General features: G+C 38.0%; 9 protein-coding genes and 2 long non-coding RNA genes across 16 annotated transcripts; 5 read left to right on the top strand and 6 right to left on the bottom strand.

Annotated features, from left to right (window-relative positions):
- Positions 1-16,545: 16,545 nt before the first annotated feature.
- LOC116292983 (regulator of G protein signaling 7) lies at positions 16,546-32,560 on the bottom strand. Its single transcript, XM_031700352.2, has 17 exons — positions 32,103-32,560; positions 29,575-29,671; positions 28,827-28,877; positions 28,107-28,213; positions 27,106-27,157; positions 26,603-26,667; positions 25,421-25,497; positions 24,422-24,503; positions 23,209-23,286; positions 22,996-23,082; positions 22,202-22,263; positions 21,692-21,805; positions 21,246-21,371; positions 20,197-20,271; positions 18,697-18,808; positions 18,072-18,172; positions 16,546-16,866 (listed from the first exon to the last, which is right to left on the bottom strand). Exons 1-17 carry the CDS (start codon positions 32,160-32,162, stop codon positions 16,809-16,811), a joined length of 1,404 nt encoding a protein of 467 aa, XP_031556212.1. The 5' UTR covers positions 32,163-32,560; the 3' UTR covers positions 16,546-16,808.
- A 1,619-nt stretch (positions 32,561-34,179) lies between these two features.
- On the bottom strand, positions 34,180-65,866 carry LOC116292986 (mitogen-activated protein kinase kinase kinase 2). Of its 5 annotated transcripts, none has more exons than XM_031700357.2 (22): positions 65,700-65,866; positions 65,373-65,511; positions 52,340-52,390; positions 51,611-51,723; positions 51,167-51,207; positions 50,297-50,396; positions 49,725-49,940; positions 48,664-48,707; positions 47,634-47,841; positions 47,173-47,217; positions 46,877-46,924; positions 46,400-46,482; positions 45,693-45,781; positions 45,537-45,620; positions 44,831-45,031; positions 44,122-44,270; positions 42,279-42,404; positions 41,769-41,898; positions 41,078-41,148; positions 40,406-40,509; positions 39,898-40,062; positions 34,180-38,167 (listed from the first exon to the last, which is right to left on the bottom strand). In XM_031700357.2, the coding sequence occupies exons 2-22, from the start codon at positions 65,374-65,376 to the stop codon at positions 38,086-38,088; spliced, it is 2,154 nt and encodes a 717-aa protein (XP_031556217.1). In that variant the 5' UTR covers positions 65,377-65,511; positions 65,700-65,866; the 3' UTR covers positions 34,180-38,085. The 5 variants fall into 5 exon arrangements, with proteins under 5 accessions (XP_031556217.1, XP_031556220.1, XP_031556218.1 ...); XM_031700360.2 differs by having other exon boundaries at positions 44,831-44,977; XM_031700358.2 differs by having other exon boundaries at positions 47,634-47,826.
- LOC148912350 (uncharacterized) lies at positions 56,282-59,649 on the top strand. Its single transcript, XM_089027519.1, has 2 exons — positions 56,282-56,900; positions 57,311-59,649. The coding sequence occupies exons 1-2, from the start codon at positions 56,571-56,573 to the stop codon at positions 59,240-59,242; spliced, it is 2,262 nt and encodes a 753-aa protein (XP_088883645.1). The 5' UTR covers positions 56,282-56,570; the 3' UTR covers positions 59,243-59,649.
- On the bottom strand, positions 59,227-61,835 carry LOC148912349 (uncharacterized). The gene is made up of 2 exons (XM_089027520.1): positions 61,214-61,835; positions 59,227-60,890 (listed from the first exon to the last, which is right to left on the bottom strand). Exons 1-2 carry the CDS (start codon positions 61,426-61,428, stop codon positions 60,473-60,475), a joined length of 633 nt encoding a protein of 210 aa, XP_088883646.1. The 5' UTR covers positions 61,429-61,835; the 3' UTR covers positions 59,227-60,472.
- A 1,509-nt stretch (positions 65,867-67,375) lies between the features above and the next one.
- On the bottom strand, positions 67,376-93,363 carry LOC116292985 (N-acetylated-alpha-linked acidic dipeptidase 2). Of its 2 annotated transcripts, none has more exons than XM_031700356.2 (17): positions 93,244-93,363; positions 80,939-81,227; positions 80,291-80,413; positions 78,838-79,021; positions 78,150-78,240; positions 77,499-77,588; positions 76,293-76,378; positions 75,585-75,704; positions 75,340-75,422; positions 75,011-75,074; positions 74,187-74,254; positions 72,839-72,921; positions 71,916-72,006; positions 71,351-71,609; positions 70,671-70,752; positions 70,095-70,187; positions 67,376-69,473 (listed from the first exon to the last, which is right to left on the bottom strand). In XM_031700356.2, exons 1-17 carry the CDS (start codon positions 93,309-93,311, stop codon positions 69,296-69,298), a joined length of 2,052 nt encoding a protein of 683 aa, XP_031556216.1. In that variant the 5' UTR covers positions 93,312-93,363; the 3' UTR covers positions 67,376-69,295. The 2 variants fall into 2 exon arrangements, with proteins under 2 accessions (XP_031556216.1, XP_031556214.2); XM_031700354.2 differs by lacking the exon at positions 93,244-93,363 and adding an exon at positions 83,802-84,216.
- LOC148912348 (uncharacterized) lies at positions 87,868-89,036 on the top strand (the record flags this gene model as incomplete). Its single annotated transcript, XM_089027538.1, has 1 exon — positions 87,868-89,036. A coding segment is annotated over one exon (1,080 nt), but the record flags the coding sequence as incomplete, so codon positions are not given.
- Positions 91,509-97,069, top strand: LOC148912347 (uncharacterized). Its single transcript, XM_089027481.1, has 5 exons — positions 91,509-92,412; positions 92,907-93,062; positions 93,270-93,502; positions 95,943-96,650; positions 96,881-97,069. The coding sequence occupies exons 1-5, from the start codon at positions 91,674-91,676 to the stop codon at positions 97,067-97,069; spliced, it is 2,025 nt and encodes a 674-aa protein (XP_088883607.1). The 5' UTR covers positions 91,509-91,673.
- Positions 97,070-97,223: 154 nt separating this feature from the next.
- LOC148912346 (uncharacterized) lies at positions 97,224-99,602 on the top strand. Its single transcript, XM_089027483.1, has 3 exons — positions 97,224-97,513; positions 97,774-97,988; positions 98,279-99,602. Exons 1-3 carry the CDS (start codon positions 97,225-97,227, stop codon positions 99,446-99,448), a joined length of 1,674 nt encoding a protein of 557 aa, XP_088883609.1. The 5' UTR covers position 97,224; the 3' UTR covers positions 99,449-99,602.
- LOC148912345 (uncharacterized) lies at positions 99,017-101,827 on the bottom strand. Its single transcript, XM_089027482.1, has one exon. The coding sequence runs from the start codon at positions 101,626-101,628 to the stop codon at positions 99,745-99,747; it is 1,884 nt and encodes a 627-aa protein (XP_088883608.1). The 5' UTR covers positions 101,629-101,827; the 3' UTR covers positions 99,017-99,744.
- A 4,245-nt stretch (positions 101,828-106,072) lies between these two features.
- LOC148912344 (uncharacterized) lies at positions 106,073-110,947 on the bottom strand. Its single transcript, XR_016119291.1, has 3 exons — positions 110,741-110,947; positions 107,250-107,350; positions 106,073-107,036 (listed from the first exon to the last, which is right to left on the bottom strand). It is a non-coding gene; the product is annotated as an uncharacterized LOC148912344 (long non-coding RNA).
- Positions 110,948-115,964: 5,017 nt separating this feature from the next.
- On the top strand, positions 115,965-116,549 carry LOC148912343 (uncharacterized). Its single transcript, XR_016119292.1, has 2 exons — positions 115,965-116,271; positions 116,510-116,549. It is a non-coding gene; the product is annotated as an uncharacterized LOC148912343 (long non-coding RNA).
- The last annotated feature ends 4,459 nt before the right edge of the window (positions 116,550-121,008 follow it).

Genomic DNA, 121,008 nt, shown 5'->3' with positions numbered 1-121,008 from the left:
CAAGACCATAAGCACTTTGACGGTAATAAGTCTTTAGAAGGTAACTTTGTTCCCTGTAATATATGAATCCACATTTAAGTGAAATGCGCTACGTTCACTATTTAGACGTGAAGGAGTACAAAGGACATAAGTGGTTCGATGCGGGGATGTGGGTTAAAGTTGGAGGACCTGCGTTAGTTATTTACACCATTTGCATTAACACGGGAACGAGCGCGAACGTGGGGTTTAGGCTCGTTGATGAGAATGACGAGCCTTTACCTCCCTATCGGACTTCTTCGAACAGCAGAAGAGCGGTCCACTTTTCGATGGAGCCAAACAAAAATAGCTTAGAAGACTTAACGCCGGTCGCGTTTCATATGGTAATTAATTGTAAGTATGCTAAGTTACAAATATTTCCCGATGATGGTACCAGCGATGGGTCGACGCCGAGCAACGTAAGGATAAACAGCATTGGCGTGGGTAGCAATATTGTCGACGCGGTTTGGAGTCATAAGCCCATTTCTACTATAAGCGTGCTGCCGCTAATACCAAATTATCAAGGCGGCGCGAATACTATCTTTACTTATCCCCAGTCGAGGACGCCTCGGACGCCCGACGACGACGATAAGCCACCAGTAACGTACCCAGATAAGATTAACCCTTCATCTTCTTCAGGAGTACCACGCCGATAGCGACGACCAAGATCCAAATGTTATTTCCCACGAACTTCAACAGTTCGCCGCCGGCCCTAAGTGCCAGGCCAAGAACGCTACCCAGCAGCCCAGGAAGACCGGCTGCCATCTTTTTTCCCAAGTCCGTCAGCCCATTACCTAATTTCTTTACGCCCGCGCCCGTAGCCTTAAGCGTGGATAGGATGACTCCTACTACGCTCGAAATAGCGACCGCAAATGCCAGTGGAACGCCATACTTCAAAAGGGCTCTTTTTACCTTTTCCTTGGTGGTAAGCCCCAGCTCCTTTTCCAGGTTGTCCTTTTGCGCTCGCAATTCCGCAACTCTCTCCTGAAGGGTTTCTGATTCCCTTTGGGCAGCCTCCCTTTCCTCTTCGGTACGAGTTTGGTCCGCAATTACTTCTTGCTGCCGCTCTATTTGCCCCTCCAGGTCTTCGATGGCCTGATCTCTTTGCCGGATTTGTTCCTCCTTAGTATTGATTTCAGCCATTAACCGTCGCCGTTCCACTAAAGAGCCGGCTATGGTGGTTTGTAGGTCCTTAGCGTCGTCTCTTGTTAAGTCCAACTCCTGCAGGGCAAGGTTAAGAGCCCTTTGGGTTTGGTTTCTTTCGCGACGAATTTTGGTTCTTTGGTCTACCAACTCCCTTATTTCTTGATCTTTGAATTCGACCTCCCTTTTGTGTGCGTCGGCAAGCCGCTGGTTTTGCTTCATGTATTCTTCCTCCCTTTCTTCCAGCGTTTCCCGCAGCGCTTCCGTTGAGGTGCCAGAGCTTTGAGCTTCTTCTAAGTCCCTTTGTGCTTTATCTCTTTCGCGCAGGGTTTTATCCAACTGGTTTCTCATTTCTTTCATTCTTTCATCTTGATGGGCGGACTTCTTTTCAGCATCAGCGAGTAGTTGACCTTGCTTTTCGTACGCCGCCTCTTTTTCTTCCAGCGCCTTTTGCAGTTCGATAGCGCGCCTTTCTAGCGCAACCTTTTCATTCAGGGTTTGCAACCTTTCTAACATGCTCCTAGTAGCCTGCTGAAAGCCTCTTAATCTCAAGACGTCACCCCTAACGTTGCCCTCCTCATCAAAGAGGGGTTGTGGTTTCGTCCAGCGGTCTTTGTCGGGAAATCTTAAGTCTTGAACGCTTATGAGGACTTTGTTTCCCTTTTCCGTGAGCCTTACCTCGTCAGCATCAAAGTTGTCGTAGCGCAGCTCTAGCTCCTGCTTTGCCCACTCTACGGTTTCCCGCGCGGCTGCTTCGTCTGTGTTTTGAAGTTCCAAGTACTCGGGGACGGGGCTGCCGCGGTTCCTTGATTGCCACATGCGATTCAAGGCTGCCTTGAAGCTTTTCCACCTATTGCCATACTTGCTTATCAAGGCCATGTTGTAGACTAGGGGCTTGGTATCCGCGTCCTTAATCCATGCATCGTATTCTTCATCGTTAATATCGACTTGGCCTTCTTCGGTAAGGGGGTCAAAATCCGTTCCTTCTACTTCCATTATATATGATAAGCTCAAAGTTAAATCCCAACGTATTACCTAAGCAGGTTGGCGGGTTGAAAGCAGAACGCACCTTTCACCGGGTCACCTTTACACCTTCTAGCGCAAAGCCAGGAGAAACCCTGTACGTGGGCGTGCCCCGCCTAACGGATAACCTAGTATTGGTTCCTGGTACCTTGGCTTTAAGGTTCGACCTAGCAATACAACCCAGCACCAAGGACAAGCGCTATGCCGTCAATAATGTGGGTAGGAACCTCGTCTCTAAGATGAGAATCAAGTTCGCAGGGGAATCCCTCTTGGATTTGAATAGGTACGATCTGTACACCACGTATAAAGACTTATGGTTGACGGCCTTCGACCGTGAGCAGAAGATAGAGCAGGGAATCGGAAGCGTTATCCTACGTCAGCTTCGCAGCGAGACTAACCCCGCGCCTACGGACTCCAGTGGAGCAACCGCAGTAGCAGACGCAACAAGGGTAAAGACCGCCTATGGTAGCAAGTACGTTATCCCTTTAGATTTCGAAGTGATTACGAGTCATGGTGTGTACTACCCCAGGCAGTTATCTGAGTTACAGTTTGAAGTAACCTTGGCAGACACTACGAACGTCATAGGAGGAATGGACACCGCAATTAGCGGGGCCGTTGATCCTTATTCTATCACTAATCTAGAATTACAGTATGAGACCGTGTACAGCGAAGAGCTGGCCCGTAGCGCTGGCATGGAATACAGCTCCGGCAAGGCATTCCTTTACGACCACGTAGTGATGTACAAGACGTTCAGCTTCCTGGATAAGACGGATGAGGTTATCAACCAAAGCATTAACCTCCCCCGAAGAAGTCTTACGGGGTTGATGCTGGTGTTTGCCAAACCCTACGAAGCCGGTAAGCGCGACTCCGAGGCCTTTCACAACCCCAACATTACTAACGTGGGGGTCAACATAAACGGCGTTCCAAACAAGGTCTACTCCCAGGGGATAAAGCCCGCAGACGTGTACAGAGAGGCCATGCGCAAGTTTGGCGACCAAATTAGCCCCGAGGAATTCTTTAAGGACAAATATGCGCTGTGGATTGACATGCGCACCATTAACGACGAAGACCTACATGGTCAAGGCCTCCGTCTAGTAAATACGCAGGATGGCATAACATTGGAGATCAAACGCACCAAGAATGCCTCCGCGGGCGACGGTGATAAAATAAACTGCTACGTCTTCGTCGTGTCTGACGCGCAACTGAGCGTAGAAATGAACCAATTGAAAAGCGTTGCCTACTAGGACGGCTGAGGAATGAAGTCGTCAATGTTAAAATATTTCTTAAATATACAATGCTTCGCGTATTTGAAAGCAACGGTACGAAACTGCAAGTCGTGCAAGGCGATAAATTGTACTTCAAAGCAAAGGAAGTAGCGGCCGCATTGGGCTACGAACGCCCAAAAGATGCAATTAAGGTGCACGTTCGCGATAAATACAAGGTAAGGCTTAGCGAACTTAGAATGGAGGTGAATCGCCTCCCTTCCAATTCACACCCACATTCCCCGTACGTGAACGAATCCGGGTTGTATCAGTTGATATTCTCCTCGAAGATGGCAAAGGCAGAAGAATTCCAAGATTGGGTCCTCGAAGAAGTCCTACCCGCGTTGAGAAAGACGGGTAAATATGCGATGGACAAACGCTTCGACAGCCCGAATAAATTAGTTTTTAAGATAGAAAATGAAGCTGACCTGCATGCAAAGGTAGTCGATTACATGCGTAGGTTTTACCCTGAATTCATCATAGCACCAGGCCTTGGCGAGCTGCAGGATTCTGACAGCAAGCGCATAACATGCTGGCGAAAAGGCTACCAAGCCGGCCAGCCAGAGCTTTTAATCCTTAACGCCCACAAGAAATACCGCGGGTTGTGTATTGAGTTGAAAACCCCAAAAGGAAACGGCGTCTTATCCGCGAAGCAATCCAAAAAAATTGCGCAGCTTGACGTAAATGGTTACCTAACTATGGTTAGCAACGATTACGACGTCATCTGTCGTGCCCTCATGGATTATGCGGACGGCATTCGTATTCCCTGTAAGGGCTGCGTAAAGCGGTTCAAATCCTACGACACTTTGAAAACGCACCTAAAGATATTCCATAGGTATAATGAAGCTCAGCTTGACTCACTGGCGTGATCTTGTCCACGGTAAAGCATACGAAATAAAAAATTACGTCGTCTTCGAAGACATCGACCGTTTACGGTTAGTCCTCAAAGACTTAGAAGGCAAGGAATATTCCCTTTGGGCGCCGGATTGCGTGCGGTACGTAATTCAGGGCGAGGAATTCACCCACTTACGCAGCTATGGTAAGGTAAATGGCCGATGGAAGTTTGACATTGAAAGAAGAGTCACTCCATCTCCTCTTTGTAGTTAAGCGCCCGCTGCGCTTTAGGATCCGCGGAGCACCAATGCCCCACAAAGGATCCTTCGGAGAATACCCTGTCGCAATGAAGGCAGGTGTATTTTTTACGCGGCGGCTTACGAGGGGTAATGCAGTCGGCAGGTAGTTCGCAAGTAATACAGTCCATATATTGAAAGGGTAATTAGAATGCCTCCCAGAAAGGCAGCTGCGTAGGCTAGCATATACCTTTAAAAGGGGTCTTTATTTTTATTTATTATTATTAAATATCCTTAATTCATTATTATCGAATATTCTTAATAATAATAAATAAAAATAAGAATGGGATTTGAGACTCTTTGCACAAACCCTACTTTACTATCTTAAGCCGCCTACTAATCCTTACGGGCTTTCCTTGCCGCCTCATTGCCGGCATGCCAGGCCTCAAAGCGATCTAAGTACTCCTTAAAGCCGCCTTGGCCGTCGTAGAGGCACTGCCAAACATGTTGGTCACTTCTTTGACAGCCGCAACGCTCGCAGGTTGCCTCCCAATATTCCCTATCTTCCCACCTTACGCCTTCTACGCAGTCAAACTCCGCAAAGCGCTGGTCGATTTCCTTCTTCCGGCGCGTCAACTTCCTTTGGGTTTCCTGCGGACAACATCGTGCGGCAACGTCGCCGTGCTCCTCGCAAGCCACGCTCAGCAGGTCGTAATTGCCGCGGCACCGATGTCGATGACATTCGTCGTTCTTGTCCCCCTCACAGCGCTCACATACGTTCTTTAGGCAAACGCGGTTATCCACGTGGTAATCCAACATCTGCGCGCTGCTAAAGAGGCGATTACACTCCTTACAACGCCTTTCGCGTGCCTTCTTAGCGCATACCTTCTTTTCCAGGTGGTATTTTAACATTTGCTTGCTGCTGAACTCCTTGTTACACCGCTCACACTCCATATATAATAAGGATTTAATAACCCTTATATGGGATACCGCATAAAGTCCTTAATGGACTCTTTTGCCCCGGATACTATTTCAAAGAGTGTCTCAGAATGTTGACATTGTTAAGGATGCCTGGAAACTATTTCAAAGAGTGCCTTAGAATGTTGACAATAAGGTTAAATCTTTGTTAAGTATATGTGGAAAGCCCGTAAGGATTAGTAGGCGGCTTAAGATAGTAAGGTAGGGTTTGCGCAAAGAGTCTCAAATCCCATTCTTATTTTTATTTATTATTATTAAGAATAATTAAGGATATTTAATAATAATAAATAAAAATAAGAACCCCTTTGAAGGGCACGTCTTAACAAAGATTTAACCTAAGCGTCAACATTCTGAGGCATTTTTTGGAATAGTTTCCAGGCATCCTTAACAAAGATTTAACCTAAACGTCGACATTCTACAGGGGATATCGCATAAAGTCCTTAACGCTTTCTTTAGCCCACGTTGCCATCGTTATCAGCGCGCCAAACCGTTCTGCGCGCTTCAGGCCGCACATTTCATCGTACAATTCCTGCACGCGCTCTTTTAACCGATCGATCTCCTCCCTTTGCATTTCTATGGTGTCTCTTTTATCCTTTGCGTCGCCGGCAATCCTTCTTACTGCGTCCACTGGGTCCATCGTATATATAATGGATCCGAACCATATTCCCTGCAATGCCCTGATAGTAGGACCCACCGGCTGCGGCAAAACGCAGTTCGTCGTGGAGCAGCTATTAGGACCCTTTAGATGCCGCTTCGACTATATCGTGCTATTATGCCCCACCTACGTGAATAACCGCACCTGGACGGGCATAGGAGTGAAAGATGACGACTTCTTCGTAGATATCTTAGACCCTAACGAGTTATCCAGCCATTTGAAGTTCTGGCATAAGCAATTCCCTAAAGATACGCAGACGCTCCTCATATTGGATGACATTGCCTGTGGGGACGACGTAAAAAGACGCACTTCCGAGCTCGTTAAACTCGCCTTCAGCGGTAGGCATGACAATATCAGCGTTTGGTTGCTTTCCCAGCAGCTTACCAGCGTCTCTAAGCCCTTCAGGGAAAACATAGGTTCACTTGTCGTATTTTATACTCCGAGCAAGTCTGACCTGGAAACCATCTTAAGCGACTACGGCGGTGAGATATCCAAGGAACAGTTACACGAATACATGCGGCATTTAAAAACGCACCAACATTCCAAGATGATCTTCTCTTTGAGGTTTCCGTATTCCATTAACATATATGGACATTGAGCAGCTCTTAGATGAAGTCCCCACGCAGTTAGATGAAAGTAACCTCAAGGAACAACTTAACATCCTTGTGTCTTCTGGGAAGTGTAAAGAAATGATAGGCAAGGAACTTACCCATGAGCAGGTTAATAAGTTGTCAGAAGAGGAAGTTAAAAAGTTCCATAAGAGGTACGAGGCTGCCCTTGCAAGTAAGACCACGGACGCCGTAGCAGACTCCGCTATCCGACTTGCGACTAAATTGCTTGGACTTGCGCTGCCCATAGACGACGTGGAGCAACTGCGGAAGGACATAAGCGAGGACTATGTTATCGCCCAAGAACTTAAGATAACCTGTGGGTGGTTGTCTTTGAAGTGCGGTAAGTTAATGGCAGTCGCCTCTGCGGCCTTGCACGTAGCTCAGCACGTCGACTTGAAGGAACTTGCGCGCACCTTTGGTGCCTCTTGGAAGGACTTCAAGAAGGACAGAGAAGTCGAAAAGGTCTTCCAGGCAGCACTTGCTGAGGTACCTGATCAAGTCGCCTCAAGTACTTAGTCAAGTCGTTGTCAAGTCGCCTCAAGTACTTAGTCAAGTCGTTGTCAAGTCACCTCAAGTACTTAGTCAAGTCGTTGTCAAGTCACCTCAAGTACTTAGTCAAGTCGTTGTCAAGTCATTGTCAAGTCGTCATCAAGTTACTTGTCAAGTCCTTCAAGTCCCTTAATATAAGATGAGTGGCACCGAAGAACAACCACCCGTAGAAGATACCAAGATTACCAAGGCTAAATCTCCAGGCAGAGTCGCTGCCGGAAAGAAGCTCGCGGAGATGAATAAAAAGAACAAAGCCAAAAAAGAAGAAAAGGTGGAGGAAAAAAAAGAGGAATCCTTTATTAATCCGGGATACGTCATTGGCGCGTTAGGAGTCGCTATAGCAGCAGGCAGCCTCTACTTACAATGGCGGGCTACGAAGCCAAAAGTAAAGTGGGAGGCCGCAACATATCACGCACCTGTGGAACCGGCTGTTAGAAAAAGTAAGATCCCTGAAATGGAGTAGATTTATCACCCGTGGCGACCTAGATTTTCCTTCTCGCTTTGTAATATAATGTCGACCGCGTTGTTGAAAACTGTTGAAGAAGCAGCTATCATTACTTCCATCGTTGCGGGTATTGGTTGGGTAGGTAAGAAAGTGCTCAAAGAAGACTTTACTGAAGACCCAAGCAAGAGCTTCGCTAATTTTGCTAAAATGACCGCTGCCGTAGGCGGGGCTATCATGGCAAAGAATTACCTACAGAAGGAAAAGTACATTCCTAATGTATAAATGGCTAGCGTGGTCGCAGGTGGAGTTATTGCAGCTTTAGCATTCACTGGAGCTAATTATGGTGGTCAGTATTTGGATAGATTAGTCAGAGGCGACAAAAGCGGAGATTTGGCCGCCGAAAGGAAGAGGCACGACTTAGCGCTGGAGAAATATCAAAGGGACGTGGCAGCTTGGAATGAAAAAAGACAAGCTTACAGGGATTGGTTGGACAAGAACTACCAAGACAAAATGCAGGCAGACAAGAACTTTGAAAACACAGACTACGCCTTTAAGCTCTATGCGCAAGCACACCCCGCGGCATCGACGGGGCTAAAAAGGCCTCAGTTCAAGAATTACTACCAGCCTTCTAAGAAACAAAAAGATAGTGAGCTGGTCTTCGTAGGAATCGCAGGGCTGGCGGGAGGCGTAGCTTTGGCGTATCTACTCTAACGAAGGAAACTGTGTTTCCTGAAATATATGATCGTCTTCTTGGAAAGCGACAAGAATAACTTTACGACTTATCTGAATCCCCCCATCAAAGCCCATAAGGTTCGGCTGGTTAGTTGCTCTTTGTACAATTCTTGGTATAATTTAGTCAATGCCTTGGTCACTGAGCATAAAGGCGGCGGCAATTATCAAGGCGTATTGCTGCCCGATGGACATTACACACCAATCACCCTTGCTAAGGAATTAGCAAAACACGGTTATACGCTCACCACAGGATTGCCGCACGAAATGACCCTCAAACATAATATGCCAAACTATTCAGTAACTTTTGGAAAGCTTGACCCATTGGGATCTTTATTATGTGCCTCGGGGAAGACAATTACCGACACAGCCATACCCGTGAAATGGAAAGTCGCATCCTCTTATGAAGTCTATTGCGATTTGGTCCATAGTTACAACAATGGAGAAAAGTCTTCCCTTATGTCCAAGTTTCTGCCCAAAGGTAATCCATTTGACTCAGAAGAATACACCCCCATTTCTTTGAGCTATGACTTGTCCAATTTGGTAGAAAGCATAACCATCGCCATTAAGGTGGACGGAAAGACGGTGGATTTCAACGGACGCAAGATCAATCTTGTTTTGGAATTCATATAATGGGCCGCGTAGAGGACAAACTCAAGAGGATTTACTATGGACCCGAAGGCTATTGGAGAGGAGCGTCAGCTATCAAGAAACTCGCGACCGCGGCCAGGGTATCAGAAGAAACGGCTAAGAACTGGTTGAAAAAACAAACCCTCTGGCAGGTTTATCTTCCCGTGCCTAAGTACATTCCCAGGCCCAGCTTCACCGTAAATGCCCCCAACGAGGTTCATCAGGCGGATTTGCTTTTCTTACCGCACGATAAGGTGAGAAAAAAGACCTATAGGTACGCTTTGACCGTAGTTGATATCGCCAGCAGATACAAGGACGCCGAACCCATAACCAGCAAGGATTCTGGGGAAGTCGCAGAAGCCCTAGGTAGGATTTATAAGCGCGTCTTGAAATGGCCTAAGCTGCTGCAAGTGGATGCGGGGACGGAGTTCATGGGCGTGGTTACCAAGACCCTGAAAGACCACAACACTAAGATTAGGAGAGCCGAAGCTGAGTACCACAGGGGTCAGAGCATTGTCGAAAGATTCAATAAGACCCTGGCTGAGCGTCTCTTTGGGTACCAGTATTGGAAAGAGCTGGAAGATCCCTCCAAACGCAACAGGGAATGGACTCAGCGGCTCCCCCAGGTCGTCGCGGCCTTGAACAACGAGGCGGCCAGGGCTACGGGAATGAAACCCAAGGATGCCATAAAAAAGAAACACGTGGAACACAAGTCCTTCGTCAGAAGTTCGAGGGCGGTCTTCCCCCATGAAAAAAAATTAGGTAATGTCACAGTCCGATATCTCTACGGACCGGGTGAATTAGAAGGAGGATCCAAAAGAGCTACGGATCCTAATTGGTCTTTGGAAACTTACCAGATCCGAAGCGTAATAGCTAAGAAGGGTCAGCCCATCTTGTATTATCTTCACGATGGCCCCACACGTGGGTTCGTCATGGAAGAACTGCTTATCGTGTGATGTCCGAATGCTATCGTATGCACTCCGTCATCACACATCCATCGCTTACCGTCAAATGCAGACAGTGACACCTTCTCCTGCGTGACGTTATGTATCTGATGACCATAGCTGCGCAGGCTGTTCATCTTATGCCGCTGTTCCTTGCGTGTTCGTAATACGTTGAGGTAGGACTCGTGCGTAATGTCCTTCTTAACCACGTACTTTTTTACGCCTTTAGCTTTCTTTTCTACGCCGTCTAACTTTAGCACGCTGTACATCTTTGGTTTCAGACCCACGTACTCTACTATGGGTTTTCCTAACATTTCGTCTTTCATCTTCCCAATTACCTTCTTATTCTTCGCAGAGTAAAGGAAGTGCTCCTTCGGGTAACCGCTGGTGTCGTACTCGTCTATGTCGGGGAGGCAGTCTTTGTAAACGTCTTCCGTTTGCACTTCTAGAATTAGGGAGTCGGTGTCTGTGTACAGGAGGCGACAGCGGTCTCCGTACTTTGGCTTAAGCTTATCGTAGTAGAACTCGTACATAAGCAGCTTCGATAGATCCAGCACCGTAAAGCCTGTGTAAACGGGCTTGTTTAGTAAGAGGTTTGCCCTTTTCATGTGAATCACGTAGAAGTTCAGCATTTCTACGTATCTAACGAAGCCTGGCTGTGACACGTATGCTTCTGCTTCCTCTTTGGTGCTGACTATTTTTACGCTTACGCGCTTGCGGATGTTCTCCATTGTCTTTCCGAACACGCTGTTGTTCATCAGTTTGAAGAGGTTTTTCTCGAAGTCATTTTTCGCTGCGGTACGCTTTTGCGTGTTAAAGTCAATGTAGGGGCGCATCCAGGGTTCCTGCGTGAATTTTAGGACTCTGTGGATCTTCTCTACGCGCATTCCGTGTCGCACGTAGAACTGCAGGTTGCGGTAATGTACCACATACTTCTTCTTATCCATCAGGTTCATAGTTAGTTTCCTGTACGGTTTGTAACCAGGGCACATTTGCTTTTGCAGCGGACTTAGCTGCTTAAATGGTATCTCTATCGCTTCTGGTGCTAAGGGGAACTCATTGTGTTCGTCGTGCAGGCGCTCTGGGTACTCCAGATCCACTTCTAAGACGTAACCCTTGTCTTCCTCCTTTCCTACCTGCATGTAGAAGTCTATCGGCTTCACTGGATCCCATTCGAAGTCTCTCACAGGTAGGTACTGTGACATTGCCCAACCATAAAGGTTATTCGCATCCAGGTAGTAAATGTATGTGGTTGGTTTCTCTGGGTCGTGCTCTACTAAGGGGTTGTTTGCGCGGGCGTAACGTCGGCTGGGCCCGCATACGCCGCCACGAATACCGTCTTCCATAAACCGATACATGTCGTACTCCGTTAGGAGATCCAACTGCGCATTTGTCTTCTTTAACAAAGCACTCCAGCTGAGCCCAGGAGCCGTGTAGAAATTAGCGGGATCCAATCCGTAATATTCCATAGCCATCTTTCTGAAGCTTTGGAAAACATCTGCAAGCAGCACTACGTCAGACCTTAGGTAGATGTCGTGGTAGTCCCCCATGTTCTCACAGGAGTACTTTTCCCACACGTCTAACGCATGCTGGTACTCCTCATCCTTTATGCCGGACTCGTTTAGGGTGCTGTAGAAGCGATCTTTGGGTGGTAGGGGTTCTTTGAATCGATCCCAGGAATCCATGTATTCGTATGGGTAGACTCCTTTCCTTTCCGCGCCGTATTGACTGGAAATGGGGAACTCCGTGTTGTATTTAACCAAGTTTGCTAAGGAGTCCGCCATGAACTGCTGCGAGTCTAAGAACTTCAGCTTGCCCACAGTTACGGACATGTACCTTTCTTTGTTGTTGGGTATGCACTTTACTTCGGAGCCGTCTGTTCCTTGTAGTAGCAAATGGGAGTCGTAACCCCTTAAATTGTGAAAGAATACGGGTATTTCCATTTCTGGATCTACTTTGAAGTTTATATTGCATTTCCAATGAGCCGCTCCTCTGTATTTACCCGTGATGTGGCAGTGATCCCTAACCTTATCCACATAGAAATCCTCAACGAATGCTTTATGACAATGAATGCAGTGGGTGGAAGGCTTTCCCGGCTTTTCCCCCTTCTTAGCATACTTCCCGCATTTAAAATGAGCTTCTCCTAAATACTTTCCATCTTCATCCCACGCTTTCTTGGCTCGTCTTCCAAACTGGAGAAGCGTATGTTGACAAATGTGGCATTTCTTTTCCTTGGTAAAAGCCTCCTGGTTCTCTTTGGTAAATTCCATCTTCTTTGGACGTCTTAATTGTTCTCTAATCTCCCCCTCCTCTTCTCGCAATGCTTCTAGAAACTCATTAGCTGCGTTCTTACCTCGGTAAATCACAGGAGGGTTTGCTTTACCGTCTGATCTGACTACTATGTAACCAAAGGAGCAGATCTCGTGTAATCCTACCTTATTCGTGGCACCACGTTTCTGCTCTTCCTTAGTTATCAACGCTTCGAAGTCTGCATATATCACGTAAGGCACCTGCATCTGCTTTTGATGGTCTGCGTATGAAAGCTCTTTGTTGGTGGGCATCTAGATCCGTTGCGCCACTTCTTCGACTCCGCGGCAGATCTCATCGTGTTTCTTTAGGGTATTTAAGGATGTAAATGACAGCAAGCAGCAGTCGCAGAAGTACTTTTTGCCTTTGTGCTTAGTATGTCTGTAGAATAGTCTGCTAATGTGTTTAACCCATGAGTAGTGTCCGCCGTGGTAGAATAAATGTACGCGCTCTCCTTTACTTTTTGACAGAACTAACGGTACTATCGTCTGCTCTCTGACTCCGTAAACGTTAATTGCTAGATCGTTTATTTCCTCAAATATGGGGATGTCTATCAACTGCATGGGAAATTCCACACCATCCCACTCTAAATCATCTGTGGGATACTTACTTGTCCTACAGGGATCCTTCTCTGCTGGATACAGTGCAGACCTGATTGCCCACATAAAGCATCGATTGTCTTCATTCTTCACGTTTACAATAGCCTTCTTCCTTTCTACCCACGTTGGTAGCGGTACGTAACTCCCCCCTCGTATGGGTACGTACCTGGCCATACTTATCTCTATTCCTTCAACCTCCTCTACTGTCCAACCCGATCCTTCTTTCGTGTAGTTAGACAGCGACTCCATTATTGCTTCTAAGGCTTCACTGAGTGACTTATCCAGATTCGTGGATTCTAATATCACTAACGACTTTGATCGCAACATTGCTGTCGTCATTACCTCGTCTTTTGACAAACTTACTTCTACCATTATGCTCGCTTTCAGGGCTCCTAATTCTTCTATGCCTTTTCGAAGCGTTCTCTTGACCTTCCTTTCTGACTGACGCCAAAACTGTCTAACGTCAATCTCACCGTTACCGGGTATTGACACCGTGCTGAAGTTGCTTTGGGATTCCATCTATATAATAGGAAATATTTTATACCTAATACCAAGCACTTTTTAGGTCGTCGTAGTCGTACTCACAGTCCTGACAATGCCAAAACAATTTAACCTTAGTCTCAAACTTCTTACCACATCCACAATCATAACTGCTCATACACTTCGTCTTCATTTTCAAATGCTTTTTCAAATCCGCTTCTTTCTTAAAAGTTCTCTTACATTCTTCGCACTCCATATATAGACTAACATATTTAAGTGCGCTGTTGCCCCCAACCACACTTGGAGTGGGGGTCGTCCGTAGGTGGATTTTTGATACGGATCTTGCCCGTGTTGAGATTGCGCTGGAACCCCCATTCCCTATACTACTTTCAACACTTCCCGCTCGCCTACGAAGGTTTGTGCTTTAAACCAGGCACAACTAGTCAGATAAAATTATGGAGTCAACTCGGCTTCATTGATTGCTGCCCAGAGTTCCTTTCGGTCCAGTCGCGCAGGCTTGAGTTGGTCGACGACAACATTTTTTGAATTGCAGAATAAAGCTATTTCAAAAAAGGTTGGTAAAAAGGTTTTGTTTCATGTTGCATACCTTTTGCGAATTGAACAATGGACAAATGTGAATCCAGTCATCCCAATGTCAAAACAATATAGATTTTCCTCAAACTTTGCTGATTGATCAAGAAACTTACACTATCACACGATAATCACCTCGAGCGATAATCCAAAATGGCGGCCAGCCGCTTTGTTGCTGTTACCGGAAAAAAAATGCCTTTTATCTTCCTTTTTTTTTTTTTTGAATGAATCACCTGTGTACTTATACTAAAACAATTATTTGCCGAAGGCGAAGTGATTATTGGGGAATATTTACCTCGCCGCTCGAGGACTCACGTCTCGGTAAATATTCCCCGATAATCACTTCGCCTTCGGCAAAAAAATTGTTAAAATAATTAAAATTTTCCATGTGCCATTTCGGTCTCAGCTTTTATGTCTATGTTTCTGAACCCGACAACGATTCTTCAATTGAGTGTATAATACATTTCATAATAACATGCAACATACAGCATGCAGCATGCAACACTAAACCTTCACCAACCTTTTTTGAAATAGTTGTATACAGAGATGTATACAACTAGCCAGCGTTGAATCCGGAATTTACGAAGAAAAATTTACGAAGAGACGAAACGAGAAAATTCCGGATGCAATGAAGGCTATATACAACGGTTTTACTGCATTCTTATAGGGTATATTTTCAGTGGTGTGAAACAAACCCTGTAACTCAGACAAACTGGACTAAATAGACAAACATATGACATACAACTAGTCAAGATAACTTTAATTTTCTTAAATACTCTGAAAGATGCTGTCTAGGTTAACAATGGATTAGACAAGTTAAACTGATGAATGAAAGCCTTAGATTTTTGGATGTCACACTGGTTAACTCATCAATCAATATCAGTGTGTTAAAGTAGGTAGGCTCCATGAAATTCATATTTGAAGAAATTTTTACAAATGAATTCAAATCATGTACCAGCTTTATTTGATGACCTAGCTCTAAAAGTCACGAGAGAATTTGAGTACTAATTAAATTCATTGATGGTCGGCCTAAAGTACTAACCACTGGTCGCACTGTACGTTAAAGTGTATGATGGTCGGATCTCTGGTTGGACATATCTAAGAAATTATGAATCTGAAGAAAACTACGAACACTGGCCGGACAAAATACCTAACAAAATCCACCCTAGGGCCTCTGGTCGGACAATTTCTAGTAAGGTATTTCTGTAGAAAACTCCGATCGCTGGTCGGACAAAACGACTAAGAAAATCCACTGATGGAACCCTAGGGCTTCTGGGAAGGTATTTCTGTAGAAAACTCCGATCGCTGGTCGGACAAAACGACTAAGAAAATAATAGTCTGTTCAAACTTTAAACCTACGACCACTGTTCATAGTCGTATGTCAAAATCAATGAGAGTTGGTGGTCTAACTAAAAATCACACCAGTGGTTTATAGAAAATTCTCAAGACGGTCGGACAATGGTCGGACCAAACATTTTCCTACAGATTGATAATATACTCAATATATGTTGACTCGATCCTACATTACTCACAATGGTCGAATTCTTTGGTCGGAACGGCCGGTAACTAGGAATCATGTGAAGCTAGTCAAAATATAGAGCAGTTGTCGTATGACTGTGAAAAGCTCACGGCAAGAATACAGTCATGTCAAGGCAAGGCATACACCAGACCAGTCACATTGCACGAGAATTTACTCTCAACTGACCCAATCAAATGCCGAAACACGGCATGAACGCTGCGCGGACACGGTCACGCCAATGTCACGGCACTGCCAGGCCAATAACATTGCGCAAGAAAAAAATCCTCCAATCAAGCTTCAAGAAAACTTCACCGTCGCGCAAGGCACGCATATGGCACCGACGTTTTCACAGTTTTACGAAAACTGCTCTCTGTTCAAGGTGCTGTGTTTAAACAGCAAAAAGATTTCAGTAAGATTATTTTACTGTAAGCCGAGCTCACAATCTTCATATAACCTAATTATATTTGTCAATAAACTCATACGGATTTTCATACTCTCTCAGACTGGAATTTATGGAAAAAATATATAAATGATTGTTTTTTAAAGAAAAGAGATGTATAAACTTTACATTAAGTAAGAAGTTCACGAGTTTCTCGTAATGACTGGGCCTTGTTTGAGGTCGGTTTTGTAAAATTAAAACTTATTCACATCGTCAAATTCACTAAGTTCATAAGTCCTAAGTTTCATACCTTTGTCTTAAAACGTCGAAGAAAAACTACGATACTGGCAAATCAACATGTACATACAGAAGCACAAGACTGTTAATCAACCATCCTAAGCAGAACCATCATCTTTCTACGCTTCTCATCATGATAACTTATATTCAACTCTAAAAACAAACCCGAGTGCAGATATTTACATGTTTTTTCACCGCTCAAAGTATAAGTAAAATTACGTTTCCGACGAATATGCGTATAAAGCTGCTTATCTTGCACCCGTTTTGTCCTAAAAATGTAGCCAGCGTAGCGGCTCCCGGGGGACTCCCCCCCCCCCCCAGTCCCCCGAGAGCCGCTACGTTGGCTATAAAAATGTAGAAATAATTAACGCAATCTAACTATCTTAGAAAATTGTCTGACTGCTTCCAAAATTGCTTCAATTAACAATAAAATTGAAATAATTTCTGCGTAAGAAATAATCTTTTTTTGAACGATAATTTTTTGTCATATCTATTGCTATATTATCTATATTATATGTATCGTATACATAGCAATCAAATAAGTTTACAAAATCAATTTCTTTGGTTTCCATGACAACCAGGTCATGTTTTCGAGCCAGCGATGCGAGCAAGGTTTTGAAGGGGTCTTGTTGGGAGAGGACTGAAAGAAATGGAACAAGTCGCGTTGTTAGACTAAACTCACTACGTCACTACGTCTCCCACCTATCACTTGGCTTATAGATGGTCACGGCCATGATGGTTGATAATAAAGAGGGACTAATAACAGGGTTCGTGCTGAGGTAACCACTTAAAAAAATTTTTCTTGTTAATATGTTAAACTTTTTTTTTCTTTTCCCTAAAACTCCAGAAACCTTGTAATTACTGTTAATTGGTAATCTCCCACGATGAGCCTAGCTCTTGGAGAGAGCACAGAGAGTCAATATGTTTAAATAAAAAAATAAAAGATCAAGGAGTATTCAAGGAGTATACAAGGACCCAAAAATGAATTTTCAAGGAGTATGTTCAGCAAACTATGCCAAGGTTTTACACGGTTGTTGCACATGGCCGACTTTCAGATTATCCAATCTTTCTGACTAGATCTATTTCAGAACCATGCAAGTAATGATCAAAGCAAAAATTCAAGGAGTTTTTAAGAAGTTTCGCTAAAATCGTAAAATTCAAGAGCTTTTCAAGTGGCCTTGAAAACGTGAATTACATTCAAGGATTTTTCAAGGAGTTTAGGGAGTAGCACGAACCCTGTTGGATAAAGCCCAGAAGTCCAACTTTTTGGGTTCTCTCATGACTTTGTAGTAACATTTTGGTGAGAGAGAGGATATACTCCAATGTGTTTGATTTGTAATAACAAATCTTTCGTTCAATTGAACCAACATGGCAGCTTTGAAGACTAGCGGATTTTGATTGGATGACGTAACAGCCAAAAGACATTCCATTCTGGTTGCACTACTTCATTCCAGATAAAGTCAAACAAGGCTGTACTAGGGATTTACTAGTACTAGTATAGGATTTGTCTTAAGTAGACCCCTTGCAGCCCGTCAGAATGCAGCTCAATTTGGAGGACATAAAAAAGGTTTCCAATTCTCATGACATTGAAATTCTTTTGGTTTGTCCTGCAAATTGAGCTGCTTTGACGTCACATGCAAGAGGTCTATTGCCACTGTGGGAGAACAGCACCAAGTCCCTCTATTTCCATTGGTCACTGTCTGTGTTGGCCATAGTCTAATATCTCCAGGGGAGGTGGGTAGTTTGCAGTGTTATTACACACACTATTCTATTCAAAACAAGGGACACTTCGTGTGACACAGAATTGAGAAATAGCTTATAGCGGAGGCAGGTATTCCAACATACCTTTTTTGTTTGAAAGCAGGTGCTTTCATAAGCTCTTTATATTGTTCACTACGTAGGAATCTGCTATAACTGTCTGACTTCATGAGTTGGAATATATGATCCTAAACAAAGTCAATGTCAAGATACAACATCAATATTTAATAAAGAGGCATCCTGGGGTTACTAAGAACTAACTCCCCCCCCCCCCCCCCCCTCCCCATTTTCTTTGGATATTGTAGACACCTCTACATGTATTTTAGAGGTAGGGTCGGAATATATGATCCGTTTGTATGCATCCCCACCGCAACCACCACTGCAAGTGCCGACAGCAGTGCATAGTTTAATAAGGTCTGAAAACATGGCTTATTCCCTGGCAGCCATGTTAGAAAGCAGTGTTTAGGAATTAGGTACAATTCAACACGGTGGCATCCCGTTACTCTTTAAGTTCACAAAATATAAGTTGGCTCTCTAAGGGCATTGGTTAACTCACAGGTTGAGTGTTCTATTAATGGTTTTCAACCATTCCCAAGAGAATTAAATAAAAGACACGGCGGCCATGTTGGAGGATATAACAAAAGAATTCATTGACAATGGCCGCCGTGAAAACCTTCTATTCAAGAGAAGGAACTTTAATCTTCAATCTCACCTGTGCAGCATCAAACATATATCTACCAGGATTCTTTAGATTCAGTTCTACTTCTTCATGTGTTTTGCAATCTACGTTGATGGGAGATGTTGCATCCTTGGATAAGTATTCACTATCACAGAGGAAAAAGAAAACTTTTAAAGCAACTGGACAATCATACTGTACATAGCTCACATTGGTATGCAAGCAAAAAGGGGGATTTCAACAATGTATAGTGGTACGTCCCTCTGCCTACCCCTTCTACTAACTACAGAGAGTGAAAAAAACCCTTTTACAGTTGGTTTCACAAAACTTCGGCCGCTTTACTTCTGAAGTTGGTTCCCAAGTTCTCCAAGTTGGTCCTGGACTTGCATACGTTTTGTGAAATTGGTTCAATCAACCGTGACTTGTTTATGTCTAGAATTCAAATATTTACTGGAATTGCTTCTTTAAACCATAAACCTTTCAAAAATTGTATTCCAGACAACGTACAGAGTCAAATTCCTTTTGTCGCAATAAAATTTTGAAATTTGAATTTGAACGGTAGATTTGATGAGTTTTAGAAGCTACTGTGTTATCAGTTTGAAAGATTGCCGACAACCGTCGGAACTTCTTAGTGAAATTGATTACAAAGTTGTGAACTTGCGAACGAACTTCAGACATGGAATGGCCAAAGTTTTATGAAATCAACTGTAAGAACTGAATTAGAATGACTAAGTAAGGAATTATGTTTTAGGGCAGATATTGTTTAGCTGCATGCCTGTGATCCCATCTGCCTACCCCTTCTACTAACTACAGAGAGCGAAAAAAACTTCAAAGAACTGAATAAGATTGACTAAGTAAGAAATTATATTTTAGAGCAAGTATGGTTTAACTGCATGCCTGTGGTCCCCTCTGCCTACCCCTTCTGCTAACTACAGAGAGCGAAAAAACCTTCAAAGAACTGAATAAGATTGACTAAGTAAGAAATTATATTTTAGAGCAAGTATGGTTTAACTGCATGCCTGTGGTCCCCTCTGCCTACCCCTTCTACTAACTACAGAGAGCGAAAAAACCTTTAAAGAACTGAATAAGAATGACTAAGTAAGAATTTATATTTTAGAGCAGGTATAGTTTAGCTGCATGCCTGTGATCCCCTCTGCCTACCCCTTTACTTCTTTTCCCTTTCTCCATCATCGCTCTTTTCGTCCCATTCCACCTTCTATGCAATGCATATTAGGGACCTCTAGATCCAACGAAGAGTACAAGATCGAGTACAAGTACGAGTTTAAAATTGATCCTGTGCATGTGGTTAACACTGGATCGTAGTGGATTGCCAATTTTTTACAATCTAAAGTTTCAATCTACATAGAGGAAAAGATAGTGCCAATCTTTAAGTTAAAAACTTGTACTCATACTAGTACTCGTACTTGTCATCAGATCGAAAGGTCTTTTCAAAAAGAAAGAAAAACTGCCTCTTCAAGCCTAGGTATTTTAACAATGGCTTGACCAATAAGGATAATCAAAGTATTTTACACTTACTTAAAAATCTCTTTAGCTTTCTCTGGAACATGTTTAACTGGTGTTGCTTTGAGCTTCTCACAAGCCAACCAAAATCTAGAGAAAAGGATCAGAATGAGGCAAAGCAGTCAGCCCTGTATGGTGGTGGGTGCTGCACAGGTGGAGCTCAGACACTTATCCTCAGTTATTTTGCACCAGTGGTATGGATGGTATCAACTAGCGTAAGGAGGGTCGAGGCACATGTGACGCCCTCAATTCCTGGGTCCTTACCATGCCCCTGGGCCCAGTTGTGTGAAGCCTGGTAGCGCTATCTGAAGGATAAATCTTATCCAGTAGATAAATTTATTGGATAACAGCATCGACTTATCCACTGGATAAGGATTTATCTGCTGGATAGTGCTATCCAGGCTTCATACAACCGGGTCCTGTTGCGATCCTGGTCTCAATCTACATCTTGATTACTTTACATGAATTTGCTTCACCATTGTAAAGTCAGTGAGACAGTTGGAAACTGCAACAGTTGATTTAGGGAATTACTTTCAACCCTTACATTCACCTTGGAAGTAATGTGTTAATCCCGGGGGGTACTCCCTTTGTTCAGGTGGTAGGGGTGATCGGTGCTCCTTTTAGGGTTGAAAATGTTCCCTGTGTGGACCTTTTAGGGGTTCCAGCTCAAAAGTCAATTACACAACATAACTCTGTACCTTTTGGGGTCATTTATTATGCGTGTTATCCATGCTATGCTGCTGACAGTTGACTTTACAATGATGCACTAAATATTTCTTTAACATGATCATCGTTATAATCTTATTATACGCTGTCCTGTCATTCGTTAAACCTGCATTGATAGCCTGGGTTAATAGTAAATTACTGAAATAAAGCTGTACCTTTTAGGGTTTGAAATCAGGTTTGTTTTTAAGAGCCTTTTTAATTTATGCGTACCTTTTAGGGGCCATTTTAAAAATCGACCGCCGATCACCCCTACCACCTGAACAAAGGAGTACCCCCCCCCCCCCTCCCGGGTTGTTAATCCTATTAGTGAGAATACAATTAGCAATTTATATACTCACCCTAAATTCTCTGCACTGAATTCCTTTTCAAGGAATCGTGTAAAATGTCTTCTCCCCAGGGGATCTTGGAGTAGCTCAGACAATGAGAAGCCCCATCGCTTGACCCTCTTAGGAGGAACGTAAGATCTGACAACACAAATAGAAATATCAGTAGAATATCCACTGGTTTGTTATGCTAAACTTTGAAGATTGTAATAGGGTAATTCCAGGGATTTCTAAATGGTTTTCCAGATATACTGAAGAATCCTGGTAATGACTGAAATGTGTTCTATTTAAAAAATGTGTAATAAGGAATCTTATTCACTATGGAAAGACATGTGGTCTGCAATGGGATAACTTTGCAACAAAAATAATATAAAGGTCTATATGCTTTAATGGTGGCTTTAATTAATGCTGTCGTCATGTCCCTGCCATGTACTGTAGTTTGCATGAAAGCATGTGCTTACAAGGAATTATCTTGTTCCCATAAGGTAATGTCATCAGTTATCCAGGGATTGGATGGCTCTGGACAAGATATGAATGAGTCGTACTCTGCATATAGTTCATAATGTTGGATTAAACTGAAAATATTAAAAGAACAATTGATTAAAAACATAATCAAGTTTGACTAATAATGCAGCACTGCATCAGGCAAATCACCACTTTTGCGGCTTCTAAATTCCGATTCGATCCTTGTGCTTTCACCTAGTTGGATCCTTGCACTGTTGTGATTGTCCCACACTGCAAAAGCTAATGATATTTGCAAAACTGTGTGAAGCACAGCCTGCGTATACAAGTCTGTGGTCTCAAAAACAAAGTGGTATGCATTGATTGCGTACCACTGGCGTATTCCAAATCTAGGCATGCAATGTCATAATGAATGATAGTGAATGTCCAACAAAAGCAGACGTCATATTGGATTGATTCATATTTACCCTAAAAAACATGCATGTATATCTATGTTACATTATGGTTACCTTTCAGAGGCCTGGGAGGTTTTCATTCTTCTTCTGTGAAGGTTTTCTTTCAGTTCTTTGACCTAGAGATACAGGTTGGTTATTGGATAGTCTAAATCTCATTCCTACATTTTCCATTTTCGTTCTTTTTCAATAATAATCATTCTCACTCCCAACTTAGTTCTCCACTTAATACACTGCTAATCAAAAAACCCTTGGCACCTAGAAATATTTCCAGAATGTTTCTTAATCAGTGAGAAGCATAAGTGATGATGGCAAAACAATTGTCATCTCATGGGACCTGATTTAGGGGGGAGGGGTGGTGTTACCCGGTACCCACCACCTCTGGAAGTAAAATATTAGATTTTGTCCCCAAATATCTCCAAAACTAAAAGCCAAATCACAGAAATGAATGGACTGTCTGTCTGAATGTATGCTAAAAAGCATATTTGTGTATAGAAAATGGCACCCAATATCGAGCATTTAAACAGGTCTCTGAGGGGGAGATGGTATGTACCGGTACCCACCACCTTAATCTATTAAATCGGGTCCCTATTTTGGACCATTGTTTTGACCTCGCCCCTTATTGTTATCTTATTGTTATCTTTCTGTTATCTTGTGGTTAGAAAGTCAATTTGATTGCCCAAAGATTGGCCTGGAATATTTCTAGGTGCCCAATGTTTTTCAATTTGCACTGAAATATTTATTACTGGTTTGCTTAATTTGATTTCATTTCTCATTCCTTACTGTTTAACTAAATCTCCATTCTCATTATTTTTCAATTTCCATTCACAATTTTATCCGGGCATTCTTACCTCAATCCTAACTTCATCTAGTGCAGTGAAAGCAGCAAGGGGAGAACAATTTTCTAGACTTGATAATCCAGAACGCAAAACCTTAGCCTGGGAATAGAAGTAAGAAAAAAAGTTGCTTATAGAAGAAGGAAAAACACCACTCCGCCACCTAAATTTTAAATCTAAAACTGTGTCCGACACTTTATCCAAAAAAAAGGAAGAGCAATTTTGTACCTTTCGTCTAGTGTTTGGAGAGACTTCGGATTTGCAAGCTTTTTTGATGTCAACTTCAGTCACTGATACGCACCCCGGCTACAAAACAAAGCAAAACAAATGCTAACATGAAAATTGGTCATAAACAAACAAACAGTGTTTACAGTACATATTTGATCTAAGGATGTTAATGATTTCTGTATGTCTTCTCTTGATCCTGCCGCAGAAATATTATTATTATATAAATGCACATAATGCAGTGATCAACAGTCTTACCCTTAAGGTAATAGTGTACTTCATGACCAGTCAACACGTCATGTTTGTCGACTATCACTTGACTGTTGGTATTATAAACTAATAATTTAGGCTTTCAGAAGCCATAATAAAATTGAGGTTCAACCATTTTGTTTCATATAAATGTAAAAAAAAAAATTATTCATTCTTCCTTTAATAAAATTTCAACAAGTTACAGTGTATTTAAGGTTTTAATCAGTTGATGAAAGTGTTTGTCTCTCAAATCAACCCTAACGAATTCAAACTTGTTAGAGCTGTGCTCTGGGGTCATACATGGACTGTATAGTGGCTGCCAGAGGCACCTTCACATGTCTCTCAAATCAACCCTAATGAATTCAAACTTGTTAGAGCTGTGCTCCTGGGTCATACATGGACTGTATAGCGGCTGCCAGAGGCACCTTCACATGTCTCTCAAATCAACCCTAAGGAATTCAAACTTGTTAGAGCTGTGCTCCTGGGTCATACATGGACTGTATAGCGGCTGCCAGAGGCACCTTCACATGTTTTCAGTTCAACTATATTGAGTTTACGACACTAGTGTACTTAGGTGATTAGCATCATGACCAGTTTTTTTCCTTTTGTTTTTTTTAACTATTGAACACGTTGTCACTGACCACCAGAAAGAATCATACTGAAAACTTGCAATTACCCCAGTTTCAAATTATCTGTTACTCAGTGTTGAAGGTCTGTAAAAATTTCTAAATGTTTGTACTGCTGTTGTGATTTCTTTACTTAGCCTATGGTATTTGTGAATATTTTGACAATGAAAGGCTAACCCTGAGTAAAATGGGTCTGTAATCAACTAACACATCAGTATTTGAGTTATTCAAAAATAGTCTATTCAGTAGATGAACGTTCTGTATGAGACAGGAAATACCAACTAAAATCACATAATTTGTAAGGGAATTCAGTAGTGCATTCCTGCAGATAACGTACTCACAGGAGGTCTATGAACATTCCAGAATGCTCTTTCTTGACTGTCTAGTATCTGCCTTTCCATCTTATCCCTCTTTTTATCAACTCTAAACATTTAGGGAATATTTAAGCATTAGTTTTCTGACATGTATTAAAAAAGTTATCAATTTATTCATTGTGAGCATTTGATCATATTCAAACTTATTAACTTAGAATTTGTACATTATAATAATAAATATTATCAAAATTCAGAAAAACACTGAGCTGCAGATGGGATTTGAACCCACAACCCTCCACACAATAATACTTAATTAACAGATCAAAAACAGTTTTCCTTGCTCTCGAGTGTTCTCCCAACATCCCAAGTGTTTTGATCAGAGTAGAGTGCTCACACTAAATCCGTGAAACAAATACTAATTTTTAGCACTAAATAGTGATAATTAAACAACAGAAAACAAAGGATTCTGCATGAAATAGTACTAATTAGTACTATATAATGTTCACGGTTTTAGTGCGAGCACTCTATCAAACATGAAAAACTGTTTTTGATCTGTTTTATAAAATAACAAACGCGCGAAAAGATCAAAAAAAGCAAAGTATAAGTAAATTCTCCCTACGTGCCGTCTTATTCAAATTGACCAATGAGCGTGCGCGATGTTTTGATACTCTCATCAAACATGGTTTTCGACCAATCATAGCGCACGTAGTATCCCAATTATTTTATAATATTTAATATTATTGTGTGGAGGGTTGTGGGTTCAAATCCAAACTGCAGCTTAGTGTTTTTCTGAATTCCCTTTGTACCTATCAATGTTAGGGGGAAGGGGGGGCTTTGAAAGTTGAATTTTTAACAATTATTGATACAACTAAATTTTTTAACAATTATTTATACATTTAGTTGCATTGGGTGTTGGGGGGGGGGGGGGGGGGGGGGAGGGGTGGCCAAGGGGTGGGGATTGATTGATTGATTGATTGATGTCCACTTAATAATGTGTCCATTCAATAAAAGTGTACAGTGACTTACTTAGCCTGAGCCTCAGCTTGCATGAAAATAAATTCCCATTTCCTAGACAAAGTTCTTTGAAGTTTTGCTAAATTTTCCTGTAAATACAAATATCAGACAATATCCAGTTGAATGCATAGCTCATAAGTAATCATTGATCAACACAATATACAGATGGTCATCTTAAAGACTATCTGTTCAACTGATATTAGGAAAGCCTGAACAAGGGCTCGATACCAGAGGGCTCAAACTTTCAAGCTTTAAAAATGAACTAATATAACTATAAATAATAACATAATACAAAATTTGGTTGTGTGTTGGTTTCAATACTCTTACCAATCTTTTCATTGCTAATGCTAATGATCAACCTGGGGACGGGGGGGTACTACCACCCCAACTTGGGGAGGGGTGTGCCGCCAGGACCTCAAAACCCTGACCCTATCCCAGACCTAAAATTTTGATTTTACATACCCTACCCCAGACGAAAACTAAGAATTTGTACACCCTATCCCACGCTAAATGACGGAAATGACGGTCATTCAATAGATTGCAATCAATATTTACTAATGTTTTTATTGTTTTTGTGCCTGCAGAAAGCGTAGCCTATTTGCCAGACAAAAACGACCAAATCGTTAACCCTATCCCAGACAAAAACGACCAAATCGTTAACCCTATCCCAGACAAAAATGATACCCTACCCCAGACCAAATGTCAAAAAATGAAACCCCACCCCAGACCCAAAAGCCGAAAAACCATACCCTATAGGGCAGCACATACCCGTATAGCAAATATAGGGGAGCACCCCCCAGGCTGATTGAGACAACAGTCGTGAGAGGAAATTTGTACAATACACTTCCCGTCAATCAAATACGTTGGTCAGTACCTTTGTATTTTTGGATTGGGGGCAACTTATTGTCCTATTTCCCTGTTGCTACTGTTGTCTCAATCAGCGCATAGCAATGAAAAGAGTGGTAAAAATTCGTTTCATCAACACAGTATTTAAAATTTAATTTTTTGTTTCAATTTCAAATACTGTATCAAGATGAAAAGAATTTTTAAGAGCAATGTCATAATGATATTTACAATGAATAACAATACCCCAAACCATGGATTGTACAAGTATTGAGGATTACTGAACCTAATTAAAGCATGCATGCATAAATGCAAAAATCTCCCATTGAGTACATGAAAGATAGTACTTACTGCCTCATAATCATCCAACTCTAATCTAGACTTATTCTGCATAGTTCTTTTGCAAAGATAAACAGCTGGAATGATAAACAGATTAGATCAATCATATGTTTAAAAGCTCAGCAAAATATGTAAATGTAAAGCATAGTCGAACCGACACCCCCTTAATTCTTTGTTTGCAATTCAGGGGCAGGTCCAGGGGTGGTGAAGTAGGTGACTAGTCATCCCCCCATTTTGCTCAAATTTCTCAGTATAGTGTTAGTAACAGTCACCTCCCTTTTCCTCGAATTCCTGGTAAAACCTTTGTAATAGTCACCCCCTTTCTAAAATTTCTGGATCCGCCCCTGCAACTAGGTGTATTTTGCTGGCGTCAAAACATTGTGGAGCTACTAATAATACAACTCTGAGCAAAAAAAGTAAGGAGTTCTACAAAGTAGATTACCATCTGCTAAAGTTGGCACTATGATATGGTCTTTGATGTAGTTTCTTTACACAAGACTAACTTCTATACTCACCATAGTCTATGTTTTCTGGTTCCCAATTATTTGATAACCAAAAATAAGGAGTCTGATAAAGAAAAAAATATAAAAATAAATAAACAATAATAACTTGCAAAATTAATAGTAATTATTGTTTTAGGGTTTTCATTAAGGATCAGGGATCAGAGAATGCTCTAGTAACTAAGCAAAATTCTCCATTAATAGCTTAGTAATTTGTAAAATGTTCACATGGTCCCCATGACTCTCCAGCAGTTCATAATCCTCTCCTATTATTTTAAAAACATAGCTTAGCACAGCACAACCTAGTACAGCACAGCACAGCACATTATAGCACAGCACATCATAGATAGCAAATCATAGCACAGCAGACAAAGCACAGCACAACCTAGTACAGCACAGCACATTATAGCACAGCACATTATAGCACAGCACATTATAGCACAGCACATCATAGATAGCAAATCATAGCACAGCAGACAAAGCACAGCACAACCTAGTACAGCACAGCACAGCACAGCACATTATAGCACAGCACATCATAGATAGCACATCATAGCATAGCAGACATAGCACAGCACAACAACAGCAGATATACTGTAGCACAACAGCAGCAGACATACATTGTAGTGCCCTACTTCCGGTTGCGTGATCATCACATGCATAGGCGTGCCAGTTCTTTTACTGACCTCAAGGTCACACAACACACAGTTGTGGACATTTTGAGTCCATGTTTATTCATTAGTTTTATCGGAGAAGACCCACTGAAGTTACACCAAGCTAATACTTAATAGCAAGGAATTCATGTGGATTTAGGGGATATCATGTACTATTGTTCAATTGCATGATTAATTCACATGTGATAAATAAACATCAACTCAGTGAAAATTGTCTGACTGAAGACGAACCTCTAGTTTATGGAAACTACATACATGTAGCACAGGCACTGTAAGGTGTACAAATTTGGTAAATTCAATTCATATAAATCATAAAATTATAGAAATGATATTTGCATCTACCTGAAATCTGTAGTATGATCCATCATCTTTGACCATTAAATGATGGTCCGTAATGGAGAATATGTAACCATATGCAGCTAACAAGGAAGCCAAATGAACACCTTCACCTGAGAAACAAATATGAGAGTCAAAAATAGTATGAGCACTACACTAATGCACATACAGTATTACCCTAATGATGTCAGATGTAAACAATTTATTATTTATTGCTTAGTTTAGGGGGGGGGGGGGGGGGGGGGAAATGTTGGCTTTCATTGAAAGTAGTTGAATTTCAAGCAAACAAACTAAGTAAAGTAAAGTTTAAAAATTAAAATTAATCAATTAAAAATTATTATCAAAAACTTTGCTTTACCTCTTAATTTTTGTTAACAAGGTACAATGTTTTTCATTTGGTAGCAACAATCAAATCTTATGCTTATAAGTATATATACATGTATGGTTACAAAAAATGCAGATCATAGGTTTTATGTTATGTTATAATTACAATGGGCCGATGGGCAAGTAAAATAATGATCAGACCCTCATACTTAACCTCCCTCCACAGCCCATTATCAATGTTGTTTGGGAGAGGGAGGTTAAAGGAGAAGAGTTACTTCCTAATGGAATTGGGCTTCCTGGGTTGTCCAGGTCTCAAGATATTTTTTTGCAGAATGCAGATATAATAATAAATATTTCAAAAAAACTACTGGAAACAATAAGGAGTAAATCTCTTTAACTTACCTCTATCTTCTATTGCCAAGTGCTCAACCATCCAGTCAATAAGTTCTGATCCTTTAAATATAAATTCACAGATTATCAATGGTTTTTTGATCCATTTTTTTGATATAAAAAATTATGAAAGTAAATTCACATAAACTAATTTACTCCCACCCGACTGGCTTAGTTGGCTGAGCATTGGACTTTTGTGCGGGAGGTCGTGGTTCGAGTAAAGGCCGGACCAACACTCAGGGTCTTAAATGAACTGAGAAGAAGGTGTTAATAACAACTACAAATGGTTAGACCTTCAAGTAGCTCAGATGACCACATAAAATGGTGGTCCCATCTCTCCACACTACCTCACCCTACAACAAAGAGATGTAAAAGAACCACAAAGGATGTTTACTAATAATGTGTTAAAGCCCAGTTGATTGTGTAGTTCTAGTTAGAAGTCAATATCTAAATGACCTGTGCTGGCAAAGTGTCTCAGATTTCAGAATTCAGAACATTGACATTGACAAATGTTTTGTAATAGGTGTAAGTATACAGTACATGGTTGACTGATGTTCCAGATTATTCACCAATTAGAGAATGCAAATACGACGTCCAATTTGAATAACTATTGTTCTGGAGTGACTAGCCTCATGTTCACGTGGAAACACAAAAGCATTTTCACATTGTAAGAGAGGCTAGTGTGTTCAGAACAACAGTCATTCAAATTGGTAGGCATTTGAAGTATAAGAGTTTGACTAATTGTCTAGATATTCTTTACCTGTCAAAACACTAGGAATCTTAGACATGAAACTCTTTACAGTCCTGATAGGGACTCCTATCTTTTCATCTTGCATCATGTGAATAATCTTTTCCATCTAAGTTGAAAAACATAAGATTAATGGGTTAAGCACTAGTAAATAAATATAAGATTCAAATTGATTTTCATTACTAAACAGGTAGGTCAATTCCCAGAAATAACAATGAAAAATGGAGAAAAAAAAAAAAAGCAATGAGAAAAAAAAGAGTATAAAGCTTCTGGAAAATAAACTGTGCCCCTAAACATAAATAATAAGGAAAAAAAAAATATTTGGGAAGGAATTGGAAAATTCAAATAATGTTTGCATTAACATATTATCCAATAATAATAACATACCTCTCAGCTAAACGGCAATATATATACAAGGGTTTTCATTAAGGGTCAGAGAATGCTCTGGTAGCTTAGCAAAATTCTCCGGCTTAAACTACAATGATCTTCTCCTATTATTTCAACCCTGCCAGGACTCTCTGGCTAGTTCACGATTTTGTCCTAATACTGCAAAACTAAATGAAAATCCTGATATGAATGATTGAAATTAAAGAGCTTTAGTGCCTGTATGGTCTGGTGCTTATGGATAAGGTTTGCTAATGGAACTGCTGCTCTATATAGTTAAAATATGTAATGAAATGGGAAGGACAAAATGAGAAATGAAAAAATGAGTACGATGCCCTGTGCCCTACCATATACACGTAGTCTAACAACTACTGTATTCTTTCACTGTATCCTAATTTATTTATTATTTATTTTATTGAAATCTTTAATATTAAAACTTATGGCCCTCAAAAATGAAAAGTAAAAACTATAAAAGTTGAAAAATATATAAGAATAAAAACTATATGATGTAAAAATAATCAAACAAAAAAAAAAACTAGGCAGAAAATGGACATTATAGAAATTAACTATTCAAAAAATATGTTCCACATTTTAATCAGTTGCAGAAAATTTATTTAAAATATGTTTTTGAAATAAAAAGCAGAGCAATAAATAACATAAAAACAAGTTAACAACACCGACTACAGCTAGCCAGCTTATTATACTAAACATAAGAGGACTAGTGCTAGTGGCACAATACAGGACAGAGCATGCCATTAGTCTTATCAGATGTACAGGGCTGTAATCATGAATCCATAACTCAAAGTGACTGATAACTTGAGATAAATTTTAAAGGTCAACGACATGGTATTTTGAACATGATCCCTAGTGCAACAAATTTAACTCCTTGTTTACAAATTAAAACAAACTGCAAATTGAATATTGAATATTTATTTGTTGACTTAGATCCTTTTGAATGTGACAATTTGAATTTGTTTTCAGGGATACTGTTGTAAAAATAAGATGAGTCTTCAAGAACTGGGAGTATTAGCTCTAATTTTAATCCTTTGCGCAATATGTCATAAATGATTGACATATATAAACTGGTTAAAACAGACAGCAAGTGCTTTAACAGACAGCAAGTGCTTTAACATCCATGTCCCAATCTACTACTACTCCATGAAGTCGAAAATGAAGTAATACAAATAGTAAATGCTGTAACTCACAAAATACCCAAACATCTCTTATATCTGGACATAAATCTTGATCTTAATTTAGGAACTTAAGTCTTAAAATCGTATAATACACGGAGTTAGTCCGCTGAAGAATATTATACATCTTCTCGTTAGCAGCTTTAATATATACAAGCTCACGTTATTTATGTACGAAATGTTGGATAAAGTTAATGTAGTTAATTTGAACAACATGAAATCTATATAGGTATGGTTTTCATTAACAATAGATGCAATAAAAAAACTAAATTTGATGACAACCAGAAGTCCTATGACAGTGATTCTAGTATTAATAATATGGTAAAAATTAGTTGTTTCCATAAATTTTTGGTTTACACTTTATGAACCACATGGTAAACGATACTAAGATGATGTTGGCATTTCAAATTCATGAAAATTTGGCTGGAAGGGATAGATTTAAGTCATCCTAATTTAAAAAAAAGATAAAGTTCGAAGATGAAGACAAATAAAAGCAAGCATGACAATTATTAATATATTCAAGTACGATTTTCAATCTCGTCATTTTTTCGTTTCGATTGTGCAAGTACCTAGTCATTTCGCAATGCACAAGGAAGAAAGATGTTGTATACAAGATAAGGATTTTTATCGTCTACTCCAGCTAATATCTTGTTCTGTAAGCAATCAATACAAGACAAATCCCTGGCCTAGCTTCTAGAGAAAATAAAGATGGCAATTTGTTCTATCAAACGTTTCATTCAGCTGGCATACTCTCAAATAAGGCGAACTGAGTTTTATGAGAGCGGCGCTTTTGGGCTTTTGTTCAGGAAACCACAAGAGAAAAAGCGCAAGTTGAGTGCTGAGACGAAGGAAAAAATAACAATCTCAAATACCTAGACTTCGAATAAGGAATAAATTAGTTCGACATAAGGCTAAATTCCCCAATCACTGAACAGGAAGGAATCTAAGCTTAAAGCTTTTACTTACCTTACTACAAACTAGAACGTGAGGCGGCTCTTCTGTCTCTGTGCCTTTCATTCTATCCATCGTATATAAAGATCCGCAGCTATATTCAAAGCTCCAGTTCACGTCATGCAGAATATAACTCCAATTTTAGAAACCATGGCTAATAAATGGGCTTACATTCTAGCCTTGAAGCGTAGTTACGAAAGTAAATAGTCAATACTCAAAAAGTCTATCATGTCTTGGCAAAGGCAAATACTTTGACTGACAAACACACACCCGCACAATGCCAAAAGAAACTTCTAAAAATTCACCGAATTTGCTATCAATGCGGATGTAAAAACCAGGATAGGCTAGTGATGGCTTTCATCTAGTAAGAACAATGCCTTTGAGGGGTTCTGTTGGTGTTTGAGTGCGATTTTTTGGTATTTTTTAACAGTGATATGTTCACTTGCTCGAAGTGAAGATGAGAGGAAAGGATTCAGCGGTGTTTCCCATGTTATATTTACACACACGGTACGCATTGCCTCATGGGTAGTTTTCATGGGAGGTGCCTTAGTACCGGACTTGATTTTCGAAGCAGCTTTCGAAACCCTATTTTTTAAGAGAAAACTCCTGAATATTAAGTTATTCTATTGTTCAGAAATCAAGAACGAAATAGTGTGCTTCAGTCTTGACCATAATTTTGGTCATTTATTACGTATTGAGGGGGGGGGGGGGGGGGGGGGGGGAGGGGGCTGCGCATCTCTGTGTGTTTTGCCGGTTGACTGCTTAATGCAGATGAAACTACAGTGTATTCAGACAGCCCCTTCAATTAATTTGATACCATATAACGACGAAGCGAAAAGTATGGCACGTGGGTCATACAAAAGAAGTCAATTTATAGTATATATGAGAAATACGTGCAGGCATATATATATATAAAGTAGTTTATTTGTTACGTTATACACTAGATATAGTCTTGCTGATTTCTTTCCTCAGGAGGTTTTGTAAAATTCTTCGGTTCTCCGGTCCGTTCTCGCAAATAACCTCTTTCTACAATGATCAAACAACTGAGTCTCACCTTTTGCCAATAAAATTTTAGGCGCATATCTGATACTGTGAGCTGCACAAACTAAAAGATCAACTGATCCACAAGCCGATCCGGATAAATTTATGAAGAGCTTTCAAAATAAAGGACCAGCTGGCGAGCTCCTGAGTACCAGATTCAGCGAAGCCCCTGGCTGCCTGGAGTGTTCAGCATGGCTTCTCAATCGCTGGTTGCTGTTAGCGCGCCATTTTGATTGAATTTAACGAAAGGTTTGTCATTAGTCTCTGCTATGTCAACCATTTTGGTCATCATGTGTTTTGTTGCGTAATCATGAGAGCAGAAATGCTTGAATGGGGGTTTTAAACCTGTAAAAAAAAAAAACAAAAAAAAAAAAAACACGTGCACGCTACAACCAACACCAAAAGCAAAAACTATAAAAGCAGCAATTTTACGACAGCTGCAACGAAAGAATCAACAACAACAGTTGCAACAGCATAAGTCAACATCTTTTATTTTTGTTTTTGTGGGAGTGGATTAGGATTAGGGCTAGGACAGGGATTAGAATTAGGTTAGTTGGGGATATATATTCAGGAATTGGGGTACGCGTTTGTGTTAATATATTATTTTAAATAGTATTTTATTGGATATATTTATTATTTATGAATTGTATATTTTAATATTTTACTGTAGTTTTATATTCAGTCTTAGGTGGACTACCTGTAAACTAGTGTTAAGCTAAGAGTATGTTTCCACGTTAAATAAAGTTATTACTATTATTATTTTATCATCATCATCATTATTATCATCACCACCAGCAACAACAATCACAACAAAATCAGTAGCAACTTCAGCAACAGAGTAACAGCAAGAAGTCCATGCCAGCTGACTTTCACCACCACAAGTAGCAGCATCAGCAGAAACGACATCGACAACCTCAACGACATCAGGAATAACATCCGCAGCAACAAAAGGAGCACCAACCATTACCAGCAAAAACAACAACGGCAACACTGAGCAGAAACAACATCATCAACAATAAAACGACAGCAACAGTCAAGTAAAAGACACATCTATCGATCAATTTCCTTATTGCTTTATTCAACAAGCTTGATTTTTTGAACTTTTAATTAGAAAAGCCAAAATATCTACATTTAGATAATGATATATCTACAATATTTGATATTCACATAATGAACTCGAAAAAAATTATTTACAAAAATATTCCTTGTTTTACACCCTATTAATCAATGGTTGATTTAAATAATGTCTTTATACTTAGAATTCTAAATTATTTATCACTTTTACCATGGAGATAATTTAACATCATTAAACCTTTGAGAAAAAATATCAATGCAGATTCCTTATAAGTGGTGAACGTACGGTAACACGACTTTTGAATGGCTTCCACATGAAGCTCCGTGTTTGGCTGACGTGCCTTTTCATGGTTTATGATTGTTACAGAGAGGAAGCCATTTGCAGGTCACGCTAGTGACGTTTTCCACTCATAAGGAACGCGTTTGACTAATCTTGGAATAGCTATTTAGTTTTAAAGAGAAACATATGATAGTTTCATATGTGGTTTTCTAACACTTAGATATAACATTGAACGCACATTGCACTTTGGTGGCTTTAGATTCAAGTAATGAGAGGAATTTTGTGATAACTATGGATAGAGATATCTTAGATATGTCTAAGGTTTTAATGTGACACCAGCATTGAGGATTCTGCTAAGATTTGTTACAAATCGAAATAGGATACATTCTATATCTTAAAATCCAGACTTGATTGCGAGGCTTTAGTTTATGGTACTTGATGTACGGTACAAACACGTGTCTGCAAATACATTTACGAGTAGGAATAAAATAATATACGATGCTCCTAACAATAAGGCAAATTTGGTAGACAACTTAGTTAATTCACTAAATCAACAATGTTATAATGTAATATACAGTTTTCAAAACCTTATTCCAAGGAGCCTCGGTATCATGCTGAATTTTAATCATTCGAACGTGGCCCAAAGTCAACTGAACTGTTGTTATGGCGACAGCTATAAGAAATCTACTATTATAGATCTTTTTACCGATTCGCAGCCATCTTAAGTTATGGGATGCCCAAACGTAGAAATATTTAAAGAACAGTGGCGAAGTTACGTTTTCAAATCATTTTACGCTTTGGTGTTTTAAATATCGCTCCAACTACCAGCAACTTCAATTAGCTTTAAGATGTGTTTCACATTGGATAACGTAAAGCTATATAAAGACACCCTGACAGCTGTGCTGTTCATAGATTTTCCAATATTTACTCCCTCGACATCCCATAATCTCTTAGAAAACAATAGAATTCAAGATGGCCGCCGTATCAGTAAAAAGGTATATTAATGTTAATAAACTGCACGAAAGTGCCGCCCTTGTTAGTGACAGTTCTAGGCAACGAGTTTTTGTCGAATATAAAACGAAAATTACAAAAGAAACATACAAAAAAATCAAATACAAAATGTAGGTAAACTATAACAAAGTTCGTAACTGTCTTAACGTAAAAAGCAAGTAGTTCACAATAATTATAGACTGCTAGTCACCCTTATTTAGATGGCAAATTATTCAACTTATGTTTAACAGTCATGGTTTAAAGCAATTATGCTTTTAGGTTCAAAAGATAACAGGATTAGGTTATGGATTAGATTGGAAAACGTTCAAAGAAATCAAAAAAAGGAGGGGGAGAGGATAATTGCGCACCCCAGGACAGACACACAGACACACCCTGAACAGACACACCTTGAACATGACCGTCTTTATATCAATGGGAAAAAAATTCAAAATCACTTTTATGTGAACATTGTAGTAGTATGGTTGCAGTATTTTTCAAAGATATAAACATTTGAAATATCAAAATGCAAATGAGTGTAATTTATGAAGTGTTCTGAAGTGAAATAACCTAAAAGTGTACAAAACCATATATTTCAGTTATAAGGATGATTTGCTAAAAATAGCAGTACTTTCCAAAACATTTCATCAAAACAGCACATCATCTCATTTGTATTTTCAAATGTTTATATCTCCGTAGAGAAAATTCCACATACAAAAATACTGCAACCATACTACTACATTGTTCATATATAAGTAATTTCAAAAAAAAAATTTTTCCCCTTGATATACACTTTAAAATGACCATTTAAGGATTTGTAACAGAAGCCAACATTTTTTGTCTGGATGATAAAATATGCCAGGTGAAGGGCAACTAGCAACACATATATACAAACAAAAATCAAAAGTGTTATTGCTCATAGTATGCAAATACAAATAACATAGTCAGTAAAAGGAAGTCAAAAAAAAAATTCAATATAAAGCTACTGAACAGCACAGCATCCTAGATATGCTTGATTTTTCAGTATTGTCATCCAATACACCTAATTGAAAAAAAGTTGTCGGGTTCAATAAAAGTTTATATCATCAAAGCTAAGACCGAAGGGGAGCATGGGAAGACAAACAATTATGCTAATTCATGCGTATTGCTGTTTTCCCTTCCTGTGCACATTTTATGCATCATGGCTTTGGCATGTCGTTAATCTAGGTCGACCGACTTTGCTCTACTGTGCATTTTTACATGTCTATATGCAAATATAATACACATTTCGGAGTACCCAAAATCCTTTTCGGTCTTAGCTTCGATGATATGACCTTCTCAAACCTGACTACATTTTTTCAATTAGGTGTATACTGGCATATATCATGAAAAGTAATAGCAGTCGAATCTCTGAGCTGTAGTTTGTATACACCTAATTCAAAATAATAGGAGATAGGCGAAAAGCGATAGGATATATGTCATTCCAAGATCCAAGAATATCTGGAATGACTTGTGTTTCTGCTTCTTATTCTTGTCAGGAACATGGACCTTAGTGTTGAGACTGATTCGACGTTCTTTGTATTCAACGAAACCATTTCCATGTCGGAATGACCTATCGTCTATTGCCTTTGGAGATGACGTTTTTTGAATTAGGTGTGTATCACTGTGCGCTGTAACATCCGAGATGTGTCAAACCAATGGTACACAAACTTCAGCTCATCTCTAACAAGTGCAATAAAGGACAACAGGCCATCTGCAGCTTACAGTCACGTGCTGATATATCACCTTTCTAACAATATATAAATTCAGCTCACAGGTCATTGGGTAAGGCTCTGTTGGATGGCAAACAAACTATAAAATCCTAAATATCTATAGCTATAGTAATTGAGCTATAAATTCTTTGGAAAATCTAGCAGACTTTTTGCCATCCATTACAGTCACGTGACTATTGATTGCAAAAGGCCAGTTGCTGCTAAACCAGAACGCAATAAAAACAAGGCTAGACCCAGCTTGGCATGTTGATTCCTTACTCACCGACACAGGAATCCCGAGTCCATATCCATGTACGACTAACCATATATTCCTTATCTTCATATAACGTAGAATGTCTCTCCTACCAGTAGTATATTACTGTATTCATATCATCATTTAGAATAATTCTCTTGAAAACCTTCCACCAACATCTTCATTTCTTCTATTTTATAACTTGATTATTTACAACCAGAATGCATGTTGGTTGAAGTGACAGCAACCGTTGGTTCTACCAATCAATACGGTTGTTGTCTGTGCCAGTCTAATTTAATTTTACGTCGCATTCAAATTCATAGATTCACATTCATTAATTGGTCATCAGCTTTGGTGTCTTCCAGTATCACAATAATGGACTTATTTTACTCTGCCAGACGAAAACTTTTCAAATTGTTTACAAATTTTTGAAAATTTTCAAATCCTTGGATCAAACACCGATGCCGGAATATCGTTCACTTGTCCCGCGGATCGCCAAGCAACGTCTTGAGTATATCGCAGCATTTCTCAACAATTTTGGATAATGAAAGATACATATTCTATCGCGTCAAGTCTTCTGGTTATAAGCCAACAAAATTTTGTTTGTGATATTTTGGTGAATTACTCCATTAGCTATAAACAGGTCGATACAGAAGAGTTAAAGACAAAGCTGAAATGAAACAAGTCATCTGCAGACGGTCTGGATTTAGAGTCCCTGTGAAGAAAATCGATCCAGGTTTTAGTTATTAAAACACTTGCAAAAGCATTAACACTAAATGCGCGTCTAGAGAAAACTTGCCCAAAGAACTATTCGAAGAAGCACTTCTAATTCCTACTTAAGGAGGCTCAGGGTAGTTTTAGTCTGGCACACCTAGCCGCATTGAAACGGCTACAACTTCGTCTTGAATAACTCGATCTGCAAGCGCTTTTCACACAATGTCAGGAAAGGATTAAAGGTTTCAAAAATGATAAATTAGTTTAAAGCGGCCTTTTCATTATGACGTAATGATGACATCATAGAAATCGTTTACCGCTTATTTTCTCGAAAACTAGACCTAAACTTTCAAAGCGACTTGCACCAGTCAATAGTATTCATCAAGGCACCTAACATATTGCAATATGAAAAAAATGTATGAGAGCGTTTTCCAAATATTACGCGGTGAATATTTTCATGGACTTTTACTATTATTTCCAGCGTGTCAACTTTATACCCTCAAAATCGGGACTTTAATTTAGTGGATTCAATATTTTTAGTAGCTAGAATATAGGTACGGATATAGACACTGTCCTTATTGAGTATGAATCAAATTGTGACTTTCTTTCTAACGTTATGGATTTTTTGATATGAAGCTAAATGACCCCATTTGTTGTCAAAAGCGATAGAAAATATCGTTGAAAGCGGCATTCAAAAAATCGTCGAACGATTTTTTTCTAAATGAAGTCACTAAAAGATGTATCTTTTACAAATATTCTCCTTTAATTTCATATGCATTGAAGGGTTTTAAGGCAGTCAAATAAAAATAAGTACGCTCATAACTACTTTCGCTCACGGGCTGCTTGTTGATTATTCACGCTTGACTTCCGTGTTATTCCTTGTCGTGTGCTGTTAGTATCGAGCGTACTTATTTTTATTTGACTGCCTTAAAACCCTTCAATGCATATGAAATTAAAGGAGAATATTTGTAAAAGATATCTTTTAGTGACTTCATTTAGAAAAAAATCGTTCGACGATTTTTTGAATGCCGCTTTCAACGATATTTTCTATCGCTTTTGACAACAAATGGGGTCATTTAGCTTCATATCAAAAAATCCATAACGTTAGAAAGAAAGTCACAATTTGATTCATACTCAATAAGGACAGTGTCTATATCCGTACCTATATTCTAGCTACTAAAAATATTGAATCCACTAAATTAAAGTCCCGATTTTGAAGGTATAAAGTTGACACGCTGGAAATAATAGTAAAAGTCCATGAAAATATTCACCGCGTAATATTTGGAAAACGCTCTCATACATTTTTTTCATATTGCAATATGTTAGGTGTCTTGATGAATACTATCGACTGGTGCAAGTCGCTTTGAAAGTTTAGGTCTAGTTTTCGAGAAAATAAGCGGTAAACGATTTCTATGATGTCATCATTACGTCATAATGAAAAGGCCGCTTTAAACTAATTTATCATTTTTGAAACCTTTAATCCTTTCCTGACATTGTGTGAAAAGCGCTTGCAGATCGAGTTATTCAAGACGAAGTTGTAGCCGTTTCAATGCGGCTAGGTGTGCCAGACTAAAACTACCCAAAGCCTCCTTAATGAATGATTACAAGACCTGCTACCCTGTTACCCTTTCAAATAACACCTACAAGTCCATTTTCCTGTACAGATCTTTGTGTTCATTGAACTTTTTTTTTTACACATATGCATACACCCACAATTTCTTTACGACTTACTTAGTAAAAATATTGCGCACAAATTCAACCGCATCTTGTGAAGATTCAGGTGGTAGATCGGGTTCCGTGTTTTGAGTAGCTATTTTGAACAATGCTGCCATTGGTTCGAATTCGGCCCATGGGGGTTTTGTAGTTAACATCTCTACCACTGTACATCCGATACTCCTGCGCAAACAAATTAATAACAAATCGTAAGTGAAAATAATTCTTGCGGTCTAAATATCTAAATATCCTACACTTTCTTTTTCTTTTTTTGAGAAAGATAAGTCTAATTTCTATTGATTTGATAGTTTTTCTTTAAATAAGATTACGAGTTTCTGTTTTGCACCTGGTGTCTCGGCACCGAAATTTCATTAAGTTATTCGGGATTCCTGTGGATATGGCGGGAAACTCTAAACATGAAACGCGCACGCGTGTATATTGGCGGGAAAATGATACATTGGCCCTTCCCCCTGTGGTCAAGACCTCGCTACGCCATTAGTGTACAGTGAAACAAGAATATACTCACCAGACGTCAGCCTTCCTACCATAGCCTTCTCCATTGATTACTTCAGGCGCCATCCAGTAAGGCGTCCCATGCACCGAACGGAAACCAGTTTTGCTACGAATTGTCTATATATAAGAAGAAAATAAGAATGAGTTTCTGTTGTTATAAGATTTTCATGTTGATGGGAGCGCGTGCTTTATGAGAGCATACAGCATGCGCGCGCATTTTCAGTTGTGTCATTCCTATCCAAAATAACGGTTACTGTAATTTGTATTTTATAAAAGAAATAAAAAAAACTTGCTCGCTGTGCTGTATGGAGAAATAGAGCATTTGGGGGTTGGCAGAACACAAGAAAAGTGTCGAGAACGCGTCGCGCTTCTCCTAACACCTGTCTCGTGTTCTGCCCGGCAACCCCGGCGTGCTTTACAAATGTACACAGCACGCGCGCGCGTTTTCTATTTCTTCATTATGTTACGTCCAGCAATGAGGTAAAAAAGAAACATAATCACGATCAACACTGACAGGTCGTCAAGTCCACAACCAAGAGACGATTAATAGTTACAGAAAGTGTTCCTCCCAAAACTAAATTCCTTTGAAATTCCTTTTTATAAATCGCTTTTAAAGTTACAAATGCACGAGACAGCAACTGTGTTTTATAACGCTGTTCTGTCATCTTGGTTTCTTTCTTGTTACCTGTAATCGTTTGGAAGCTCCAAAGTCTGCGAGTTTGACGTTGCCATGGAGATCCCTTAATATATTCGCACCTGAATTAAGAAAAAGCAAAGCACGAAAATGATCGTGATCTTTAAAGTGCCTATCACCCTTCTGAAAATATTCACAGTATTAATTCTACATGGGGTAAGATGTTGAATAACACTAAAAAAATATATAGTTTAAGTGCAACTTCTTGAAGTTTTAAAGGTTTTTCCATGCCATATGCTAATGCTGTGACGTATGAGTAGTAATCATTTAATATACAAAACACTACTGGTACAGATAAATTAAATTTGAAATACGTCATTGTTTTCCCCATTGCTCTTATAGAAATGATTGCAAGTTAGTTTTTCCATAGAAGCCGGTGTTTCGAATTACGAGGAACAACAAATAACCATAAATGCCTCCTCATACGTCACAGCATTAGCATATGACATGGAAAAACCTTCATAACTCCAACTGCAGCCGTGAAGGTGCCGTTGTCGTTTCAGCAGGGGACTTCACCGCTCATCCAATCAGAATGCTTGGACGCTGCAACTTTACACGGTCAAGGCACATCTGTATTGTGAATTTTACACAGCCATGATAGTGAGCTCCTCAACTGCTATCACTTAGAATTAGCATAAACTTCAACATCCAAATTTACATAACATCTTCAGAAGCTGATTACCTTTGATATCTCTGTGTACTATTCTGTTAGAGTGCAAGTAACAGACTCCTTCCAAGATCTGTCGGGTATACCTTCTAGCCAGACTCTCATTTAACGCACCGTGTTGTTTAATATGTTCATGTACCGATGACTGAAAACGAAAACATAGTTTAGGTTTTTTTATTCATTAGCCACTGGGGTTGGCAAAATTCTAGTGGATGGGGAGCGGTACGTTCTTTAGGGGTCCACGAGACCGGGGCTATGTAATTTTATACAATAAAAAAGAAAATTAAAGGGGGCGGTTATATGGTGGGGTGGGGGAGGAGGGGGTACGGGGGAGAAGTGCAGAAACATTAGTGATTTATGTTTCTGGAGGGAGCTTCCTAACGAAAACAATGCATTTTTACACTTTTCAACTTTCCTTCGTGTAGGTGCGAGTACTCTAACATTCTCACTTGTAACACAAATTGCTGACACGCACATTACAAATAGTCTTAGCAAATCAATCCAATGTTATTTCAGATTACTTACCCCTGGCATATACTCCATAAAGATATAAATATGTAGATCAGTAGTTTCCATGCCATAGTACTGTACTATTCTCTCATGTCTGAAGTTCTTCATGAACCCGATTTCGCCTTCCAGTGCCCTCACCTCCTACGTACCAAAAAAGTAATAAAAAAAATCCGATAAAATTCACAAAATTTTCTTATCCTAATTCTTCATTAAAATACTTTTATTCCTTTCATAACTAAAGTTTTAACTATTTTTCGAGAAGCTTGAAAACTTGAGTTTACTAGATTTTGATATTCAATTGTACGAGTTTTCATCGGTTTTCATGTGTGGGTAAGATACAAAAATCACGAATGACAAAAGTTTTTGAAAAAAAAGTTTACATTCAGTTAAACAAGAACTGAAACAAAATAAAAAATCCAAAACCTTGGTGTGTATAAAAACCAGTTGTAACGCAGATGGAACAAGTGTTTTTTACAATTGGTTGATCATTGTTTTTGATGGTTTATTTCAACCAATGCCATCGCCTTCCCGTGGCTACAGCTGTACATATCTGTTCGTCGTGGTTTGCCTTAACAAAGAGCAACACATGGAAGCCAGGCAACCACAACGAATTCTCCCTTCTGTGTGGTGCAAGGGATACCTCCGTGCAGATTTTAGTCACATGAAGATCTTCAGATGATGTTGGTAAAATGTTCAAGTTTCTTTTATTTTACAAGTTTCCCTCCCCTTCCTCAAAACAAATCCCTTATGAATCAAATGTATTCTCTTCCGCAGCCAGCGTCATTAGTTTCGGCCCCAGATCCTCTCGGGCCCTCCTCGTGAGGAACTGGGACGGAAACTAATGACGGCTGCTGAGGAGACTAAATCAAATGTGGCTTTTTTTTTCATTTCACAAAATTTCATTACTAAATACTTTACCTACCACTGTCTTATGCTGCTAATCTATCCTGTCATTTTCCTCTTCTTTCTTTACATTGACGTCCTATTTCCCTGTGTTACCTTCACTCTATACTTTGACAAATGATTTCTGTGCTTGTCTTGTCTTCCTTTCACAACTCTTTTTCTTTTTCTTTTCCTTTCTTTTACTTCCTGTCTCCCTGTTTTGCCCTCAGACAATTTGGCGACTTCTGTACTTCCTTTCACTATCAGTTCTTTCTACGTTTCTGTTCTTTTAGTTTATTTGCGTTTTTGTCTTTTCAGTTGAGCTGATTCCTTCTACCCTTCCTGTCTCCATGTAACATTCACTATCATTTTAGTTTTCTCATTACGCAATGCTATTGTGTCCTTCCTGTCCATTTAAATACACCTGAAACATTTTATCCTTATTTTTATTGTTTTCATATTATTTGCATCTACTATCAATTCTGTATTTCTGTCTCACCATGCGGTGTTTTTACTTCACATCTGCCGCTGCCCATTCACTGTAGCTGTTCCCTTCCATTCAATTTCTAATCCTACATATTTGTTCTATACTTTCCCCCAATTCTTTTCTCATTCTTTTGCAATACCCTGAAACCATGCTTCTAAGGCCCCGTCCACACGTATCCGGAAATTTTTGTATCCGCAAATTATTTTTTGCCGATACGAAAATGTTTGCGTCCACACGCAGCGTATTCGAATCGTTTTCACCGTCCACACGTATCCGTTTTCGTAAAAGTTGCGGATACGGATACAAAAATTTGCGGACACGTGTGGACGCAACCCGAAACCGTAAAAAAAATTTGCGGATACAAAAATTTGCGGATACGTGTGGACGGGACCTAACTTCAAATCTGATCATCAACACTTGAAACAAATAGAAAAGTTTAAAATATTTTGAAACTGACCAAAAAGGTTCTTAGCATTTGTACAAACTTACGTTTTTCGTAGAGGAGTTTAAAAGGCCAGTTTCGATTTGTTTTACTGCCAGCTCTCGTCCTGTGTCTAGATCATGGCACATATAGACTTGTCCAAACGCACCAGCACCTAGCAGCTTGCCTTTCCTCCAGTTGTTCGGAAACTGAGTAGCTGTTATAATAGAACATCAACATATAAGGTTATTTGAAAATTAAGGAATACTTTGGATCTACTCAAGGATCACAAGCACTATAAACAGTTGCTTATTTTTGTTTGTGGGAAGGGGGGGGGGGGGGGGGAGGAGGAGGGAGGAGGAGGGGGGAGGGGGAGAGAGGTTTTATTATTTGCTTGCTTGCAAGCATTTATACAGATAACCTTCAAATTTTATTTTATTACCCTGAAACAACCTTTGGACTGATCTTGGCCATAGCTAATGGGGGAGGGGGACAAATGGGAGGGGGACAAGGGGGAGGGGGACAAGGGGGAGGGGGACAAGGGGGAGGGGGACAAGGGGGAGGGGGACGGGGGAGGGGGACGGGGGAGAGGGGTTTTATTATTTGTTTGCTTGCAAGCATTTATATAGATAACCTTCAAATTTTATTTTATTACCCTGAAACAACTTTTGGGCTGATCTTAGCCATGGCTAAAGCAGCCAAAAATTTACTTAACATTAATTTTTTCTCAGGAAATACCACAAGGTTTGAAATAAGAAAACAGTGATAAGGTCTTACCTGGCATAATATTAGACGAGTGTAATCCAGGTTCAGATTCTCTTCTGGGTCTTCGGTATCCTCCCTCTATATCAGCCATCATCCCACTACTGCTACTGCTAGTACTTGCAAGACTATGTTGGGATGACATGTCTGACCGCATGGATGCTGGGATAGGTTTACGAGACGTTAGGCTTTGAAATCTTGGGAAAGTTTGGTGCCCTGTGGTAATCAACATGCTTGTAACATATCTTGGGTATATAAGTGAATGTCATAGCGACTGTACTCAATATATTTTCCAAGACTTGTCACACATATCTTAGGTATATAAGTGAATGTCATAGCGACTGTGCTCAATACATTTCCAAGACTTGTTACACATATCTTAGGTATATAAGTGAATGTCATAGCAACTGTGCTCAATATATTTTCCAAGACTTGTCACACATATCTTAGGTATATAAGTGAATGTCATAGCGACTGTGCTCAATATATTTTCTATATTTAAAACAGCTTTTTCCGTGCTCCGTCTAGTAATTAAGCGATTAGGAAGCACCTTAAGCACTCAAGAAGTGTGGGAAGCACTTGCCTATGGCTTGGCTTCTCCTTACACTTCTTTCGTGCTTACATCACTTCCTGCTTGCTTTATTACTGAACAGAGCAGGGAAAAAGCTGTTTTATTTGTTAAATACATATCATTATGCAATTGCATATTGCACACACATACCATCGCTAATGTCTGATATCGAGCCACTAAACGTCTGCCTTCTCCTTGGAAAAGTATCTGCCTTGCCATCAAGCATGTCTTCCTCTGAAACAGCAAGCAAAGGTAAGCATTCATTACAATTCCCACAGGTGCGGAAAAAGGAATTTCATACATTACCTGATGAAAACATGCCACCGGAATTTAGCGAATTGTTTGAATGCGTTCTTCTAGCCATTCTAGAGAATGATGAATATACTTCTCCAACACTGAGGAAAATAAGGTAACAGTTCTGGTAACTACAGTAGCGTAAAACAAAATATAACAGCAGCAATTACAGATGAAAGAGAAGCAGCCCAGCCAACACTTTTAAAAAAATTACAAAAATTACAGTCTTGCCTTTATGCTATCTCATTTGGTCTATGATTTTGCCTGCATTTTAGACTACCTGCCCCTCTCCCCCCCCCCCCCCCCCCCCTAAAATTGAAACTTTTAAAATTATAAAATATTTTAGTACTGTACAAAATATTTAGAGGATATTATACAGTGGTGCGAAGATATGAAGTTTATCTTCCTATGGTGAAAATATTTCACAAGTGAGCGCAGTGAACAAGTGAAATATTTTTCAACATGAGAAGATAAACTTCATATCTTTGAGCCAATGTGTAATTTTCTTTTTATCATATAGACAGTCCACAAAGAAAAACTACACAAATTAATCAAAACAGGTCCCGGAAAACATCGCAAATGATGTCATTGATATCCTCACCAGTGAAGATATGGAAAATATGTTACTCAGGTCCCGGATGTAGTTTGTACAAAAAAACGAGTGGCGTATTTCCCAGCAAAATACGTTCATGTCTATATAATAAATATATAAACCATACCTGCCAACAGAAAATGTTCCATTGAGAGATGATGATGAACCTGTCAATGATCCTTCTGAACTAGGACTAGAGACAACCCGTACCTACACAATGTTGCATGCATAATCCATGTCAGTATCAATTGACAGTACATGTATCATTATAAATACAGAAGTAGATATAATTGCAAATATGTTTTCTCATAGTAATCAGTGTTTTAATTTACAATTGATGACAATTGGACTCAATTTTTTCCTTGCATGACTGCGATTTTCGATATTCTGTGAACTCAGTAGTTACGTACAAGCTGCATGCTGCAATTTAGTTTTTCGCTACTGTCAATCAAAAATAAACAGTTGGTACCTCTTATGTTCTTGACTGGCGGCAGTAAAAGCCAATTTCACAACAAGCCGTTAAAATGTTTGAGTTCCCAGCACATCAACAACAGCAGTAAGCATCAATCATACAGATACTGTGGATTATTGAAAAGTAACTTACTTCACTGTGGGATAAAGGATCGAACATCCTAATATGACCTTGCACCATCTATAGAAATATAACAGAGACCAAGCAATTCAATTCAATGTTCTGGGGTAGATCCAGGGGAGGGGTGCAGGGGGTGTGCACCCCTCCCTGGTTCCACTTTGTGCCCCTACTTTGAAGATAACCAATACTGTTTTTTCCCTTTGATTCTAAGGGGTGCACCCCTCCCTACAGCACCCCTCCCTGAACAAATTCCTGGATCCGCCAGAATGAATGTTCAAAACAATATTTTATTGTCTCTGAGAACTTACTTCACTACTTGAACTACATGTTTCTGGAATAAATTCTCCCTCACTCTGAAATAAAAGATAAGAAGAGTTTTTAGGAAAAGTGCATCCAACCCCAGATTCAATACTTTCGGTATTGAATCTGCATCAAGTGAAAAGTTGAATGGTGAAATATTAGAAATAGCATTAAATATAAAATTGGATATTTTATAAGGATTTGTATGGGAAAATGTGCTGGATGGCATGGGGGGGGGGGGGGGGGGGGGGGGGATAGGGTCACATGACCTGTTGTTGCAAAAGGCATATTATCTGACCATTATTAGCCATTCCAAGGTTGAAGAAAAAAGTGGGTTGAGTTGGCATTTCATTGCAATGCATTATGACTGTTATAGGACATAATTCCAAGAAGCTACACTTAAATCTATCCATTTTTTCCTCAATCTCAGAATTGCTAGTAGAACATGAAGTTGATGTTAAAAACTCACTCTTATAAAGTGATAAGGTCTTCTCGGGACATATGCAGCTGATTCAGGATGGAATCCAGGTGGCGGTGAGTCGCGTCCCTTGGTGCGAATATCATTGGTTGACATATATTGTATAGGGTGATAGCACGATAAGGTTGGTGTACTAGGGGTGTCTTCAACCATATTGGCTATTTCATCGGGTGTCGATTGCGACCTCGTAAAAAGGAAACTATTTCATGTTAGTAAAATAAATTGAAACTTATTTTCACCTTCACCTATCTACAGTGTACTTTGTGCCAGGTGGTACAAAAGGCTCATACACTTCTTTGCCAGCCAGCATTGCCGCATGCTCTGTGGGAAACCTTAAGTACACAATGGTTACAGTTGACTTTGTGAAACTTCAGCCATTCTTTCTGAAGTTTGTTAATTTTGAAAGATCACAACTTGTTACAAACTTCTGGACTTCAAAAGGAAATTGATTTAGCTATCTTTCAAACAAAACTGATTAATATTGTAGCTAAAAAACTCAAAACATTTACTGGTGAAAGTCAATTTTCAAAATGAAATTCACCTCCACAAAATGAAATTCACCTCCACAAAATGAAATTCACCTCCACAAAATGAAATTCACCTCCACAAAATGAAATTCACCTCCACAAAATGAAATTCACCTCCACAAAATGAAATTCACCTCCACAAAATGAAATTCACCTCCACAAAATGAATTTCACCTCCACAAAATGAATTTCACCTCCACAAAATGAACTTCACCTCAACAAAATGAATTTGCACTCTGTACTTCGTCTGGAATACAATGTTTTTAAAGTATTTGGTTAAAGGGTCACGTGTTACATAACTCTCTGGGTTAATTGTGTCACCCTTCTTAAATAAAGTTTATTGTATTGTATTGTATTGTAAAGATGCAATTCCAGTGAATATTTGAATTCTAGACATACAAAACAATCCACAGTTCCTTGAACCAAGTTCACGTCTAAAATCACAGTTCGTGCCAACTTGGGAATTGAAAAAAGAAATTGTGAGGGTTTGTTACCTTGAACCTAGACCATAGCTTGTTGGCTTTGCTCTTGATTTTCTCTGTTAATGAAAAAAAGAAAGAAATTTATTCATCGACAATCCACATGTCATAAAATTCCTTTAACAAACGTCATGAAAAGTTACAAGAAAAAATTACACAAACCTACAAGTAATTTGTGTTTTATAATAATTATTATGTACTAATGATAAGTATCAGGACTAAAATAATGGCTAGTCAAACAGTTGTCTTAGCTGTCTCAAGTTTCAAGTTTCTTTTTTTTTCCACACAATTTTTTCATAAATATTATTAACATGTATTGAAATTGTATTTTTTATAAATTAATGGCCTACTTAGAAATTAAAAATGGTAAAGTTGACTGGTCTTGCGTTGAACAGCCTGATATGGCCAGTAAACATGTCTGGACAAACACCACTCAGGACATTCCTCTTGGGTGGTCACATTGACTGGTCACATGTTGATCAGTCTGATATGGCCAGTCAACATGTCTGGACAAACATAGATCTCTCAGGATATTCCTCTTGGCTGGTCACATTGACTGGTCACATTTTGATCAGTCTGATATGGCCAGTCAACATGTCTGGACAAACATAGATCTCTCAGGACATTCCTCTTGACTGGTCACATTGACTGGTCACATTTTGATCAGTCTGATATGGCCAGTCAACATGTCTGGACAAACACCACTCAGGATATTCCTCTTGACTGGTCAGATTGACTGGTTAGATGTTGATGAGTCTGATATGGCCAGTCACCATGTCCAGCCGTGGACTACTTCAACAATACGGCAGCCATCTTGGATTGCAAGGCATTATAGGGCATCCAGGGGGCAAATAAAGCTTTGTTGCAGTAGTATGAGAATACAATAAAAGATGAATTAAGAAGGCAAATCAATTGCCTTTACCCATAAAAGAAAGACAAACACACAAGACTTTATATAATTTCCGTTATCTTTGTTTTGTTTTGATCCTGGGAAGATGGCTGCCAAGTTGTCAAAGTACATGTAGTCTATTGAACAGCCATTATTTTTAACCCTGAGCATAAAAAGTGTTACTTACGCCAAGGCTCCGCCCAAACAAGGATCCCATCTTTGGGTTGGGAGGTGCTGGAATAAGAGCTTCAACCATCATTCGCCTGGAATGAGCTGTTCTAGTTTTGTTCAGAACTCCATTAGGCAATGATAGGTAAACCCGCAGGCTAGTCAGGTGAGGGCTTCTATCAAGAATCTCTATAGCTTTCTCTAGGTCAGACTGTGTCACAACTGGTATTGTAATCTGTGTTAATAGAAATGATAATAAATATTAGGATTATTACATTAATTTCTAAATAACCCATAACCTGGACTATCAAGGGTAGTGTGAATGCAGTGCCCTACATGTAGATAAAATTGGGTAGTTGGTCTTGGGACTGGCATCATGTGTGAGTAGAGGTTGTTCATTCTCTACTCTCAGTCCTCAGAATTTTTTTCATTCAATTATTTCCAAATTGGACAGCAGTCCTATTTTCTATACTAATTGTGGAATTCAAGCCCAGAAGTTGTATTAAAAATTGGTAGGGTTGATAATTGTCTTTTATTCCTACAAAAGACACACTGTATAGTTGCCTAGTATATCTTTATTACAGTACATACCTCTTCATTGATATAATTCATACATAATTCTTGTCCATAGGCAGTTTTTACTTTCTGTAAAAGGTCAGCCAGTATCACAGGTCTGGAAACAGGAATTATTCTGCAAAACAATCATAATACATGTAGTGTTACTATTAATTAATTATACAGCTTCTCATTAATACCATATAGGTAACTGTCCAAATATTCTCTTAATTGGACAGGTCTTGTTGATATGGGATTAATTAGGCAGCTATATAATCTATAATAGGTTGGGATTTCATGCTCCCCAATCAAGAAATAATTAGACTTGAAAAATTCCTCTGACTGCCAAATTGGACTCGGCCTAGAAGTCCTCGGAATTTTCCTTGTCCAATTATTTCTTAATTGGACAGCATGTAGTTCTATTACATATACTTATTGAACAAGAATTTGGAATTTCCTCTACCTTTTTTATTTCTTTTTCTAAGTTACGTTTTATCATGCTTTTATCATTTTTTTGTTTACTTAGCAATCCCTTATCCCAGAATACCAGGCCATGGGCAGAGATGACATTTCAAGTTGGAATTATTTTATTATCCATTGACCCTTTTTAGACCCTTTTCTTTGTACAATAGCAGATTGTTTTGGTTGGTGATGTCATGGACCTTACTCACACAGCAGCCATGTTGAAAGGAACAATAGATTTTCCCATACGTAGCCTTGCATTCAAGTGCTTGAGAATAAATTTAAGTGGGTTAAATAAAGGTTTTTATCCAATAACCATGACTGCCACCTGAGTAAAGCCCATTATGAAATAAGGACCTTGTCAAAGGTTATGCATACTGATGTGGATAATCCCTACCACAGGTAACCCAGTTGGCTGGGTACAAAGTTCTATTTATTTCTCACCTTCTTTCACCTTGAAATTCAAACTTGACTCTGATGTCATTCTGCATTAAAACACAAAAATGAATGTATATCTATATTTATATTCACTGCTATTTATATTTCTGTACATTTTTGTACATTACATTTGGAGTACCCAAAAAGTTATATTTCCAATGAATGAAGAACATATTTCTTTCAAAATTTCTGATGTCATTCTGCATTTAAAACACAAAGATGATTGAATATCTACAGCATATTTATATTCACTGATATTTATATTTATGTTTTAGTCAAAATACTCTCCAATACATTATTATGCTTTGTGCTTTGAATACAAAATTATGGTTTCATTGAACATTTACAGAATAGCTTCGCAAGTTGACATTCCATTTTGGTTGAGGATTTAACTGCACCATGTGATCTACTTACTGTATAAGTGTCTTATTTTAGCAAAAGTTACTGTACCTTGGGTGGAGGGCTTATAAACCCAGACGAATTAGGTAATGAAAAGCTTTGTGGTGTTAAAGTATTGTCCCCTTCTGGACTTATATATCCACTTTCCATGTCACTTACATCATCTAAACAGATACACAATAATAATTAATACTAATGATTAATATTGAAAATTTTCACTGTTTATAAAAAAATTGCAATTTTCTTCCACTTTTGGTCTGTCTGGGCCTGGTTGTACGAAGCCCAGATAGTGCTATCCAGCGGATAAATCCTTATCCAGTGGATAAGTCAATGCTGTTATCCAATAAATTTATCCACTGGATAAGATTTATCCGTCCGATAGCGCTATCCAGACTTCGTACAACCAGGCCCTGATTAGCATTGTACTTGTTAATGATTAAATCCATTTGTAACCAGGAAAAGTACTGAACGTTTATTGCTCTGGTAAATCCGTTAGCTGTCAATACACAGACTTTAATTGTTGTACTTTGGTCATATTATCATATATCATAGGCTTTTGGGTTTCTATTAAAGTGTGTCCACCAAAATGACATATGCTGATAAAAATTCAATTATTACCGGTCTAATTAAAACATTTTAAAGAACAAGGCTCTACATGTCAATATAAAAAAACTCGGACAACCTTGAGATGACTGTCAAATGTTGGCCCACACATTTTAGTTTAAATTCGAGTTTTTCAGAGAAATCTTATAAAAAGGTATTAAGTTAGGGTTTATGTACCTGTACTAGGGTTGTTGTTTTGATTTTTTCCTATGATTTTGCAGGACCTCTCTGTAAAACAATTTGGTGATGAGACCTTCCAGGTAAAATCTTGTTATTATATTCATTATTTTTTTTACACAATATGAAACTCACATGAATTTCTTTCCCCCAATTTATGCAATACATAGCTTATGCATTGTGTTGCAGCTCCCTCTCTTTTCTTTCCCATACTAAATCTCTCTTGAAATAAAAATCCTAGACTCAACTTCTAATTTGATCTCAGAAAGCAAATAATTAGTGAAGTGAAGCAGAGAGTCCAAATAGGGTAAATATTTGGTAACAATTACATCTTACATGTAAGATACAAAATTATTCTTATTTTATTTACTAGAATTGAAATGTTACAGAATTTTACTTGCTGTAAATTAATCGCAGCTAAAAAAGACATCTCAAGCACCACCTAAGCATCCAACATTTGTGCTTATTTTGGTTTAGGATAACTAGAAATCCCAATGGACCATGACAGTTTTTTGTTTACGTACAAAACTTTATGTACAAAACCAAACTCAAATTTAATTCTCCTAACAACATTTCACATTTAGATGACAGAAAAAGGTCTTCTGGTATTTTAGATATATTTCAGAAAAGAATGGCATATGTCGATGAAAAAGTTAAAGGAAACAGCATGAGGTAGTGGTTGATTGTATGCAATACATATTATATTTATACATTTTCTGGTGTAGACATGTCTACTCTCAGAAATAATGTTAAAAGTATTGATTTTAATGAAAAGAAATCTAAATAAGATTCAAATTTTCAGATCTTTAAGACATACTAGAAAAAATTATTAGACATACTGTACTAGAAAAAAGTTCCAACTTTGTTTGACAAAAAAAAAAAAAAAAAACACATCAAATTGCCAGAGCAAGTCAAAACATGTCTGCTTCTTAATCATGAGCATTTATCTGCATAATGATATACAATCTTTATACTGCAAAAATCACAATCTTTAGTTGTAAGTATGAGTTTCAAAATGTTACGCCATTAGAATATACAGTATTTTGGGAATATAGCTACCATTATGTAATCTACCTGTAAATGGATGATACTATATAAAATATATCCCGGCTACGATTGTTTTTATCATATAACGAGCAGTATTTCATTGTAGTTTACTGCCTATTTACTAATGATTGGCTATTTATCAGCAGAGAAGATAACAAATTTAGAATCACAACGTTATAGAGTTTTAACCTAGAGATGTTTTAAGGTTGCTTATGCCATTGTCAGTGTGTAAATAAAGTGGTAGAATGTACATAGCAGCACATGCAATATATGCATATTTATTTACACACTGATAATGATAATAGAGTGAGCAACATTGAAACATGTCTGGGGAAAAACCTTTAAGGTTAAAACTCTATAACGTTGTTGTGAATCCAAGATAGGCTATTTACAGCTGTAATAACAACCTTATATTAAATTCTTGAAAGCACCAAGACCTGTCTCTACTGTAATTCCCCTAGTGGGACACAGACAACCAACTGACAGTGAAGATTCAAATGTTACCATAAATGGTCAACATCTAGAGTAAACCCAAACACTAGGGCTGATGATTCATACGTTTGTGGAATATATATTTGATTATTCTGAAGTGCTCTAACAGGGTATACTCCAGGTGAGTCTAGTCCCAGCCCCTAAAGATTAGCCAATAAGCACAGATCTTATTCTTAGTATGTTTAATAGTGTTGATAATTTTCTACTAAAAGCTAGAGAGGGAAATAAGGAAAGGTTTACCAAATAGCTTTAATGAATCAATATGAATTATATTATTTTGAATGTTAATAGTATTTCATTGTATTGCTTTGGAGAAAAATAATATGAAATGACTAAGAAATGATTATTTGAACAACATTTCATTTCTACAGTAGGAATGCAGAAACGTGTTAATACATGACTGTAGCCACAAGTATGTTTTCACTATCAGAACAATTATTTCTCCCCAAAATTTGCCAGACCACTGTCTAAATGATGGCTACAGTCATAGAGATGACCTTAAAATATTATACATAATAAAATGTAAATACTAAAATGATAACAAGTTCAAATATACAGCATATATAATTTAAACTTAGTACAACTGTATGTATTATTATACAGGCCAAAGGATAGAGACCAGACAACGAGTGATCCACTGGCTCTCCAGGTTGGGGGTTGGGCTGTGGGCTAATCCCCTGCACTGAGAAAACATCAATGATAACGGAAAATGAAATCAATGTTGTCCCCTCACCTGCAAGTGAGGAGACAGAGGAATTAAATTTGTATGAATATAATGTACATCATTTTGTATTTTAAGACAATTTAAGTACTTCCTTACAAAGTAAATAAAATAAAAATGTCTGTCCTCTAATATAATGTCATGCAACAGCCAGCCAATCAGTTATATTTCAAATATTTTATAGTAATCTAGATCAAAAATGAGTAAGAGTGTTGAGAAGCTGATGAAAGCATTAGACCATAGGCTGAGTGCTTTTATGGCTTTGAGATGTTTGGAACCCTGATCAAACATGAATCAACAAGTTTTTGATCTGGCTTCTCAAACTCATCATAATTCATTGAATATAGGGGGAAAAAATTAGGTCAAAAAAATTAGGTCAAAATTTTTATTTAGAAACAAGTTATAGCATACGGTCGTAGTAAGGAAAACTGTATAGATAGTGAGGGGTTCCATGTTTGATTCCTGCAGACATTTATATATTTTTTAAGCAATTTAATTAATCTTTCACTTTATTCACAAGTCTGATGTCTGTTTTCTTAAGTTGAATTTATGCATTATTAATGAGTTTGAGAAAAACAAATAAAAATAAAAATAATACAGTACATGTGCATTATTTTCATCACATACACCTAATTCAAAAAACTTTGTCATCTCCAAATTACAGTAGGTGATAGGCGAAAAGCGATAAGAGATAAATCATTCCAAGGTCCAAGATCAGAATAGCTGGAATAACTTCTGTTTCTGCTTCTTATTCTGTCAAGAACATGGGTGGCCTAAGTGTTAAGACTGATTCAATGCTGTTTGTAGTTAACAAAATCATTTCCGTCTCAGAATGACCTATTGCCTATGACAAGATTTTTTGAAATAGGTGTATTCAAAAACCAACCAGAATAATGGGCAATTCAAGGCTTAAAATAATACCAGGTCAGTCACTGGTTATGATGACTGGCCAAATTAGTTTTAGCTTGGTCATATCTCTTTTCTGGCTGAACGTCACTGGTTAATATTAACGACAAGGCAAAGCTTATAGATCAGTCACGTTCTAATTCTAGTCAGACTTTGTGCAGCCATTGTTTTAAGACCTGGTAATTTACAGGCATATGAATGTGTTTTTTTATACCCTTAATTATTGTAAAAATCCACATTATACTATATATTAATTAATGTGTCAATTCATATGTGCTAAACATATTACTGAATATATTTTATTATATACATGAAGTAAAGAAAAAGAGTTTGATCAGGCAGTAAATAATTATTATTAGACTTGAAACACATGTTAGTACAACAATATAAGGTTTTCTCAGAGTATGCATAATTCATATTAATGTCAAAGTACTTTACTTCAAATGATAAACTGACTATATATATATGCTAATATCTAATATTTAAGAACATTCTGCCTGTTTTGTGAAGAAAAACTGACAGCTACTGTAGCTATAATGACAGTATCCCTTATTTTGCTTCCTCTGTAAAAATCAACATGTGAGGTGAGTGTTGAATGCATAGTGGTGAAGCATGAAAAGTGAGCCTTACGGAAGAGCGCCTTCCAGGAATTGATGATCGTAAAATATACATTCGTTTTTTCTTACACAAATGTACAAGTTCTGGAAAATATGCATGTATTTACTGTACATGTATGCCAGATTATTGCGATTATTTTACAAGTGCTGACTTACTTAAAGGACAACTGACCCCAAAAATTGCCGTTTTTCATATAAAACTACAACGTACATAGATCACATAAATTCAACTTTGAACTCTGATACAGCTTCTATGTCGCCGAAAAGAAATAATCAATTCGCGAAAAATAGCAATAGAAGAGCGCCATATTTGAGCCCGCAATAAATTACCGCATTAATGCCGTGACGTCACAACGTGAAGCTTGCATTCCAAACTTGTTGAGTTTGTATATTTCGAGTGCTAGTCGATCTTTTAATAGTCTAAGTTAGAGTAAGTTTCTTAATCCAGATGGTCCATTGTTGTGTGCCAGAATGCACCAACCATTCTTCCAAAACTGAGTCTGTTAGCTACCACAAAATTCCTAACAAAATAGCTCTTCAGAAGGCATGGATAGCGCGGATAAAGAGAGAGAACCTGCCGCCTTTGAAGAACTGCTACGTTTGCAGCGATCACTTCGAGGATTCATGCTTTGAAGTGGATCTGATGGAGCAGTTAACCGGGATAAAAAGGAAGAGGAGATTAAAGAGCGATGCTGTTCCGTCAGTATTCAATTTTTGCAAGCCAGCTAAAAGAAGAGCTACATCAGAGAACCGGCTCAAACGCAAACAAAACGAAGAGGTGAGATAACATGTCATTTATACATAACATAGTTTACATTGTTTTTCGAAATAATCACTCATGAAAAAGACTTATTAATGCATACCGAAGCGAGTCATCAATCATTAGCTATTTATGCTTTCATAGATGAAATGTTGCTTAAAATCATAAGTATAGCTAGTAATATTTGATCGATACTTGAAATTTTCAAAATGGTTATTTGCACGTGTTTAGTTTACATTTGATATTTATTCGTAAACCATAACAATGTTGCCGTAATATTCCAAATTTGCTTGGATAAATGACCACGGAAGAATAATTTATAGCATTGTTGGTTAATATGTTTATTTTGTATTATTTAAGGTAAAGTAGGCCTCGAAGAATGGTTTATAGTATTGTTGAAAACATTGTTTATTTTTGTATTTTCAAAGAATGTGGAGCAGCTATGTGCCACAATAAATCCCTCGTGTGAAGATCCACCAAGTATGGAAACACCAGAGTTCTCTCCTGAACCACTTTGTAAGGAGATTGGTGTTCAGTGTTGCCTTGGTTGTAGATATGTTGTAACATCCACTGCATCAACTCAGACAGAGCCTGGATACTATAAAGATGCCGACACAACAACGGTTTACAATCCCTCCCCTTCACCAAACATCAGTAGAGATGAAATACTCAGTGTGAGCTTCCACGACCACAGCTACAGTACTAGCTATCACACCTCACCAGTAAAGTCAATGCCAACAGTGTCTCCACAAAAGTCAGAAAAGTCTTTGTTTTCAGAGGAAGAGGGACTCCCACTAAGTGACGATGATGATGGTTTCATTGTTTCATCGCAAGAGACAGTTTCAACAACGGACAGTGAATTAGAGCCAGAAAACAAAGACTGCAATAAAACTCTTGAAAACCATATCAAAGAACCTAAATATTTGGTATTTAACTCTTGTTTGCAGCAGTTATTCAAGTTTTGTAGAAGCTGTGGAGCACCTATCGCTGATGTCAACTTTGTATGTCAAGGCAGCCTACTTATTGTGACAACTATATGTATGAAACATCATGCTTTGACATGGTACTCACAGCCAATGTTAAATCGCTTAGCTATTGGGAACTTGTTGATTTCCTCATCAATATTATTTACTGGTAATACTTTTACCAGACTTCAAAACTTTGCATCCTGTCTTGGCCTAAAATTTCTGAGTGAGAGGGTCTTTTACAGACATCAGGAACGTTACCTATTTCCTGTTGTTAATGATGCTTGGAAGAGAGAGGAGGCTGCTGTAATTGAAGAGCTGTCAAATAAGGACATAGTAAATCTCAATGGTGATGGCCGAAGTGACAGTCCTGGCCATAGTGCTAAATATGGCACATATACTATGATGGAGACAAGCACAGGGAAAATTGCCACCTTCAGCATTGTTCAAGTCTCTGAAGTAACCAGCTCCAATGCTATGGAGAAAGAGGGGTTTCTAAGGTGTTTGAACACTTTAGAAGACACGGTCAGTATAAAATGTATCACAACTGACAGACACACATCCATCACCAGCACTATGGCAAAAGATTTTAGCCACATCAAACACCAGTATGATGTGTGGCATCTTTCCAAGTCAATTGTAAAAAAGCTGAACAAGAAAGCAAAATTGAAGAAAAACCAAGAGCTGGCACCCTGGATACAATCCATTTCAAACCATCTTTGGTGGTGTGCTGCTACATGTAATGGGGATGTACAACTTTTGAGAGAGAAGTGGAAATCTGTTGTTCACCATTGCGTGAACAAGCATTCCTGGAAGGATGCAGAGGTATTCAAAAAGTGTGCCCATCCTCCCCTAACCCGCAGACAAGTGCGCACCACACACTGGATCAAGCCGGGGTCACCAGCTCATGTGGCCCTAGAAGAGGTTGTCCTTCAACCAAAGTTACTTAATGACTTGGCAAGATTGACCGACTTTTGTCACACAGGAGGGCTTGAAGTTTATCATTCGATGATGCTGAAGTATTGCTCAAAAAGAGAGCACTTCTCTTACAAGGGAATGGTTGCTCGTACTCAACTTGCTGCCATTGACAACAATTTCAATACAGCTAGAATTCAAGCAATTGTTCAAAAAGGCCCAAGGAGTGGAGAAGCTCGTTATCGCAAGTGCTTCCCTAAGATGCACAAGCGCTGGGTTGTTAAGCCAGTCTTACAAAGAAAAAGCTATGCTTTCCTCCCTGAGCTACAACTGAAAGTACTTGAAATTTGTGAGGGTGGCATGGAGGCTGCAGGGGTTGACCCAATTGAAGAGGTTGAATTACCAAGAAACATTGCTAGTGTTCCTGCCCCAGACAAACAGGAATTGATTGAACGACACCGGTCAAGATTTTCTAGGTAATTAATTTAAATGGAATGTAGTAGAGACTAAAAACACTGAAATGTGTAGTGTTAAGTGATGCTAATTCTAACCATTTCCTATTTTTAATTAACACTATTTAGTAGAAAATAATGCAAAGCATCATTGGCACTCTTTTAGTGATTGTACTCTAGTGAATAGCTGTTTTGAAAGAACTGTCAAGTAAGCCTGTCGTCCCAATCCCCCTCATCTTTGAACAGTTGTGTTCATTACTGGTAATAATTACAATGCTTCTACAAATGGGAAGGTACATGACAGACCCAAGTAAAACTGCTATAAACAAAATATGTAATTAATGTGAAGGGGACCTGATTAAAGTGGTAGATAAGTTTGCAGTTTTTAGATGTTCAGATGAAAATTGTATTAAAATATCATTACCACTTAGGAAACGATTGACTTTTAAATGAAATCTTAAAAGAGGTCTTTTCTTTAACTATCTACGCTCCATTATATATGGGGTCTCTCCCAGTATGAATGTAGTATAGAAAAAATTCCAGCTGAATAGTGACTTTCGCTTTCACTCATGGGAATCAAGATGTTCATTCATTTGCTCTCAGTGAATTAATCAGCACATGATTACTGAGCTGCAAAGGGCCTATTTGCCTGGAAAAAAAATATATGAGCCATAAATGGCTGACAAGCCTGGATGCCAAGATTTCCTAGTGCCAATTTGTCTGACAATGAGACTAGTCAGTACCGAGATTCTAAGATGGGGTGGGATTCTATCACCAAGAGAATTTTTTTTTCATTTAGCACAATTTTTGAATCCATTATAGCATGCTACTTCAAGGCAAATTCTTTATAAACAATACTGACTAGCCTTGTTTTCAGACAAATTGGTGCCCAGGAAATATTGGTTATCCATGTCTAGTATAACTGCAAAATTTGCTTGGTTAGCTCATGATTTTGTCCACTAGTGCTTTGTACACTAGGTTCTCTATTCAGCTGGATATTTTGTCTAGGTGTAAATGTTTTTAAATAATAAAATATGCAAAACCTAGAAAACATTTATATAAACAACTTTCTATATGTACTTCATCTAAAAATAAATTCATGACTACTCTTATACATTTTGGTCTCAGCCTTTCCATGTTTTCCTTTTCAATTTATCAATTCAGAAATCCTGATAGAAAAAAATCCACTCTGTGTATATGAAATGAAGTAAGGAATAAATAAAATGTATATAATAACTCCATGTAACTTTAGGCCAAGCTAATCATCTGCATAGTGAAAACCTTCAAATTCAAAGTCCTCCTCTAGTCCAGGGGGAGGGAAGTGTGCTCTGATGCACATGACAGCACAAGAGGGCAGAACAACCCGAACTTCCTTTCCAAGAACTCCCCAGCACCATCTTGCTAGTTGCCTATATGCAATGTGTCTGTACTGCTTGTGCTCTGGGCCTTCATACGCATTACTGTACTGCTGTTTGTACTGAGCCCATGCGGTTCGAAGAACATACTTATTGGCACAAACAGGTAAGAATCCAGGATGTTGAGTAATGCATGGTGGTGGTTCATCAGCATCTCCATCTTCAACAACAGACTGGCATGTTGCAACCACTTTTTCGATTTCTTGGCAACAAATGCATTCAGATATTGAATCCATAATTTGGCAGCTACCACAGGTACACCTATTTAACAGAAATAAAACAATTCTTAGTATCTTTGAACATTATCAACGATTGTCCCAAGTGAGAATATACATACACAACTTGTGACACAACTATATCCCTGTATCTATATCCTGCAGTATATAACTTATTGACTATCAAGCGATGTTTTTAAACATGTTTTTAATTAAAATTGTGAAAGTTGGTATTGCTTTTGGTCGCAAACTGGATTCATGCATACCAATATCTAAAGAACAGATTGCAAGAACACGAGTGGCAAGATACGATTTTATATAAAATGGATATGTAGTTCAGTTTTGTGATAAGACAGAGGTACGACTTACCAATCTGAATTTGTAAGTCGATTGTTCTCTTGTTCATCGTCTTCAATAATGTCACTGTCAGATCCTTCTCTGAACTCTTCATCTGAGGAGATTTCTATTTCTGGTTCAAACTGATATGGCCGTAAACCAAATTCGTCGTCCATTCCGAAAAATTCTTGAGCGAAATCGTCTCCCGAGCTGTCCGAGCCTTCGGAAGAAGAATTAGATTCTGACATGCCTTTAATTTGATGACCAAGTTGTATTTTTTGAGTAAAAAGTATAAGAAACTGAGGAAGAAGTCAGGCAAACAACTGGAAGCTTGAACTCTTGTGACGTTGTGACGTCATTACGCTATTTTTCTGAGCCCGCGATAAAAGCGCAAGATGGCGGCCACCAGAGCGATATATGCGATGTTTTCAAAAAATTGTTTTAGAAAAATGGATGCTCTATCCCCTTTAAAAACTGGATTTTTGGACTTCTCAAATGATGTAGTTCCTCTTAAAAATGGGTCATTTTGGAGGGTCAGTTGTCCTTTAACCCCTTAACTGCTTACTTAACCCCGCTCAGAATAGTTATGGGTGATCACATCACAATAATACAATGTATATTTTGTTCATGTTAAAGATCAAGAGTTTGAGTTTTTTAAAAAACACAAAAGGTGCATGCATAATGTATAACAATAAATTAACAAGAACATATTTTGATGTTTCATTTTTACTTACATTACCTCTATAAAGAAAACCTCAAAACCTTTAGCTCTGGATATATAAATGAGCAGTAAAAATTAGGTTGAAAACTTTGTAGCCTTTGTAGTCTTGAACTTGAACTTATTTTTGATATTTTGTAGTAAGAGTTTTTAACATAATTCCCTATGTCACCTTTGTAAACAAAAAGTCCATGCTTTTTTATTACCTAATATGGTGATCATTGAATAATAGAAAATATACTGAATGTGATATCATTGAACAAATAGTGGTGTTTATTCAAGAAAATAGTGATGAAATAATGAAAGATTTGCAATTTTTTTCCTAGATGCTAAACTTAAACAACGATAGAATAAGGAAAAGGCAAATGTAAAAGTAAATGCATCTTATCTATATGAGTAAAGTATATTTTAAAATACATGGAGTATTTCTAGAAATGACTAAATTTGGGATCAGTAGTTAAATATTAGTAATGGTGGTTTTAATTATCTGTAAGAATATAACTAAGGAATTATACATTTTTAACAAAACTGCAGACATTAAAACAGATAAAACGACATTTCAGAATTTTCACTATTAGCAGAAATGACAAAACTTGCAATGAAAATAAAGTGGCAATCTAGTTGGATAAAATGGCTTTCTCATATAGGACTAGGTAGAATAATATTGGGGTTGAAGATCTAAGAAAGAGCATGCATGATTGAAGAAATGTAAGTTGTAATTTTACATGATTTCAATGGCTTAAATAACATTTTAGAAAGTGCACTATTTCCAGTAATGACTAAAAATCCAATTGGAAAAGCAGAAAATGGAATAAATAGGCCTTTATTAGATAAAATATTTGTGTTGCAGATTTAAGAAAGAGTATGATTTTAAAATGTTATTTTACACAATTCAATCATTATGTTCTAAAAGTAAGTTCTGTGTTACACATATTGTAGAATGTCATAATGACAAATATTTTCACTGAAACGAAATTACTAAAAGCCAACGCAAAAGAAGTAGTTCGACATTATATATGCTGCTATTTAAATTGCAACTAACAATGTATTCTCAAGTGTATACGTTCATTACTATGGCAATAGCAAAACAAATATTCATTAAAATGAAGTGCATCATCAAGATATGCTAAAATATGGAATTTTCTTCTAATATTTAAATGAGCTCAATAATCAATAGACATGGGTTCCAGAAAACTATGGATACAGTAACGTTATCATAAAAACAGATTATGGTTTTCTGCAGTTTTTGATATTCTGAGAACTATGAGAATTTCAACTGCTAGTTGAGAAATTTTGTTTTTTCACTGCTCCAAGTCAAAAGCATAAAAAATACCAACTGATTATTTTTGATTGACAGCAGCAAAAAAATTTCAGCATGCAGCTTTTAACTCCCAAGTTCGCAGAATATCAAAAACCGCACTTAACATGCAGGCACTGTAGAACAACCACTAACAAACCAATATAAGTACTGTCCTATTTGTGCTATACATGGAAATGCATATGTAGACAAAGAAAAGAGCTATATTTATTTGTCCTAGGTAATTGCCAATTTCCTCCAGTTTTCATATCAATTTCATTTATACCTCAGCCGTACCGTCTGTAATATTTATATGTAAATGTTAAATGTATAGCTTTCTAACTAGATTAACTTTTTAGTTATTTTAGATAGCTTGTTTCTTACGTTCTGGACAATTTCTCTTTAATATATTTGATAAATGTAAACATTGAGGTACTAAAATAAAATCTATGTCTACATTTATGTCTTTTCTGTGGTATGTCCTCAAGATATTCGCCAAAATTTTTTCGTCATCTAACTGCCAAAATGCTTAGCCTCATGAGTCCACAACATATTTTGATGGCTAGATGACAAAAAAAGTGGTAAAGAGGACATACCAATGAAAACTGGAGGAAATTGTTTTTCATATCACAAAAAATTAAAAATTTTACTACAAAAACAAGGGTAAAATTTGAAAGAAAAACGGGGTTTCAAGCGCGCCTGTGATTTGCTGACGTAATTTATTGCTATGTCCTCCTATTTCCCCTGGCTCTAGACCAATCAGAAAGCAAGAAAATTAACAATAGGGGTAAAATGTATAGTTTATGAGTATCCTGTCCATTTGACATAAGGGATAGATTGATGGGATCATACTACAGTATAGCATTTTATCATAAGTAATTAGTAGTAATGTCATTTATTTTTCTAATTATTAACCAATGACAGACATTTATTGTCTCTAATTCAATATTTTATGGAAATGAAGAAATAATAGGGTTCAAAAGAGTTGGATAATCAGTGGTATATAGTATTAATTGCAGAATTGAAAAAAAATTCCTTCAACTGCACATCATACGTACATATAATGCAAAAGTGAAATGACCAATTCAAACATCATTTCAAATGCAAATATTTATAAAAAATATACATAGATCTGTGAGGTTAAGGTAATAATATTTCGATAAAAATGAGTAATAACTAGTTTTCGGGACAGGATTTATTAAAACAATTGTTAGAAATCTTAAAATTATAGGTTCTCAACGTATTGACCCCTAGGGTCAAAAGCAATGAGATTGAATGAAAACAACTCATAATGGAGCCAAAATGACAATAGGCTTAGCAAATGAAGCATTTCCCACAATAAAAATCATTTTAAGAAATCTTACCATGATCTAAAGAAATCCGAGATGAAATATGGCTACCAATGGAATAAAACAACAGACGTGAACTTTAACATTTTCACCAAAACACTTGGGCAACCATTCAACTGTAGGGAAAAGTTCTGAAGCGAAACTCAAGGAAATGATTTTGGAAATATAAAATACTAGAAAACAAATATCCCCTTATGATAAAAATATAAAAAGCCCAAATGCATCGGAAAATATTTCATATCGTAGAAATTGTTTTGTCAACAGATACACGTGTAAAGTAATCTAATAACTCTAAAATCGATCTCGATATCGACATTTTAAAAATAAATTTTAAGTTAATACTTTTAAAAATTATCTATCTAAAATGCCTTTAAGAGGATATATCACTATGGAATCCTATTGAGCTGGGTGAACTATATTAACCACTGTTATAAATCAGAATTCAATTGAGATTTTTAATAATTTTTGCTTCCACGAGACAGGCGCTATTTTTGGAATCCCTGCAGACTAGATAAACAAGCGGACTCTAAAATTAAAAATATGGATTAAGTTTCTTCCTTATATAATAAGCATAATATTAAACCTTAGGGAAAGTGTCGAAGAATATGAAATGCTTGCTTTGGCGACAAGGAAATAAAATAATTCGATTGAGCGAACGCGAAGAACATTCTGGAGATGAGAACTACGTGACCCATTACAGTCGTCACTCAATCGATTCAAAAACGAACTGTTGCTCTCAATTGTACAACGAAAAACAACAAGGACGATTCTATCAAATGCTGGTTGTAAAAAGACATTGGGGCATAATTCCTAGAGTGTAAAGCTTACCCATTTTGTTGTGGTTTATCTCGCCAACCGGCGAGACACCATTACTGAAGGCCGAAATGGTTCGGCTGTCGTCAAAACCAACTTGTTTTTTTCCCGAAGTTTTTCTATATTTTTCGTCCAAATCAAATACGAAGCCTTCCTGCAAGATAATTTAGACTCGATATATCCTGAGATAATCTAGAAAGTAGTAGATGTAAGAATGTGTGTTCATGAAATGCAGAGGTGGAAAGCTTCGGTATTTCTTCTCTGTCGTCATTCAGATCACTGGGAAGACGGCAAGGCACTTGGTAAGCGGGATAATTTGAATCAATAAGAAATCATTTTTACCTTCTTAAGCCATCCTAAGTATAACCCATAGCCTTGTGGTGTGTTAGGATATTCTTCGCAGCATGTTAGAGGTCTTTAGTGAGCTGCTTTTCTTCTTTTTTTGAGCGGTGATTCGGTATTTTGACGGCGAACATGGACGGCTTCTTGCATTTCTCGTCCGACTAACTCTCCCCTACCCCTCCCCCGATCGGTAAATTTACCTAGTTCCAGTCCCTCCACTTCAATAGTCCAAAGTTGCCAAAAAGTCGGCCAAATACCACCATTCATTAATAAAATATTAGAAATTGCGTACTTCTAACTCCACAAACACTGTTATTAGACGAGGAGAGCTTCGTTAATTATTTATTGCATAAATACCGTCACAAACTGGAGCTCATAGTCGTCACGTAGCCTAGTGAGTAGTAGAAAGAAAAAGAAATGAAAAAGAATAAAAGAATGCACGGAGGATAAAGAAATGACTTCTTAAGACTAAGATGGTAAAAATAAAGAGAGCCTTTGACCACTGAGTATTCTTTAGGAATTCTACATTCATAATTATCCAATATAAAAGTATACAAATGGTATGCAAAAATTCATGTGACGGACACCGAAGATAAAAAGGCGACCAATTCGGTTCTGGCATAAGCTGACTAGCTTCTCACACATCTGAAAAATAAACGCTTTCATGTTTCCACGTGAACACGAGGCTAGTCCATGGTTCATTCACTGAATTTGTCGCCATATTTCGATTCGGTGAGTAGTAATCTTTAGGTACTAGCAAGGAGCGTTGGGGCGGTACGGTATGCAATTTGAGTACTTTCAAAAGGGGGTGGATCAATGGAACGTTCCGGGCTGGAGCTGAATACTTTGCCAAAATCAGCTGTTCATTCAGGAAGGAAGCTTATCGGCACGATGACACATTAATCTTTCACCATATCATCATTTGGCAGTGCACTTATAGTTTTTGCAGCTTTGCTTTCGAAATGATGGTTGGTGGTTGGTCATCCTTGACATCAGTCAGTTTTGGTCGAGTAGACGCAACATCAACATGTAATTCAAGGCAAAACGCTTGTATTAGATGAAGAGCTCAGAAGTCCTTGTGACTTTTCAGTTATTATCTTCACGGGCTTTAGTTAACTGCCATAATTTGACAAATCCGAGGGAATACGAACATCAGTTTAGTCTAGATAGACCACGTTCCGGGCCTCTAATCTAGATTCAGTTCACCCAAATAATGACCTGTCGTGCAACACGAAAGTTCCAAACTACGGTGGGTCATCTTCCGTCTGGAGTATAGAGTAATCCTGTACTTGCCATTAAGCGCTATTAAATAAACCTCATATCGAACAAAAGACCACTTTCTACTATCCGGGACTTATCAATTAATATATTTGTGGCCAAAAATATCAAATTTTAATGTATTTTGAAATTGATTTGATTTTAAGCCAGGGTAAATAGCTGAATGAAGTCAATGATGAATAATATTTCCAACTTAAAGCTTTATCTTGCCTTTAAAGACCTAAATAATGTCTATGAACCATTTATAATTCTTAAATTCACTAATTAACCTTGAACCCGAATGAATGACAATGCTCATGCCCGGCTTAAGTGGAGTTTTTCCACTATGACGTGAATTTTGATTCGATAACTAGATATTTTTAGTATGTCGATATAAACAGATAATGACAAGGATAAGATAAGTCTGAACAGGATTATAATATTTGTGGTGGTAATAATAAAGAGTACAAACAATATTATCTTTTCTAGAAGCTGGCTGAGGCCTATATTGATCAATATTTCCTTAGCAACGAAAGTACGACTGCGTGCGTCTGCAAAAGAGCAAAGTCTTCGTTTAAAACTGAACGCCGACAAAATATGCCTATATTCTTTTTAAAAATCTACTCCTTAAGATGCAGTAACACGAGTAACAATGAATACGGTGCTGAATTTATATGTTAAGCGTATGCTACCGGTGCTGAATTTGTTGCGCAAAATTGCTGCGTTGGAAAACAGAGCTAATGCTCTCGCACGTAATACCACATGCAACGCAAGAGCAAAAAAAAAAAGTAGTATACTTGGCTACTTTGTGCAACGGCGAAAATTTGCTATACGTGAACGGTAGTATTTTTTGCTCGGTCTCCGATAGTCGCACGTCAATACTCAGTGCCCAGGCTTGAAGGCTTGCCGGGCGCGCGCACAGTACCCATATTACCTCACCTTTGAACTACAGTGAGGAAATTTGAGACATGGAGAAATTTTTCATACTTTTTTGAATGCATACCGTAAGTTGTCCCTTGAGCCAATCGATTGAGAATAAGATTTATTTTCATGACTTCGTGTATTTGAACCCAATGATTCATAGTTTAAAGGGTTTGAAACAATAGAAAGTTTAGGAAATAATAACCTGGAAAAAATAACGTGTTCATGGTTCAAGTGTCCTCACTATGATTGACCAAAGTACATAACGCAAAAATCGGTTTCTTAAAAGGATACACGTTTGTACATGCAATCTTGTTCTAAAATTGCAGCGTTGAGTATACACTTAAGGCGTGGACACGCGATGCAACATTGCGCGTAACATTGCAGGCAATAATGTTGCTGAAGTAGGATGGTCTTCTACTTCAGCAACGTTGCGTGCAACAAATTGCGTCGTGTGTCATGGCTCGCAACATCAATTACATGCAACATTGCGCGCAATGCTACACCGTGTGTCCGTAGCTTTAGCTAAATATTTTACTGACATTATGCGAGCGTTTATAGTTGGAAAGCTATGTACATGTGTACACCGGATCAAAGGATGCCTGATTTACGATGCTTTGTATTACAGATATCTGGAAACCATTTTGGCATCCCAGGTCGAGTTACAGTTCGAGTTCATAATAATAACTAAAGGATTATAGAGGTTAAGAAATGTCGTGGCACTTGATTTTGAATGTCAAACTTACATACATCTCTGTTGCTTCATTTAATATCTGATTGCATGGTAGGACGGGCTTAAAAGTCGCTCAACTTGTAACGCAAAACTTGATTGAGTTTAGCAAATTGAAAAACGAATTTTGGGTGTTTTATACCACTCTGCTCGGGACGAGACAAAATTCTTCGATTGCACGTTACGTCATCGCGACCATGTTGGTGCCATTTGACAAAATATTTCTCATTAGCATCCATTGTTAACGGTCACCACAATGGTCGCCATGTTTTTGTCTTTTGGCTCTCTTGGGAATGCTTGCAACCCATCAATGTTCTAGGGTGCTTACCATTCAACCGAAAAAAAACGCAGATTCCGATCGGAAAGTTCCGGAAAACTCGGTCTTCCGATTGAGGTAATCCCCTTTTCCCGCTCTTTTCGGTTCTTTCAGTAGACGCGTTTACCATTTTTCGGAAGTCCGAAAGTTCCCGCTCTTTTCTTTCCATTAGCGAATGAATTTCCAACCGGGTGGATTGGTTTAAATGGTAAGCTCCCCTGATCTTTCTCCCTCCGCAAAACCTAACATGCTAAATTTCAATGCTGTGTGACAAGTTGAACGACTGACTCCGTTCCCCCTTTTGCAACCACATCCTCTTTGGAATGATCGCAAACAAATGAAGATGTAGTTTGACATTGAAGTAAGCTTCATTCAAATCGTTGATTCCATAAACTGAGCCGCCCACTCTATAGCAACGATCACATGTGACAACTGGGTTTTAACTAGTTCCCATTCTCCTGTCCTACTGGCTAACTGGAGAGCGTCGCTGAGGCCTGGGAACGTGGCACTTGCATATGAATTGAAGATACTTGGAGCAAAGATGCTGTGCCTGCAATAAGAGAATAAAACCAAGAAAAAGAATGAGATAACTAAAAAAATCCAAACATGGGTCTTGCTCCCACTGAAAAGAAAAACTACACCCAAACCGACAAAAAAACGTTATCTATCTAACCAAGTATTTGAAAACACAACCACGCCAGTTTATGCTTTATACTTTTTCTACGTTTGCCCCCTTGGCATCCAATAATTGAAGATTGCCGCTGCATCAGCACAAAGGTCTACTGGAGACATAGAGCAGTTTTCGTATGACTGTGAAAAGCTCACGGCACGAACACGGTCGTGACACAGCAAGGGATACGCCAGACCAATCACATTGCTCGAGAATTTACTCTCCATCCAATCAAATACCCAGAACACGGCACGAACGCTGCACGGACATGGTCACGCCAAGGTCACAGCACTGTCGAAACCAATCATATTGCGCGAAAAAACAATAAGACATTTAAAATTCTAGAAAACTTCACGGTCACGGCACAGCACGCATACGGCACTGAGCTTTTCACAGTCATACGAAAACTGCTTTATACTTTTATGCTGTATGGTGGAAATAGATGCGAGACGTGCAATGAGAAGAAAGATCGATTCTTGTTGGTCTTTTTTCTTGACTTACCAATATAAGGGTCTCTCAGGTAGTCCCTCGGGATTCAAGAAGGTTTTCTCGAGGCCCATCAATCTATCGTTGATGGTGCGTAAAGCATCGGTACTGACGATACACGAAAAACAAAATAATATGAATGAAATCAGAGATAATGATGGTTTGTTAAATGGTACAAACATGGTGGCAATGACGTGCAATCGTGAAGAAATAGAAAACGCGCGCGCGTGCTGTGTGCAGTCATAAAGCACGCGGGAATTGGCAGAAGAATTGTTAGGAGAAGCACGACGCGTAGCGGAGTGCTTCTCGACACTTCTCAAGTGATCTGCCAATCCCAAAACACTTTATAACTGCACACAGCACAGCAAGTTTTTTATTTCTTTTATGAAATAATTCATTACAGCTATTTTATAAAAGAATATAGTAATGATGCATGACAATGAATAAGAAAGTGATCATGATTATGATGGTTATTGTTGATGCTAATGGCGTGTATCTGGTGCTGATGATATTTATGACAGTGATTATGATGATGATGATTGATCTTTACAGCAATATTTTTGGTTAGAATCTGAAGAGCGTTTCACTTACTCGTTTGTCTGGGTGTTATCTATCTTTGTTTGCATATATTTTACTCCTCTGCTAAATTTGTCTACAGCTTTAAAAAGATATTCTGAAAGGAAAACATATCTAAAATTAGCAAAGCAATGGTCAAAGGCGCCATTGTCTAGAGAATGATAAGAATGATAAGACAGGAATTAATCATGAGAATGTTTAACTAATTTTGAAAAGAAAAGAAAAATCTAGATATGGTGATCCAAGGCATTGAAGAAATTGAAAACGGGCGCGCGTATTGCGTGCAGTTATTAAGCACGCGGGGTTTGGCAGAACACAAGAGAGGTGTTAGGAGAAGCACGACGCGTTCGACGCGTAGCGGAATGCTTCCCGACACTTCTCGAGTGTTCTGCCAAACCCCAAGTGCTTTATAACTGCACACAGTACAGCAAGCAAGTTTTTTATTTCTTTTATGAAATACAAATTACAATAACCGTTATTTAAGATATGAATGACTGTGTGCTCTCATAAAGCACGCGCTCCCAACCAATCAGAACGCGAGAATTAATACAGTTATTTTAGAATATCCATGCGTGTAGCAAGAAGAGCCTTCCGTAAATATATCTACTGCATGCATGGCACAATCACCTTGGTAACGGTAGAGAGCCCCCTTACACCAATTCCTACTATCCTTTGACCAGATTCTTAATTCTTACCTAGAGAAATGGACTGATTATCTAACTGTTTTCCATAATCTTTCTTCAGTTTTAACACAGAGCCATTAATAACGCTGACGTAGTCGCCTAAACTAAATGGGATTATAGGACTTTCGGCTAGTAAGTAAACTGATGTCAACCACATTTTCGTTACGGCTAAATGAGTGTGGAAGAAAGGGTCCACGAATTTCTTGACGTAATTGAAGGTGTCGAAGAGAGAGTGGTATGTTGGATAGGTGGTCACGTTGTACATTTCCCTCTGAAAGACAAAAAGAGAGCTTAAATAATATTGTGAAAATGGATGGATGGATGGATGGAGGGTGGGAGAGTGGGAGAGATGGATGGAGGGATGGATGGATGGAGGGAGGGATGGAGGGAGGGAGGGAGGGAGAGAGAGAGGGAGGGAGGGAGGGAGGGAGGTATGAATGGAGGGATGGAGGGATAGAGGGATGGGTAGAGGGTGGGAGGGATGGATGGAGGGAGGGATGGAGGGATGGATAGAGGGTGGGAGGGATGGATGGAGGGAGGAATGGAGGGATGGATGGGTGGATTTCTGATTCCCTACCGTGTTGAACATATATCTCAGGTCGAAGGAAGGAACGCCAGTACGCAGGAAAAATGGGGCGTAATCACTGCCTGAACCAAGAGGGTTGATCCTGAGGAGAAAAATTGATAGTGAGCTAGAGATGTTATCAAGAAACACGATAAAAATGACAAGGAAACCGGGAAAAAACAACAACAAAAGACAAGCAATCATAGAAAATATAATCTCTGATAACCGAAGTATCCATGTAAAACCAAATTTGTATAGCCATAAATTATACGTCTAAATTTCGTAAAATCTGTGAGTTAGCCATGCCCTGACTTTGATCAGCCAATGCAGGGGTTGTTTCAGGGCTCAATCTGTGAGTTAGCCATGGCCTGACTTTGATCAGCTCAGAGGTTGTTTCAGGGTTTGATCTGTGGGTTAGCCATGGCCTGACTTTGATCATCCCAGAGGTTGTTTCACGGTTCAACCTGTGAGTTAGCCGTGCCCTGACTTTGATCATCCCAGAGGTTGTTTCACGGTTCAACCTGTGAGTTAGCCGTGCCCTGACTTAGATCAGCCAATGCAGGGGTTGTTTCAGGATTCAATCTGTTAGTTAGCCGTGCCCTGACTAAGATCAGCCCAGAGGTTGTTTCAGGATTCAATCTGTTAGTTACCCGTGCCCTGACTAAGATCAGCCCAGAGGTTGTTTCAGGATTCAATCTGTTAGTTACCCGTGCCCTGACTAAGATCAGCCCAGAGGTTGTTTCAGGATTCAATCTGTTAGTTAGCCGTGCTCTGATTTAGATCAGCCCAGAGGTTTTCAGGGTTGTATCTGTGAGTTAGCCATGCCCTGACTAAGATCAGCCCAGAGGTTGTTTCAGGATTCAATCTGTTAGTTAGCCGTGCCCTAGCTTTGATCTCAGGTTTTTCATATACATGTGATCCATAATGCGTCTTACCGCGGGGTTTTCCCTGATGGTGAAGGCGATCTTTCCAGCCAGGAGTCGTACACAAAACGATCTTTATCTACGGGATCTGGAGTCTTAACCGAACAATGCAAAAATGATCTATATCATACATGTAATATATAATCGATATCGCTTTCTGTATGGAATAGATGGAAGTAATGTTTATTGACATTGCCGTCATGTCATGCTCAATTGCCAATCATTTTAACAACAGGTTTTGTCACTTTCCTTTATTTGATTGTCCAATAGATTTATGGTTGTCAATAACAACCAAAGAAAACAAATTTCGTCATCGTATGCCAACCTATAACCCCCTTGCAGCACTTCGGAATGCAGCTCAACTTGGAGAGCAAAATAGGTTTTTACCGGCGTTTGCAATGCTACGCGGCCACCCCAGACAAAAATCGCGACGTGCACTTTGCAATAGACTGCCGTCAATCAAACAAGTTGACGTCATTTACACGCGTTTGGATCGGCCCCGGATAGGCCCGCTGAGTGTGGCTCATAATACTTGTAAACAATCGACAAGTTTTTGCGCCTTTTGAATCACACACCTGTGTAAATGGCGTCAACGTGTTTGATTGACGGCAGTCTAATGCAAAGTGCATGTCGCGATTTTTGTCTGCGATGGCCGCGTAGCAATGCAAACGCCGGTAATTCTCAGGAGATTCTCTGGAGATTCTTTTGTTTTGTCCTCCAAATTGAGGAAATGGGCAATTTGCACTTAGAGATCAAGTGACTCTCGAATTTCAACCAAGCAGTTGTGTCGCCATGAACTAAACAAACGGAGAAGAATCACGTGATGCGACCTCTTTGTGAAATTGTGAGCTGAGTCAGGAAAAATAATCAGTTTTTTTGGTTTTTGTTATTAAAAGACTCGATGACTACAAGCTGCAATACAGTACTTGGACGATTGACGGCGGCCATCTTGGATCACAAGCATGATGGGGCGTCCCGGGGAAAAAAAAGCTTTGTTACAGTAAAGATGTCGATTGATATTAATGGTTCACTCCAAGAGAATGCAATAAAAGATGAATTAAGACGACACATCGATCACCTTTACACATAAAAGAAAGACGAACACAGGAAACTCTATATCATGATATTTCGTCATCTTTGTTTCGCTTTACCTCCTGGCAAGATGGCCGCCGTATCGTCGAAGTAGTCCATTCGCTATGCGGTATCCATATTAGCCTGCGTCACATTTGGACTTTTTTCTCGGTTAAGTCCGTGGACTTAACCGAGAAAAAGTTCGGATGTGACGCAGTCTATATCCAAATATCGTATTCAAATGTTAGACGTTAACTTTTTAAAGTAGCTGTTCCATCACGCAGTTTACCTTTTTAGCTGCGGCGTAGAGTACATTATGTAACAGTGGACTGGACCAGCTGAGTAGAGTGTAGTTACCTGGCAACGACAAAACAGCTGATGAACACATGGAACAAATGAATATATATACGTCTATTGACAAAGACAATGCCTAATCATATGTTAAAGATTGTTACCCAACAACGATTAGCTTCTTAAGTATTTTGGGTAACATTTACTCATGATTTGCATAAATCTATAAGGTATTCACATTGTAAATATTTTATAACGAAAATAAAAAATCTTTTGTTGCTATTGTTAAATGACAGTGCTATTAGTTAAGAGCAAACATGACATTATTAATTGTGGCCATTGTGCTTTTCTATTGCGTGTTTTTACACCACGTAATTCATATCTTCCTTGCACTTGTTGTTGCTGCAATTGCTGCGAAAGCTAAGGCCCATTGTACTTCCTGTGTCAGTGACTAAGTCAGTGCAGCAACGTTACAACAAAATTACGATATGAAAATGAAACGAGTGAACTATTCTAACAATGACCAATGCACGACAAGAGGAACAACAGCAACAACAACAAAAACAACAGCAGTAACAATTAACAACAAAACAATTGCAACAACAACAACAGCAAGCAGCAACATCAAAAACAACAACAGCAACAACAACAGCAATAAAAACAAATTACAACGACAACGACAAAAAAGCAAAAAAAAAAAAAAAAAGCAAAAGTAACAGTACCAACAACAATACCAACAAAAAGAAAGAAAGAAAAAAGTAAGCTGCGAGGTATCTGTGGATGTCACTCGTTTTATCATTTTCACTGTTTACAACAAAATACCTCGTACTGGTGAATCAACGTTTAGGTACGCCACTGCACGATAATATAACGTGTGTATGTTATCCTGAAAAATACATTGGAATTAAATAATGTAAGTATAAATAAATGTAATATATAACATTATTATATATAATAATATAATGTAATATATAAATAATGTAAAGAAAACGTTAATCAAAACTTTGTTGATGTTCGCTTAATTCCCTTCCAAGAGAAAAAATTCCATGACGAGAACGGAGTTGTCATTTAGGGAAAACCCGATGTCGTATACAGGCAGCTTGCTCCGTAGTTTTGATAGAAAATGATATATCACAAAAACCATACTGCACCTCGACCCATTCTGTAGACCCTAGAAGACCATACTCTTCACCTCCCCAACTAGCTAGAACGATACTTCGACGTGGTCTCCAGCCTGAAGCCATCGCAAAGAAAAAAGATTTTCAGTTCATATGTATAAAGGAATGAGAAGAATATGACGATGATGAGAAGGAGAAGGAGAAGGAGCAGGAGAGGGAAAAGGAGAAGGAAGAGAAGGAGAAGGAAGAGAAGGAGAAGAAAAGGAAAATCACCTGACCTTTTTTGACTTTTTGGCTCAAGACTTTGGACAGCTCCATCATGCAAGATGAACCACTTGAAGGATCGATTCCACCAAACACCCAGGCATCACGATGGTTACCTAGCAACACAAGCCTATCTGGAAAAAGACAAGGGAATTCTAGGGGTGATCTTTTTCTCATTTAATTAAAAACGTATCTCGACCACCTACTACTGTTACTACCATGCTACCACCACCAACAGCAATTACCATATCTCTTTTCGAACACTATCAACACTACTAACCAACACAACACAATATCCATATCACTACCAACACCCGATCCCCACTACCTCATCATTACTAACCAATATCACTACCAACACCACTCCCCACTACCTTATCATTACTAACCAATATCGGAGGGATGTAAAAGAACCACTGAGAACGTAAAGATACCCTGGCAGTGACCATCCTCAGTGCCTACACTTAACTAACCACCTCTCATGTTTGTAAGTTGCATAAAAAAGCAATCTGGAATTCACAACTCAATGTAAAGCGCCTTTGATTATCCAGAAAGGGCACTATATAAATCACAAATCATTATCATTATCATTACCACAGTGTGTACCTACACAAAGCGTAACCGTCAACTCGTTTCTTCCGAGGGCTTTTGCAGCCCTGAGGCCACACAAAATGCTTCATTAGTCATACAAAAGGTTATATAAAACCACTTTCCTCTCTTACCAGGCTCCTCTCTTCCCTTGATGACAGCGATAACATTGACTATATCCTTTCTGACGTGGTCATTGTTCGTAACTACCTTGACACTCCTAGCAGACAAGACAATTAACAAGTTCAGAACAATTGCAAAATTATACGAGGGCAGAACAGCTTTAGTCTAGAAACTATATGATACTGTTACTGCGCATGTCGAGGACTCGAGTTTCTAAGACTGTCATACGTCCCTGAAAAAGATCGAATAAGCCTGAAGCGAGATGACGTTTTACCCCCGTCTCTAGACCATAATCCTTTTCGCATTGCTTTTGTTCTTTAATTATGACTATTGTTCCTGTATTCTCTAAGGAATCAAAAATTTTGATATGAAAGAATTTTAAAAACTATTATGGTATAGAGTCGGGGGTAAAACGTCATTTCGCTTCAGGCTTATTGTATTGAATAGGTCCTTTGCAGTTAACGGTCACGTGTCTGTACTGGTGAGCAAAATTTTTTATTTTATTTTAAATTGGAGATTCTTTTTAGTTACTTGTAAAGAACTGAATGAAACGATGTGCAACCAGTGTGTCACGAAATGCAGTTTTATTACGATCTCTCGAAACAGGTTGTAGAAAGTTTGTTTCTTCACCAGTATATTTCACCCATGGGAATCAAGATGTTCATTCATTTACTCTCAGTGAATTAATCAGCACGTGATTACTGAGCTGCAAAGGGCCTACTGGGAATCAAGGTTGGCTCAGCGGTGGTGTACTAGTCTCTCGCCTCTAAAGGTCTTGGGATCGATACCTGGACGCGGCATCGCATGTTAGTTTGCTGCGTCTCTACCTTGATTTGAGGGTTTTTTATCCGGGGTCTCTGGTTTTTCTCCCTGTGCAAGACCTAACACGTTAAATTCGAATTCGATCTGAGAGGTTTGCGGTGCCATGACTTTGATCAGTCCAGAGTTTGTTTCAGGGTAGTGATAACATGGTGTACTGATAGAGGGTCCAGATAATGAATTATAAAAAATAAATAAATAAAAAGCCTCTAACTCCTTGGACACACCCCACATCCTTTCCCTCCCCTCCCCCCACCCCCCCCCACCCCCAACCCCCCCCCCCCCCCCACCACCACCCACCACCCACCACCACCACCATCCTACATGGATCCGTCAATATAGTTTACTGTATATCCTATGCGATCCTAAAGTTTCAGTTAATGAGTTCACATCAGTACCAGTTTGCAATCTTGAACCCTGGTCCCAGTTTATAAGTAACGTTGATCCCTCCTTGCCATGAATCTGGAGCGGCGGGTCCTCTCATTAGACTAAAAATAAAAACACGAAACCACGAAAATATAATAACAATTTTCAGTCTAATATTAATGATCGTCCTAAAGCATCCGCAGCTCTACCGGTGCAGGCTTTTTTCCTGTGGTCGTAAGTGAAAATTAAAGAAAGAAAATTGAAGATAGGAGAAAAACTACGTTGGCTCGTCCACATGGGGAAAGCATGTCAAGGCCCGTATCTCACTGCAACAGTTATTGTTGAGCGCAACGTAAAGTAACCTTCAGAGTAAAAATTACTTTTTGATGCTGTTCAGCTGTTCTTTCTGCATCGTGTACTGTCGTTGAAACTAGCTGCGCGCAACGGTGCAAAAGTAGATCTCGCAACGGTTCCCGTGGTGTGTACAAAAGCGGAGAACTTCCTGGTTGCGTGAAACGTTGCGCGCAACGATTAAGAATCGTGTGTTCGAGCCTTAGGACAAGCTTTAGTTTTGCCGGAAAACACCGACCCCTAGCAAAACGTTTGAAAAATCACAATAGATTCGTTTGAGTTGCACAATAGATTCAGCTAAAAGTTGAATGTCCTCGTGTAAGCCAATTTACCTTAAAAATCTCTCGGCATCTCTAGCAGATATAGGGTGTGCAGGAATCTTTGGTAGAGCTATTTCCGCTGTTTTACTTCTATAGACGCCCTCTGAAACAATTATTTAATAATATGAATATTTTCATAACAAATAGTAGCAGATAAAATTTATATCTTCACTAGTAAAATTATTATCCTAATCATAAAATCTATATATCTGTGCATAGTCGTCGAATTTCTCCTTGATCGTTTTTGGTCTGTCTGTCTTTCAGTCTGTCTCTACATATAGACAATGAATATTTAACAATTATTCGCCGAAGACAAAGTGTATATCGGGCATAATGACCGAAACGAAGTTGAGGTTATTATTCCCGATATTCACTGAGCCTGAGGTGAATAATTGTTTTAGTATAAATACACAGGTGATTCTTTCAAAAAAAGGAAAAAAAAGAAGATGAAAGACTTTTTTTTTTCCAGTAACAGCAACAAAGCGGCTGGCCGCCATTTTGGATTATCGCTGGAGGTGATTATCGTGTGATAATTTGAGTTTCTCGACCAATCAGCGCGCGTGATTTTCAATAATCACCTGTGTATTTATACTAAACTAAGATAATCAAAATCCAAATGTAACAAAAAATGAAGAAAAAGAAGATACATTTATACTGCGCATGCCCAGAGAAAGTGGAAAAATTGGAGAATATTCATTACCTTTTGCTGGGTACCTGGGAGTGAGGGGGTCTCCTGTACCCAGTAATACAGAGCCTCTCTGGACCCCAGACCTTGGAAGCCACCAGCCATCAGGGTAAAGATCTTTGTCGGGGACTGGAGCAAAGTCTTTTGGGTCGTTGAATATGAGGACCGCTTTTGCACCTCCATTAGCAGCATTGGTAACCTGTGAATGAGATCAGTCGGAAAGATAGAAACAAACACGAAAAAGGAGCAAGGAGCCAAGGAGGCAGTGAGGCGAGGAGGCGAGGAGGTGAGGGGGCGAGGGGGCGAGGGGGCGAGAAGGCGAGGAGGCGAGGAGGCGAGGAGGCGAGGAGGCGAGGAGGCGAGGAAGCGAGGAGGCGAGGAGAGAGAGAAAACGAGGCAGTGCAAAGGTACGCCGTTTTGAAGCGAAAAAACAAACAGACAAAAGCAAACACAGATAAACAAACAATAAAGACTGCACAAACAACGAAATGAACGAAAGGACAAACAATGAACGGCAAAGACACAATGGAACAAAAATATAAGCAAGAAGATTAAAGATATTAAATAACGAATTTATATTAAATTTGATAAAGAACTACATAAATAAATATACTACAAGGTGTAAGTTCGCTCCTCCTAGTCTCTTGTCACATGATCAGGCTCAGAGTTGACCAGGAACGCCTGGCTCAAAAATGTTTCAAAAGTAATTTGTGTTTGCAAGTAATGCGATCACTGTTCGCAAGTAATGAATGAAAGCCAAAGCGGAAGTCGCTATGTTGGAATGTGAAGAATTAACTGAAAAGGATCGTCGTATTAGACGTAAGCGAGGTGTTAGCTTCGATAGTATTAAACGGGCACAAACCGGATTCGTTTTGTTAAAGTCATTTAGTGAAAGGAAGGTCTTTGATAAATAATGCTGCAAAGAGCAGTGTTTTTAAAGTAGTGATGCCGAAAGACGTGTTTCAAAAGTAATCCGTGTTTCTGCAAGTAATACATGGTGGTGAAAGATATGAATTCAAAAATAATTTACACAAGAACAGTTTCAAAAGTCAGTTGTCTTCTAGGTTACATGTTTTCAAAGGTAATTTGAGTGAAACAAGCATGTTTTTGTAAGTAATAAGCGGTAAAAAGATATGAATTCAAAAGTAATTGGCACAAGCTACACATATCTAATTTTGAACCCGAAAACGCGCCATACACGGCAAGACACGAACTCTTCATCCAATCAAATGCACGAAACACGTCACGAACACGACGCGGACACGGTCACGACAAGGACACGGCACTGCTAGACCAATACATTGAGCAAAAGAAAGCCAATAAAAACTGTAGGAAATATCACGGTTGCGGCACGGCACTGAACTTTTCACAGTCATACGAAATCTGCACTAGTATACGACAACAACAACAATAATAACAATTTATTACTTCAGTTATAAATATTTACAAACATACACAATCTTGTTACCTTATCTCCTCTAAACACCTGGCCATAACGAACCAGAACAATTTTATCAGTGCAGTTGATATTCTTTGATCGTAAATATTCAAAATCGTCACGACTTCCATAGTTTGCATAAACAATTTCGCCCTAGAAAAACAAATAAATGATCATGCAATGGAACCATTTGCAACATGGGCTCTCTTTAATGGGGGTGTGGATGGTGGTACCCGATTGTCAGTAATCAACCACTAATTTTTTGGCCAATTGTCAGTTAACTGTTAATAATTTCACAAGCGCTGACCATAATACCCGGGGGGTGGGGACTCTCTTGAAAAGTGGGTAGTGGGGCTCGACTTTGAAAATGACCCTAAAAGGTACGCATGAATTAACTGAGATGTTGATTTCAGACCCTTAAAGTTATGACCACATTTAAAATGACAACGTTTCCAATCATTATATTCTTGTATGACGTTTGATATCTTTTAAAACGAACAAATCTGACCCTAAAAGGTACGGAGTCAGCCGGGAGTCAGCTGGAGACCCTAAAAGGTACGCGAGGTCTCATTTTCGACCCTAAAAGGTGTTATTTAACTGTAAATGCTAATATTAGGTTATTTATCATTTAACTACTATTTTTTTTGAAAGCTTTTCGTTACCGTGGGCTTTACTTACAGTTTCTTGTCCTGTTGGCGAGTAAGCGCTAAACGGTGGAGTTGCATCAGGGGAATCGCAGCTAGGATCAACTATATCTTCCTTCTGTGCAGTCTCAAACTTTACTCCACCCTTGTCATCAAGAATAAAGGCAGCATTGGTTTTGTTTTTGGTCGGGAAAGACAAAAGGACGTTATATTTGACCGTTTTAACGGTATCGAAGCCGTAGCTTTTCCAAGTTGAGCTGATGTTGTTGGCGAGTTCAGTGTTTCTTGACGATGCAGCGATGTGTGGTTTTGAAGTGAAGTATCTGTTAAAAGGAATAAGACATTCAGAACTTAGAGGATATCTTCCAATTTGAAGAGTTTTTGACACACGAGCTTGCAATTATTGGCGCGAACATAAGCCAACGAATTATTATGGGGACTTAGCACATTATTAGCGGGGGTGGGTGTTCGGAAAAATTGTAGGAAAGTTACGTTATTATGAGAAAGTGGTTAGGAGGGAGGGGGGGTATCAGGATCTAAATTGAAAGAAGATTATGTAATTGTTGCCCCCTCCATTTGATAGTAAATGAAAGCCCCCTATAAGAAAACATTCCAGGCACGTTTACAACTTCAGAGCGAAAGCCCGTTCAAGTGGCCAAAAAAATGACGCCAAAAAGAAATAAATAAATAAAAATTGTGGAAGTGTTCACGGTATAGGGCGCTTACAGTATGAGTTAAGGTGGCACCGCCTTAGCAAATTAATGATAGTTAAAGAAATTCTATTTCATTAGCTTATACTCTCTACGACCATTTTCGGATTTCCTTTCCTAGTTGATTCAATCCCGTTTTACAGTGCAGAGAATTATTAGCCGTCCACGACCGCAACTGAACTTGGCCTTTGCTTTGCCAGACGAAACGTCAATAGGGTGGAAGGGTGGAAAGGCGTTAAACGGAATCGTTGGATCAAACCCTAAGGCCTGACAAAAGCTTATGCTAAGAGCCTGTCATATGATTCTTGCTAGCAGAATGTCGATTCTCACAAGGTTTTACCCCCTCATAGGGACAGTTATTAACAATTATCACATGTTATGATTCGAATCCAATCTATGAGGAAAACACAGTAATAACTTGGATGATTTAATGCAATGGGATATTGTTTTTTGTGTGTGCAGATTTTAGATTCTTTATCATGTGTCCTGATTTTTTGAGTGCAATTTTGGCATATTCGAATGGATTAAAAGAGAGAGCTATTAACAGAGAAATGAAAAAGAAGGAAAGAGTGAGAAAGATGAATAAAGGAATGAAAGGAAACGAACAAACGTAAAAGCAAAAGAATGGACTGACACTTAAAAAGAAAGAAAGAAAGAAAGAAAGAAAGAAAGAAAGAAAGAAAGAAAGAAAGAAAGAAAGAAAGAAAGAAAGAAAGAAAGAAAGAAAGAAAGAAAGAAAGAAAGAAAGAAAGAAAAAGAGAGAGAGAGAGAGAGAGAGAGAGAGAGAGAGAGATAGAGAAAGAAAGAAAGAAAGAACTAGCTGCTTAACTTTTCCTCAGCTCAAAACATTTATTATTCGCGTCGTAGCAAGATGTGTAATGCGCATGTTTGAATATATCCAACATACCGAATAAACGAACGAAAGAACACAAAGAATGAGCCAAGTGAGCAACTGCGGATTGTCCCTGCTAGCAGAGTCTCCCCCCAGCTCGTTGGCAATTCTCGGCAGAGAAAATAAATCGCCAAGAATCGCCAACGAGGAAGACTCTGCTGCGCAGGGAACTGTGAAATGGCTGAAGGAGATAAATGGGTCCAATACTGACCACAAAGGTTAATACTGGACCAGTTTCCTTATCATTTATACAATCTGATCAAAGGATCTCATAATTAGGCAGCATTAGTCTAAAATATTAATTAAAAAAGTTTTTACGATGTTACCATATGTTTCGTTTCTTAGAACTATTACACCATTTTAAAAGATAATCTAACTGGCGCCTTGGTGAAACTAAACCGTGTCTACTAGTGAACGTTCTTGAAGAATTTTTCTTTCCTGTGCGGATTTAATGATTATAAAAAAATCCAAAACGACGTTCTATACAATATAGTTGAATGGAAAAAGATTTAATGATGTGAGGTGGTGTCTTTGGTATAATTTTAACGAGTAATCGGAGTAGTTTTTGAGTGTATCAGGTAAAGGTGAACCATAACAAAAGGTGCTGAAAGATCTAAAAACTAATGCCTTCATATATACATAAAGAACACCTAGAAAAAAAGATTTTTCGTTGGATGACGGCTGCAGTCGTAAGACGGTGTAAATCATTATCACTTCAATTCATTGAAATCTTTAAAAATATTGCCTGCTGTTGCGTCCATCACACCGTTACGGCCATGAACAAGTGTCTTACGACTGTCAAACATATTATAGTTGATGCGTATCTTGATCGTTAGCCTAAAGAAAAACACACGTACTACCACTTATAACTTTTTATCTTCAAAAAAAATTTTGACAAAGACTTGGCTGCTAAAGCAATTATTTGTCTATACAAATTCCCAAAATGCCTTGAATGCATCCCTGGATGCGAAATATTGAAAGATAAATTAAAAGGGTGATAAGTTTTTATGATTATTAGAAAAATTATTTTTATCAACTGCAAGTACTTGCTGTATCATGTAGATCCATTTATCATGCTTAGACAGTGGCTTCAATAGTGAAGGTACGGGTCGTATAGCCGGTCGTAGAACTAAACTGAATTAGACGAACCTCTTATTGGAAGCAATAGACACTTCCCTCGGTGATGCAAGCAATTATTAGTAGCCAAGTTGCAGAGCGAAAAAGAAGAAAATTGGCAAAGAATAATGATTGAGTAGCAAATGATTTGAAATATTGATAAGATAATAAATGAGTACCTCAGTGTTGTTTCAATGCTCTTAGGCGACAAGTTGGAAAGCATTTCCTGCAAAGGAGTTTCGTCGAGCGTTTTGGGTGATTTATATTGACATTCTCTGTCCGCGTTGGCGTTGTTTTTATCCTGATGTATTGCTCTTCGGACTAAATATCCTGCCATGAACGAAACTACGATGAGAAGGACAATGATCACAATCTTAACGGTTAACATCGCGTTGCATCTTGAAAATCGTGGACTGGTTTTTCGTTTGGGTGCAAAAGAAGGCTCTGACAAGGAATCTTCACCGTGTTGAAGCTCCATTTTCACAACGAACAATATCGTATCTCTTGTTTATCTATTATGCAAAGAGGGCAGGTCATAAAAAATACAATCTTAACCGGGAATAATTTGTAATCAAAGCTAGTGTCAATACTGAATTGTCTGTATATTGCATTAAAAACAAACCGTTCACGGCAGCTGACATTGTTCACAAGAGCTCAAATTTCGCGCGCGTTTAGTTGAATGGATTAACACCGTTGTGCGAGTATGCATGCCTGCCGGTCTAGCAAGCTTGACTTTAAAAAAAAAACTGGGAACATTAAAGCCCAAAGTATCGATTTCAATACAACTCTGATACAGATTCCATTCAAATATTAGCCCGAGGTATTTCGCCGAGAATGACGTTGTCATCTGTCGGTTTCTCATTCATCTACCAATTTAAAAGAATACCAATGCCTAAGGAAATCAGACAAATCGAAGCAGAAGTTTTCCCAATTCCGATTCAGATCCATAACTTAGATATAATTAGTGTTGATTGGTGCATTCCAAAATCAATCAGTACAATTCATACGATGGGTCACGCCAATTTACAACAACCCAATATCTCACTGTGAGCCCTGGTGTTTTCAATTTACGACCTTTAATATATTTGATCCAAATGTACCGAGATGTAAGGAAATAGGCAGATGGTGTTGTCCTCAGGCACTTTCAACTTTTGCTCGGTATCACGGGAATTTTTCTTAATCAAACACATGTTCGTCTTGTAGCGTTGACAACTGAAAAGTGTAAATACAAAGTTTTCAAGCCTAAAGCTTAGCTAATTACAAATTTCAACTTAGTGATTCTGTTTTCTATGTGACCAAAATCACAAAGATCACAAAAATCAAAATCTCGTTTTTGCCGCTGCAAAAATAGACCCATTGCATTGAGTACTTAGAGGAATTGTTCCGGGGTCACTGAACAATGGATTTTTTTTGCATACTTGAAAAGACAGCCTATCAGTTTTGTCTCCCAGAATAATTCCTCTAGGAAATCAATGCAAAGGGTCTATATAAGCAATCCCGATCCCAGTTCAATAGAACTTATTCTTCTTGGTGCAATATTTACTCATTTTTAGACAACGTGTCATTCCTAGGAGTATCACAATTTGTTTGTTTAACGGCTGCATACGAGAACTGAGACACAGAAATATGGATGTAACTCAAACAATCTTATTATCAAGGGAATGACACGTGGTCTGAAATGGGAAAACATTGCACCTTAACGGTCTATTAAAGGATCCTTTAACGTTTGTCTAAAATGTTTCACGGCATAACTTCATGGCCATGAAGGAGATAAGTGCTAATGCAAAAGAAAAAACAAACTAAAGAAGAGAACACTTTCTTTATTCTCTCCATTTCGTTCTATAGCTTTTAAATTTCCTATGTTCTCTATTTTTTTGCACTTGTGTTTACTCTATATGTTAGTGTCGAATTTGGAGTAGAGAAACTGCTCACTCCATATATGGTATGATCAATTCCATATTTGGATTGTGCGGAAAGGCAGCAAACAAAAAGGCCGTCGTTTTATAACGAATTCGACATGAACATTTTTGAAGAAGAAAAGAAAAGAAAGAAAAAAAAGACATGTAAAAAAAGAAAATTTTTTGGAAAATCAAGGAAGGATACGAGGACGATGCTAACTCATGGGTCTGCCCGCAGACAACAGACACAGGAAAATACGACACTCAATGTTTGATATGGCACTTTCTGATTTTTTAAAGTCAAAATCATTGTAGAAAGTAAAATGTAAAAAAATAAACGTTGTGTGGTGTCATTAGTTTAGTTGAACGACTCATGGATGTATTTTGGTCAATCGATCTAGGTGTATTATTAGGTGTATATCGAGTTTAGATAACTGCTCTCAGACGAAAAACATCAATAGAAACATTTTGGAAATGGGAAACATTGTTGTTGTTATATATTTTTTGTTTAATTAAAATGATTTGCGGTTTGTTTGCAAGACTGTGTCCAGGCTATACGCCGTAGTTTGTATAGACGTAATTTGCGAGCCCTGATGGGCGCTGCCTAGGGAACTGATAAAGCGAGGATTGACGGACCACGGAACATACTGAGATCCGTCTGAGATCGATGCAGGCAGTAGATTTTATTCATTAGCAGAGATTTATCAGGGCCGGATTCAGTAATTTTAAAAATGGGGTTTTAGCAGGAATTCGAGGAAAAGGGGGGAGGGCGGGGTGACTGCTACTAACGATATACTGAGAAATTTGAGCAAAAGGGGGGGGGGGATTTGTCACCTATTTTGCCACCCATGGATCCGCCCCTGTTTTAAATTTACGTAGTACGATAATCGACTTCTAAATTCCAATTGGAATCCAGTGGAAGAAGAGCCACTCTGTGGAATCCACTGTTAATCCCATTATCATTATTATTATTACTATTATTATTATTATCATTATTATTATTATCATTATTATTATTATCATTATTATTATCATTATTATTATTATCATTATTATTATTATCATTATTATCATTATCATTATTATTATCATTATTATTATTATCATTATCATTATCATTATTATTATCATTATTATTATTATCATTATTATTATCATTATTATCATTATCATTATTATTATCATTATTATTATCACTATTATTATTATCACTATTATTATTATCATTATTATTATTATCATTATTATTATCATTATTGTTATCATTATTATTATCATTATTATTATTATCGTTACTATTATCATTATTATTATCATTATTATTATTATCATTATTATTATCATTATTATTATCATTATTACTATCATTATTATTATTATCATTATTATTATCATTATTATTATCATTAGTATTATTATCATTATTATTATCATTAGTATTATTATCATTATTATTATCATTATTATTATCATTATTATTATCATTATTATTATTATCATTATTCTTATCATTATTACCATTATCATTATTATTATCATTATTATTATTATTATCATTATTATCATTATCATTATTATTATCATTATTATTATTATCATTATTATTTATCATTATTGTTATCATTATTATTATCATTATATATTATCATTATTATCATTATTATTATCATTATTATTATCACTATTATTATCATTATTATCATTATTATTATTATCATTATTATTATCATTATTGTTATCATTATTATTATTATTATTATTATTATAATTATTATTATCATTATTATTATTATCATTATTATTATTATCATTATTATTATCATTATTATTATTATCATTATTATTATCATTATTATTATTATCATTATTATTATCATTATTATTATCATTATTACTATCATTATTATTATTATCATTATTATTATCATTATTATTATCATTAGTATTATTATCATTATTATTATCATTAGTATTATTATCATTATTATTATCATTATTATTATCATTATTATTATTATCATTATTATTATTATCATTATTATTATCATTATTATCATTATCATTATTATTATCATTATTATTATTATTATCATTATTATTATCATTATTATTATTATCATTATTATTATTAACATTATCATTATCATTATTATTATAATTTTTAATTATAGTATATTTTATTATAGTTTTTCTTTTTCTCTTTTTTTAAATTTTATTTATTAATTGGTTGCAAATATATTTAGATATTGTATATATAGAAGAAATTAAAAAAAAAAGAATTTTTAAAAAAATTATCATTATTATTGTTATCATTATCATTATTATTATTATTATTATTATTACCCTTTTTGGTCAAGAGGAGCCCCTAACTGATTCACTGCACGAAGTTGTCACGTTAACTCCAAATCAGGGTGGTTTGGGCATTCCTTGTTTAAAAGAAGATTCGCCTCAACAATTCGCAGCATCGAAGTTAATAACATCTAGACACACCGAGTCTATAAAAGATCAAAATTTAACACCTTTGGAGGACTCAGAGGATCTCAAGAGTCAATATCGCAGTTTGAAAGCAATTATGACAAAGTCGAAAATCGAGCGCATCGACGGTATGATGAATCCAGAAATGGCAACTTACATCGATCAAGCAAGAGATAAAGATGCAAGTTCCTGGTTAAACACTATTCCTTATGACAACCAAGGCCTAACCCTCAACAAGCAAGAATTTAGAGATGCCTTGCGCTTACGATATAACATGCCCCTAAGTGATCTACCTTTGACTTGTCCATGTGGCTCGTCTTTCGACGTCAATCACGCGTTATCCTGCAAGAAAGGAGGCTTCATTGCCCAAAGACATGACAATGTTCGCGACTTTTTAACCACTCTCTTGAGCAAAGTCTGCCATAACGTCCAAGCCGAGCCTCGGCTGATTCCACTGAATGGAGAACGGTTTAACCTAAAATCCACGACTACAAGCGAAGATGCACGCCTGGATATCAAAGCGGGGGCATTCTGGCAACGAGGAGTGACAGCATTTTTTGACGTACGAGTGTCGCATGTCAACTCCAAGTGCAACCAGAAGAAAACCACCTCATCAATATTCAACGAACAAGAGCAAGAAAAGAAAAGAAAATATCAACAGAGAGTTCTGGAAGTGGAAATGGGTTCATTTACACCGCTTATCTTTGGGACCAATGGTGGTATGGGCAAGGAAAGCCAAATTTTCCTAAAAACTCTAGCGGATAAACTGGCGAACAAAACTGGACAAAGCTATTCTGACACAATAACATATATTAGAACAAAGTTGTCGTTTGAGATTTTGAAAGCTGTAATTACATGCATTAGAGGCTCCCGCACTCCTTTTTATAAGAACAACGAAAGTGACTTTCTATTGGACTTTAGCATTAATACTAACCTTGCCGATATTAGATAATTTTAGACTTTTTTATAATGCTTGTTTTTCATTTTGTTTTTTTCTAGTTTTTTGTAAATAGTAACTTTTTCTCTTTAAATTTTCACAAAGTACATAATGTAAATATTTTATTATTATTTTTTTTTTTTTTAATGATTTACAAACTTATAATTATTATTACATTATTGTTATTATTTTGCTTGATATCTATATATACGTAAGGCCTATAGAGTTATTATATTTTATCATTATTATTATTATTATTATTATTATTATTATTATTATTATTATTATTATTATTATTGACATTGACACTGTCCAAGGAGCCATTAAGTCTTCTACTTAGATTAACATTTAAATATATATTCAATTTAAAAAAAAAACAACTTTTAATTGTTTTTTTGTTTCGGCCCTCAGGCCGAAACGATCACAACATTCGGTTTGCCGGCCCATAATAGTCTCCGTGCGTGTCATTTAGCTGTCAGAGTTTTGCACCTAATCCAATCATATGCCGTTTCCATCATAAGCAATGGGAAAATGTAAAACATTTCACCATGCGGAGTATTTCGGAGAGTTGCGGTGAAATCTTCTCTGAGGTAGTTGTGTAGACTATATTATGCCCTTTCGCATGACGCCATTTTTTGGAAAAAAATATATTATTGATTAACCCTACGACAATGCGTATTTTATTCCTAAGTCAGTATCTAGGTCCAAGTCGCCAAGTAGGTAAGTTATTGAAAAGTGACGGCGCACTGGTCAAAGACAAGCCTTGTATCTTTTCGTTCGAATTGAGACTTTCGCATTTTCTTCAAGTTACGATATAAGAGCTAAATACATTTACCATAAATGTCAAAGAGCAGAAAGAAGGTTTAAAAAGTATCCTACATTCAACATAGCGCGTACAGTAATGCTCATGTGCCAAAATATTTTGCACTTTGTACTCTGCTCTCTGCGATACTCGATCATTGTTTATATCTATTGTCGGATCTCTCATTTGTTCGGCGAGACGTTATATGTATGTACGTTGCCCTGATTTCCCCCAAAACACTACGATGTTTCAAAGCAAGAACCACTAAAATCTTCAAAAAACTTAATTACGATGTGTTTCGTCCAAGAGAATTTTATAACAAATGTTTCCATCGAAATTTGCGTAAGACTTTTCAACGTGAAAGTGTACCGCGAGATCGCTCTTGTCTGCCATTTTCAATATACAGGAGACCCAATCATTACCAAAGCAAGAACAAAATTCTTTATACAGCAATGCCACACAATAAATAGATAACGGGCCGAAACATCATCGCTTTCGAAGCGATATAGGCTTGTTATATTTTACAAATATGTTTTTATCGATAAATAAGTAATTTGTACATATATTTGTTATTTTATATTCATAATCTCTTTATTAAGGTTATTATAAATTTTATTATTATTATTATTATCATATTTACAGTCCCACTGCAAGGGACATGCAGCAAAAAAACAGTGCATTCCATAGCCAATATTATATAAACAAACATATTAAATAGATACAAATGTCAATCCGTGGTTTACTACTAAATATCACGCTACCTAGACATCCTGCATCTATATAACTAACAGTTAGCAGTCATACATAACAGTTATAACAGTTTTAAATCCAAACTAAGCAAAGGAAACGCAACTCTTCCTTTACTAGAAAGGATAACAAATATTTCAGAAGCATTACTACACATTCAAATATTAAACTATTTACTCTTATTTACATAGTTTTGGTTATTATACCGTCCTCTCATGCAACACTCTAGTCGCTCAAGCATTTCACAACTCTTAAAATACCACAATTCCTAGAATGTTTGGGCTTAGCCTAAAATCCAGTAGTTGCTTGTTTTGTTATTCTAATTTCTGCTCTTGTTTTGTTCTGTTTTGTTTTTTTGTGTTTTTTTTTAAATGAGCCTAAGCCCGCAACATTTTATGAATGGCAAGTCAAATGTATTTTGTTAAACCACAGGGAGCCTACTTTTGATAAAATGATATTAGAATAAACAATTGATGAACTGTAAGACATGCAAATAATAAAACTTGTATAATATGAATATAGAAAGTAAGCCCAGAAAGGTGGCCTAAGCCCAAGTAAAATGGTTGTCTTTGTCTTTCTCAGTTTGAGTCTTGACTGAATAAATAATCATTCAGTCAATAATCTGTTTCCTAGATTCTCTTCCACTAGACGGGAATAAAATCTTGGCTGCTGATATCTCTTTTATATTCAATATGAAATCAAATGTCAGACATTTCAAGTTTGTTTATATTTTATCATTAATATATTTTTCCACTATCTCCAGCTGGGCTTCCTGTGGAAATTGTTGAGTGCCTCGCATAAAATCTATTCAAGAAAACTATTTTATACATAAAAACCGTAAAATACTAATACGATAACGATCTATTCAAACATAATTATCCCATGATTTAATATACTACGTAGCAAATCATATTTTTTATGTAAAAGATTAAAATTTCTGTTTATAAATATTTATGCAATTTCTTGGAAATCGGGCACAATGACGTCATGGGTTTTTCCCGGAAATCGAGATATAAACATTCCGAGAAACTAGTGGAAAATTTTTCTAATCCGAACGATGTTTAAAGATTTTGATACTATTTTATTGTGGAATATTTTTATAATAGCTGGATATATCATGTACAAAGCTTGTTTTTTTAGAAGCGAATGATTTTTTTATTTTAAGTTTGCTCGTTCGTGATAAAATACGAGCATGGCATCTCGGCCGAGGAGAAAATTCGTCCCCAAGCCGAAGAAAAATGCTAAAAAACCTGGTTTTGATTTTGAAATCAAAGTTGTTGGAGGACTATCGAATGAAAGAATGGGCGATTCCTCGATGGCCAGAAACTCTAGTATACCTCGACGTCTGCAAGACTTTGAGACAAAACTGAGAAATATCTTCACGATGGGAAGAACAAGTGATAGTGAATCTCGGACTGGTCAAGACCATGATAAAGAGTATATCAAATACAAGCTGAACTTCCGAGATGGTTCAAAGCCTTCTGCCTTCGAAAAGATCCGACAAGAATGGTGTACTAGAATTTGCAGTCCAGGATATCCCTACTGGATGGAATCATGCGAGAATATGCGAGACACCTTTCGATACAAAGCGGAAACGTCGAGACATGGTTTGCAGCCCATATCTTGCAGTTTTGGGAGCTTCTTCAATCGAGGGACTTTCGTAGAACATTATACTACCGTTGATGACGTTCATTTAATCGAGGATGGGGTTGTTTACAGTGAATTCGTACACGATACCAAGGAATTGACCCTCGCATTCCGTCGGAAAAACAATGATTTTGCCGGCTTCCTTTTGTTACCTATGGCTGGAGTTGAGATGCGAATCGAATTCGAGTACAAACAGTTTGAAGATTATATTCTGGTGGATGAAAATAACGATCGGATTGATCTGTATTTGCCACTTATTCGACCACCGAAAGTAACTAAAATAGGTAAGTTAACGTGTGTCGAAACGATACAAGTTTGGACTATATAGGACGGACAGACAGACAAATTGCGAGGTGGGGAAGGTTGACTGGGGAAGAAGGAAGAAGTCGGCAGGTTTGATGGTGGGTAGTAGGTAGGTAGGTAGGTGGGTAAGTGGGTAGTAGGTAGGTAGATAGGTAGGTGGGAAGGTGGGTAGGGAGGGAGGGAGGTAGGTAGGTGGGTAGGGAGGTAGGTAGGTGGGAAGGTAGGTAGGTAGGTAGGTAGGTGGGTAGGTAGGTAGGGAGGTAGGTAGGTGGGTAGGTTGGTAGGTGGGAGGGTAGGTAGGTAGGTAAGTATGTAAGGTAGGTAAGGTAGGTAGGTAAGATTGGTAGGTAGGTAAGGTAGCTAGGTAGGTGAGATAGGTAGGTGGGTGGGTGGGTGAATAGGTGGGTGGGTGGGTAAGGTGGGTAGAAATGTTTGAATAGCAATTATAATATTTCATGTTCTTCTATCCGTTCAGAGGAAGTACTTGACAAAACCAACGAGATTCGATGTGTCAGTTTCCTAAATTGCACCCAAGAGGTTCTGGGAAAGAGCTCTGTTCTGAGACTTCGCTTTGAATCTTCAAAGAAAAACGATCGAACAATGGAACTGATTAAACGATTAGGAACCCTAAGTGAGTTACTTCTCATTAACATTCAAACTTAGTGCATTTACTCACACTCTTATTGATACACACTCGCTCGTTCAGCATTTATTTGTCTTCTTACTCTTTCGTTAGTCGAGGTAAACTTGAATTTAAACTTTTAGTTCTAATGATAATATCCTGAAATGAAAAGGAAAGCAAAGAGACTAACCTTCGATTTTTATGCCACATTTTAAGGTCGCACAGTGTACTTCGTTGCCATGAAGACCAAAAAACCATGTGGTCGAAGTGAGGTTCCAGTTAAACCCAAATTCGACAGCTTCGAAGTGGCTTATGCACTGGAATGTTTGCTATCTCGGGGATTTAAAGTTACTGATCGACTAAGTCGAAAGTTCTATGATCTACTAAGAAGTGCTGTAGCACCAGATGATGCCGTTTCTCGTCGAAGCCGAACACTGCAACCTTCGCAGGTTAGTTCTAAAATTCTAAAACCAAAAGAAAACAACGGAATTACGTCTTCTTTCACAAGCACAATAAAACCACTCTACTACTCTTCCAAGTAGACCGAAGTAGTTGTGATTTTTTAATCGCCTTGACTGAATTTTAATCACGTGGAGTAAAAAACTTGTCCTCGTGGTACAACATTGGCATCACGTGGTCGATTTGAAATGTACTTGCGGATAACATAACAGACGCTACGAAGATATAACTAGCTAAAAACTAGTGTGAGCTGCGTCGGTGTTTCTAATGAAACAGTAATGATGAAAAGGTAAAGTATACACCGTGAAAAGATGAAAAAACTTACTGACGTTTCGGACGCTAGTCCTTCGTCGGAGTAAAAGAGAAAGAAGTGGTAGAAAGGAGTGTATATATGATAGAATAAGACAAATGAAACCAATGAGAGCAAGGTAGGCAAGGAAACAAAAACAAACAATCAAAAGACAAAAGAAAAGGTTAGTTGAAAATAAAGCGTTCATTAATCCCGTTGGGACTAAGAGTGCCCAATAGGTGAATAAGCCGCATTTCTTTGGTCTTGCGACAATCATTGTTGCCGTTAAGCAAAGAAAGACCGAAAACAATGAAGTCAGAAAGAGAATGGTTAGCTAGATTAAAATGGCGGGAAACTGGTTTGGTGGGATCGTTATTGCGAATATCATAAAGATGATTGCAAATGCGATCACCAAGACGGCGGCCAGTCTCGCCCACATACAAAAGATTACAGCGGGTACATTTAATACAATATACAACATTAGAAGTGGTACAAACAAAATGGTCAGTGATTTTAACAGTTGATTTAGGACCGACAACAGAAGTGTGAGAAGCTATGTGAGGACAAGTATAACAACGTTTACGAGAACAGCGAAAAGTACCAGGTTCTTTGTTAGAGGGAAGAACTCCCTTGACCAAGAAAGAACGGAGATTACGATCACGTTTATAGGAAAAGAGAGGGCGGTTGTTGAAAATAGCAGAAGTGCGAGTATGAGAGTCAAGCAGAGAAAAGTTGCGGTTAACAATGGGTTTAATGGAAATGTTAATAGGATGATACGTAAGAGTGAAAGGAATGCGGTCATTAGAGGGACGAGTGTGAGGAGTGAGAGCGGTGGTACGATCAATAGTAGAAACTTTACGAATGGCGCGATCAATAACATGAGCAGGATAATTACGCTTAAGGAAGAAGGAACGCATCTCAGAACATTTAACAGAAAAATCAAGATCATCACTACACAAACGACGAAGACGAAGAAATTGCGAGAACGGAATAGCGTTAAGAGTGTGCTTAGGATGAGAAGACGAGTAGAGTAAATAAGAATGAGAGTCAGTAGGTTTGTAATGGACACTAGTGCTAAGACGGTCGTCATTAACACTAAGCAAGATGTCAAGGAAAGTGACTGATGTTTCACTAACCTCCCACGTAAAGTCTAAGGCAGGGTGAAAAGAGTTAACAAAAGAGATGAAAGAATCAAAGTCATTACGCGAACAAGAAGTAGCACCAATACAATCATCAATATACCGTCCAAAAAACTCAGGTTTAGGTCCAGTATATTGTTGAAAAACAAGGTTTTCGATATCACCAACAAACAAATTGGCATAACTAGGGCCCATCTTAGTACCCATAGCAACACCGTTTACCTGCCGATAATACCGATCGCCGAAAGAAAAACAATTAAGAGTAAGAACAAGTTCAGCTAAGCGTAACAAAGTGGGAGTGCTGGGCTCGAGGACAGGACGAAGATCGAAAAAATGCTGAAGAGCACGAAGGCCCTCATCATTAGGAATAACAGTATACAAAGATTTGACATCCATAGTAAACAAAAGCTTAGAAGAGTTATCAGGAAAGCGAAAATCATTAAAAATACTAAGAGCGTGATTAGTATCCTTAATATAAGTAGGTAAAGACTGAACAATAGGCAGCATGAGAGAATCTAGATAGCTAGAGATGAGTTCGGTAGGACAACTACAAGCAGAAACAATAGGACGGCCAGGGTTGTTAGCTTTGTGAATCTTAGGAAGAAAATAGACGTGAGAAGTACGAGGAGTAATAACAAAAAGGTTTTTAGCAGTGGAGGGTAAAGAGCCATCAGAAATGAAAGAGTTAACAGTGTCTTTAACTAATTTTTGATTGTCAGGGGTAAGATCCTTATCCTTATCCACTTCACTTCTTCGCCGCTACGAAGGCGATTAAAAAATCACAACTGCCTCGGTCTACCGGGAAGAATAGTATCAACCAATAATGACGATGACGACAAAAAATAATAAATAAAACAGAAGACTGAAAGAATCTGTAATCTTAATAAAAACGGAGAAAGTCTATAAACAATCGTTTTATATTTGTTTAGTCATTACCATCTGTTGGGAGATCATTTTATTTTTTTTTTTTCTTTGAACTTCCATTTTGTTTTCATTTCCCAGATTTGTCGTGCCTTGTACCAGCTGATCGCCTTTGTAGACAGTAACAGGTTCTGTCCCATGGAGACCGTCTTGGAGCAGTTTCTGTTTGGCAAATTCAAAAGAAAAACAGCATTAGATTTTGAGTTACCCAAACACTACGTGTATGTTCCTCGAATTATCGTCACCCCGACCCAGGACTTTTTGGTTCAGCCGGAGCTCGTCGCTGAAAACCGCGTCATAAGGCAGTATGGCCACAAGTACGCCATGCGCATTGCATTCCGGGAAGAAGATTTCTCCAAACTTTCTTCCTTTGCAGAAAGTCTTAAAGATGTTCTGGAAACACGTGTAGTGAATCTTCTAAAGAAAGGAATTCACCTATGTGGTCGCCATTTTGAATTTCTTGCATGCTCGAACAGCCAGCTGCGAGATCACGGAGCGTGGCTTTATGCTTTTGATGGCAAGTATGGAGCAGGAGACATCAGACAATCTCTTGGGGAGCTGGAAACAATTACATGCGTAGCAACATATGTGTCCCGGATGGGACAGTGTTTCTCATCGACTAAAGAGTCTGTTAAAGTGAGCATAGATGAAGGAGTTGAAACCAAACAAATCAAGGAAATAGAGATACAATACAGTGACGAGTTCTTCGAATGCTGCGGCAAATTTAGGAGTGGAACATACGTTTTCTCTGATGGAGTCGGGAAAATTAGCCTAGCCCTAGCCAAAAATGTAAGAGTTACACAATATCATGACCTATTGTCAAGTATTTGTCAGAGAACGTATAGGTTGCTATCAACCTATTTTTTTAAATTTTGAATGGAAAATTTCCAATGTCACGTACTTTAAAGATTGTGTATGGAAGGCAGTGTTTGCCATTCGCAATTTGTGCAATCGCCAGTGAAGATTGCGTTATTTATAGTTGGTACCAAACTGACTGTTTTTCTTACTGATCCTTTTAGGTAGCAGATAGCTTGGGCTTACGTAAGGTACCGTCAGCTTATCAGATTCGATACGCTGGATGTAAAGGGATGTTGGCTTTGGATTTAAACCTGCCACAAGGAAAGAAAATTTTGCAATATCGAAATAGCATGAGTAAATTTGAATGTAACCACAAGGATCTGGAAATCTGTGAATACTCCCTTTGCTAGATCGCGTAAGACCGCTGGAAAAAGATATTGGGGCGCGCTTCGATAACTTGGAATCGAGGCTATCCCTGTATACGAACTCATCTCTCTGTGACAGATATAAGAGGTTTTTAGTATTAGTTGCTGTTAAGAAAGCTTTTTGATCGTTTCAACGACTTATGGAGGTAAATAATACTAACAAGAAAAGGCAAAGAAGCCGAGGAAAGCAATGTGCAGCAGCAGCTTGCAATAGCTTTGAATACTTGAACGATGGAAGCCGTTCAAACATTCGGTTTTTCCAGTTCCCAGCGAAGGTATCTTTGCGAACTCGCTGGTGCAACTTGATCAAGAGGCAGCATGGGAGAGATGGATTTTATGTTAAGCCATCTACAGTGGTCTGCGATAAACATTTTCAGCAAGAAGACATTTACAAACCTCCAGGAGGAACGCGACATAGGTTACGGCCAGGTACGTGAGCTAAGTGATTATCGATCAAGCTGGATTTACTTTGTTTGATTGTTTCATTCAAAATGCTTACTGCATGCATGGAGCCTATGTAATGGCTTATAACATGTTCTTTCAGTCAAATGATAAGTAAAAAGTCAGATACATTAAATTCTACTTTCCTTGTGCCCATTATAGACTAGCTCGAACCTAGTAGCTTACTCAAAACTCGTTTCACTGTTTAAAATTACCTATTTATCACTATCGTTTCACTGTTGTTGCAGGTGCAGAGCCATCGATTTTCGAGTGGTCACCTCAACCCAAGAAAAAGACAAGAAGAGTTTTGACAAGAAGAGTGTTAAAAAGTAAAGAAAATGTGTCACCAAAGCCTCAAGAACAAAGCGTTTACATTGACATTGAAGAGAAAAAGGACCTTGAAGAGAGCCCCAGTGAACCTGCAGTAAATGTATGCGAGACTGACGAAACTGATATGCCTCAGGTAGTTACATACAAACTATTATGAATGTTTTTTTTCTTTTGCCCAAAAAATATACCCTTGGTATTATGGGTTTACCTTGCGAGTATAAAACTAATAAGTCTCATTTTATGTTGCACTGATAGCAGCACAGAATGCCATCCAAGTGCTCAAATATAAATGTTTGTAAAACTTATAAATGTGTTGTGCTGTTTTAAATAACTACCCATAATGTTATTGTTGTTCATTGCTATATTTATTATTATATATTTATGAGAGTAAACTTGACAAAAAACTTTCTTGTTGTATTGCAGGTACAAGAAAAATCCACACAGACTGACTGGTCATTTGATTTTCCATCATCTTCAAAGAATAATGACCATGATTATGCCTTCACCTTTACTCAAACACCTAAGTACCCTTGCGAATACCAACAGACTATGCAGGAAAGGCTAGAAGTCAAGTCAGAGATGTTGAACAGTCTTAGGGTTAAAGTGGGAAATTTACAGAAAGAACTTGATGACTACAAAGAAAGGGAATTCAGCCTTCAGAAATTTAAAGATGATGACTCTGCCATTCAGTTTTACACTGGATTCCCCAACTATGATACACTTGTGCACTTTTTTAATTACATTGAACCAAAACTTGAAAAAATGCAGTATTGGGGCAGTGGTGATGTAAAAGATTCCCAGACATATCAAGAACAAGGCAAAAAGAAACCAGGTCCCAAAAGGAACATAACATTTATAAATGAGTTTTTTATGGTATTAGTTAGACTTAAAGTTGGTCTTTTTGTCAGGGATTTAGCTGATAGGTTTAACATCTCTATGGGTCATTTTTCCAAGATTTTTTGTACCTGGATAAATTTTTTATATTTTGAATTAGACCAGTTATTTCCATTTCCTTCTCAAAGTGCAGTGAGAAGAAATATGCCAGAGCAGTTTGCTCTGTATCCAACAACAAGGGTAATAATTGATTGTACAGAGATATTTGTGGAGGTTCCCTCTTCTATGACAGCGCAATCATTAACATGGTCGAATTACAAACACCACAACACTTTTAAAGCTTTAATTGGTATTTCTCCAAATGGTCAAGTAACCTTTGTTTCTAAACTGTGGGGTGGAAGGGTTTCAGATAAGTTTATAACTCAGCAATCAGGCTTAATCCAATTTCTTAATACTGGGGATAATGTCATGGCTGACAGGGGGTTTGATATTGGAGACATCTTACCTCAGGGAGTACATTTAAACATTCCTCCTTACAAAGGTAGTAGAAATCAGCTTACTGCTGAAGAAGTTCAAGAGACAGTGCATATTGCATCTGTACGCATTCATGTGGAGCGAGCAATAGGGAGAATAAAGGGATATCATATTCTTGATGGGACCCTGCCTTTAAGTCTATCTCATGTAGCTAATCAGATATTTACTGTTTGCTCCTATCTAACTAATTTTTTGCCACCTTTACTCCCACCAAAATGTATCTGATTAATAATGAGATTATTATTAAGATAATTACAAAAGTATTTTTCTACTATAAAAGTCTTCGAATGACTATTTAGCTATCAAGTAACCAAGAACTTTTTGTACATTTCATACAAATCATGTATGTAAGATTTAGTAATAAAAATACAGTGACTTGTTTTGTCCAAAAACGTTTTTCTTAAAAACAAACCATATGTTGATAAAAATTTGTGCAAAATTGTTAATAGCCTGCAGTCAGTATACCCACAAAATACATGTACATGTAACTACTGACTGCACTTTAACTATATTTTACAAGGCTAAACACTTCTTTTGGCCTTTTGTGTCTTCTTGAAACTTTTCCAACCACCATGCTTATAAAGTGGGATGCCATGCTGAACTCTTCTTGTAAACACTTCGGGGAGAAATGCCCTTCGATAGAAGTATTCGATCCTTGGTAGAACAAAACTAAACCACCACTGTCTATCAAAGTATACTCTTTCAATGTTCAAGTTTGCTGGACCAAACCAAACTACAAAATCAATCCATTGTAGCTCACAGACAAACATTTGTCCCTGGACTTGATAGTAGTATTGATGACCATGTTTTAGTTTAGGAACTTGACCGTCTCGTATTGATAAACAGAAGTTTTTGTCCTGGCATGCTTCTTCAACAGACATTCCTTTCTTCGAAAAAGGACATTTCACTTCTAATCCACCCTGCTTCTGCCCATTAGCATTCTGGTCGAAAACCATTCTGTCAAGGCTTGCCCCATATCCTGGCCTGACTTTTGAAATAATTGTTCCTACTTCCCAGACTTTCAAATTTGCATTCCCCTCTCTAGCTTTCACTGCAATGTAGTCTTCAACTGCAACAGATTCATGCAACTGTCCATATTCAAGTGCTGGAACAGGCTTTCTGACATCAGGGATATACATCATCCTCTTTAGCAGCTTATCAGGTTCTGACGTCCTGACTGCTGCAGATTTGAAATTTGAAGCAGTCAGTTTAATCCTCTTTAATTCCCGCCAAGATGCATTTGCACTCTGTCCTCTTGTCATCCTCTCAATTGTTTCTATTTCATTGTCATCAGCTTTCTCAGTATAAATGTCAATCATTGACTTAAAATTCATAGTTGAAATGTCATAAAAATCATTGAATGGCAACTCAATATCTTGTTCTATTTCAATATCTGGTGCACTTTCAGGAACTGACTCACAAACATTGTCAATAATCAAATTCTCATCATCAACTTGCAGAGGCTTGATATCATGAAACAAGAAAAATGAAGAGCTTTGCATAGATTGAGCAAGATTGGAACACAGTGTTTCAAGTCTTCCTGTGTTTATTTGTCTGTCATCTGGAGCCCTTGGATCATACAGGCTGTTTTTTGCTTTTTTTCTTGCTTCTTTTCCAAAGCTATACTTTGTAATTACGATGTCATCCACTGGCTTAGGCTGTATCCGAACATTTCGAGGTACATTCCAACTACATAGCCTTGATGTGCATGACACTGGCTCACAGCTTTCCTTCAAACCTCTATGGGAGAAGTCTTCCATGGCAAATAAGACCCCACCAACATGATTACAATGGCCACGACCATGTACACCCCTCCCTGCTGGGCACATACAAGCAGCTTTTAAAACATCTCCAAGATGAGTGAAAGAGATAATGGCCTTGTATTTCTCTTGCTTCATGGAAGCCAACACTTCTGCTTCGACATACGTAACTCTCGTAGAACAACCGACTCGAATGTCTTTGATATGTCCCTCTTTAAAAAACTGATACGCTTTGAGTTTTTTGTAAGCTGATGTCTGAATAGATGTGTGGTTATACTTGGATGTCTTGGTTACAAGGTAATCGTAAAGCTGCACAAGGTTAAACGTGGGTAGGTTTCGTAAGTCCTTGCTCCACTGGCAGTGTGAACATTCACGCGATAGCTTTTCGTAGGTTGTTTCTTCGTTGCTTTTAGTGTTTGATACGATATTTACTAATGCTTGCTCTCTGGCTTGCGGTTTTACATAATGATCCTTGGTCTCAGCATCTCCTTGTAATCTTAAATCTTTCCTTTGGAAAGTTGTGTGACATCGAATCACAAGGTCAGACTTGTTTCCACTCGACGTCTGATTTTCACGACGTAAAATCTCGCGTAATTCCTTGACAGTAAACTTTTTTAGCTCATCAAGCGATGGAATGGTTTCCATTGAATTAGTTCACTTAAAAATTTCAAATAAAATCACCGTATTACTGACTTTTGCTACTACTTGGAATAAAAAACACACTCGTTGATAAGGGATTGTTGTTGTTGTCACGCCAGCAATACAGGGATAGCCTCGTTTTCGCGTTAGAAGCGAACACGCGGCTTAGAGTCCAGCGGTCGCTAACCGAGAACTCGAAACTGGAGTATTGAGCGAACAGGTCATAGCTGTGCGAACGAGTTGGTGCGAAAAAGCAATTGTGCGAAACGACTGGTTACCGAGGAAACCGAGGACCCCCATGGGATTTTAATAAAAATTTTCAATGGATTAATTTTCATGAAGAACGCATCAAAATACTGGGCATATATTTTTGTATAATGATGAGTATAGTATGATCAGAATTTCAAACCGATAATTAATTCACTAACTTTCAGACAATCCCAGAAGTATTCTGTCGTTATAGATCCAATGCACCTAACACTTTACAGTAAAATCCAAGTATTGAAGTCATGCTCGCTCTGCAAAAATTGCTGTGCTTCATGTTTTAGAAGATTTTGTTAAAATAATAGAGAATACAACACAAAATTTCATCTGGAATGGAAAAAAACAAAAATCAAACATATAGCACCTTAGTCGGTGATTATAAAAGTTAGGAGGATTAAAGTTTCCAGATTTCCAGTCCTGTATAAAAACAAAGCGAATCAAATGGGCAATTAAATTGTTCGAATCCATCAACATATCTTAAAAATATAGGAGGATTTCACCAAATAAAGAATAATTTTGATAGGAAAAGGATCCAAAAGAATGTTTCAGCTTTCTACAAGAGCGTATTAATAACGTGGTCAGAGATATCAGAAAATAATAGTGATGAACCAAATGCGATATTCAATTAATATAATATATGGAATAACAGAAATATATACAAATAGGGGGAAACTCCATTTTTTATGAAGATTTCTCTGCCTCGAATATCAACAATATCTCTGATTTATGTGAATCAGGATGCTTTGCGGCCAACCTGATTATTGGAATCAGAAAGTTCAAAGTTTGTCTTTGCGGAAGTTCAACAACAACAGCGACAACCATTGGACTTGGTGGTGGGGGGGGGGGGGGGGGGAGGTATTGGTGGAATAGAGCGCAGATAATGTTACCGGAAGTAAGAGCATTTTCGAGTGGTCACCCCTCCCCTACACGTGGTGTTTTGTCATATGTCAGCGAGATTGTGATTTCTGATTCGTGATTCAGAAAACAGAAATGCGATTTCTGATTCGGGAAATGGAAATCCAAAATCCTGCATTCTCTCGTTCAAATCTGTATTTTCGCCCATGCAATATACCTAGGCAGTGCTGAAAAGTCAGTTTTCTGATTTCTGAAACAGGAATCTAAGATAACTCTTGTACAATTCCTGATTTCTGATTCCAATAATCAGGTTGGCCGCAAAGCATCCTGATTATGTGATGGCAATGGTGTCAAAGTAAATTGTAAAAGTAAATGGAAAAGTAAATGGAAAAATAAAGGATTTCAGGATGAGGATTTCATGGGTTAATTGGTCTGGAATAATTCACGCAAAATTCCAGCTTTATGGAAAAAACCAAAATATGAAAGGAAAAATGAGTAGTCTCAAAAAAAACAAAGACAGCTTAAGGTACCAGGGGACCTTCATGACCGTTGTTCACTAGAAACGTCATAGCACACTAACTATTCAACTGATATGGCTACAAAAGTATATATTTCCTAAATGCTGAATAAACCCAGATTTTAACTATGAGAATTATTTTTTGAATAATCTCATCAGTTTTTTAAGAGTGAGAGTTTTATAATTTTCAATAGTTTTAAATTTTTTTAAAATATTTCCAGCGCATAAATAATTCTGAATGGCAGGGAGCAGCATAGCGTTAAAAGTACAGTCAGATATATATTTGTTTTCATTCAATTCATATCCAACCATAGATAATTATATCTCTATTTTTGCTTCATGTTTTTTTTTTGCTATTACTGTGTTCTTTAGTTTGTTGCTTTATTGTTGTAAATGTTGTAAATAGAAATAGAATGTAAAAAGGAGCCATGTAAACCTAATTGTGTTACAAACAAAAAGTTGTGGTGAATAGAATTGAAAAGGATCTATGTAAATAAGTTGTGTGATTAATAATTTTGAAGAAAAAACTAAATGAAATAAATAAATGAATAAATAAATATATAAAGTAAATGAATAAGTAAATAAATAAGTAAGTAAATACATAAATAAATACATAAATAATAAATGAATAAATGATCTTGAGTTATTTCTTTATATAATTTATCCATTTGTGCAGGGAGTTGTCCGACCTCGACCTAGCTCCCAGGTTTGCATTGATAACAATAGGCTGTTTGATAACTTCAATTGGTAATGCGAAACACAAACCGCGTCTCAAAAACAACATTTGCAGATGAATTTCAGAGCTCATAATAATTTGTGTAAATAACAAAAGAGTTTGAAACGCAAAGGTGTACGTCTCAAAAACAATCCTTCTTGAAGAAAAAGGTTTCAATATTCTTGGTGAAATGATGTTCTAGAACACCAAATGCACCGAAAGGATGTTCTTTAAGTATGAAGGTTTTTTATGTTACAATTGTACTTAATGTGCTGATAAAGACATTCTGAATGTTGATCTCAGGCCATGTTGAGAGTGCTTCATGACACCAGCGTGAATAAAATAAAAGTTTTAATTTAATCTCCATGAACATTTCTTAGAAATGTGGTTGAATTCCTTATCATTTGATTTTATGGTTGATTTAGAAGAATTATGGTTGATTATTAGAAGAATTGTGGTTGATTACTAAGCATCTGAATGATGTTCTTTAACTCCTATACATCTATATCGTGTTCTGGAACTACATAATTATCAGTGACAAATTCAAGAAGGACATCGCTTAACTACAGTGTTTGCTAGCTTGTAGATATCGTTTTTAACACCGTAGTAATGATCGTGAAACAACTCCAAAAGTGATCGATTTACACAGGTTCGTACGTAGCACTATAATAATCGTTAAACTTCTAAAAAACTCTTCTTATGAGCCTTTATATAGACTAGGAGAGTGACATGGTTTATACTGGGGACGTCATGGTAGTACAGACTAGGGGCATTATTGTATACGCTGGGGGCCTTATGGATGCATGGGGCATCATGACCAGTTATCTCACCTTGAGTATGAAGATTTATACTTTCAATATGTTAATGACTGTGATGTCACAGGAGGCATTTGAGTGTATTTGTTGTGCCTAGTTATGTGATAAACCTTTATGCAAGCCAATGAGTAAAATATTGATGCTATAGTCTGCATCGCAATGCATTATAGAATTAAATTCCAGAAATTTGGAAAGAAAGTGTTGGGCCACTTGGTCCTACTTACAAAATAAATTATCATCCTCACAGCATTCTCTCCATTAACCACATATTCGGGAAAAATCTATTTACAAGCTCACAGGATAATTCTGCCAAAATTTCTCAAACATAATGTACAAACTTTTGACTTTAATGTGCTCTCAGGATTCCGCTCCAGCACTCCATATATATATGGATAAAATGGTTCCGAATTAACAGCTTTCAAAATACCTCCAAATCAAGCTGCCGATGCTTCATAGAAGAAACATTTCCTTGCTGGAATATCACACCACTGGTGAACTCTGTACCTCATTTGCATAAAACAATGACATTGTCAATCCAAACTCCAAATATGGTTTTTCTAGGGCTTGCAGAACGTTTAGATCCAGAAAAACACTAATTTATAAAACCTAAAAAAATGCCCAAGTGTCAAAGGGTTAAATAATGAAGCCTTCCCTTATGTTACATCACAGTCATTAACACATTGGAAACATAATTAAACCTTCATAACTTAATTCAGACACATCATGATCACTCAAATTAAGGATACGCCGACACGAACGAAAATATGTGTGACAACAAGAGTGTTACATGTGAAACTCTTTAATGAAACCGGCAAACTAGAGTCACTCTATCCGATTTGTGTATTTGATTAAAATATTTGCTTGTTTGCCCAAATCTTGAGCACAAAAACACAGCTACTTTCTCCAGTAATGTCTATGTTAAACCCATGGCAAATACATTAAGGGAAACACATGGCGAATGAGTTAAAACGTTGTGACAAATGTTTGTTGTTGGGTTGCAAAGGACGCTAAGAAGTGGAGTTTCTTTCAACTGAACCATTTGTAGAAGTTTTTACAAATGGACTAAATAGTTTCAGAAGTCAACAGTTTTTATTTTGATTTAGATGTTGATTAACTTAAAAAAAAAACTTTAATATTCAAGTATGTGAAACACATAAATGAGCTTAATCAATCAAAACTGAATGGCGTTTTGAATTCAATATTTCAATCCAAAAACGATTTGCTCGATTACAAAAACAGTCACACGAGCATTTCATACGCTAAACTTAGCCAATGATATTTCAACTTCATGTTTATATACACAGTTATTAGATACCATAAACAAGAATTTAAAACAATTTTCTACTATTCAAGACAGGTTAAAGGCGTTTGTTTGAAAAAGTCTGTGACACCTATGTGTCATCATGCCCAGCCAAATTCATAGTACAACTCACATAGTTTCAATTTCTTTTTTGATCATAGTCTTTTATTCGGTGCTCAAGACAACTTTTTAAACTATACTCTTTCACATTAACTATGTACACAGCATATAGGACGTGTTATATGCTTTAGTCATATAGGTGGATCGAAAGTGTATATCGGTGGTTCGAAAAGACCTGGACCTGGTTCGAAAAGACCTGGATCGAAAAGACTTTGGTTCGAAAAGACCAGTTACTGTTCATTGTGATCTTTGGCTTATAGTCTTTGGCTTTCCAGCGAGGTTTACTTGCTGTCATATTATAGCCATAATAATTTATTATTGTTCATAATGTGAAGGCACAAAACACTTTCCAGCCTCTATAAGAAATATGTTACCATTCAACTTCTTACTTCATGTAGAATGAGTACTAAAGGTATTGTGAGTCTGAGGGGTGAAGGGCACTTTATAATTAAGAGAATGTCAAAGAAAAATTAAAACAAATAATAATCAAAAAAAATATGATCATTATTTATACTAAATAGTCACTATATTTTTTGCAAAAAAACATATTTTACGACCATCACTCTCCGTAAGCCTAGGGACTCTTCTGTGACCAGTAAATGAATATAGAAATTCCTCAATCACATTATTTTCTTTTTTAAATTTGTCTGATGGGTCTTTTAACTATAAAAATGTGATTTTTTTTTTACCTGAATTCTCTGGTAATATTTCTTTCATGACGTATACCATATTATGTAGATGTCCATTTTTCAAACTCATTTCTTAATCATGATTGATAGGTCCTCTACCTTTTTTCTTTGAAATGCCTCCAGTATTTGTTGCTGGACACTGTGGATTGCAATTAAGCGAGAGGTTTCAATTAAATTTTGTTTGTGGTATAGGTACATGTAGTAGATAGTCTGACTCAGTTATTATACATCTTATGAGAGTCATCAAGTACAGCATCACGAAGTAGCGCATGTGCCTTAAATGAATCATTGAGTTAGAATTATTAACTCTAAATGACAGAAGGGAAGCTTAAAAGTAATAATGTTTGGTTACCTGCCAGCATGCTGCAACCAAGTACAGGTCCACTATGTACTGTTGAAGTGGACAACTTCCTGACTAGAACCATATATAACAATCATATTCATAAGATTTTTCTGTAAAAGGAGATAGAAAACCATTGAAACGGTATCCGGTCATTTCGAGACACAGTCGTTTCGAGACAGGTCGTTTCGAGACACTAAGATACAAGTTCGAGACAGGCATATATCCGTTTCGATACACCTCATACACCGTTCAATATATATCATATATATAGGATATTACAGGTTCAAAACGATCTTATAAAGATAAGTATTTATTGCTATGTTGAGATACAAGGATGCCAGACCAAACGTTACCAAGTTTTCCGTAAATTATTGACTTGAAAACTCGTCAATCGACAACAAGAATGATCGACTCGTCAAACTACCAGATCTTAGTCAGAAAACTATGATTTTTTCCAAAATCTTTATCAGAAACTCACATCTTCTAAACTTTATGAAGAATTTTTAGATAAATATGAAAGGGGATTCAAGCTTAGAGAGAAGCACGCAAACGACTAGCTCAAAAACTTTAGACGCGGACGAGATATTTTGACTCGACAACAAGAATGTTCGATTCGTCAAAACTCCCAGATCTTAGTCAGAAAACTATGATTTTTTCCAAAATCTTTATCAGAAACTCACATCTTCTAAACTTTATGAAGAATTTTTAGATAAATATGAAAGGGGATTCAAGCTTAGAAGGAAACACGCAAACGACTAGCTCAAAAACTTTAGACGCAGACGAGATATTTTGACTCGACAACAAGAATGTTCGACTCGTCAAAACTCCCAGATCTTAGTCAGAACTCTATGATTATATATATATTATATATAAATACTTATCTTTATAAGATCGTTTTGAACCTGTAATATCCTATATATATGATATATATTGAACGGTGTATGAGGTGTATCGAAACGGATATATGCCTGTCTCGAACTTGTATCTTAGTGTCTCGAAACGACCTGTCTCGAAACGACTGTGTCTCGAAATGACTGGCATTCATTGAAACAGTACTAAGAGAATATGTTAGCAGCAATACTACTGAATTATTATGCTGATTGATGCAGGGGCTGGTCAGAAGAGAATCCAGGATTATCCCAAAATGTATTTTCAATTTCAATTTCAAAAAATAATTGTATTTTCACAATTGAAAAAGTCAATGTACTTTAAGTAGAGTGCATGTCATACCTTTAAATGCTATCCGTTTTCTAAATTCTTCAATAAATTTAGAGATACTTATCAAAAATACTGGAGTTCATTGGAGTACTTTCAGATTCAGTACATATCCTACAACTGGCTACTTTCATTTGCCAAATTGAGTCAAACATGTGTTCATCAAATACTGAAGCAACATCACTAGAAAGATGCACATAATTCAGTTGAAACCTAAGAAAACAATAATAAACACTCAAAGGCACTGATGGGATAGGCCTGGATTCTCCTCTGAAAGTGCACAGACTAACACCTGATACAATACTTTCAGTATTAATTCATATAGCTATATAGTATGTACATATGTATTTTGAAAATTTAGTTTCATATATTATTGGGTACTCAACAGATGTGATTTTAATGAATTTTGAAAACTTTGAATGAATTGATATTTTTAATAATTAAAGGAATTTCTCCCCATAATTTCGGCACCGTATCTGTAAACTGACCATAATAGCATATCGGTGGTGTGTAATAATTGCTTTTTGAAGCATGTCTAGTATTGTAGGAATGCACAGCGAGATTGGTTTTAGAACTGGCCAGAAGACCTTTGGGATGTATTTCTAATTTATTATGAATAATTTGATATACAAAACAACCCATTTTGAATTTCAGCAGATTATTGAAATTCAAAATACTTTTGCACAACAATATTTACTTGCAAAAAAATAAAGCTCTTATACAATATACAGTTATTATGCATCAGAGTAGTATTGACTTTAGTTAGATGAGAATTATATCAAGTGTCAGCCCTCTAATTCCATAAGCATACAATTTTTGTACCAAAATGCCATGATTTACTGTAACAAAGGCTTTGTAAAAGTCTAGAAATATACCACAAGTGATTTTTTTGTCATCAACAGATGTGTATCAAGGCTTTCTAATATATATAGCATGTTCTGTCGAATGCTTTTTCCTGAATCCAAACTGATAATCAAAAAGTAAATTATTGTTTTTGTCAAGATGACTGATAATTTGTTCAAATATTACTCTTTCAAGTATCTTAGTAAATGATGATAATGTAGCTATTGATCTATATAACTGCTATTGGATTAGTACATCATCTAGGTGATAAGACAGCACTTGCTAATGGTGTACATTTGATAAAGTGGGTAGTATTTTCATCATTACATTGTGGAATAGATTTTTCCAATTCAGGTCCAATATTGATTAAAAAAATGTATTAAATTCCTCTGCAATATCCTTCTCAACAGTCACAGTTTGCTCATTATGCATGAGCTTGGAAGGCCGAATTTGACCTTTTGTTTTTCTGTTAACTAGTCTACAATAATTGAATGTTTGCTCTTTATGGTATGAAGGCTAATATACTACCATTATGTTACGGACTGTGACGTCATCCCAGGCTTCATTAATTATACAAATTTTGACCAGTTGGGAAATGAAGTAGCAATCAGAATTCAAGGGAAATATCTGCACTACAGAGTAACCTAAGGGTTTAAAGTATCACTTCAAAAAAAAAAAAAAAAAATCAAAAACATCAAAGAAATGCAGAAAACAAATCCATGGCCATCATATATGACTTTTTTGACGCTCTTTGAATTAAAAGCATGTGAGTACGAGTTAGTAATAAGGATTTATGAAACTTTCAATCCATGCACACAATGTGTACAATGTGAATTCATTATATAACAGGTTGATCATTTCCCTAAATTTTGTGTCAATCATTCCCTTGCAATCGCCCTTTTTTGCCCTCTGAGAGTTGTTGCTGGGCAAACATCGAAACTTGTTCATGTTCACATGATACTCACTTGCCCAATCAGAGTATGAGAAAAATGAAACAGTTTGTATATAACAATGTTTGTGGGCTTGCACTCTAACGATTAGCTCACAGCCAATATGTGGTAATAAGGATACGCTACACAATAAAAATAATAATAAAAGCATTGGTGTCTTTGAGTAAAGATTATAAAATCAAATACGACGGGGATATTTCTATGAATTTTCATACGTCCCTTTAATAATTAAAAGATAAAGTCGTGATCTAGAAGAATCACTCGTGAAACTTTTGATTGCATTTCATTCTTGAACGTCATTTTCGAAGTACGTATGCGGCTGAAGACAACTTTAAACTTTTTAAATACAAATTAAAAGCCTTATATCTGGCAAATTGGTTTTACAAGTTAAAGAATTTGCTGAGTATTAGGCTATAAATTGCGTCTTTTGGGTTTAACTTAAGCTTATCACAAACCTTTCTTTTGGTTAGTATTAACTCATATAAGACTTACACGTGGGAGTGTTTTTCTTTAATTTCTTCTCCGAGTACGCCATTTCGTTCCAGGTACGTATTCCCCAATCTCCATCCTCAGAAAGTCAATTGGTTGAAATAATATTTGTAGAATAGTTACCAAGGCACGAGAAATATGCATCCCAGAGAAAAAGGTGATTGCGAACGCCTCCTTTACTTACTCGATTTGCTTTCAAGGATATCTGTATACCGGTCAGTACTTCGTGTAAGACTACATGAGTTGTCCCATCTTTATACACCACTATTCTAAAGATTCCCTGTATTCCCATGTGATCCCCTGTGTTTCCCTATGTTTTCCAGTATTCCCCTATTTTTTCATGTGTTCCCCTGTATTCCCATGTGTTTTCCTGTATTCCCCTGTGTTCCCATGCGTTCCCCTGTATTCCCCTGTATTCCCCTGCATTCCCCTGCATTCCCCTGCATTCCCCTGCATTCCCCTGCATTCCCCTGCATTCCCCTGCATTCCCCTGCGTTACCCTGTGTTCCCCTGTGTTCCCCTGTGATCCCCTGTGTTCCCCTGTGTTCCCCTGTGTTCCCCTGTATTCCCCTGTGATCCCCTGTGTTCCCCTGTATTCCCATGTGTTTCCCTGTATTTACCTGTGTTCCCCTGCATTCCCCTGCATTCCCCTGCATTCCCCTGCATTCCCCTGCATTCCCCTGCATTCCCCTGCATTCCCCTGCATTCCCCTGCGTTCCCCTGCGTTCCCCTGCGTTCCCCTGCGTTCCCCTGCGTTCCCCTGCGTTCCCCTGTGATCCCCTGTGTTCCCCTGTGATCCCCTGTGTTCCCCTGTATTCCCCTGTGATCCCCTGTGATCCCCTGTGTTCCCCTGTGATCCCCTGTGTTCCCCTGTATTCCCCTGTGATCCCCTGTGTTCCCATGTGTTCCCCTGTGATCCCCTGTATTCCCCTGTATTCCCGTGTGTTCCCCTGTATTCCCCTGTGATCCCCTGCGTTCCCCTGTGTTCCCCTGTATTCCCCTGTATTCCCCTGTGTTCCCATGTGTTCCCCTGTATTCCTATGTGATCCCTAGTGTTCCCCTGTATTCCCCTGCATTCCCCTGCATTCCCCTGCATTCCCCTGCATTCCCCTGCATTCCCCTGCATTCCCCTGCATTCCCCTGCATTCCCCTGTGTTCCCCTGTGTTCCCCTGTGTTCCCCTGCTTTCCCCTGTGATCACCTGTATTCCCCTGCATTCCCCTGCATTCCCCAGTGTTCCCCTGTGATCCAGGTACGTATTCCCCAATCTCCATCCTCAGAAAGTCAATTGGTTGAAATAATATTTGTAGAATAGTTACCAAGGCACGAGAAATATGCATCCCAGAGAAAAAGGTGATTGCGAACACCTCCTTTACTTACTCGATTTGCTTTCAAGGATATCTGTATACCTGTACGTGACTTTTATTACCTATTGACCAGACTTCGCACGGTTGGTTGCTAGGGAAATGTTCTGCTCATGCGCAGGCGGACGGAGATATTCAATCAGGCAAGTACAAAAGAGTAGTTTAATTTAAATTCCATGTCAATACTAATGGATTTAAGCATTTTAAATTACGATACATATCGACTTATTTCAACTTTTGATATATTCACCAAAATGATAATGAATTTTATTCATTCTGACGATCAGAATAGCTACCAATAATCTTTATTCGCCCTCCTTTTTCAAATATTAGGAAAGATCAGTAGAAATAGTTCCCCTGCGTCAGGACCATGGTCAAACCATGGTCAAACATGATTAAAACATGTTAGAACATGGTCAAGCAAACATGGTTCGTTAAACATGGGCCTATTTTGAGCCACGTCAAAATATTTAATTCTACCCAGACCGAAGGGTTCGTCATTTCCGGTCTTAAGTATAGTCGGTTTGTATAGGGTTACATTCAACCTCGTGTGTAGCATCAGTTGTATATCATAGCCTTCGGTGCGGACATATTTTCCCACCCTCCCTCCCTTATGGAGATTTGAGAAGTTTATAACCAGGCCTTATTTTTCTTCTGTTGGATTAAACTTCTCATTGTGCCAAACAAAGGAGTGTTGTGTCATTGTTTCATATTAGTTTTGTTTATTGGGGTTCTATGAGTAGAATTAACGTTAAATTGCACAAGTTTAACCATGGTCAGTTAATGTCTAGCTATATAAAACAACAACCATGGTTGACCATGGTCAACCATGTTTAAAAGCAAAATCAATACCAAGGAACACCTTGGTCAACCATGTTTAAAAGCAAAATCAATACCAAGGTAGACCATAGTCAACCATGTTTAAAAGCAATATCAATACCAAGGTAGACCATGGTCAACCATGTTTAAAAGCAAAATCAATACCATGGTAGACCATGGTAAACCATGTTTGAATGCAATATCAATACCATGGTATACCATGGTCAACCATGTTTGAAAGCAATATCAATACCATGGTTAACCATGTTCAACCATGTTTGCAAACAGCACCCGTACAGCATGGTCAAGAGAATCCTACATAAATATACAATACAGGGCTGTCAACCCCCGAGATATTCAAATCTGGAGAATTGATAGGAAAGGGACATGACGTCACAGCGCGTCAAAAAGCACGCGAAAAGACGTCTTTCACTTTGTAACATTTGATGTGATTGGTTTATTTCTGACCAATCAGATTATCGCTTATATTACAATGGCCTGCTTGCAAGAACAGTTTATATGAGGAACGTTTTGATTTTGTTAACAATGTAAAATAACACAAACATAAAATAATTGGAATTTTATGGTTGTGAAACTCGGGTTGCACAAGAAATGGTCAGCTTCGGGGATTATCCGGGAGATTTGATACTCTAATCTGGAGACCGGGAGACACGGTCCAAAATCTGGAGACTCCCGGTTTATCCGGGAGAGTTGACAGCCCTGCAATATCAGGGTGCAAATCATACTGAGCAGTAGTATAATTCACTCATTAATAGAAGGAACAAAATAAATAAAACAATTATTGCCTTTTCAAACAAATATTTGCACTTTTTTAATGGAACAGAAAATAGATTGTATACAATCAGTATGTAAATATTAGCCAAAATGTTTGTTTCTACACTAAAGTTACTATCATGAAATTTGGTTGGCCTGGTGCTCTAGTTTTGTCCTGACAGCTTACTATACTTTCTGTTCAATGCTTAATGCACATCTATAGTATGGCAATTTTTAGGAGAATTATTTCTATTTTGTCATATTATAATACACTCAATAAAATAACTTGATTATGTATACAGCCAATCTGTTTATGCATTTTAATGTGCTAACTATAATTTTCTAATAGAAAATTGATCAAAGAAACAGATAAAATGACTTTGCTTAAAAATACTTTTTCCATACAGTTTTGTCAAGTATAAATGAATAATTGCAAGACCTTCTTGAAAAAATTCATAATTTTCTCACTAAATTGAAAATAAATTGTTATAATGAGAGAAGTTCAATTTGTAATAGCTTCTGCAAGACGTTTCCAAGTATGTTGTGAATTTTGATTCCCCACTATAATTCCTTGTGGGTTTTTTAGCCTATCGAAATATTTTCTCTGCTCTGTACATTACTTCTTGTAACAGATCTTTCTTGAACCTTAAAATCAATGTGGAAAGATATAAAATAATTAATGTTCTGTAATTTTATGAGTTGCACTTGCACTTGCTATACATTCTGGTTGGCTATATTAATCCCCAAAGAACTCAACAAGAACGTAAACGATTCAAGTCGTATTTCGAAACATAAATGTTGTTTCACGCTTTCGAAAAGCCAGCCAGCATTCAGCTTCATTGTATACCAGTCGCGATTTAGGGATCTGAGTTCTGCGTTGGGTTTGTTCTGGACCCAACGACCCAACAAGGCAAACATCAATATAAGGTATATGAGCTTACTTCTGATCATGCGCATGCGCATCTATCGTTTTAACATAGGTCACGTGACCTTTAATTTTTGCACCATACTCTCACCTCCTGCGTTTAATACACACCAGGATTCTTTTACATTTTCATGTTTCCCTTTCCTTTTTTTCCTTTTCCTTTCCTTTTTTGCGGAAGCCATCTTTTCCTTTGTCAACTTGTAACCACCTCATTCCTGATGCTCAGCAACCTGCAATGTTGTATGATAATTTTCTCCCATATCGATAGTTAACCCTGCGTCCATGCAAAACTATCGTTTTCAAGACCATAACTATATTCACTCTTTCGTAATTTAATAAGTTACACCGGATTGTCAATATCAGTCACGATATTGACGATGATTTAAGGTTTCTAGAATATAAAACTCTTAAAACGCAACGGCCCAACAGCCCAACAAACCTAACAGCCCAACAGCCCAACCGCCCAACAACCCAACAACCCAACAACCCAACAACCCAACAACCCAACAACCCAACAACCCAACAACCCAACAACCCAACAACCCACAACCAACAACCCAACACCCAACAACCCAACAACCCAACTACCCAACAACCAACACCAACAACCCAACAACCCAACAACCCACAACCCAACAACCCAACAACCCAACAACCCAACAACCCAACAACCCAAGCAACCCAACAACCGAAACAGTCCAACAAAATCCAACAGTCCCACACAAACAAACCCAACAGCCCAACAGCCCAATAGCATAATAGACCAATAGCATAATAGCCCAATAGTATAATAGCCCAATAGTATAATAGCCCAATAGCCCAATAGCCCAATAGCCCAATAGCCCAATAGCCCAATAGCCCAATAGCCCAATAGCCCAATAGCCCAATAGCCCAATAGCCCAATAGCCCAATAGCCCAATAGCCCAATAGCCCAATAGCCCAATAGCCCATAGCCCAATAGCCCAATAGCCCAATAGCCCAATAGCCCAATAGCCCAATAGCCCAATAGCCCAATAGCCCAATAGCCCAATAGCCCAATAGCCCAATAGCCCAATAGCCCAATAGCCCAATAGCCCAATAGCCCAATAGCCCAATAGCCCAATAGCCCAATAGCCCAATAGCCCAATAGCCCAATAGCCCAATAGCCCAATAGCCCAATAGCCAATAGCCCAATAGCCCAATAGCCCAATAGCCCAATAGCCCAATAGCCCAATAGCCCAATAGCCCAATAGCCCAATAGCCCAATAGACCAATAGACCAATAGCCCAATAGACCAATAGCCCAATAGCATAATAGTATAATAGTATAATAGCCCAATAGCCCAACAGCCCAACAGCCATGTAAAGGACAACTCCTCAATTCATTCTTTCTTTTATTAATTAGCTTATTTACATTCATAATATCATATTTTTATGGTTTAATCCTAGTTACGATACCTAGTTACGTTATTGTTTTTCTTTGTTTATTCCCGCTTTTGCTAGCGTTGTAAAATGATCCTTTAGCGTCACCACGCGCATATAAAAGGCCATAAGCGTCCCTATTAGCCAGTTTGTTCCAAATAGTTACTCGTAAATATTGATTGTGTATCCAAACTCCTTTCGAATACGTTCCTTTGGTAAATCCTTGGTTTTTAGAGGCAAGCGGGATCGATATGTAAGTACTCCTTTATTTCTTATTTAGATATTTTGTTCGGAAAACTCAAAACGCCCACGCTATCAAAATGAGTTTTATACTGCTTTATGCCATGATTATACTTATTATATTATCTTTCTTGCGAGTAATATTCATTTATTATGTTGTTGTTAAATGTATTCATAAAATGCCAGTTTTCTCATTCAAATCATGTTGGTAATTAGTTTTTGATGTGAGCTGTTACAATGTTGTATTGCAGTTTACGTATTGGTATCAATAAATTTGCGTTTACTCAGTGATCGTCCTGGTAGCGTGAATATTTGGTATCGCTCGCAGTAAAGTTCGCCCGCAAAAGCATCTTAGTCAGTGGTCGCGACGCCTGGGACGTGGGATTTTCGTCGACACGAGTCTCGTCTGCACGCCCTCCTCGGTTGCCCCAAGGCTAAAACGCTTACAAGCCCAATAGCCCAATAGCCCAATAGCCCAATAGCCCAATAGCCCAATAGCCCAATAGCCCAATAGCCCAATAGCCCAATAGCCCAATAGCCCAATAGCCCAATAGCCCAATAGCCCAATAGCCCAATAGCCCAATAGCCCAATAGCCCAATAGCCCAATAGCCCAATAGCCCAATAGCCCAATACCTCCAGACGTAGTATTTGGCTGTATGAAACCAAAATCCAGACTTGCCCTCCAATGAACCCTCCATAAAGGTTTCTAGCTGCGCTCAATCCAATTAGAAGACTTAGTAAAGCCATGTCTTGTTTTGTTTTATCATTTTATATTTCATTTCTTTATATTTCGTACCAGGCTCCCTCTCAATACATTACTATCAACAGTTAAGATCTTATGCAGTCTTTGTCCGGTCAACCCAAAATCCAGACTTGCCCTCCAATGAATTCTCCTTAAAGGGTTTCAAATGCGTTCATTCCAATTAGAAGACTTAGTAAAACAACGTCTTGTTATTTCTTGTCAGGCTCCCTATCAATACATTACTATCGACAGTTAAGATCATACGCAGTCTTTGGCTGGTCAACCCAAAATCCAGACTTGCCCTCCAATGAATCCTCCTTAATAGTTTTCAGCTGCGCTCATTCCAATTAGAAGACTTAGTAAAGCCATATCTTTTCTTTTTTGTCATTTTATATTTCATTTCTTTAAATTTCTTGCCAGGCTCCCTCTCAATACATTACTATCAACAGTTAAGATCACACGTAGTCTTTGGCTGTATGAAACCAAAATCCAGACTTGCCCTCCAATGAATCCTCCTTAAGTGTTTTCAGTTGCGCTCATTCCAATTACAAGACTCAGTAAAGCAACTTCTTGTTTTTTCTTGTCAGGTCTCATCTCAATACATTACTATCGACAGTTAAGATCTTACGCAGTCTATAACCGGTCAACCAAAAATCCAGACTTGCCCTCCAATGAATCCTTCTTAAAGGTTTTCAGTTGCGCTCATTCCAATTACAAGCCTTAGTATAAAGCAATTTCCTTATATTTCTTGCCAGGCTCCCTCTCAATACATTACTATTGATATGCAGTCTTTAGCCGGTCAATCCAGACTTGCCCTCCAATGAATCCTTCTTAAAGGTTTTCAAATGCGCTCATTCCAATTAAAAGACTTAGTAAAGCAACAACTTGTTATTTCTTGTCAGGCTCCCTCTCAATACATTACTATCAACAGTTAAGACCACACGTAGTATTTGGCTGTATGAAACCAAAATCCAGACTTGCCCTCCAATGAACCCTCCATAAAGGTTTCCAGCTGCGCTCAATCCAATTAGAAGACTTAGTAAAGCCATATCTTTTTTTTTAATCATTTTATATTTCTTTTCTTTATATTTCGTACCAGGCTCCCTCTCAATACATTACAATCAACAGTTAAGATCACACGTAGTCTTTGGCTGTATATAACCAAAATCCAGACTTGCCCTCCAATGAATCCTCCCTAAAGGTTTTCAGCTGCACTCCTTCCAATTAGAAGAATAAGTAAATCAACGTCTTGTTATTTCTTGTCAGGATTCCTCTGAATACATTACTATCAACAGTTAGGATCACACGTAGTCTTTGGCTGTATGAAACCAAAATCCAGACTTGCCCTTCAATGAATCCTCCTTAAGTGTTTTCAGTTGCGCTCATTCCAACTAGAAGACTCAGTAAAGCAACTTCTTGTTATATCTTGTCAGGTCTCATCTCAATACATTACTATCGACAGTTAAGATCTTACGCAGTCTATAATCGGTCAACCAAAAATCCAGACTTCCCCTCCAATGAATCCTTCTTAAAGGTTTTCAAATGCGCTCATTCCAATTACAAGCCTTAGTATCAAGCAATTTCTTTACATTTCTTGCCAGGCTCCCTATCAATACATTACTTTCGACAGTTAAGATCATACGCAGTCTTTGGCCGGTCAACTCAAAATCCAGACTTGCCCTCCAATGAATCTATATTAAGGGTTTTCAGATCCGCTCCTTCCAATTAGAAGACTTAGTACAGCCATATCTTGTTATTTCTTGTCATGCTCTCTCTCAATACATTACTATCAACAGTTAAGATCACACGTAGTGGGCTAGTGAGCTAGTGGGCTATTGGACTATTGGGTTATTGGGCTATTGGGCTATTGGGCTATTGGGCTATTGGGCTATTGGGCTATTGGGCTATTGGGCTATTGGGCTATTAGGCTATTGGGCTATTGGGCTATTGGGCTATTTGGCTATTGGGATATTGGGCTATTGGGCTATTGGGCTATTGGGCTATTGGGCTATTGGGCTATTGGGCTATTGGGCTATTGGGCTATTGGGCTATTGGGCTATTGGGCTTTTGGGCTATTGGGCTCTTGGGCTATTGGGCTATTGGGCTATTGGGCTATTGGGCTATTGGGCTATTGGGCTATTATGCTGTAGGGCTGTAGGGCTATTGGGCTATTGGGCTGTTATGCTATTGCGCTGTTGGACTATTATGTTATTGGGCTATTGGCCTGTTGGGCTGTTGGGCTGTTGGGCTGTTGGGCTGTTGGGCTATTGGGCTTTTGGGCTTTTGGGCTGTTGGGCTGTTGGGCTGTTGGGCTGTTGGGCTGTTGGGCTGTTGGGCTGTTGGGCTGTTGGGCTGTTGGGCTGTTAGGCTGTTGGGCTGTTGGGCTATTATGCTATTGGGTTATTATGCTATTATGATAATGGTATATTATGCTAATTAGCTATTGGGCTATTGGGCTATTGGGCTATTGGGCTATTGGGCTTTTGGGCTATTATGCTATTGGGCTATTGGCTATTATGCTATGGGGCTGTTATTCTATCGGGCTATTATGCTATTGGGCTGTTATGCTATTAGGATATTTGGCTATTGGGCTATGGGGCTATTATGCTATTGGGATTTATGGCTATTGGTCTGTTATTCTATTGGGCTATCATGCTATTGGGATGTTAGAAAACTTAGTAAAGCCAGATCTTGTTTTGTTTTGTTTTTTGTCATTTTTTATTTCATTTCTTTATATTTCTTGCCAGGCCTCCTCTCAATACATTACTATCAACAGTTATTATCACACGTAGTCATTGGCTGTATGAAACCGAAATCCAGACTTGCCCTCCAATGAATCCTCCTTAAAGGTTCTCAGTTGCCCTCATTCCAATTACAAGCCTTAGTATCAAGCCATTTATTTATATTTCTTGTCAGGCTCGCTCTCAATACATTACTATCCACAGTTAAGATCATATGCAGTCTTTGACCGGTCAACCCAAAATCCAGACTTGCCCTCCAATGAATCCTCCATAAAGGTTCTCAGTTGCGCTCATTCCAATTACAAGCCTGAGTATCAAGCCATTTGTTTATATTTCTTGTCAGGCTCGCTCTCAATACAATACTATCGACAGTTAAGATCACACGTAGTCTTTGGCTGTATGAAACCAAAATCAAGACTTGCCCTCCAATGAATTCTCCTTAAGGGTTTTCAGTTGCCCTCATTCCAATTAAAAGACTTAGTAAAGCAACGTCTTGTTATTTCTTGTCGGGCTCCCTCTCAATACATTACTATCGACAGTGAAGATCATATGCATTCTTTGTCCGGTCAACCCAAAATCCAGACTTGACCTCAAATGAATCCTCCTTAAAGCTGTTAAGCTACGCTCATTCCAATTAGAATACTTAGTAAAGCTATATCTTCTTTTCAACCTTCCTGTCAATACATTACTATCAACAGTTAAAATCACACGTAGTCTTTGGCTGTATGAAAGCAAAATCCAAACTTGCCCTCCAATGAATCCCCCTTAAAGCTTTTCAGCTACGCTCATTCCAATTAGAAGACTTTGTATGTATATGTGTATAAGTGTGTGTAAGTGTTTGAAAGTGTGTATAAGTGTGTATAAGTGTGTGTAAGTGTGTGTAAGTGTGTGTAAGTGTGTGTAAGTGTGTGTAAGTGTGTGTAAGTGTGTGTAAGTGTGTGTAAGTGTGTGTAAGTGTGTGTAAGTGTGTGTAAGTGTGTGTAAGTGTGTTGTAAGTGTGTGTAAGTGTGTGTAAGTGTGTTGTAAGTGTGTGTAAGTGTGGTAAGTGTGGTAAGTGTTGTGTAAGTGTGTGTAAGTGTGTGTAAGTGTGTGTAAGTGTGTGTAAGTGTGTGTAAGTGTGTTGTAAGTGTGTGTAAGTGTGTGTAAGTGTGTGTAAGTGTGTTGTAAGTGTGTGTAAGTGTGTGTAAGTGTGTGTAAGTGTGTGTAAGTGTGTGTAAGTGTTTGGAAGTGTGTGTAAGTGTTGTGGAAGTGGGAAGTGTGTGGAAG

Source organism: Actinia tenebrosa, unplaced genomic scaffold (assembly GCF_029948245.1).
Source record: "Actinia tenebrosa isolate PJP-AT-01 unplaced genomic scaffold, QUT_ActTen_1.0 PGA_scaffold11__36_contigs__length_13525064, whole genome shotgun sequence".
Lineage (NCBI taxonomy): Eukaryota > Metazoa > Cnidaria > Anthozoa > Actiniaria > Actiniidae > Actinia > Actinia tenebrosa.
Note: the sequence above shows the minus strand (reverse complement) of the source record. Positions and strands in the feature narration are given on the sequence as shown.

Excerpts from the sequence above, each read along its gene's own strand:
- LOC148912345 (XM_089027482.1), bottom strand. The coding sequence starts at position 101,628 with ATGGAAACCATTCCATCGCTTGATGAGCTAAAAAAGTTTACTGTCAAG.
- LOC116292985 (XM_031700354.2), bottom strand. The coding sequence starts at position 84,100 with ATGGAGCTTCAACACGGTGAAGATTCCTTGTCAGAGCCTTCTTTTGCA. Across the intron at positions 72,922-74,186 it reads TCTACGCCGCAGCTAAAAAG|ACTCCAGATCCCGTAGATAA; the intron begins GTAAACTGCGTG and ends TGTTCGGTTAAG. Across the intron at positions 69,474-70,094 it reads CCTGAGAGACCCTTATATTG|GCACAGCATCTTTGCTCCAA; the intron begins GTAAGTCAAGAA and ends CTCTTATTGCAG.
- LOC148912349 (XM_089027520.1), bottom strand. The coding sequence starts at position 61,428 with ATGTCAGAATCTAATTCTTCTTCCGAAGGCTCGGACAGCTCGGGAGAC. Across the intron at positions 60,891-61,213 it reads CGACTTACAAATTCAGATTG|GTGTACCTGTGGTAGCTGCC; the intron begins GTAAGTCGTACC and ends TCTGTTAAATAG.
- LOC148912350 (XM_089027519.1), top strand. The coding sequence starts at position 56,571 with ATGGTCCATTGTTGTGTGCCAGAATGCACCAACCATTCTTCCAAAACT. Across the intron at positions 56,901-57,310 it reads AACGCAAACAAAACGAAGAG|AATGTGGAGCAGCTATGTGC; the intron begins GTGAGATAACAT and ends GTATTTTCAAAG.
- LOC148912346 (XM_089027483.1), top strand. The coding sequence starts at position 97,225 with ATGGAGGTAAATAATACTAACAAGAAAAGGCAAAGAAGCCGAGGAAAG. Across the intron at positions 97,514-97,773 it reads GCGACATAGGTTACGGCCAG|GTGCAGAGCCATCGATTTTC; the intron begins GTACGTGAGCTA and ends CTGTTGTTGCAG. Across the intron at positions 97,989-98,278 it reads ACGAAACTGATATGCCTCAG|GTACAAGAAAAATCCACACA; the intron begins GTAGTTACATAC and ends GTTGTATTGCAG.
- LOC148912347 (XM_089027481.1), top strand. The coding sequence starts at position 91,674 with ATGGCATCTCGGCCGAGGAGAAAATTCGTCCCCAAGCCGAAGAAAAAT. Across the intron at positions 93,063-93,269 it reads TAAACGATTAGGAACCCTAA|GTCGCACAGTGTACTTCGTT; the intron begins GTGAGTTACTTC and ends CCACATTTTAAG. Across the intron at positions 96,651-96,880 it reads GCCTAGCCCTAGCCAAAAAT|GTAGCAGATAGCTTGGGCTT; the intron begins GTAAGAGTTACA and ends TGATCCTTTTAG.
- LOC116292983 (XM_031700352.2), bottom strand. The coding sequence starts at position 32,162 with ATGGATAGAATGAAAGGCACAGAGACAGAAGAGCCGCCTCACGTTCTA. Across the intron at positions 25,498-26,602 it reads AGTTGGATGATTATGAGGCA|GAAAATTTAGCAAAACTTCA; the intron begins GTAAGTACTATC and ends TTGTATTTACAG. Across the intron at positions 20,272-21,245 it reads TTCAGTGCAGAGAATTTAGG|ATTTTGGTTGGCTTGTGAGA; the intron begins GTGAGTATATAA and ends CCTTTTCTCTAG.
- LOC116292986 (XM_031700357.2), bottom strand. Across the intron at positions 41,899-42,278 it reads TTATGGAGTATATGCCAGGG|TCATCGGTACATGAACATAT; the intron begins GTAAGTAATCTG and ends TTTCGTTTTCAG. Across the intron at positions 41,149-41,768 it reads AGTACACAGAGATATCAAAG|GTGCGAATATATTAAGGGAT; the intron begins GTAATCAGCTTC and ends TTCTTAATTCAG.